Source organism: Oncorhynchus gorbuscha, linkage group LG10 (genome assembly GCF_021184085.1).
Source record: "Oncorhynchus gorbuscha isolate QuinsamMale2020 ecotype Even-year linkage group LG10, OgorEven_v1.0, whole genome shotgun sequence".
Classification (NCBI taxonomy): domain Eukaryota; kingdom Metazoa; phylum Chordata; class Actinopteri; order Salmoniformes; family Salmonidae; genus Oncorhynchus; species Oncorhynchus gorbuscha.
The window spans coordinates 41259567-41381462 of record NC_060182.1 but is presented as its reverse complement, the minus strand read 5'-3'; the positions used below and the strand labels follow the sequence as shown (position 1 = coordinate 41381462).

The 121896-nt window shown below is 45.0% G+C and overlaps 1 protein-coding gene across 1 annotated transcript; it reads left to right on the top strand.

Annotated features, from left to right (window-relative positions):
* The first annotated feature begins 663 nt into the window (after positions 1 to 663).
* huwe1 (HECT, UBA and WWE domain containing E3 ubiquitin protein ligase 1) lies at positions 664 to 87261 on the top strand. Its single transcript, XM_046366126.1, is given in 90 exon segments — positions 664 to 744; positions 1624 to 1695; positions 5431 to 5480; positions 5714 to 5783; positions 6008 to 6106; positions 9780 to 9986; positions 10473 to 10625; positions 10919 to 10981; positions 11137 to 11214; positions 11349 to 11396; positions 11657 to 11825; positions 12126 to 12226; positions 14170 to 14320; positions 14560 to 14687; positions 15391 to 15531; positions 16579 to 16699; positions 20364 to 20471; positions 20648 to 20749; positions 28275 to 28355; positions 30055 to 30161; positions 36526 to 36703; positions 36910 to 37001; positions 37505 to 37707; positions 37890 to 37947; positions 38278 to 38454; positions 39456 to 39701; positions 40389 to 40522; positions 40707 to 40816; positions 41103 to 41291; positions 41538 to 41754; positions 42297 to 42419; positions 42719 to 42956; positions 43843 to 44065; positions 46710 to 46894; positions 47268 to 47324; positions 48293 to 48415; positions 48514 to 48609; positions 49006 to 49275; positions 49453 to 49605; positions 49760 to 49887; positions 50154 to 50235; positions 50442 to 50618; positions 50869 to 51019; positions 52162 to 52321; positions 52323 to 52424; positions 52723 to 52903; positions 53166 to 53361; positions 53653 to 53820; positions 54099 to 54247; positions 56188 to 56254; positions 56508 to 56731; positions 57169 to 57380; positions 59043 to 59225; positions 60040 to 60206; positions 60423 to 60644; positions 61180 to 61281; positions 61523 to 61650; positions 61891 to 62050; positions 62487 to 62715; positions 63055 to 63233; positions 63450 to 63539; positions 63718 to 63924; positions 65012 to 65368; positions 67348 to 67558; positions 67833 to 67957; positions 68225 to 68340; positions 68342 to 68449; positions 69697 to 69906; positions 70089 to 70273; positions 70383 to 70660; positions 70703 to 70880; positions 70963 to 71047; positions 71287 to 71382; positions 71497 to 71998; positions 72240 to 72331; positions 72608 to 72764; positions 74017 to 74152; positions 75294 to 75496; positions 75773 to 75990; positions 76864 to 76966; positions 80827 to 80976; positions 81269 to 81514; positions 81775 to 81892; positions 82151 to 82291; positions 82466 to 82753; positions 83014 to 83119; positions 83703 to 83820; positions 84367 to 84548; positions 85312 to 85502; positions 86374 to 87261. Coding segments are annotated over 87 exon segments (13641 nt in total). The 5' UTR covers positions 664 to 744; positions 1624 to 1695; positions 5431 to 5480; positions 5714 to 5738; the 3' UTR covers positions 86477 to 87261.
* Positions 87262 to 121896: the final 34635 nt, after the last annotated feature.

Genomic DNA, 121896 nt, shown 5'->3' with positions numbered 1-121896 from the left:
CAGGTGTTTATTCTTTGCCTTGAATGAATTGTCATGTTAAGCTGAATTAAATAATAAGCTCAGTCTTGTATGTTTCAATATGATTGTCTGACCCATGTCATAATTATTGAGAAACTGTTTCTAAAGACAGGTCTCAAGCTAGCAACCGGAGGGCGGCTGGGCTCATATTCACAAAACTTGTTTATTTAGGTCCCCCTGTCTATATAATCTTATTAATTATCTAAAATGCAAAACTGATCCTATATCAGCACTCCCAAGGTACACTTCCCTGCCATTGTGCCCTTGAGCAAGGCTCTTAATCCCTAAACTGCTCTGCATCCAGAGTCAAGATGGGCAATAAAGTAACCGTTCAAGTATATATTCTATTCCAAAGAGCTATTCAAGATTATTCAATAGTTTGATATACTACATCAGCTATGACCATCAGAGTAATCTCCCACATACAGTATTATGTGGAATGCACTGAACATGCATAGATCATTTTGTAGTGTTTGTATTGAAAGGAAGAGCCAAGAAAATTAGGGTTTTCTATCATTGCTTGCTTGATCCCGTTCAATGTTTGCATACTGAAATGTCCATTAAAAATAATAATAATAATAATATTTTCCAGCAGCTTCATTGACGGGCACCGGGAGTGACTCGCCAGAAGGCTGACATAGGAAGCGCCGTTATCGCGAGATTCAAATCCACCCAGCTCGCTGGACGCTAGTGCAAGATGGAGAAATGAAATGTACACGCATCTCGGTAAGCAACTCTATGCACATCTGCGTTAACATTGAGCAAAAGCATGATGAATTGTTTAAATGAGGAGTTTAGTGATAGTGTTGATGTATTTGATAGTGCTAAGCAGGGGTCTGAATTGCGCGTCGTTTTAGGATAAAGTACGGACATTCTGCTGTGTGAACCGCCATTTTTAATTTAACCACGGACTGAAAGAGCATTGTGGTGCGCTGTGCACGCGCGAAACGCATACCGGCACACATATACACACACCCTGCAGTTTGCGTTCTGTGAAAAGCTAGCTACATGTTTCCTGAATTTTCTGCTGTATGGGGTAAAGGCATTTGCAAGAGGCAGATTCCCTTTGCTTTGAAAATGACATTGAGCTCGTCGAGATTGCGGATGAAAGTTTACCAAGAAACCCACACCCATGTGAAAAGAGACCAGCTGCTAGTTCTGGACATGACTTGCCGGTACTTTGATTGGCAGGTCCTTTGACTGTGCGTGAGAGGTCGTTTGTTTCATGAGGCGAACAGCGAGCCCACGCGAATTTATTACGAGGAGTTAATTGATTTAGGCCAAATCTTCTCATTGTAAAGTAAAATTATGTATTGTTGACATTGTGTGACTAATCAGTATCATTTTGAATTGTCCATGTTTTATTAATATGCCCAGTTTTTTTCTCACGAGATTTTAGATTTATATTAATCCAATTTCACAATCTGCCCAATATTCCATTTGCAACCTATGACTGTAATCTCATTCCATTCATCATCATTGAATCAATAGGCCTACCATTCAATCTTAGGTATTTTTTGTTCATCTATAGGTTTGGAATGTCCCCCCCCAGGACCCCAGCTGTCCAATCCTCCATTTTAGATGTGCTTGTTTTTATGCTTTCAGATTGTTTTAGGAGACCACACAAAACTATGCTGAGGAGGAGGAAATGGAGCTAGTGAACCGAAGCAGTTTCTGGTATTTACAAACTAGTAGTAGTATTGTGAACTACTACCATTTACAATTATTATTAAACTCTTCTGACGATTGTTATAATTGTATTATTATCATATTTATTTAACACTAAGAATTAGTGTCCCTTGAGAGCATTCATATTCTTACATGTTTCATTTGACTATGGATTGTAACTAAAAGCCTTTTGGTTTGGGTGTCAGAAAGACATTGAAAAGCAATGTTGTCTGATTGATGTCTATGTGGAACACTGTTCTAGAGACCAACGTTTGTCTTCTGAAATCCTCCCGTCAAATAATGTGGTTCCTTTTTGCTGCAGGGTTTCTGAGATTGGTTCTAATGATGTAATCGCAGAGGGAAATAGAAGAGAGAAAAAATAGTTAATTGTATTATTCTAATAAATGTTACTAAATTGTAGATGTATACATACAGATGGTATTTCCTGTCAAAATGCCAAAAGTAAGTTTGCTCACCTGCTGATGTTTTGTTGCTTCAGCTTATTCAGAAGCTAACATTACCCTAGTACTAGTAGTTATAGGGTGGATGTATGATAGGATGAACGAATGGTGACTTGTTGGGGGAGGATAAAGATAATAATTTGACATTTTGGTTGTTGAGATCTTCCATTTGCTGATAGGAGCTAGATAAAAGGTGCATGACAGTAACTTCCTCTGGAAAATCTAAATGGATCTATTAAAAATAAATCTCCACCCCATGACATATTTATACTGAGTTACACACAGGTTTCGAATCCTGACTGTTTCTGTAGTGACGATACAATTTAATCAAAATACAGCCGACTTTTACACAGAAATATGAACATATTTCAGCGGGAGGGAGAAATGAACGCCCCTCTTCTATCACAGGTAGCTACGTAAATTTGCCCAACGAAAACTCTGAAATACACCACGAACTCGCTCTGTCACGTTGGGCCCGTATGGGGGAATGATTCAGCGAGATATACGTTTCGGCTAGCTAACCAAGAGGCTAGCCAGCGCGTGTGCGGTAAAGTGCGAGCATCTTTTTATACGCCTCACGCATATTGGAGGAGGTAAGGTAGACTATAATGCTCGCATTAATCTTTGAATAAAACAGATTACTTCGCGGCTGGTCGGGTCTGACTGTTGCCAGCTAGCGTATTGTGTTTACGGAATGTGTACATTTGCGAATTGGTAAGGATGCAGGGGAGGAGAGTAAGGACTTCTGGTGAGGCCTGCAGCTGGGCACTAGATTTGACAACAGCGTGTTCAACCATTTGAGGAATGGTGAAAATACTCGCGGTAGTGGTGGTTGAATCTCTTGGCTATCCAACGTATAGCTTGTTAGTTTGCAAGTTTACCACGCACTTCGTAAGATACGTCTATTGTTTTATATTGCCTCTAATCATTGACTGTTTTGTTTTGACATCATAAAAAGCTATATTGGTTGAACTAGCTAGCTAACGTTAGCAAGTTATCCCTGTCGGACAGCTAGCTGGCTAAAATTAGGTGCTTGGGCCAAGTGGCTAACTAGTTGCTAGCGAACCTCCCAACCGGACATTTGGGTTTACCGATAATTTACTTGTTTTCTTTCGATGAGGTATGAAATACATATGTAGGACTAAAGTTTAGCTAAGTACATAACTTGTCAGCGAAATTGTGTTCTTCTTCTCATTAGCCGCGTTAGCTAGGGAACTCCCGGTTTTTTAGCTAGTCAACAAACGTCAGCTAACTCAATTGCTAACGCTAGTATACACTAGGTAGTTAACGTTATGTTATATCCTTACCGCAGTAACGGTAGCTAGCTAACAGTTGCCTCACTAGCATTCGGTTGATTCCACTGTTTTACTTTATGTTTATTTGCTAACGTCAATTCTGTTTGGAATAGCAATCATGTTTGTCTGATGTTCGGCTAGATTCGAGATTGCTTGCTAATTTTGTTACGTTGAGTCTGACCCTTAGCATGGTGGACATTCATTAGCTACCATTTCAATGCAAACATTTTCATGTTTTTGAAACACTTTCCCTGACAGGTTCAGTATATTAAACTGGAACATATTTTTGACTCGTTCTGTGTTGGAATCTTTCAGCTATGTAGTTATATTGTAATGTATATTAATATATCTAATACACTCTTGTTCATCAAAAGAATGTATCAGCATTATCAGTAAAGTTTTCAAATGTTTTGAACCAGCTGAATAAGGCCCCTGAAATCCAGTCAATTGCACAGTAGCAGACAGCCATAGTCTTTCTGATTGTCTGGGGTTTGTTGTGCTCTGATAACACCCTAAACGGTTTGGTTTGCTTCACTAGCGTTTTCACACAGTCCTCTTTTAAAATAACCAATCTCAGTCCTCAAGGTGAACTCTTGAGGTTAAAAAAAGAACTAAATTATTTGTATTCACACAGCCCTTGTATTTGAATGGGTCTCAACTCTTTTGCCAGTACACTTCACCTATTTTGTGGTCCAAGTCCTTTGCATTCACATTGCTAAGTTTTGAAAGGAACCAAGATCTTTTTCCGAGATAAACTCAACCCAGAGTGCATTTTTAGAAAGTGCAGGACAAGCCATTCCATCAGAACGTGTTATCGGACAGCTAGATGTACCTACTTACATTTCGGAAACTAATAGATTGCATTTAGTTAAAGAATGAGACGACATTGTAATCAGAAGATAATATTGACATGTAAAATAATCAATGGCAGAATAACTTCAGATTAAATAATGCTGTAATTGAAAATTGTACACCCAATTTAGGCTACAGCCCCTTTTAAGAGCTAGCATTGATTTTGTACCTTATGTTATTATTCACACCAAATATGTTTTCTTCTCACACCATTCAAACCCCACAATGGAATAAATGGCTTATGAAGCTCTTAGCCTATAGCTCACATATTTAAATTAAATCTGAACCAAGAACTCTACACGTTTTAGATTTTTTTTTTGCATGCATGACAATAGCTAATCAATATCCCAAAAGTTTTTTTCTCCTGCAAACCTGCATCTCATCTTCTCTCTTTTGTGACACAAATATGAGGGGATATGGCAAGGGAAATAGTGTTGCAGTAGTCTATTATGTGGTCTGGGAATAATGACAAGCAAACCTGGGGAGCTTTGTCTTCACATTTGCCCTAAAAGGGAACCTAGACTTCAACCGAACTATGACCACCTCTCGAGATGGTCTAGGTTCACTCCTGGTGCTCTTTTGAGGGGCCGGCGTTCCTTTTGGAGTGTTCACACTGCACAAAAAATTTAAGCGAACCTTACTGAGTTAACAGAAATTTGCTAAAAGGAACCAACAAACACCCTTAGAGAGAGTGTGAAAATGACTCCTGTTTGATATGTTGCTCAGTGAAGTATTGGACATATACCATTTTCCTCTATTGTATTGATTGGATCTGCCTGGGGAACTGTCACCTCACCTTTTTGGCCTATACGTTTGAACCCACATTTAGCTTTCTTTGTCAAAGCTGTATTCGGATTGTTATCTAATTGGGTATAGGCTACCTGATTGGAGTCTGCACCACTGAGTAAATTGATTTTGTCTAGCTAGGTCCTCTGTGTCTATTATTTTTTTGAATTGTGTTGGACGAGAGGCCCTTTTTCATCAGAGGAATGATTTCTTATTGTCTAACCATAACTAACACATTTTGACAAGTGTTTGAAACTATTCTCACGATTCCCTCCCAGACAAAGGAGAGGATTGTTTAGAGTCCATGATACCGTGTTTACGTAATGTTAATGACTATATTCTCATTTCAGGGATTGTGAATGAAACATGATGTTAAGTGGGTATTGCCAAATTACTTACTGTAAGTGTGACTTTTACATTTCTCTTGAACACACATTGCATATATTTGATTATAATTCACAAGTTTCATTTCAGTATCAAATCCAGCATGCAAACTATGTCCCTGCTAATTTTGTTACTGTACTTGATGTAGCCTAACTGTGCGACATGTAGTAGCAAGCAGCAGATTCCATACATACACATTCATTGTTTCCTTACAGGCTGCATGCTAATCTATCCTACTGTTCCCAACAGGAGCATCAGATAGAAACTAGTGACAATGAAGGTCGACAGAAGCAAGTTAAAGAAAACCCCAACAGAAGCTGTGAGTATGCGTAATAATGTTGGCTCTGACTGTCTGTAATTCCTCTTTGACCCCCCCACTGTACATGTCCTGAACAGCCTTCTCGCTTTCTTTTTTGCTCTCTCTCCCCCACCACCTTCCAATCTTCCCTCCAATATCCGCCCCCTCCCTATACCACTTTCTAATCCCCCCCCCTCGCGCACTCTCTCTACCACCCTCCAACCTTCTCTCTCCCTTTCTCACAGCCTGCGGACTGCAGGACGCTCATAGAGAAGCTCAAAGGATGCAGCGACGAGCAACTATTGCTGGAGCTGCAGCACATCAAGACCTGGAATATTGGCAAGGTGAGCAGGAGGGAAATATCTGTGGGAGGAAGAGAAACTTAGTCAATTATTTAATGTCCTCTGGGTGACGTTCATTATCTTTGTATTAGATCACATTATCATAGAGGCAAAGATAAATATCTTGTTAATCTACCCATCGTGTCCGATTTAAAAAAATAAATAAAAAATACTTTACAGCGGAAGCACCACATATGATTATGTTAGGTCATAGCCAAGTCGAAAAAACACAGCCATTTTTCCAGCCAAAGATAACCTTTGATTTTCATCAGATGAAACTCATATGACATCATGTTACACAATACATGTTTGTTTTAAGTCGCTCTGGATAAGAGCGTCTGCTAAATGACTTAAATGTAAATGTAAAATGTTTTGTTCCATAATGTGCATATATAAATCCAAAAATCTGTTTACATTGGTGCCTTACGTGCAGTAATGTTTTGATTCCAAAACATTCCGTGATTTTGCAGAAATACTCATAATAAAAATTGATAAAAGATATAACTGTTATTGACAGAATTCTCCTTAATGCAACCACTGTCAGATTTTTTTAAACGGAAAAAGCATAATCTGAGAATGGCACTCAGAACCCAAAACAACCAGTGGAATATCCGCCATTTTGGAGTCAACAAAGTTAGAAACAACACCATAAATATTCACTTATCTTTGATGATCTTCATCAGAAGGCACTCCCAGGAATCCCAGGTCGACAATAAATGACTGATTTGTTCCATGAAGTCCGTCATTGATGTCCAAAGCGCAAGCACTTCAACCAGACAAACTCGAAAAGTTCCGTTACAGTCCTTTAGAAACATGTCAAACGATGTATGGAATCAATCTTTAGGATGTTTTTAACATAAAACATCAATACTATTCCAACCAGAGAATTCCTTTGTCTTCAGAAAAGCACTGGAACGAGAGGTAACTCTGTCGGGAGCGCGCTCCATGAGGCACTCTGCCAGATCAAAGCAAATCAAATTTATTTATATAGCCCTTCGTACATCAGCTGATATCTCAAAGTGCTGTACAGAAACCCAGCCTAAAACCCCAAACAGCAAGCAATGCAGGTGTAGAAGCACGGTGGCTAGGAAAAACTTCCTAGAAAGGCCAAAACCTAGGAAGAAACCTAGAGAGGAACCAGGCTATGTGGGGTGGCCAGTCCTCTTCTGGCTGTGCCGGGTGGAGATTATAACAGAACATGGCCAAGATGTTCAAATGTTCATAAATGACCAGCATGGTCGAATAATAGTAAGGCAGAACAGTTGAAACTGGAGCAGCAGCATGGCCAGGTGGACTGGGGACAGCAAGGAGTCATCATGTCAGGTAGTCCTGGGGCATGGTCCTAGGGCTCAGGTCCTCCGAGAGAGAGAAAGAAAGGAGAGAATTAGAGAACGCACACTTAGATTCACACAGGACACCGAATAGGACAGGAGAAGTACTCCAGATATAACAAACTGACCCTAGCCCCCCCGACACAAACTACTGCAGCATAAATACTGGAGGCTGATACAGGAGGGGACAGGAGACACTGTGGCCCCATCCGAGGACACCCCCGGACAGGGCCAAACAGGAAGGATATAACCCCACCCACTTTGCCAAAGCACAGCCCCCACACCACTAGAGGGATATCTTCAACCACCAACTTACCATCCTGAGACAAGGCTGAGTATAGCCCACAAAGATCTCCGCCACGGCACAGCCCAGGGGGGGGGGGGGGGGTCGCCAACCCAGACAGGATGACCACAACAGTGAATCAACCCACTCAGGTGACGCACCCCCTGCAGAGACGGCATGAGAGAGCCCCAGTAAGCCAGTGACTCAGCCCCTGTAATAGGGTTAGAGGCAGAGAATCCCAGTGGAAAGAGGGGAACCGGCCAGGCAGAGACAGCAAGGGCGGTTCGTTGCTCCAGAGCCTTTCCGTTCACCTTCCCACTCCTGGGCCAGACTACACTCAATCATATGACCCACTGAAGAGATGAGTCTTCACTAAAGACTTAAAGGTTGAGACCGAGTTTGCGTCTCTGACATGGGTAGGCAGACCGTTCCATAAAAATGGAGCTCTATAGGAGAAAGCCCTGCCTCCAGCTGTTTGCTTAGAAATTCTAGGGACAATTAGGAGGCCTGCGTCTTGTGACCGTAGCGTACGTGTAGGTATGTACGGCAGGACCAAATCAGAGAGATGGGTAGGAGCAAGCCCATGTAATGCTTTGTAGGTTAGCAGTAAAACCTTAAAATCAGCCCTTGTTTTGACAGGAAGCCAGTGTAGAGAGGCTAGCACTGGAGTAATATGATCAATTTTTTTGGTTCTAGTCAGGATTCTAGCAGCCGTATTTAGCACTAACTGAAGTGTATTTAGTGCTTTATCCGGGTAGCCGGAAAGTAGAGCATTGCAGTAGTCTAACCTAGAAGTGACAAAAGCATGGATTAATTTTTCTGCATCATTTTTGGACAGAAAGTTTCTGATTTTTGCAATATTACGTAGATGGAAAAAAGCTGTCCTCGAAATGGTCTTGATATGTTCTTCAAAAGAGAGATCAGGGTCCAGAGTAACGCCGAGGTCCTTCACAGTTTTATTTGAGACGACTGTACAGCCATCAAGATTAATTGTCAGATTCAACAGAAGAGCTCTTTGTTTCTTGGGACCTAGAACAAGCATCTCTGTTTTGTCCGAGTTTAATAGTAGAAAGTTTGCAGCCATCCACTTCCTTATGTCTGAAACACATGCTTCTAGCGAGGGCAATTTTGGGGCTTCACCATGTTTCATTGAAATGTACAGCTGTGTGTCATCCGCATAGCAGTGAAAGTTAACATTATGTTTTCGAATAACATCCCCAAGAGGTAAAATGTATAGTGAAAACAATAGTGGTCCTAAAACGGAACCTTGAGGAACACCGAAATTTACAGTTGATTTGTCAGAGGACAAACCATTCACAGAGACAAACTGATATCTTTCCGACAGATAAGATCTAAACCAGGCCAGAACATGTCCGTGTAGACCAATTTGGACCAGACCACTGACTCAAACAGGTCTCATGAGCCCCTCCTTTACAATAGAATCTTCATTCAAGTTTCTAAAGACGGTTGACATCTAGTGGAAGCCGTAGGAAGTGCAACTTTATGCATATCTCAATGTGTATTCGGTAGGCCAAGCTTTGAAAAACTACAAACCTTAGATGTCCCACTTCCTGGTTGGATTTCTCTCAGGTTTTCGCCTGCCATATGAGTTCTGTTATACTCACAGACATCATTCAAGCAGTTTTAGAAACGTCAGTGTTTTTGATCCAATACTAATAATAATATGCATATATTAGCATCTGGGACAGAGTAGGAGGCAGTTCACTCTGGGCAAGCTATTCAACCAAAAGTGAAAATGCTGCCCCCTATCCCAAAAAGGTTAACCGACATTTCCCAGATTTTGTGGTCACCAGGGCTGCGCACAGCAGGGCACAATATTGTGATTTTCCAATGTGAATATATGATGTAGTACAACATTTCCTCTAATGTAAAATAAGGAATCATGTCCACTATATTCATAACAATTCTATCAGCAGTGTTCCACAACATTTGTCTGCGGAACGTGGCCTTCGTGTTTAACGCTCAATCAGCAGAATGTGGCCTCTATCTAAAGTGACCCCCAGAGTCCTTACCGGCCTCTCTTGTCTTCCCAACCCTTCAGTGTGAGCTTTACCATTGGGTTGACCTGCTGGACCGTTTTGATGGGATCCTGTGTGATGCGGGCCAGACGGTGGAGAACATGTCGTGGTTGCTGGTCTGTGACCGGCCGGACAACGGGCAGCTCAAAGCCTTACTACTGGCCGTGCTCAACTTCACAGCCCTGCTCATTGAGTACAGCTTCTCCAGGCACCTCTACAGCTCCATAGAGGTAGGACCACTCTCCAGTTAACACGACCAGGGTCATGTTCAGTAGGGCATGCTGAAATCTAAACTGTAGACAACTTCTTATTTGACAAGTTCAGATAGTTTAGGGCTACCTCCCTTGACTACGCACTGTTTCCCCTCCCACTGTATGGGTAAAGTAGGCCTCCCTGCCTAGCTCTGTTGGGATCCCCCTGCCTAGGAGTTTGATTTTTTTTTTTTTTTTTTTTGCTTGAGGGTCTACTCTAGATGTTGCTTTTAGTGCCTTTGGAAAATTATCTAGAAGACTCATTGCAATAACTTATCCTCAGTAAATAAAGGTTAAGTGAATAAATTATCTTCTCTGGGTGATGCACCTGTCACAAACCACGATGGACTGAGCCAATCAGCCTCTCACCTTATTAACTCTCTGTTTCCCCCCCCCCCTCGCTCGCTCGCCCCCCTTGCTCTTTTTTGCTCTTTCTTTCGCTCTTGATCTCGCTCTCCCTCTCAGCACTTGACCACCCTGTTAGCATCATGTGACATGCAGGTTGTTCTGTCTGTGCTGAACCTCCTCTACGTGTTCAGTAAACGCTCCAACTACATCACCAGACTGGGCTCTGACAAGAGGACCCCTCTGCTGGCACGCCTACAACATCTGGCTGAGGTACGTGTGTCAGAATTAAACACACATGTTTATTAGGATCTCTTTTAGCCTGACGGGCTGATGGTACTCTATGGGTGTTGTGGGTAGGCCATTGTCAATGTGTGTTTTAAGGCTTTTAAATTGGATTGAAGGAGTGCCTTAGCCTTTTCTAGTTCGCGTTCAGTTTTACTGTTGCCAGCCATAGCCTATGTTCTATTTAAAAACCAACCACCAATGTATGTGCCCTGCCTTGATATGTAGACTATAAAGTTGTATGAGTTGCTGTTCTGATGTCTGTGATGTTCCCTGTGTAGAGCTGGGGAGGAAAAGAGAATGGCTTTGGTCTGGCAGAGTGCTGCAGGGACCTGGCTATGACGGTGAGCGTCACACTTTGTCATTGTCACAATCTATAAAAGCTTGCTGTCTCCACACAATTAGCTAATTTCCTTTGTAGTGATGACATTTTTCTTTGACTTGTAATCCCTACCCCCAACCACACCCCTCTCCTCTGTCTTGGTGTCACTCTGAGCAGAAGTACCCTCCCAGTGCCACCACACTGCACTTTGAGTTCTATGCTGAACCTGGCCCCGAGGTCAAAGTGGAGAGGAAGGTAAAGACGGACACCTTTCCTAACCAGAAAAAAAATATTAGTGTGCAACTAATGTGTGTACCTGGTCTTGTTAGGCTATGTCTTGTTATGAGTGGATTGATTGACCATTTGTGAACTTTCTCTCCCGGCAACAGACCAGTAGTAACACACTACACTACATTCACATCGAACAGCTCGACAAGGTAAGGGACAAATGTTGTCTATTTTCTCAGAGCATTTAATGAATTTAACCAAAGATTGCGGGGACTAGTCTATTGTACCATTTTAATTGTTTTGGGACTAAGTCCACCAGGAATGTGTTTATTCCTGATTATGAATTCCTGCTTTTCTGAGATTTATTGTACTTTCGTATCATTGAAACTGACCTATTACCCCGGCCAAAATGTGGATTTCTGATTTTCTATCTTGTCCTGCTCACCCAACCTCCCCGTGGTGGTTCCAGATCTCTGAGAGTCCCAGTGAGATCATGGAGTCTCTGACGGTGATGTACAACATCCCTAAAGACAAGCAGACCCTGCTGTTCACGCACATCAGACTGGCCCACGGCTTCTCCAACCACAAGAAGAGACTACAAGCTGTACAGGCCAGGCTCCACGCCATCTCTATCCTGGGTAAGTGTGTTTATTTCACCCAGATCACGTACAATGTACCAGATTGGAGCTACATGGCCAATTCTCATCTGCAGTCCCGATATTGAGTTACCGGCTCAATATAATTCAACAGTTTCCACCACCTTGTTCAGTGCCAAATAGGCCCGTCAGTACTCGTGTCTGAGTGTTCCTGATGTTTGCTGGTGTCTGTTGTAGCTGCGGATCAATGAAGCCAATACTTTTCATCATGCATTTCATGTCAATGACTCCTTTGAAATATCTTCGCTAACTTAATTGTTATGGTGGTCTCGTTTTCCTCAGTGTACTCTAATGCACTCCAGGAGTCTGCCAACAGTATTCTCTACAACGGCTTGATAGAGGAGCTGGTGGACGTGCTACAGATTACAGACAAACAGCTTGTGGTAAGATGCACCTTTTTGTCTCTCTCCCCTTGTGTCCACTGTACTACTGTCACAATACCGTAGTAGGTGTGAAATTGGAGCCCGATATTGTGACTGCAATCATGTCGCGTGTGTACGATGTTACCATGAATGGTCGATGTTGTTGGTTCAGTATTTATGTAATTTATACAAGATTGTGATGTTGACAATTAACAATATGTTTATAGTTGTACTATAATGTGTAGGACATTTTTGGCCAATGATTTTGAATGAAATTATAATACCATCACTATTGTCTCGGCATTGTATACGTCCCTGAAGAGTTTCCCCAGTCATAAAACAGAGTAAATGTGATTTGAGTGGGAACCCTGAATGGTATACAGTGGGGCAAAAAAGTATTTAGTCAGCCACAAATTGTGCAAGTTCTCCCACTTAAAAAGATGAGAGGCCTGTAATTTTCATCATAGGTACACTTCAACTATGACAGACCGAATGAGGGGGAAAAATCCCCAAAATCACATTGTAGTATTTCTTTATGAATTTATTTGCAAATTATGGTGGAAGATAAGTATTTGGTCACCTACAAACAAGCAAGATTTCTGGCTTCTTTGTTCTCCACTCCTTACCTGTATTAATGGCAACTGTTTGAACTTGTTATCAGTATAAAAGACACCTGTCCACAACCTCAGTCACACTCCAAACTCCACTATGGCCAAGACAAAAGAGCTGTCAAAGGACACCAGAAACAAAATTGTAGATCTGCACCAGGCTGGGAAGACTGAATCTTCAATAGGTAAGCAGCTTGGTTTGAAGAAATCAACTGTGGGAGCAATTATTAGGAAATGGAAGACATACAAGACCACTGATAATCTCCCTCTATCTGGGGCTCCACGTAAGACCCCACCCCGTGGGGTCAAAATGATCACAAGAACTGTGAGAAAAAATCCCAGAACCACACGGGGGACCTAGTGAATGACCTGCAGAGAGCTGGGACCAAAGTAACAAAGCCTACCATCCGTAACACACTACGCCGCCAGGGACTCAAATCCTGCAGTGCCAGACGTGTCCCCCTGCTTAAGCCAGTCCATGTCCAGGCCCGTCTGAAGCTTGCTAGAGAGCATTTGGATGATCCAGAAGAAGATTGGGAGAACGTCATATGGTCAGATGAAATCAAAATATAACTTTTTGGTAAAAACTCAACTTGTTGTGTTTGGAGGACAAAGAATGCTGAGTTGCATCCAAAGAACACCATACCTACTGTGAAGCATGGGGGTGGAAACATCATGCTTTGGGGCTGTTTTTCTGCAAAGGGACCAGGACGACTGATCCGTGTAAAGGAAAGAATGAATGGGGCCATGTATCGTGAGATTTTGAGTGAAAACCTCCTTCCATCAGCAAGGGCTTTGAAGATGAATCGTGGCTGGGTCTTTCAGCATGACAATGATCCCAAACACACCACCCGGGCAATGGAGTGGCTTCGTAAGAAGCATTTCAAGGTCCTGGAGTGGCCTAGCCAGTCAACCCCATAGAAAATCTTGGGAGGGAGTTGAAAGACTGTGTTGCCTAGCAAAAGCCCCAAAACATCACTGCTCTAGAGGAGCTCTGCATGGAGGAATGGGCCAAAATACCAGCAACAGTGTGTGAAAACCTTGTGAAGATATATAAAACGTTTGACCTCTGTCATTGGCAACAAAGGGTATATAACAAAGTATTGAGAAACATTTGTTATTGACCAAATACTTATTTTCCACCATAATTTGCAAATTCATTAAAAATCCTAAAATGTGATTTTCTGGATTTTTTTCTCCTCATTTTGTGTTTCATAGTTGAAGTGTACCTATGATGAAAATTACAGGCCTCATCTTTTTAAGTGGGAGGACTTGCACAATTGGTGGCTGACTAAATACTTTTTTTCCCCACTGTATGTAATAGTCTTTTTCATGAGTCCTCCTGTCTCTCAACAGGACATAAAGGCAGCGTCTTTACGCACCTTAACGTCCATTGTGCACCTTGAGAGGACACCCAAGCTGTCCAACATCATTGACTGCACCGGCACAGCCTCTTACCACGGCTTCCTGCCTGTCCTGGTGCGCAACTGCATACAGGCCATGATCGGTGAGTCACAGACATACTGTGGAATGCCTATTTTAGTTTTTTCTAGACCGTTCTGAAAGGAGATGCCAATACAGTTCTAGAGGAGATGTAGAATTAAGGTCATAGGTAGGGTGGGATTCTATCCTTAGCTAATTTAGGTGACGTGTGTTTGGGAGTTTCACCCTGCTCCTATTCTTGGCTTCACTGTTCAGGTGGAAGCAAGTCCCCTCTGTAACCTGTTGTTGTGGTTGTCTCCTCAGACCCTCTGATGGAGCCGTACCCGCACCAGTTTGCCACGGCGCTATTCTCCTTCCTCTACCACCTAGCTAGTTATGACGCTGGGGGGGAGGCCCTGGTCTCTTGTGGGATGATGGAAGCCCTGCTCAAGGTAAAAATATACATTTGTCATATACAACATATGTGCCCAATACAACAGGTGTAGACCTTACATTGAAATGCTTACTTACAAGCCCTTAACCAACAACGCAGTTAAGAAAAATGCCCCCCCCCCAAAAAAAAAAGTAACAAATAATTAAACGGCAGGAGTAAAATAACAATAGCGAGGCTATATACAGGGGGTACAGAGTCAATGTGCGGGGGCACCAGTTAGTCGAGGTAATATGCATATGTAGGTAGAGTTATTAAAGTGATATGTTTTAGATAATGCATAGATAATAACAGTAGCAGCAGCGTGAACGAGGGAGGGCAATGCAAATAGTCTGGTGTTTACTTACCAAGCAAACTTTACATATCATTCTGCTGAGCTGGCCTGGTTTCACCAAGTATGTTTGACGGGCACACATTCTGTGCAGGTGTGTGACATTTTGAAGATCTGCTGATTGGCACAGAATATATGTCCGATCCAGCATTCTGAATGGCTCACTCTGCAAAAAGGCTGAGCAGCCCTACATTTTTCCGTCCTTATGTGCCATAGGTACCCCAATTAAGATCACATTTAGCACGCCTTTTAGTGCAGAAGTAGAGGAGCTGAATTGTTTTTTAAGACCAGAATAGGCTTATTCTGGGTCTGGGAATCTGCCCCGTACTGTTTGTATGCACACAGTCTTATCTACTGCCTACTTCTTCCTTAGGTGATCAAGTTCCTGGGGGACGAGCAGGACCAGATCACGTTTGTGACGCGTGCGGTCCGAGTGGTGGACCTCATCACCAATCTGGACATGGCAGCCTTCCAGTCCCACACTGGCCTTACCATCTTCATCAGCAGGCTGGAGGTAGGGTAACACACACACACACACACACACACTAGGGATGGGCATTTGAAATAATTTCACTATTGAAATAATATCCTGAAATATTTAGGGATTTACAGATAGTTGAAATAATGTATAAAACAAAAAAAAATATATATATATATATATATATATATAAATATATATATATATATATTTTAAAACTTGGACTGGATTGGTGCGTGACTTGAGAGAGGTGCCGCTCTGCTTGCTTGCAGCAATGCGGGGATGGGCAGGGACCGGTGTGTTTGACACAGGAGGGGGAGAGTGAGGGTAGCCATACAGACTCGCGCTAGCTAACCTACGGCATCTACACGTTTGTCTATCTATCATCTCATCTGCTTGAGCCGGTCTTGACTGCATCAAATCGATGTAAAGAAGCTAGCTGAGATAGCCAACTATTTTGCTGTGCTTCTTGCCCTTGTCTACAGCAACGCCGTTCTGATTAAACAGCCTACCTGATGGTTGCTTGTTGTACCCTACTCCTCTTTTAGCTGACTTAATTCTGTAATTTTACATTTCATTTTGCCTTGGTTAGAGCTCTTCCATGTTGCTTGCTACACATAGAGCAACTGTCTGCTGACAATAACAAAGGCATGAACCTGTGTAGGGATACGGTATGTCATTTTATGGGGTGCATTGCGTCGACTATACCCATCCCAAACACACACCGGCCTTAACATCTTTATCAGCAGGGGGTGTAGGGACATGTATACCAGGCAGGGCATGCTCCTATGCCTATCTGTTGCCCCCAGCAAAAAACACTTATTATTTTCAATTGACATGTTGCCAGAGGGCTTGGAAGGTGCATCTGGGGAATAATAAATATGTTATATAAATAACCTGGGAAAGACTGAGTGGGTGATGCACCTCACTTCCCGGGTCCCTGATGCAGCACTGGGGTCTGGCTACTCAGCTCAAAGTCACTGCTGAAAACAAACATGTGCCAAACTCCGGTACTCATTTACTCCCTTGCTCTCTCTTTCCCTCTCACCCCCCTTTTCCCCCAATCATTCTCTCTCTCTGCAGCATGAGGTAGACCTGTCTAGGAAAGAGTGTCCTTTTGTCATTAAGCCAAAGATCCAGAGACCCAACTCCACCGTAGAATCTGAGGACATGGACACGGACATGGATGGCCAGTCAGAAAGCAGTAAGCTCTTTTTTATTGTTAATAAACTGTTCCATATTTTTGGGTGTAGGCCTACATTTGTTCAGATCATAATAAGGGATCAACATGGCTATGAAACCCTGTGAAAGTAACTGCCCCTTCCGCTGTATATCAAGGTCCTGTCCCCTTATCTTTTGAATGGGCTTGACGATTATATAATAACATTTGTGAAAACGCGGCCATATAAGATGTTTTAACTCTCGTAAGAATGTTTCACATTGACTACACTGAACAAAAATGTAAACGCACAATGTAAAGTGTTGGTCCCATGTTTCGTGAGCTGGAATAAAAGATCCCAGAAATGTTCCATACTTACAAAAAAGCTTATTTCTCTCAAATTGTGCACAAATTTGTTTACATCCCCAGTTAGGGAACATTTCTCTTTTGCCAAGATAATCCATACACCTGAGAGGTATGGCAAATCAAGAAGCTGATTAAACATCATGATCATTACACTGGTGCACCTTAGCCTTATTCTAAAATTGATTAAATCGTTTCCCCCCCCTCATCAATCTACACACAATACCCCATAATGACAATGCAAAAACAGGTTTTTAGAAATGTTTGCACAAAAATTAAACTGAAATCACATTTACAAAAGTATTCAGACCGTTTACTCAGTACTTTATGGTTGCACCTTTGGCAGTGATTACAGCCTCAATTCTTCTTGGGTATGATGCTACAAGGTTGGCACACCTCTATTTGGGGAGTTTCTCCCATTCTCTCAAGCTCTGTTAAGTTGGATGGGGAGCGTTGCTGCACAGCTATTGAAGTCTCTCCAGAGATGTTCGATTGGTTTCAAGTCCGGGCTCTGGCTGGGCCACTCAAGGACATTGAGACTTGTCCCGAAGCCACTCCTGTGTTGTCTTGACAGTGTGCTTAGGGTCGTTGTCTTGTTGGGATGTGAAACTTTGGCCCGGTCTGAAGTCCTGAGTGCTCTGGAGCAGATTTTCATCAAGGATCTCTTTACAGTCGTGGCCAAATGTTTTGGGAATGACATAAATATGCATTTTTGCTGCCTCAGTTTGTATGATGGCAATTTGCATATACTCCAGAATGTTATGAAGAGTGATCAGATTAATTGCAAAGTCTGTCTTTGCCATGCAAATGAGCTGAATCCCCAAAAAACATTTCCACTGCATTTCAGCCCTGCCACAAAAGGACCAGCTGACATCATGTCAGTGATACTCTCGTTAACACAGGTGTGAATGTTGATGAGGACAAGGCTGGAGATCACTCTGTCATGCTGATTGAGTTCAAATAACAGACTGGAAGCTTCAAAAGGAGGTTGGAGCTCGGAATCATTGTTCTTCCTCTGTCATCCATGGTTACCTGCAAGGAAACACATGTCGTCATCATTGCTTTGCACAAAAAGGGCTTCACAGGCAAGGATATTGCTGCCAGTAAGATTGCACCTAAATCAACCATTTATCGGATCATCAAGAACTTCAAGGAGAGAGGTTCAATTGTTGTGAAGAAGGCATCAGGGTGCCCAAGACAGTCTAACATGCGCCAGGACCACCTCCTAAAGTTGATTCAGCTGCAGGATTGGGGCACCACCAGTACAGAGCTTGCTCAGGAATGGCAGCAGGCAGGTGTGAGTGGATCTGCACGCACAGTGAGGCGAAGACTTTTGGAGGATGGCCTTGTCAAGAAGGGCAGCAAAGAAGCCACTTCTTTCCAGGAAAAACATCAGGGACAGACTGATATTCTGCAAAAGGTACAGGGATTGGACTGCTGAGGACTGGGTAAAGTATTTTTCTTTGAATCCCCTTTCCGATTGTTTGGGGCATCTGGAAAAAAGCTTGTTCGCGGAAGACGAGGTGGGCGCTACCATCAGTCCTGTGTCATGCCAAAAGTCAAGCATCCTGAGACCATTCATGTGGGGTTGCTTCTCAGCCAAGGGAGTGGGCTCACTCACATCAATATTTTGGGTCCATGGCCAGGTAACTCCCCAGACCTTAATCCCATTGAGAACTTGTGGTCAATCCTCAAGAGGCGGGTGGACAAGCAAAAACCCACAAATTCTGACAAACTCCAAGCATTGATTATGCAAGAATGGGCAGCCATCAGTCAGGATGTTGCCCAGAAGTTAATTGACAGCATGCCAGGGTGGATTGCAGAGGTCTTGAAAAAGAAGGGTCAACACTGCAAATATTGACTCTGCATCAACTTCATTTAATTGTCAATAAAAGCCTTTGACACTTATGAAATGCTTGTAATTATACTTCTGTATTCCATAGTAACATCTGACAAAAATATCTATAGACACTGAAGCTGCTAACTTTGTGGAAACTAATATTTTTGTCATTCTCAACTTTTGGCCACGACTGTACTTTGCTCAGTTAATCTTTCCCTCGATCCCGACTAGTCAACTAGTACCTGCTGCTAAAAAACATCCCTACAGCATGATGCTGCTGCCACCATTCTTCACCATCTGTTTCCTCCAGGCGTGATGCTTGTTTCTCATGGTCAGACTCCTTTCTGTGCCTTTTGGCAAACTCCAAGTGGGCTGTCATGTGCCTTTTAATAGTGGCTTCCGTCTGCCCACTCTACCATAAAGGCCTGATCTGGTGGAGTGCTGCAGATATGGTTGTCCTTCTGGAAGGTTATCCCATCTCCACAGAGGAACTTTGGAGCTTTGTCAGTGACCATTGGGTTCTTAGCCACCTCCCTTACCAACTCTTGGAATAGTCTTTGTGGTTCCAAACATCTTCCATTTATGAATGATGGAGGCAGCCGTGTTCTTGGGGCCATTTGATGCTGCAGACATTTTTTGGTACCCTGGGCCTCGACACAAACCTGTCTCGGAGCTCTACAGACAATTCCTTCGACCTCATGGCTTGATTTTTCCTCTGACAGGCACTGTCAACTGTGGGACCTTATATAAACAGGTGTGTGCCTTTCCAAATAATGTCCAATCAATTGAATTTACCACAGGTGGACTCCAATCAAGTTGTAGAAACATCTCAAGGATGATCAATGGAAACCGGATGCACCTGAGCTCCATTTTGAGTCTCTTAGCAAAGGGTCTGAATACATATGTAAATAAACTATTTCTATATTTATAAAAAAATAAAAAGATTTGTGCACACATTGCTTTGTCATTATTGGGTATTGTGTGTAGATTGATAAATGTTTTATTTAAGCCATTTTAGAATAAGGCTGTTACATAACACAATGTGGAAAAGGGGAAGGGGTCTGAATACTGAGTTTTATTTAACCTTTATTTAATGCAGTGTGTGTATGCAGGGCACATTTTGTAAAAGAGACCTAGGTCTCAATGTCTTCCCTGTTAAAAGTAAAGGTTAAATAAAAAATGTTAGGATGAATACTTCTGCCAGATGCCTTTTATGAAGTGTTTGGCTTATAGACCATTGCGCTACATTTTTTCCCCATTTGAAGATCATTCATAAAGCCTACAAAAATGTCAAGACTACAATGCTACTTCCTGGTAACTAGCTACGCGTTGTAGTGTTATGGTTGCCACAAATTTAATGAGCTCCCTAAATTAAAAGTTAAATGGCCTCAATTTACCCACTTCTTCCATGTCTGCATTATGGTTGCTAATATAGGTCCAGAGTTGTCGATGTGTCATGGCTGTTAGCTTTGTGTTGTGGCTGCTAACACTGTGTATTCCTAACAGTGTCAGAAGAGAGGATGGAGAGCAGCCCTGGTCCCTCAACTTCCTCTGGCCCCAGACCTGAGACCGATCCCAGAGGACCCAGCAACACTTCCAGCACACCCCGTACAGGTACACAGACACACGCCGAGGAACACGCATGCAACACTCGCACAAACACACTCCCTCAGCTTAGGCTATCGCACGCACACTCAAGCACGTACTGGGCAAGGCAAGGCAAGGCATGCACACACTCCATGTTGACCGTCTCCCACTTTGACCATCTCCCATGGCTTTTCTCCTTACAGGCGTCCAGTGTATTCCCCAGAGGGCCGCTCTGTTGAAGTCAATGTTAAACTTTTTAAAGAAGGCAATCCAGGACCCTGCCTTCTCTGATGGCATCCGCCACGGTGAGTGATCTATGATAACCACACTCTATAAAATGCATGATCAATGGAGATTTTCTAGACTTAGGCATCCTGCAGCTATTATTAAACTTTTGAAAAGCGATATCCCAAGTATAAATACAGTGAAGTACACACTAAAGGGTAAAAAAAAAAAATTGGTTTAAGCAAAATGTTCTTTTGACAACAGCAAACTTCAAGGAGTTGGTCTGATGGACATCACTGATTTCCATCATCGGCCTCCCCCTTGCTTGAGACTCAATAGAGAACAAAAGAGCAAAGGTCCATATGCTACTTATCATTTTATCTATAAATGGTCTGCCACAACAAGTGAAAAACGTTACACATTTTAGGTTTCCTCTGTAAAAGTCATTTGCCCGACAAAGAGCTCATGGACAACGAGTCTCATTTCATACAAGCGCATTTGTTTTCTGTATTTCTGCCTCATCTCCTCGATTACCTTTGACCTTTTTCAAAAGTAGGCATAGAGAGGACAGAGGAGTGGGCTAAATCTGAGAATCTCCCATGGGCTCAGGAGTGCACACTACAGAGAATCTAGCTAGCAAGCTAATCAATCCACAGCTTGTGTTAGCAAAGCGGACAAAGCCTATACAACTACCTCACCAGTCACTTCTATTTCAAGTCCTGTGGTTTGTATCGATATCGAGGAAACCTAGCTAGCTTTTGTTGAGTGATAGTCGAGGTAACTAACAAAAAAATATCAGGAATAGTGACAAACCACTCACGTTTGTGAAATAATCAGTCCGCATTAATTGCTGTTTATAGTAAAGTACTCTAGTAGTTCTGTAATGCTTTTCCAAATCCTTAATCCATCCACACTATTTAACTTGGTTAAGCTGCCACGTGTAAAACCCAGATAGCCTACTAGCCCCAAGTGGAGTTAGTAGCTAATTTGAATATCCAAGTGTGAGCAGATTCCATTGGCTGAGCTGGCAAATCAGTTGTTGACTGGTATACGCCCACACCATTCTGTTTCCTGACAGGCCTAGCAGGGGAACAGAATCCCCTGAACATCCATAATTATCTTTTTTTTTGTAATGTATTTCATTCATATTGTAGTCAATTATAGGTCATATTTCTGGAACTCTGGCCAGCTACTTTAAGCTATCTGGGGTAACTAGCCCTATATGATCATTGTAAGTCTTTTACCATATACCGTAATTTCCGGACTATAAGCCGCTACTTTATTCCCACACTTTGAACCTCGCGTTTTATACAATGACGCGGCTTATTTATGGGAGCTTGGCCTTAATGAGTCGATTATAAGACTTTGTGAACAGCAGCGTGAGGAACTGACTCAGTGCAAAAAGACAACACACCTTTCAGAGGGAAGAAAAGCAGATGGCCCAAAGTATTTGCAGCCACTCGACATCAGTGTAAATCGTGCATTTAAGGTGGCTCTCCGTGTTCTGTGGGAGGCTTGGATGACAAGTGGGGAGAAATCCTTCACTAAAACGGGCCGCATGCGAAGAGCAACTTATGGTCAAGTCTGCCAGTGGGTCCTGACAGCGTGGAGCATTGTCAAAAAATCCACTATCATCAATGGGTTTCGAAAGGCTGGACTGCTGCGTGTTGAAGGGGCAGCATGAGCTCAGCGGGGTATTTGCCCCCGGATGAAAGTGACGAGGGCGACAATGAAAACGATCCAACATCGGATGAAGCAATACTGAGGCTATTCAACTCCGACACCGAAGAGATGACTTCAGTGGTTTCAGTGCACAGGAGGAGGAAGATAGTGACCAATGACTTCCTTGGTAGGCTACAGTTTTAATTTTTGTTACAAGCCGTGTTTCGTTTAACCACTTGCTCCTACCTGGCACGCAGGCGTCCCATCTAGAGCTCTGGAAATGCAAATGCGCTACGCTAAATGCTAATAGTATTAGTTAAAACTCAAACATGCATTAAAATACACATGCAGGGTATTGAATTAAAGCTACACTCATTGTGAATCCAGGCAACAAGTCAGATTTTTAAAATGCTTTTCGGCGAAAGCATGAGAAGCTATTATCTGATAGCATGTAACACCACAAAAGACCCGCAGGGGACGTAAACTAAATAATTAGCATATTCGGCGCTACACAAACCGCACAATAAAATATAAAACATTCATTACCTTTGACCATCTTCTTTGTTGGCACTCCTAGATGTCCCATAATCACTATTGGGTCTTTTTTCCGATTAAATCGGTCCATATATAGCCTAGATATCGTTCTATGTAGACTGTTTCATAACGTAACGTCATTTTTTTAATTCAAAAAGTCGACGATAAACTTTCACAAAACACTTCGAAATACTTTTGTAATGCAACTTTAGGTATTAGTACACGTTAATAAGCGATAAAATTCATCAGGAGGCGATGTAACTTCTATAGGTGTCGTTTGGAAAAAAACATGGCCGAGAGAGCTCGACCAAAACATCCGGTCGGAGAACGGAGGGAAGGAGTTCCCTTGAACCGGTTAGACCAAGAATCAATTGCGAATCAAATGACAAGACTCTAGACAACGTGTGGTAGCTGTAGGCGCTGAAACCTCGGTCTCATGTAATTCGGTTCACTTTGAACAATTCCTGGAAGTAAGCGCAAGGATATTTATTTCCATTTTCAGTGATCAGGTTTTCCTGCGCTATTCGATGAAACTCACGCTCTGTTAAAGTCACAGCCGTGATTTAACCAGTTTTAGAAATGTCAGAGTGTTTGCTATCCACACATACTAATAATATGCATATACTATATTCCTGGCATGAGTAGCAGGGCGCTGAAATGTTGCGCGATTTTTAACAGAATGTTCGAAAAGGTAGAGGGTCGACTTAACAGGTTAAAGGCTGTGTAAAGTTCATTTGTTTCAATGTACCGGTAGGCACCTGCGGCTTATAGACATGTGCGGCTTATTTATGTACAAAATACATATTTCTTTAACCTCTTGCGCCGAGCCATCCCGGATCCGGTATCGTGACTACAGCCTCAAGCTCATTACCATAACGCAACGTTTACGATTTCTAAAAATCGCAAATGAAATGAAATAAATATGCCTGCTCTCAAGCTTAGCCTTTTCTTAACAACACTGTCATCTCAGATTTTCAAAATATGCTTTTGAACCATAGAAAATCAATCATTTGTGTAAGAGTGTTGATGGCTAGCTTAGCATTTAGCGTAGCATTTAGCACGCAACATATTCACAAAAACCAGCAAAGGAATCAAATAAAATAATTTACCTTTGAAAAACTTCAGATGTTTCAATGAAGAGACTCTCAGTTACATAGCAGATGTCCAGTTTTTCCTGAAAGAGTCTTTGTGTAGGACAGATCGCTCCGTTTTGTTACTACGCATTTGGCTACCGAAACTAACCGAAAATTCAGTCACCTAAACGTCAAACTTTTTTTTCCGAATTAACTCCGTAATATCGACCGAAACATGGCAAACGTTGTTTGAATCAATCCTCAAGGTGTTTTGTCAAATATCTCTTCATTGATATGCCGTTCGTGGAAGCATGGTTTTTCTCAGAATCCCATGGAAAAATACCAGCAGCTGAGTTTTGCGCACCAATTTCCACGCAGGACACCGTGCGGACACTTGGCAAATGTAGTCTATTATGGTCAATCTTCCAATGATATGCCTGCAAATACGTCACAATGCTCCAGACCCCTTGGGGAAAAGATAGAAAGGATAGGCTCATTCCTGTCGCATTCACAGCCATATAAGGAGATAATGAAAAACGTAGCCTCAGAAATCCTGGTCATTTCCTGGTTGCAGAAACATCTTGGTTTTGCCTGAAGCTTTTGTTCTAGGGCACTCACAGTGAAAATCTTTGGAGTTCTGGAAACGTCAGTGTTTTCTTTCCAAAGCTATCAATTCCATGCATAGTCGAGCATCTTTTCGTGACAAAATATTGCGCTTAAAACGGGCACCTCTTTTTATCCTAAAATGAAATACTGCCCCTAGAGTCTTAAGAGGTTAATAATTGAGTGGGTGCGGTTTATATTCAGGTGCGCTTAATAGTCCAGCAATTACGGTACTCTTATCCAGAGCAACTGACATGAGCTATTAGGGTTCAGTGCCATGGTCAAGGGCACATTGACAGATTTTTCAGCTCGGGATTTGAACCAGTGACCGGTTACTGGCTCAACGCTCTTAAACGCTAGGCTACCTGTCACCCTTAAGGGTTAAGGGGTTCTAATGCTGATAGTAGGAAATGGTGCTTCAACAAATTGAAGTGGAAGACTATTCATAACCATGAAGGCCATATCTGAATACAGTGCTTTCAGAAAGTGGGATTAAAATTGATTTGATTTTAGAGATAATTAGTTTTATTTTTTATAACTTTTTTTTATAAACTTATCTTGATTAGATAAATATTCGCACCCCTGAGTCAAAAAACATTTTTGAAAAACCATTGGCAATGATTACAGCTATGAATCTTTTGGGTTAAGTCTCTAAGAGCTCAGCCAACTCTTTATAAACTTTTGAAAAAAATGTACTTTTTCACAGTAAACAAATTAACTGACTTTCAGTATGCTTATAGGGAAGGGCACAAAACATGTGCGTCACTTACACAAATGACTGATAATTGGCTGAAATAAATTGATATTAAGAAGATTGGGAGCGGTTTTGTTATATTTCAGTTAAATTTGTGAGATTATTGATCTGCTGCTGAAAAAAAATTGTTATGACTTCTGCTATATCGTGGATCGAGAATGGCCTGTCTAGCAGAACAGTGGGTGTTCTTTAATGGAAGTATCTCCAACATAATACAGGTAGTCGGGCATTCCCCACGGCAGCTGTCTAGGCCTCTTACTTTTTCAAACTTTACTAATGACCTGGCACTGAGTAAAGCCTTTCATGTTTGCTAATGATTCAGCATTATACACGTCAGCTACAACGAAGTGAAATCACTGTGACGCTTAAAAAAGGAGCTGCAGTCAGTGTTAGAATGGGTTGCAAGTAATAAGCTAGTCTGAAATATTTCAAAAACGAAAAGCATTTTATTTGGGACTTAATTCACAAAACCGTAAATCTTGTAATGAATACTGTGGAAGTGGAGGTCCCTAAACTGCTTGCTGTAACCCTGAATTGTAAAACATATTGATGCCAAGGTAGCTAAGATAAGGATAGGTCTGTCTGTAATAAAGCTCTGCTCTGCTTTCTTGACATCGCTATCAGCAAAAATGGTCCTTCTGGCCCTTGTTTTCTCGCATCTGGATGACTGCCCAGTCCTATGGTCAAGTGCCACAGAGAGGGACATGGGTAAATTACAGTGGGCCCAGAGCAGAACGGCTGGCCATTAACTGTACACTGAGTGCTTACATCAATAACATGCATGTCAGTCTCTCCTGGCTCAAAGTAGAGGAGAGATTGACTGCATCACTACTGTGTTGACATGTTGAAGCACTGAGCTGTCTGTTCAAACAATTTGCACACAGCTCAGACAACCATACATGCACCACAAGGCATGCCACCACGGGTCTCTTCATCGTTCCCAGAACAGTCCAGAACAGAGGTTGGGGAAACGCACAGGACTGCCTATAAGAACATCCAATAGTCAAAGGTCTATTCCACATCAAGTAACTCATGCAAGCAGTATAAACACCTTATGGAACACCGTGGACTGAAGAGAGACACACAAACACATTATAATTTTGTGGTATTACAAATGTTTTATTGTAGATTAGTGGTGTGAAAATGTGTTATACAATGTACTGTTTTTTTTGTGATGTACACTGAATGAATATAAACGCAACATGTAAAGTGTTGGTCCCATGTTTCATGAGCTGAAATAAAAAATCCCAGAAATGTTCTATTCAAAGCTGATTTTGCACAAATGTGCACAAATTTGTTTATATCCGTTAGTGAGCATTACTCCTTAGCCAATATAATCCATCCACCTGACAGGTGTGGCACATCAACAAGCTGATTTAAACAGCAGTGTAAGTATACAGGTGCACCTTGTGCTCGGGACAATAAAAGGCCACCCTAAAATGTGCACTTTTGTCATACAACACAATGCCACAGATGTCTCAAGTTTTGAAGGGGTGTATAGTTGGCATGCTGACTGTAGGAATGTCCACCAGAGCAATGAGTATTTCTATCTGTAATAAAGCCATTTTGTGGGGAGAAACTCATTCTGATTGGCTGGACCAAGCTCCCCAGTGGGTGGGTCTGGCCCACCCATGGCTGCACCCCTGCCAAGTCATCTGAAAAGGCCTTAATCTATGGTTATTTCAATTGACTGATTTCCTTGTATGAACTGTAACTCAGTAAAATCTTTGAAATTGTTGCGTTTTTATATTTTGTTCAGTATAATTGCCTTAATCTTGTTTGCACCCCAGAAAGAGTAGCTGCTACCTTGGCAGCAGGTACAAATACACCTGTATGGTAGAATATATATAAAAACAATATTTCTTCAAACCCTGTCAAGTTCTTTGTTGATCAATGATAGACAGCCATTTTCATGTCTTGCCATATTTACAAGCCCATTTCAGTCAAAACTGTAACGAGGCCTCTCGGGAACATTCAATTATGTATTTTTTTTAAAGCAACTCCAGTGTAGATTTGGCCTTGTGTTTTAGGTTATTGTCCTGCTGAAAGTGGAGTTTGTCTCCCAGTGTCTGTTGGAAGCAGACTAAACAAGGTTTTTGTCTAGGATTTTTCTTGTGCTTAGCTGTATTGTTTCTGGGGGTTTTTCAACAACAAAAAAGTTTCCTTGCCATTGACAAGCATAACATGATTCAGCCACCATGCTTGAAAATATAAAGTGGTACTCAGTGATGTGCTGTTTGATTTGCCCCAAACATAATGCTATGTATTCAGGACAAAAAGTTTATTTCTTTGCCACATTTTTTGCAGTGCCTTGTTGCGAACAGGATGTGTGTTTTGGAATATTTTTTTTCTGTACCGGTTTCCTCCCTTTTACTCTCTTAGGTTAGTATTTTCGAGTAACTACAGGGTTGTTGATCCTTCCTTAGGAGAACTATCACAGCCATTAACTGTTTTCTAAATCACCATTGGCGTCATGGTAAAATCTCTGAGCGGTTTCCTTCCTCTCTGGCAACCGAGTTGGGTAGGATGCCTGTATCTTTGTCGAGACTTGTGTATTGATATAACATCCGAAGCCTAATTTAATAACTTCACCACACTCAAAGGGATATTCAGTGTCTGCTTCTTTTTTTTTTTGCACATCTATCAATCGGTGCCCTTTTTTACGCTTAAGCTTAAATAAGCTTAATTAGGCTTGCCATAACAAAGGGATTGACTCAAGACATTTCTGCTTTCATTTTTAAATCATTTCTAAAAATCAAAATTCCACATTGACATTGGGTATTTTGTGTAGGTCAATGACACAATCTCATTTTAATCCATTTTAAATTCAGGCTGTAACACAGCAAAATGTGGAAAAAGTCAACTGGTGTGAACACTTTCTGAAGGCACTGTATATATTTCATGATGTATGATTGTATGAATACCCCCTGGACATAGCCTGACTAACCGTCCTGTCTCTGTATGGCCTCTATTCTCCAGTCATGGATGGGTCCTTGCCTACCTCACTCAAGCACATCATCAGTAATGCTGAGTACTATGGACCTTCTCTCTTCCTACTGGGTGAGTACTCAGTTCACACGTTCTTCAGTGATATTCGGTTTCGAGAACTACCGATTCATCTGCATGGCCCATTAATTACGGCCGATTTCAAATTTTCCTAACAATCGGTAATCGTCATTTTTGGATGCTGATTATGGTCGATTACATTGCACTCCATGAGGAGACTGCATGGCAGGCTTGACCACCTGTTTCACGAGTGCAGCAAGGAGCCAAGGTAAGTTGTTAGCAAGCATTAAACTTATCTTAAAAAAACAATCAATCTTAACATAATCACTAGTTAACTGCACATGGTTTATATTACTAGTTTAACTAGCTTGTCCTGCATCGCATATAACCAATGTGGTGCATGTTCATTTATCATCGAATCACAGCCTACTTTGCCAAACGGGGGATGATTTAACAAAAGTGCATTTGTGAAAAAAGTGCAATCGTTGCACAAATGTACCTAACCATAAACTTCAATGCCTTTTCTTAAAATCAATACAAGTTTTGAAGGAGCATACACAAGTATATATATATATTTAAACCTGCATATTTAGTTAAGAGATTCATGTTAGCAGGCAATATTAACCAGGGAAATTGTGTCACTTCTCTTCAGTTCTGTGCAAGCAGAGTCAGGGTATATGCAGCAGTTTGGGCCGCCTGGCTCGTTGTGAATTGTGTGAAGATAATTTCTTCCTAACAAAGACCGTAATTAATTTGCCAGAATTTTACATAATTATGACATAACATTGAAAGTTGTGCAATGTAACAGCAATATTTAGACTTAGGGTTGCCACCCGTTCAATAAAATACGGAACGGTTACGTATTTCACTGAAAGAATAAACATTTCGTTTCCGGATTTGACCATATTAATGACCAAAGGCTCGTATTTCTGTGTTTATTATATTTAAGTCTGATTTTGATATTTGATAGAGCAGTCTGACTGAGCGGTGGTAGGCAGCAGCATGCTCGTAAGCATTCATTCAAACAGCACTTTACTGTGTTTGCGAGCAGCTCTTAGCCATGCTTGAAGCACAGCGCTGTTTATGACTTCAAGCCTATCAACTCCCGAGATTAGGCTTGCATTACTAAAGTGCCTATAAGAACATCCAATAGTCAAAGGTATATGAAATACAAATGGTATAATAGAGAAATTGTCATATTATTCCTTTAACTACAAGCTAAAACTTCTAACTTGGGAATATTGAAGACTCATGTTAAAAGGAACCACCAGATTTCATATGTTCTGAGCAAGGAACTTAAACGTTAGCTTCTTTTTTTTTACATGGCACATATTGCACTTTTACTTCTCCAACACGGTTTTTGCATTAGTTAAACCAAATTGAACATGTTTCATGATGCATTTGAGACTAAGTTGATTTTATTTATGTATTATATTAAGTTAAAATAAAAATGTTCATTCAGTATGGTTGTAATTATCATTATTACATATATAAATAAAATCGGCCGATTAATCGGTATCTGCTTTTTTGGTCATCCAGTGATCATTAACGGCGTTGAAAAATAATAATTGGTCTACCTCTACTTTGTTTTAGATGTATTAGTTTCCATAGTATGCTTACTAATTTCACTTGAGACAACTCTCCAAAGTCCATCAAATCATATGCCATTTTGTGAAAAGGAATGGTGTAAATTGTCTGTCAGTTTTTGGTCTGATTTAAAACGTTCTCCCTCCGTCTCCTCTCTCCTCCACAGCAACGGAGGTGGTGACAGTGTTTGTGTTCCAGGAGCCGTCTCTGCTCTCCTCCCTGCAGGATAACGGTCTGACTGATGTCATGCTGCATGCCCTGCTCATCAAAGACGTGAGTCGCACAGCACTCCCTCACCTCTCGGCTCACCCCGCTTTTAGACACTAGTGGCAAAAACCCTTTCTGCAAGTGAAGGTGTTAATATAATGTTTCTCCCCCTCCTGTATTTGGAAGAATTTAAACCAAGCTAAACAGATCAATGTCCAACATTTTTCTGGTTGGCTGGATGAAAGCGGAACATGTCAACAGGAGTGTAGAATATAGAGCAGTGCAGAAAAGGAACTCAAAACGGAATAGGAACGTCCACTCTCCATGGTCTTCAATGTAGGTTCTCGTTGATAATTGCGGGGAGCGTTTTTTGCCGCTAGTGTCTGAATGCGGGGTCACTCTCTCTCCCTCATTTTGATTGCTCACCGGATCTCCCCCCCTCATTTCCTGTCATTGCTCCCTCCTGTCCACCCCTCTCTTCTTCTACACATGTTTAAATGTCACATTTTCTTTTAGAGCAGGGTCATGCATTAACAGCAGTCCAGCCAGTGCGCCTATATGAGCTAGTCTTCAGGTTTTTTGTAAGTACATGGAGTAGCCAGCCAGGGAATTCCGGTCCGGGGGTTTGATGAACTAGCTCTATTCTGGTGGCCTCTGGTACATTCTAATGTATTGATTCCATCCAAAATACACAGCTAAATTATTGAATACTCTTCACGACTTTAACTCCCAGATTGGTAAAATTAGTTGTGGTATTGAGTAGGAAGACGTGACTTTGCAATTAAAATGACTGAAAATGTATGAATTCAGTGTATTATTGGCCTATATGATTAGGTCTATTTTCTAAGTACAATAATATTTTTTAACATTAAACCGGTCTTATGAGATTCAAATCATATTTACAGTTTTACTGCAAGATATGAATTGCCACAATTTGTTTGTTCTTCAAATTCTGTATTTTATTGGCTCTGCTGCTGTGGACACTTAGGGTAAGGGGCGTCAGGTAGCCTAGTGGTTAGAGCGTTGAGCCAGTAACCGAAAGGTTGCTTGATGGATTCCCCGAGCTGACAAGGTAAAAATCTGTCGTTCTGCCCCCGAACAAGGCAGTTAACCCATTGTTCCTAGGCCGTCATTGTAAATAAGTATTTGTTCTTAACTGACTTAACCTTATTAAATAAGGAAATCAATGTACTTTTGTAATTTGGGTCGTTGTGGGTGTGATTGTCAGGGGATGGTGACGGATATAATGAGGCAGGTGTTACAGAAGGAAGCAGTTGACTACTCCATTGTCTACATTTTAATCAAATCAGTATGTTTTATCAATATATTTAATACCGTATAAGTATCTTTTATAACTTTCAATCTGTTTTAATTTATATTATGGAATGAGGCTCTGTCTCCAGTACCTAGTGTTCCTGCAGTGATGATCTTCATTGAATGTTTTCCTACATTTCTGCAGATAATCGCCAATAAGCAGTAGTAGCCCACCAGCATGCAAATTTAGGGAGCCAAATGAACGGCTCTCACCAATGCGATTCGGTAATTTCAAAAAGAGCTGTTCGCTCGCAAACAACCCAACCCATCATCAGTAGGCTACACTGACGAGTCACTTGAGCGGTCCCTGTCAAGTTTCGACATGTGCTTCAAATTAGAGGTTGGCCGATTGTGATTTTTCAACACCGATACCGATTATTGGAGGACAAAAAAAAGCTGATGCAGATTTAAAAAAAATATTTTATTTATTTATTTGTAATGACAATTACAACAATACTGAATGAACACTTATTTTAACTTAATATAATACATCAATAAATAATGAAACATGTTCAATTTGGTTTAAATAATGCAAAAACACAGTGTTGGAGAAGAAAGTAAAAGTGCAATATGTGCTATGTAAGAAAGCTAATGTTTCAGTTCCTTGCTCAGAACATGAGAACATATGAAAGCTGGTGGTTCCTTTTCACATGAGTCTTCAATATTCCCAGGTAAGAAGTTTTAGATTATAATTATTATAGGACTATTTCTCTCTATACCATTTGTATTTCATTAACCTTTGACTATTGGATGTTCTTATAGGCACTTTTTATTATTGCCAGTATAACAGTATAGCTTCTGTCCCTCTCCTCGCTCCTCCCTGGGCTCGAACCAGGAACACAACGACAACAGCCACCTTCGAAGCAGCGTTACCCATGCAGAGCAAGGGGAAAAACCACTCCAAGTCTCAGAGCGAGTGACGTTTAAACGCGATTAGCTCGCACCCGGCTAACTAGCTAGCCATTTCACATCGGTTACACGAGCCTAATCTCGGGAGTTGATAGGCTTGAAGTCATAAACAGCGCAATGCTTGACGCACAATGAAGAGCTGCTGGCAAAACGCACAAATGCTGTTTGAATGAATGCTTACGAGCCTGCTGCTGCCTACCACCGCTCAGTCAGACTGCTCTATCAAATCATAGACTTAGTTATAACATAACACACACAAATACGAGCCTTAGGTTATTAATATGGTCGAACCTGGAAAATATCCACTCGAAAACGAGACGTTTATTCTTTCAGTGAAATACGGAACCGTTTCGTATTTTATCCATTCCATTATCATCCATTAGTCTAAAGATTCCTGTAACATTGCACAACGTTCAATGTTATGTCATAATTACGTAAAATTCTGGCAAATTAGGCGGCCCAAACTGTTGCATATACACTGACTCTGAACGCAAGAGAAGTGACACAATTTCACCTGGTTAATATTGCCTGCTAACCTGGATTTCTTTTAGCTAAATATGCAGGTTTAAAAATACATACTTCTGTTTATTGATTTTAAGAAAGGCATTGATGTTCATGGTTAGGTACACATTGGAGCAACGATACGCACCGCATCGATTATATGTAACGCAGGACACGCTAGATAAACTAGTAATATCATCAACCATGTGTAGTTAACTAGTGATTATGATTGTTTTTAATATGTTTAATGCTAGCTAGCAACTTACCGTGGCTTTCAGCATTCTCGTAACAGGCATTCTCCTCATGGAGTGCAATGAGAGGCAGGTGGTTAGCGCGTTTGACTCGTTAACTGTAAGGTTGCAAGATTGAATCCCCCGAGCTGACACGGTGAAAATCTGTCGTTCTGCCCCTGAACGAGGCAGTTAACCCACTGTTCCTAGGCCATTGAAAATAACAATGTGTTCTTCACTGACTTGCCTAGTTACCGTAATTTCCGGACTATAAGCCGCTACTTTATTCCCACACTTTGAACCTCACGGATTATACAATGACGTGGCTAATTTATGGATTTTTCCAGTTTTCGCAAGATTCATGCAGCCACTAAAAAACTGAGCACCGTCACATGTGACGTAATCGAGCGCGCTCAAACTTCCCATCATTCTGATTACGGTAGTAATTTTATCACCCTCATCATGGCAAAGACACAGAGAAATGCATATGATGCAGCTTTCAAGTTGAAGGCGATCGATCTGGCTGTTGGAAAAGGAAATGAGAGCTTGGTCTTAATGAGTCGATTATAAGACTTTGTAAACAGCAGCGTGAGGAACTGACTCAGTGCAAAAAGACAACACACCTTTCAGAGGGAAGAAAAGCAGATGGCCCAAAGTATTTGCAGCCACTCGACATCAGTGTAAATCGTGCATTTAAGGTGGCTCTCCGTGTTCTGTGGGAGGCTTGGATGACAAGTGGGGAGAAATCCTTCACTAAAACGGGCCGCATGCGAAGAGCAACTTATGGTCAAGTCTGCCAGTGGGTCCTGACAGCGTGGAGCATTGTCAAAAAATCCACTATCATCAATGGGTTTCGAAAGGCTGGACTGCTGCGTGTTGAAGGGGCAGCATGAGCTCAGCGGGGTATTTGCCCCCGGATGAAAGTGACGAGGGCGACAATGAAAACGATCCAACATCGGATGAAGCAATACTGAGGCTATTCAACTCCGACACCGAAGGAGATGACATCAGTGGTTTCAGTGCATAGGAGGAGGAAGATAGTGACCAATGACTTTCTTGGTAGGCCACTGTTTAATTTTTGTTACAAGCCGTGTTTCGTTTAAAGGCTGTGTAAAGTTAATTTGTTTCAATGTACCGGTAGGCACCTGCGGCTTATAGACGTGCGGCTTATTTATGTACAAAATACATATTTTTTAATAATTCAGTGGGTGCCGTTTATATTCAGGTGCGCTTAATAGTCCAGCAATTACGGTAAATAAGGATTAAATGAAGGTGTAAAAAAAAAAAAAAATGTACCTGCCAAATCTGTGTCCAAAAATACCGATTTCCAGTTTTTATGAAAACTTAAAATCGGCCATTCCGATTAATCGGTCGACCTCTACTTCAAATCCTAGGAAAATACAAATGAGATCTTGAATTTACTTGTCCCGATTCAATGCCGTGGAAGCATAACTACATTGTATTTATGAATAGCAAAGGGATACAGGAGATGGACTTTATTCTGTCAGTTCGACATCTTTTAAAAAACTTGTCAACGTGCTGTTCGGTCATCAATCAAAGCACAGTAAATAGCCTATGAACCCGTATTCCATGGCTGGCTATTTAGGCCTATGAAACATGCGAAAGAAAATAAAAGAATGCGCAACAAAACAATAATTGGGCCTAAGTGGATTTCACCTCATTGTTAACACTTAGTGCCTTTTAAGAAAGTATTCACACCCCTTGACTGAATTTAAAATGGATTACATTTAGATTTTGTGATACTGGCTTGTGCACAATACCCCATAATGTCAAAATGGAGTTGTTAAAAACAAATACATATTAATAAAAAATGAAAGGCTGATTAATTTCTTGTCAAGTATTCAACCCATTTGTTTAGCCTAAATCAGTTCTGTAGTAAAAGTGTGCCTAAGTCATGTAATGACTTGCATGGACTCTGTGTGCAATAATAGTGTTGAACATGATTTCTGAATGACTACCTCTGTACCTCACACGTACAATGATCCTTAAGGTCCCTCAGTTGAGCAATACATTTCAACCACAAAGACCAGGAAGGTTTTCCAATGCCTTACAAAGGAGGACACCGATTGGCAGACCTATTTTTGTTTTTTTAAAGCAGACATTGAATATCCCCTTGAGCATGGTGCAGTTATTAATTACACTGTCACTCCAAAGATACAGACATCCTTCCAGTTGCTCAAGTGGAAGGAAATGAGCCCAATGTTGACTTTAAAACATTTAGTTTAATGGCTGTTATGGGTGAATTGAGGATGGATCAACATTGTAGTTACTCCACAATACTAACCTAAATGACAGAATGAAAAGTAGAAGGATTGTACAGAATACATTTTTTTCCAAAACATGCATCCTGTTTGAATCAAAGTTAAAAATAATCCAAATTAAAAATAAAATAAATGTGGCAGGGAAATGTGCTTTATCCTGAATACAAAGTGTTATGTTTGGGGCACAAACAACTGGTCATTGAGTACCACTATATATGTTTTCAATCATGGCGGTGGCTGCATCATGTTATGGGTATGCTTGTCTTCGGCAAGGACTAGGGTTTTTTTTTTATAAAAAGAAACGGAATAGAGCTGAGCACAGGCAAAAACCTAGAGGAAAACCTGGTCATCTGCTTTCCAACAGTCACTGGAAGACAAATTCACCTTTCAGCAGGACAATAACTTAATTAATCAATAAGGCACAAGGGGTTGTGGTATATGGCCAATATACCACGGCTAAGGACTGTTCTTCGGCGCGACGCAAAAATGTCTTACCCTGTTTTTGGGGTGTGTAAATGGGTGAGAGGATTTAAAAACAAAATCCATTTGGAATTAAATCTGTAAAACCACAATGCGCAATAAGTCAAGGGCTATGAATAGTTTCTGAAGGCACTGTACATTACATGGGGTGTGTAAATTAACTCAGGAGACTCAACATGCTCTCCCTCCTCCGTGAAACGAAATTCAACCGCAGCCAACCACAGTGCAGAAAAATAACACTTGTATAGAGAGGCGGAACAGACAGCAGACTGACAAACCAGCAGTGTTTCCCTGTCGACGCTCGCTTTGTGACTGACGGGCACCTGTCCTATCAATAGATCACTAGAAGATGAATATCGTTCATTCTAGCGGGAAAAGGCGATAGACTTTTTTTCACATAGCCCTCCCTCCCTCTCCAACTTAACTCATTCCTCTCTTCCTCATCTCCTCCTCCTTTCTGCCACACAGCATTACATGAAACGGTCATTCTCCCTCATTGGTTTCACCTCACCTCCCTCACTCTTTCCTCCTGTTCTCCCCCCCCACTCCTGATTGCCTTTACGTTTTGATTCCCTGCGCCTTCCCCTACCCTCCTTCCCAGTCCCTCTCCTCCTAGTTGTTCCCTACCCCTCGCCACTCTGTCTCTCACTCTCTCCCTCCCCTTTTTCTCTCTCTTTCTCCCTTTTCTCTCTCTCACAGTCTCTCTCTCTGCAGGTCCCGGCCACCCGGGAGGTGCTTGGTTCTCTCCCTAACGTGTTCAGTGCCCTGTGCCTGAACGCGCGAGGCCTGCACTCCTTCGTCCAATGCCAGCCTTTTGAGCGCCTCTTCAAGGTGCTTCTGTCACCTGACTACCTGCCTGCCATGAGACGACGCCGCAGCTCTGACCCTCTGGGTGAGTGTAGGGGATGTGGGTGTGTTTTAGGAATCTATTATGGTGAGACTTTTTGAGAGGACTCTGTGAACTTAAAGGAACACTATTCACTGTTGAAAAAACAGGTGTGTGTGTTCAAGTTATGTTCTATGGTGACACATTACACTGTTGATTCAGATGAGATTGTCTGTCTGTATGTAACCGTTCTAATGTGTGTGTTTCTACAGGAGACACGGCATCCAACCTGGGCAGTGCTGTGGATGAACTGATGAGACACCAACCCACTCTGAAGACTGACGCCACTACTGCCATCATCAAGGTGGGTTCACAATCTGAAATGATCAGCAGCATTGATCAGGGATGGGCGCGAGTACTCAATTTGAGCTTAAGTACCGACAGACTTTCAAACTCTCTGATGTTTATTGTATGTCAAGTGCAATGAAAATGGGTTCATGACCAGAACAACTGTTGGCATACCGCTCACTTTTTTGCCTTCAGCCCCACGGTACTCGAGTTCTCAATGATTTTCGTGGATACTCCGACACAACTCTTAAATGTCCTACTCTACCATTGATCATGTCCAGACTTGTTTTACCTCACAATATGAGGAAAAACTGAACTCTTGTTGCAGCTTTTAACTAGGGCCCAGAGTTTAACAGTTTCAGGTCATGAATGAACCTAGGACCCCGATCATTCAGATTGACCATGTTAACTGCATAGTAAACTAACCTGGATCAGTGTGATCTGAACAGGAACAATTCATTATTAGGCCCTAGAGTTTTTCACGGTATCGTAAATGAACACCTGCTTGTCTTCTCCCAGTTACTGGAGGAGATCTGTAACCTGGGCCGAGCCCCGGAGTACATCTGTCAGAAGCCCTCTATCCAGAAGACTGATGGCACCGTGACCGCGCCCCCGGCACGCTCTTCCCACGCCGCCGAGGAGGCCTCTAGCGAAGACGAGGAGGAGGAGGAGGCGCTCCATACCTTCACCCAGCAGCAGGGGGAGCCAGAGAGCAACAGACAGTCAGTGCCAGTTGAACTGTATGACATACTAAATCAGAGATGTGATTTCTCCTGATCAATTCAGGATTTATTGCTCCTCTGATATTTAATTTTTTCCTCTATTCAATAATGTTTTACATTTCAGATTTTGTTACATGTGTTTGCGTTGGGGAGTTGGAATGCTGATGGTGTTTTTCCTATAGGGTTGTTGGCACCGAAGAGAGGATACCCATTCCTCTGATGGATTACATTCTCAATGTGGTATGTGGTGTCGACGTTCTTTCCCATTCTTTCACCTACAATTAAAAAGCACACTTAAATCAAGTCCCTTTTCCACTAAACAAAACTTGTCAATGAAGCATTTCTAGTCTCTCAAATCATATTATGAGTTTTTTTTCCCTTGTGAGTGTTCAAAATAAATCTGCACATTGGTACTAGGTTTGAAACAAAATAATCACTTTTGGGAGCATATTTATTATTATTATTTTTTATACTAGTATGTAGACTCTTGTTTTCTACTATTGTCTAATCGAGCACGTTTTGTTCATATACTGTACCATACCATGAGTCTTCCCTGGTTTCCCCTCTCAGATGAAGTTTGTGGAGTCCATCCTGAGTAACAACACAACCGACGACCACTGTCAGGAGTTTGTCAACCAGAAGGGTCTCCTGCCCCTGGTCTCCATCCTGGGTCTACCCAATCTGCCCATTGACTTCCCAACATCAGCTGCCTGCCAGGCTGTAGCCGGGGTCTGCAAGTCCATACTGGTGAGACCTGACACGGGTTATGGGGATATGACTGTTGTCTTCTACATTTTTTTTTTTTTGACCGGTATTACCAGCTATGTTTGCTGAAGGTAGAAAATCCTAGGAAATGTTATTTAATTAACACAAGCTCCAATTGTGTGTCAATTAATTGACTCCAATCAAAAACAAGAGGTTGAAAAGTGGTAGAATTGCCCTTTTAAAGTGTTGGCCAAGAGGTTCGGACCTCTTGCGTAATGGTGAAGTTGTTGGCTAAACAGTTGCTGGACCCGGGTTTGAGTCCCGGTCAGGGCTACACCCCGAGTTTGCTACCACATATGTCAATGAATAAACTGCCCGTAATGTACTTCTGAGTCCGTTGGAGAGGATCAGCTTCAGCAAAGTGAGGTGTCGAATCACTGATCTACAGATAGTATTCCCTGCCAAATAGGCTTTGTACAATTAACAACCAGACATTGATTGATAGATTGCAGACAGCTTGTGTCAATTTAAGTAACATTCCTAAGGATTTTTTTTTCACCTCCAGCAAACGTAGTGGATAATGCTGGAAATAGCAGTATTTAAAAAATAAAACTCTACCAAAATAATTGGCACTAGATATGGGGGTATGAGCTCTACCAGGGTCTTGAGTCCACACTGGTGAGACCGGGAGCATGGGGAGATTTAATTGAATTTGTTAATGACTGAGCTCAAGCAGAGCTCAACAACTATAGACACTTAAGAAAAGAGAAAATTAACTTCGATGTTACATTGATCTTTCATTGTGATTAAGGTCCTATGTTCCTTAGGTTCCCTTTGACACTGCTATATTGTGACCACAGTCCAGGCTCCTTGGGGCATGCCAGACCTGTGCTGGTCTTCAATCTCTGACCCCTGTGTGTGGTGCTGCTGTGTTGTGACTAAACTCCAGGGTGACCTATTAAATGTAACCAACTTCAGTCTCTAATCTCTGTGACTGTGCTGTATTGATACTGAAGCGCCGTGTGTTGTCCCGTGGTCCCCAGACCCTGTCCCATGAGCCCAAGGTGCTCCAGGAAGGGCTGTGTCAGCTGGACAGCATCTTGTCGGCCCTCGAGCCGCTCCACCGCCCCATTGAGGTCCCCGGGGGCTCTGTCCTCCTCCGAGAGCTCGCCACCGCCGGTCATGTGACCGACGCCACGCTGTCGGCCCGCGCCACGCCCCTGCTACACGCGCTCACCGCTGCGCACGCCTATATCCTGATGTTCGTGCACACCTGCAGGGTAGGACAGGTAAGAAGCCTGGGAACCAATCAGCAATGCTCTCTCTCACACATACACACACATGCATACATACATACATACATACATACATACATACATACATACATACATACATACATACATACATACATACATACATACATACATACATACAATACATACATACATACATACATACATACATACATACATACATACATACATACATACATACATACATACATACATACATACATACATACATACATACATACATACATACATACATACATACATACATACATACATACATACATACATACATACAGTTGATGTCGGACGTTTACATACACCTTAGCCAAATACAGTTTTTCACAATTCCTGACATTTAATCCTAGTAAAAATTCCCTGTCTTATGTCAGTTAGGATCACTACTTTATTTTAAGAATGTGAAATGTCAGAATAATAGTAGTGATTTTATTTCAGCTTTTATTTCTTTCATCACATTCCCAGTGGGTCAGAATTTTACATACACTTAATTAGTATTTGAAGATGTCAGCCATATATAACCAACCAACTGTCGACATATTGCAGCTTTGTCTGTGGATTACAAAATAACCATGTCTGTGGTTTTTGTCATTTTTGGGATGCTTTTTGTTGCTTAATAGTGGTGGGTGCATTAACCGTCCCGTCTCTTTTCCTGTTTGTGTTGTACAGAGTGAGATCAGGGCCATCAGTGTGAACCAATGGGGCTCACAGCTAGGTCTGAGTGTTCTCAATAAGCTGAGCCAGCTCTACTGCTCTCTGGTCTGGGAGAGCACTGTGCTGCTATCACTCTGCACACCCAACAGGTACACTAAGCTGACTCTTTCTCTCCTACTGGCTCTTTATCCCCCTCTTGCTTTATCCATCTATTTTGACCTTGGATTTCTCTCTCTGGTTCTCCCCTTTTCTCTCTTTCTCCCTCTCTGGCTTTCTCTTCCTCATCAGTCAGCCAGCAGCACACAGTAACCTACTCTTTCTCTCCTCTTCCAGTCTCCCCCCAGGCTGTGAGTTTGGCCAGGCTGACATGCAGAAGCTTGTTCCCAAGGAGGACAAGCCATCTGGCAGCACCACAGCCACCGCCTCAGGATCCAGGAGAGCTGGTAATGAAGACGACCTCCTACTGGAAAAAAAAACAAAAGAAAATGTTATTATCAAATATTTATGAACGTTAATTCATTAAGTATGCAATAGGACATTTTGTTGGGCAATGTTTGGCAGTGTGCTTTACATTCTGAAAAAAACTGCCAACTTCGGAATGTTAGTCTGGTGTTTGAGCAACGTGCAAAGGAAGAACTGAAGGATCTTTTAGCCAAACTTTCTCTTCCATCCCAGCCACCACTAGCTCTAACCACTTAGGCCTCTCGCTCTCTCCCCCTCTCTCCCTAGCTGATTCTGACACTGTTGCTTTGGACCCCCCTGCCACGGGTCTCCTGGAGGGGATGGGGTTGGATGGGGACACACTAGCCCCCATGGAGACTGACGAGCCGACCGCCGGCACCGCTGACCCCAAGACCAAGTCTAAACTGACTCCCGCCATGGCCACACGCATCAAACAGATCAAACCACTGCTCTCCGGTGAGGAAATCCTAGATTTTTCTCTTTATTTTATTTATTTGTAGTCGGGTAGTTGGCATAATTGAAGTGTTAAATGGCATCCCCACCAAATGGAGAGATGTATGGTCAGAATCTCTGCGTTAGTGAGAAGTGTGTCTAACTCTCTGATGAAGGTCAGTACACCTCCGCTATGTCTACCGATTCTTTATTTGGGAGCGCTAGCTGTCTTTAACCTACAGGTGTGTAACTCTCCCCTCTCACCTCCAGCATCGTCTCGCCTGGGCCGGGCTCTGGCTGAACTCTTTGGTCTACTGGTGAAGCTGTGTGTGGGCTCTCCAGTCCGCCAGCGCCGCTCTCACCACGCCACCAGCACGGGCACTGCCCCCACCCCTGCCGCCAGGGCCACCGCCTCCTCCCTCACCAAGCTGCTTACCAAGGGCCTCAGCTGGCAGCCCCCGCCCTACACCCCCACCCCTCGCTTCAGGTACGCTAGTCAGTCAGGATCTACCCTGTCACACCCAATCTTAAAGAAAATCATCCCATCAGCCCATACAAGCTAACCTCTTCTATAGTTCTCAGAGGGTGGATAAGATTTGGTAATACATTTGTCTTGTTTCTGATAAAGCCCAGAGGGCTGTTTGCTTGTGTACATAGATCATCACTCGGGCTCCCGAGTGGCGCAGCAGTCTAAGGCACTGCATCTCAGTGCTAGAGGTATCACTACAGACTCCTAGTTCGATTCCGGGCTGTATCACAACCGATCGTGATTGGGAGTCCCATAGCGCAGTGCACAATTGTCCCAGCGTTGTTGGGGTTTGGCCGGCTTAGGCCGTCATTGTAAATAAGAATGTGTTCTAAACTGACTTGCCCAGTTAAAGGTTTTTAAAAAATGTAACATGTAGGAGGGGCAAGAGGTTAGTTTAGTTACAAGGCTTTACGCTTGTCAGAACGATTCCAACTGCATCTATCGATTGGCTGATTTAATGCTCCCAGTGTCAATTTTAACACTATCACTTGTCTCTCCAGGCTGACGTTCTTCATCTGCTCGGTCGGCTTCACGTCCCCCATGCTGTTCGATGAGAGGAAGTACCCCTACCACCTCATGCTGCAGAAGTTCTTCTGTTCCGGAGGACATGATGCGCTCTTCGAGTGAGTGGAGCACCCTTGCTTAGCTCTGTTAATATCTGACAGACTTGCGTTGTTGGTTCTTCTTTACATGGAATTTGTCGACGCCCTGTAGCTACAACTAACCCTACTACTGTTGCTGACTACCTGACTACATACGTATTGACTTTTGGCACTACTTTTGTCAGCATTGTCAATACAATCATTATGAGTATGGCCTTGTTTTACCTGATCATGTGAGTTGACCAGGACAACTATGGGCAATAATGTGTTTCTCTGCCCAGCAGCACTGACACATTTCTCCTTCCCCTCTCTCTCCCCAGGACATTTAACTGGGCTCTTACTATGGGTGGTAAGGTGCCTGTCTCTGAGGGCTTGGAGCACACTGAGCTTCCTGACGGGACAGGGGAGTTTCTGGATGCCTGGCTGATGCTGGTGGAGAAGATGGTGAATCCCAGTACCGTGCTGGACTCACCCCACAGCCTGCCCGTCAAGGTCCCTGGGGTTACCCCCACCACCCCCCAATTCAGCGCCCTGCGGTTCCTCATCGTCACTCAGAAGGTAAAGGGTGTGTGTGTGTTACGTGGTTTCTTGGTTGCTTGATTGGCATCTGCGATGTTTGAGTTTGCACTCAAGGTCATTTTGTATGGGCCGTCATTGTATATTAAAATGTGTTCTTAAGTGACTTGCATAGTTAAATAAAGGTTAAAGCAAATAAATACATACACATAAAGGCCAGCATCCCTGAGTCGCCTCTTCACTGTTGGCGTTGAGACTGTTGTTTTGCGGGTACTATTTAATGAAGCTGCCAGTTGAGGACTTGTGAGGCGTCTGTTTCTCAAACTAAACACTAATGTACTTGTCCTCTTGCTCAGTTGCGCACCGTGGCCTCCCACTCTTTCTATTCTGGTTAGGGCCAGTTTGCGCTGTTCTGTGAAGGGAGTAGTACACACCGTTGTATGAGATCTTCAGTTTCTTGGCAATTTCTCGCATGGAATAGCCTTCATTTCTCAGAACAAGAATAGACTGAATAGTTTCAGAAGAAAGTTCTTTGTTTCTGGCCATTTTGCACCTGTAATCAAACCCACAAATGCTGATGCTCCAGATACTCAACTAGACTAAAGAAGGCCTGTTGTCTTGCTTCTTTAACCAACACAACAGTTTTTAAACTTGGATTAACTAACACCGTGTGCCATTGGAACACGGGAGTGATGGTTGCTGATAATGGGCCTCTGTACGTCTATGTAGATATTCCATATATATAGATATCTCACACACACACACACACACACCTACTCATTCAAGGGTTTGTCTTTATTTTTTATAATTTTCTACATTGTGAAGACATCAAAACTATGACATAACACACATGGAATCATGTTGTAACCAAAGAAGTGTGTATTTTGACGTAGTCTATGTAATACTAACCCACTCTCACTGTTTTCAGGCGGCGTTTAACTGCATCCGAAGCCTGTGGAACAGGAAACCCCTCAAAGTGTACGGGGGCCGCATGGCTGAGTCCATGTTGGCCATACTCTGTCACATCCTTCGTGGTGAACCAGTCATCCAGGAGCGGCTAGCCAAGGAGAGGGAGGGCACGGCCCGGCCAGAGGAGGAGGGGGGCCCAGGGGCCACCACGGTGCCTGTAGGCCCCAGCTCTGGAGCTGGAGGTGAGCTTGCATTTTACTAAGGCAACATTATTAGGGATTGGTTGATGCTCAAATGTTTCATCGACAGAAGATTTGAATTGCAAATCAACTTGACTGGAGGTACTCAACACACTTTAATCTCAAAGGCGTTCGATGGGGTTGAGGTCAGGCCTCTGTGCAGGCCAGGCATGTTCTTCTACACCGATCTCAACAAACCCTTTCTGTATGGACTTCGCCTTGTGCACTGGGGCCATTGTCATGCTGAAACTGAAAAGGGCCTTCCTCAAACTGTTGCCTCAAAGTTGGAAGCACTGCATCGTCTAGAATTTCATTGTATGATGTAGCATTAAGATTTCCCTTCACCGGAAATAAGGGCCCTAGCCCGAACAGCCCCAGACCATTATGCCTCACCCACCAAACTTTACATTTGGCGCTATACATTGGGGCAGGTAGCGTTTTCCTGGCATCCGCCACACCAGATACGTCCGTTGGACTGCCAGATGGTGAAGCGTGATTCATCACTCCAGACAACGCATTTCCGGAGTCCAATGACTGCGAGCTTTACACCACTCCACACTACGCTTGGCATTGCGCATGGTGTTATTATGCACTTCCATGGCTGCTCAGGGTATTATGCTGACGTTGCTTTCAGAGTCAGTTTGGAACTCTGTAATTGCAACCGAGGACAGACTATTTTTATGCTCTTTAGCACGAGGCGGTGCAGTTCTGTGAGCTTGTGTGCCCTCCATTTCGTGGCTGAGCCGTTGTTGCGCCTAGGTGTTTCCACTTCACAATAACAGCACTTACAGTTGACCGGGGCAGTTCTAGCCAAGCAATAATCTTACTGAGTGAAGGGAGTAGATTAATTGGTTGACTATTGGCAGGAGTAATGGGTGGGTTCTTTGCGGTCTTTCGGGATTGGGCACATTTTAGCATGCTTCCAAACATTTGCAAATGTCCGTTTTTCCAGTGACCAATTAAATATGTCTTACAGTGGTGCTGTGATCTGGGGAGCAGCATAGCGAAGTAAAAAATATTCCATAAAATCACATTACCTGTAGATTTACCATCAGGTAATGACTTTAATAGGTTCAACACCTCCTCTACTGACACCATTTGTGGAATAAAAGAAGGTTCTTTTGCTCATAATATGATCATCAATCCATTGGACAATAGCTTGTTTGGAAGATTGGGTGTTTACATTATCGCTCAGTAAATAGATTTTCTTAGTAAAAAAAATCTGAAATGATTGGCAATATCATCTGGTTTTGTTATTGTTTTCCCGTCAACCTCCACACTAGATGGGCATGATGAAATAATGTACCAAGTAAGCTCTTAACTGTATTCCATACCTTTTTACAATCATTTTTATAATTAATAAAAGCATTTTTGTAAAACAAAATATTGCGATTTAATTTACCTGCCTAATTACATTATTTTCATCAATTTCTAGTTTAGATTGGTCTGCTAGGGCTTTTGCCATATTTCTTTGAGAAAATCACCCAGTTCATCAATCTATGGAGATGGATGAGCCCCAACTGTACTCTTAAGTTACTGGGGCATGATGGTCCATTACCTCAGTGAGCAAATCAGTAAAACATTCTCTAGCGTGGTTTAAATCATCCTCTAGATAAATCAGCTCCCTGGGTAGCGCAGCCAAATCATTTTGGAAATGACTCATGATTAAATGTTTTAAAATGCATCTCGACTACAGTCCTAAATTCACGCCCTAAAGTTTAGGCTTACATACTAATGCCTAAAGGTGTCAGCATGCTTCAGTTCGGCTGGCGGCTAGGCAAACCAAACAAGTGAGCTAGCATACTCCCATAAAAGATCACCCGCTTGAAAAATAAATAAACTTTGTCCATTTTGAGACACCGGAGCCAATATACACTTCCTCAAAAGAGTCAGAATTGATCTAAGATGACTCAAGAAATCTGTCATTAATTTTTTTTTCTTTTTTCGCTGAGATCTTAGTCGCTCACTTTTTATCTAAGATACTTGGTGCTGTATTTCTCATTGGAAAAATGTTCATGAAAATGAGTTCTCGTTGAATGACTACAAAGACTTTATTGAAGAATCCCTATAGTTGACCAATCACGGACAAAGGGTCTTCAACTTCAGCTCCAAAACTTCGACTGGTCTCAAGAAAAAAGTGCCCTAACTGCCGAAAAAACCCTTCCGTAGTACAAAACCCTTCCGTAGTACAAAACAAACAAAAATGTCAGAATGTCGTCATAATATATGCACAAACGCTGATGCCTTAAAAATAATGAAAAACAACCCTCAATGTTTCCTAGAAATATAAATTGCGTAAGAATGGTACATTTGATTTATTAAAATAAAAAAATGTTATTTGTTATTTATTCAACCTGCCTGCCACCCACTCACCCTTCATCCACACATTGTTTCATGAGCATGAATGTGTGCTGGAAAACCTTGGTAGAGTATGGGTGAATTAGTTGTGGTACTCATTAGAATTTCGTTTCTTTTTGGTTTCAGACCAATGCCTACTTATTACTTACATTTAGTGTTTTAATGATATTAATAGCAGCGAAAGCTGAATTATTTGACACAATTTACAATGTTTATGCACATTAAGGATTAAATTAACATACGAGAACTGTCCAAAGACACTCATTTCAAATGCATGAATTTAACATAGGTGGAGTTGGGGCTATAGGAACCCCTGGAGCAGCAGTGACTGCAGCAGAGGTGCCAGCAGGTTCCGGGTCAGGACCGGCTACCGGAGGCAGTTCAGCACCACCTGCACCAGGTGAAGCAGCAGAGGACTCTAGTAACTCTACTCCCAGGAGAGAACCACAGGTTAACCAGGTTCCACTACAGCAGGTAAGGGGAAAGGAGAGAAGTTTGGGTGCCAAGGGGAGTTGGGGAGTGTGTGGGTGTTGATCAGTTTGCGTTTTTGGATTTCATTAACTTTGGGACTGTTTCTTCATAGAAATGTAATTTTGGTGGATTGCTTTTCTCATAGACAGATTGGCATTAGACATTTGACAGCCTTGTTTGTTTTATGACTGCTTGCATTGCAAGATACGATTTGAAAGCTTCAATTTGATGGCCTCTGTTGCACATTCACTGTCTTGTTAACTAATAAGGTGGTCATGTTGTAATAAGATGAAATTGGACTGTTTTGTTGTCAACCTATTGTCCCCTTGAACCCTCACCCTGGTGTGGCCTGCTCCACTTTGTCTTGTTATGACAGGGGCAGGGAGGAGGCAGGGAGAGGCAGCCAAACGTCAACCAGCAGCAGCTACAGCAGGTATACAGCTAGCTGGCTCCACAGCCAGTGTGAATCTGAAAGTCCATTTATACTTGACCTGAGCTGTGCATGCTTTCTCCTACACTGTGCTGAACTTACACATTATCGAATTTATACTGCGCTCTCGTGCTTGTAATTAGGGTCACGGTTAAGAAGGGATTTAACGTTTATTTTACTTAACTAGGCAAGTCTTGAGAACAATAACAAGTCTTGAGAACAAATTCTTATTTACAATGACATCTGAACCTGGACGACGCTGTGCGCCGCCCTATGGGACTCCCAATCATGGCCGGATGTAGTACAGCCTGGAATCAAACCAGGGACTAGTGACTCCTTATGCACCGAGATGCAGTGTCTTAGACCGCTGCGCCACTTGGGAGGGAGAGAGAGTGTGAGGACAAAGGCATGTTTTGGAGGATATATGTGAGAAGAGCCCTGCTTTAAATCAAATGGGTTGAATTTCAAAACATTGAGGCATGAGAACTGCGTAGAGGGTAGGAAATCATGCTATGTAGAGGTTAGGGAGGATGGATAGGTCATTCTGGAAGGATGAGCAATGAAATAAAGTATGTGAGGATTTCTGATCACACTGCCACTGTCTGCTCCTTTTCTCTCTCTCTCTGTCCCAATCTATTTTATGTGCTCTCTGGCTCGCTCTCTGTTCTGTGCTCTCTTTTTCATTCTCCCCGGTCACTCTGATCTCTCTGTGGCTCTGTCCTCCCTCCCTTCCACCCTCCATCTATCAATCAAATGTATTTTATAACATTTTTACACCAGCAGTTGCCACAGTGCTCTACAGAAACCCTACCTAAAACCCCAAGAACAAGCAATGCAGAGGCAGAAGCAGTGGCTAGGAGAAACGTCCTATAAGGAACTCTGCTCTAACCCTGTCCTGTGACTCCGGCCTCTCCCCTCTTTCTCTCTCTCTCCTCTAACCTTATGTAACCCTTGTTCTCTCCTCTATCTAGCTGATGGACATGGGTTTCTCCAGAGAGCATGCCATGGAGGCCCTGGTGAACACCAGCACCATGGAGCAGGCCACAGAGTACCTGCTCACACACCCTCCTCCTCTACTCAGCGGAGCCGTCAGGGTGCGACCGCGCACACACACACAGAGAGAGATTACAGATTACAGTCCCCCCTTACCATAGTGTATATTAAGTGTACTTGTATGTCCCTCTGTCTGTAGGACATGACCATGTCAGAAGAAGACCAGATGATGAGAGCCATCGCCATGTCTCTGGGACAAGAGGTCAGCATGGAGCAGCGCTCTGATTCGCCCGAGGTTTGCCGCCACACACGCACACTTAGACATGCCCCCCGCACACCGGCATACGGAGGGAACACATTGGTGAATTAATTCAAACGTGAATAGACGAAGGCTCATAAATGAATAACCAGGGCCCAGCCCAGAAACAAGCTGTAGAGTCTACACCCTAGGTATGTGTACATCTGGAAGTATTGGATAGATGTAAGCAATACTGTTGTAGCCACAGATCTAGAGTTCTATTTCTGTGTTTGCACCGTCGTCTTTTCAGTTGGTGGGCTCATTAGAATAATAGCCACATTGCTTTTGTCTATACAGTGCTCTCAGATTTGTTCTGTGCCAAGGGGTTGTTTCTGGACCGCCACTTCACCACCACACGCTCATGTTCCCCAACTCCATCTTTCCCTCTCTCAGGAGGCAGCGCGTCGTCGTGAGGAGGATGACAGGAGAGCCAGGGAGCGTACGGAGGAGGAGGAGGCTCGCTGCTTGGAGAGGTTCCTGGAGGCCGAGCCACTGGACATTACGGAGCTCCACGCCTTCACTGACTCCATGCTCCCCGGCTGCTTCCACCTGCTGGACGAGCTGCCAGACACAGTCTACCGCCTCTGTGACTTGCTCATGACCGCCATCAAGAGGAGCGGCCCCGAGTACAGGGACCTCATCCTACGACAGGTCGTCAACCAGGTGAGTAACATGGTGTGTGTGTAGTTAGGTGTGATATGCCAGAGTTAAAAAAAATATTTATCAATTATTTCACATACACCGGATAGGTGCAGTCAAATGGGTTTAGAGACTTCTTTGTTATTATGCATTTATAGTATCAGTATACCAGCCTCTCTATGTCATGTTTCTGATGTGTAGGTGTGGGAGGCAGCAGACGTGCTGATCAAGGCAGCAGTACCCCTGACCACCAGCGACACCAAAACGGTGTCCGAGTGGACCAGACAGATGGCCACCCTGCCCCAAGCCTCCAACCTGGCAACACGCATCCTGCTGCTCACATTGCTCTTTGAGGTACGGAAAAACAGACAGACACACAGAAAAACATCCTACTGCTCAAAATATTGGTTTGATGTCATGGCAGAGAAAGAGAAGCACAGCAATTAATTTCTCTCACACTCACTCACTGGCCCTGTATGCTGATCCACGCTGTCCCGCTTTCCTTAAGGAGTTGAAGCTGTCGTGTGCCAGGGTGGTGGAGAACAGTGGGATCCTCAATGTGCTCATCAAGCTGCTGGAGGTGGTGCAGCCCTGTCTGCAGGCTGCCAAGGAGCAGAAGGACATCCAGACACCCAAGTCAGTACCACCCCCTCCTCTGGGTCTGTCACAGAAAACTGACGAGAGGACCGCTCGAGATTAGCTAGCTGGCACACCTGCAGGATTGCCCTTCAGTAATAGTGTCATAGTGTCCTGCTAGAAATAACAGCATAAATGATATCTTTCCTTTTTCCAATGCCTTACTAGAGAGAATTACTTCAGGTGAAGTAAATGTATAAGCCCGGCTCCTCCCAGACAAATTGCGATGTTCAATACGGCTGAACGTTGTCTGTGACTCTCTGTAGGTGGATCACTCCAGTGTTGCTGATCATTGACTTCTACGAGAAAATGGCCGTCTCATCCAAACGCAGAGCGCAGATGAACAAGGTAAGAATAATGTCCTCCGGGTGTTGCATAAAGATGAATCGACTCTATAGAATATGCATATGATTACCATCGCGTTGCCATAGCTGGTCTTTTCCTGACCCTTTTCTCACTGAAAATACACATTTTCTTGTTTCCCATGGACAATAAAATAATTTTCCCTCTCCTTCCTTTCTTCCCCCTCTCTTCCTCCCCTCCCCTCTCTCCAGTACCTGCAGCCCAATGGTAATAACTGGCGTTGGTTTGATGACCGGTCCGGCCGCTGGTGCAGCTACTCTGCCTCTAACAACAGCACTATAGACTCAGCCTGGAGGGCTGGAGAAAGCAGCGTCCGATTCACTGCGGGACGCAGGCGATACACCGTACAGTTCAACACCATGGTCCAGGTAGGAACTCTTCCTCATAGCCTCTCTTATACATGCCACTCCAACTCAAACAAAAGAACTGAGTCGACAAACAGTGAAACATATTTATTTTATTCATCAGACTCTGTGAATACTTTTTTAAATCCTGGTCTTTAAAAGCATGCTCAAAGGAGAGTATTCATTGAAAGTGCTTTTCAGTTCAGTAATGGGTTTAATTTGGGTCTGGTAAACCATTTCCTTTCTCAGATTTCTTCTAATGTTTCTATTCCAGGTGAATGAGGAGACGGGTAACCGTCGTCCGGTGATGCTCACGGTCCAGAGAGTGCCTCGCGTTCCTAAGCCGGCCAAGACGGGCAGCATGACGGACTCTGAGAGAGAGGAGGGAGACAGGGGCAAGGCAGAGGAGACTCAGACAGACCCAGGTGATGACTGGACCGACTGCTACTAGATGGGAGGAGCTATCGTTCCAGTATAGCCTCAAACTGGTTTATGAGAGGGAGGAGGGAGACTGGGGCAAGGCAGAGGAGACAAACAGACACTCATGTAATGACCTACTAGATGGGAGACACTGTTTTAGTGATATGCACAACCCCAGTGTTTTATAAGCAGATACGGTAGATTGAAGCACATTTTCAGCTAAAGGTGAAGTGTGCAGGTGTTCTTTACCTTTTGTTAGCCATTGCTGGAGCCACAAACTGCACTCTCACTGTTTATTGGCCAGTCTGAGATATGACTTTTTTTTACAACTCTGCCTAGAAGGCCAGCATCCCGGAGTCGCCTCTTCACTGTTGACGTTGAGACTGGTGTTTCGCGGGTACTATTTAATGAAGCTGCCAGTTGAGGACTTGTGAGGCGTCTGTTTCTCAAACTAGACACTCTGTACCTGTCCTCTTGCTCAGTTTGTGCACCTGGGCCTCACACTTTCTATTCTGGTTAGCCAGTTTGTGCTGTTCTTTGAAGGGAGTAGTACATATTGTTGTAATTGATCTTCAGTTTCTTAGCAATTTCACGCATGGAATAGCCTTCATTTCTCAGGACAAGAATAGACTGACGAGTTTCAGAAGAAAGTACTTTGTTTTTTGCCATATTTGAGCCTGTAATCGAACCCACAAATGCTGATGCTCCAGATACTCAACTAGTCTAAAGAAGGACAGTTGTAATTGCTTTAATCAGAACAACAGTTTTCAACTGTGCTAACATAATTGCAAAAGGGTTTTCTAATGATCAATTATCCTTTTAAAATGATCAACTTGGATTAGCTAACACAACGTGCCATTGGAACACAGGAGTGATGGTTGCTGATAATGGGCCTATGTAGATATCCATAAATCAGCTGTTTCCTACAATACAATAGTCATTTACCACAATAACACTGTCTACACTGTGTTTCTGATCAATTTGATATTTTTTAATGGACAAAAAAAATTTGCCTTTCTAAAACAATAATTTCTAAGTGGCCCCAAACTTCTGATACGGTAGCGTGTGTGTATGTATGTCATTAGACCAGTTATACCATTTCTATAGTTTTGTACCATAGTAACATCCCCCTCTCTGATTCTTTCAGACTCTGCCCCAGTAGCCGTGGAGATGAGTGCTCCAAAAGAGGACAATGCTACCCCCCAACTAAAAGAGTCCTCCTCCGGTCCCTCTGCTCCCCCCGCCCCCCCTCCCGCAACCCCCCCTGGACCCCACATCGGAACGCACCGGGACAGGAGGAGCCATCGTGGTACAGGGCTTGACAGAGGATATGACCACAGTGCTCATCAGAGCCTGTGTCTCCATGATCAGTGTCCCTGTGGACCCAGACACCCTCCACGCCACACTAAGGTTCCTGTTTTACTTCTATATGGTTCTTGGTTTCTTCTTGAATCTTTTTTTTGTTATTAAAAGTGTCCTGAGTGTTATGAAAAGCTCTAGACCATTTAGCTGACAGTGGCTATCTTGTAGGAAGGTTTACTTGCTATGACTCTTGTTTGTTTTTGCCTGCCTAACATCAGTTGGATATACTGACTGAGTCGCTCTGTCTGGAAAAGGGCGTCTGCTACATGACTAAAATGTACTTCTGGAATATTTTGTTAGTGTGACGAAAAGCCCTCTACAACTAAAGTGTGTTCTTCTCTTTCAGGCTATGCCTGCGCCTGACGAGGACCCACCATTACGCCATGATGTTTGCTGAGCTGAAGAGTACCAGGATGATCCTGGGGCTGACGCAGGGGTCAGGGTTCAATGGCTTCACGCCCCTCGTCACCCTGCTGTTCAGACACATCATAGAGGACCCCGCCACGCTACGACACACCATGGAGAAGGTACTGGATATTAAACCCCTCCCTCGCTAATACCTACCCAGCATGCATCTCAACAGTCCTCTCCTAGAAATGGACAGGCGAAAGCTCCAACACATTGCTATTTTGACTATTTCCTGTATTTTCTGATCAGTGGAGCTAAAGGAAAATGGATAGGAACCCATTTTAGACTGTTGAGACACTCCCAGTCAGTGTTAAAATGTAGTGCAATATAGCCATTAGGGTTTTGCACTGAGTGACAGTGCCCCCTGTCTACCCTCTCTAGGTGGTACGGTCAGCAGTGACCAGCGGGGCGGGCAGCACCACGTCAGGTGTGGTATCAGGCTCCCTAGGCTCCAGAGAGATCAACTACATTCTGCGTGTTCTGGGCCCTGCCGCCTGCCGGAACCCGGACTGCTTCGCTGACACAGCCAACAGCTGCGTCCGCATCGCCCTGCCCGCACCTCGCGGAGCTGGTACGGGTACGTTAAAATACTCTCATGGGAAAAATCCATATTTTATACAAGTGGATAGTTAAATGGCCACAGGCCTATCTAGCTGGAAGAACCATGCAAAGCAGCGTGGTGTGGTGACCAAATCTTTATTAAACCACTTTTGTATACATCTCGGACAGACCTGTGGCCATTCAACTATCCTCTTGCACCTATAGCTCTCGGCTAGTTCCCTATTTTACAGTGTAACGTAACAATGTGACTGTGTGATTAAACATGTACATGGTTGCTCGAAGTGTTTCTCTCCCTTCCTCTGCTCAGCCTCAGATGATGAGTTTGAGAATCTGCGTATCAAGGGGCCTAACGCGGTGCAGTTAGTGAAGACCACCCCCCTCAAAATGTCTCCGCTGCCCCCCATCCCTGACACCATCAAAGAGGTCATCTATGACATGCTAAATGCCCTGGCCGCCTACCACGCCCCTGAAGAGGGTAAGACCCTCACACAAACACTCTATCCCGATTAGTCTTTCCCGGGAGTCCTCTCATCCTGTCTTCTCTTGAGTCATGGAGCCACATGATCTTAACGTCAATGTTGCCTTGAAGCTACACCTGTGTGAAGTCTAGCTTACTGTGTGAAGTCTAGCTTACTGTGTGAAGTCTAGCTTACTGTGTGAAGTCTAGCTTACTGTGTGAAGTCTAGCTTACTGCTAGCTTACTTTGTGAAGTCTAGCTTACTGCTAGCTTACTGTGTGAAGTCTCCCCTGTAGCGGAGCGTCCAGAGGAGCGTGCGGTGGCGGTGCCCGGGGGGCAGGACCTGTGTCAGATCCTCCAGGATGTGGGCGACGACGTTTACCAGCAGTACAGACTCACCAGACAGGGCAGTGACTTCGACTCGCAGTCCGCTTTCCATATCAACGTAAGTGTCATGTGTGGTTGGCTGTTTGTAAGAGTCATTCTGGTCATGGTCCTGTTTCAGTAGGGCACACGGTAGCGAAAACGTTTTGCATCGGGAAAACAAAAGATATGGGTACGTTTTCGGCCGTTTTATTGAAACTTAAATTATTCCCTGACTCAAATAGTCTATAGGTTGCTAAAATATCTGTATTTGTTTTATTTAACCTTTTATTTAACTAAGCATGTCAGTTTAGAACACATTCTTATTTACGCTGGGCCAACTGTGCGCTGCCCTATGGGCTCCCAATCACGACCGGTTGTGATACAGCCTGGAATCGAACCAGGGGCTGTCGTGACTCCTCTAGCACTGAGATGCAGTGCCTTAGACTGCTGCGCCACCCAGGAGCTGCCTTTTATTTAGTAGGCAACTCTAACTTTGACTAACTGGACTAATCACAACTTGGAGTCCATATCACTGAGTCAAAATGCAAGCTGAGATCTCCTGCTCAGATGTATTTATTTTTTAACATAATTTCAAAAACATAGGCCTATGCAACATTAACTAAATAAAAAAAGTTCTGTAGCAAAGAGGTTTGTACGTTATCACAGCATAGCATTGGCTATGCTTGAGTTTCCCTGCCAACGTTGTTCTTCTCAGACCGTTTTGATATATATTTTTAAATATATGATCACACTGTTAATAGTTAGGCACAGCTAAGTGAGAATTTTTTTTTTTTTTTTACTGGACTGATGGCCTGCATCTGATGGTCAGCCTGAGGGGAAGGAGAGAGCAGTGGTGAGGCTGCATGTCCCCAGACTCACCATCCCCCTCTCTCCACTGAGAAAAGGGGACACAGTCTTCCAGTTAATAACGAAACTTAAGTCGTGCAGCATTATTTCAGCCTCATGCACAAATTCATGTTGTTCCTCCTATGACCAGAGTAAGTGAAATATTCCTCGATATTTAAAAAGACACAAGCCGCTAATAATAACAAAGTTTATTGACAGTCTTTGCTGTACTCGTTGATTGCAGCTGCAGTGCTGGTTGTCGTGTGACTGGAAGGAGCGACGGTGCATTTTATGGCTTTATAAAACTGTTGAACAAAGTGTTGACAGTGCTGAATAACAACATAAATATAAACTTACTCAAAAACAACAGCTCTTTTCTGTATTTGTTGAGTCTAGTCATGGTTTTAGAAGTTTCGACATCTCTCAATACAAACTCTGCTGCATGTTCAAGGCTTGGTTTTACTCTATGGTTCTGGGAAACTGTGCAGACACGGTGATCTGAGCTTTCTGATTGGCTAGCGGTAGGCCTATAGGTGCACTTGATTTGCTCTCTGGGCCTGCTGGGTAGGCGGAGTTCTGCCTTCAGACACATGAAATGGTTAAAAATGCAACCGCTTTGCCTTCCCAGCGCTAGGGCTGCTGAATCAAGTGCCATTCCCGCCCCCCAAAAAAGGAACGCAAGCCATTTTGGCGCTATGGACTCAGGGAAAATTACCTTGGCAACGTATCGTTATGTGGCGGAAGATAACAACGTACGCTCTGCACTCTGACATATTAGGAGTGTTTCAGCACCACACAAATGGGCCTACTAATGGACAATTCCCTGCTCCACTCTCTTTGCAACACATTTCAAGTTGCTGGTTTTGAAGAAATATATTATTTTTGAAACGTTTCTGACCCGCAATATAATTGTTTTGAACCGCGAGAAATGTTTTCATTCCACCCACAAGCTGATTTTTTTTTTTTGGGGGGGGGGGGTCCGGTCCGATGCAGGACTCTGTGCTCTTGTTGGACAAGTTCAGGTGAAACTTCTCCGTTTCAAAATGTTTCTTCTTGAACCGGACCCAGGAGTGCGAGTGTCTTGAATCAAAACATTGATATGTATGTTTTGAAAGCTGCTGTATTGGTCTAGATATATTGTAGGTCATATTTTCTCCCCCTCCTGTCTCTCAGCCCCAGGTGTTTTCTGCAGATGGAGCGGTAGCTGATTCCTCTCAGTCTGGAACACCCCAGGGAGAAGGTGAGACCCTCCCTCCCTCCTCCTCACCTCCAGCCTCCACTGGTACTTTTACAATACACTTCTTTCCTTAGTTTGGTCAATTTGTATGATGCTAATATACAATATAGTGTATTTAAACAAATTGAGATTTGTCACAATTGCCCCATCAATGTTGTAACATTCCTAGACACCTCTCTCCCCCTGCTCGATCCTAACTCTCTTCTCTCTCTTTTCCATTCCCTCCATCTCCCACCCTCTCTCCCCACCACCTCAGCCTCTACTCCAGAGGAGATGCGTGAGGAGAAGAAGGAGGTGGAGGGGGAGAAGGGAGCCAGCTCAGAGGAAGGTAAGGGGGCCAAGGCTAAGGCCTCCAAGCCCCTGATGCCCACCTCCACCATCCTGCGTCTCCTGGCAGAGCTGGTCAGGTCCTACGTGGGCATCGCCACCCTCATAGCATCCTACTGCTACACGGCCGGACAGTCTGAGCTCATCAAGGAGGTAGGGGTGTTCTACCTGGACTGGGCAAAACGTCCATCTTTCACAATCTATGTAGAGTTTTACTACTGTAATACATTTGGCACAAATTGCCTCAAGGGCTCGAAGGATTTGAGGAGTTTAAACACGATGTTGACAAACTCCTGTTTTTCTCTTCCCCTCCCTGTATTGCCATAGCCACTACTCCAACCTCATTAGAGAAAATGTGGAATATATCCTGTGTTTCTATTTGACCTGACTCTAGTCTTCTCTCTGTGTGCTGTATATGTATTTAATTTCTGTAGAGGTATGTATAATACATTACGCCAGTCCTCTCCTCACCCAGGGGTCCATCTCTTCCTCTGCTACATGACTGTACTGCTCTATATTTGTAATATGTTGAGTATAAGACTTGTTGTCCTGACTCCCTTCTTGCTCTCTCTGTCTCTCTCCCCCTGCAGGACTGCAGTGTATTAGCCTTCGTGCTGGACCACCTGTTGCCCCACACCCAGAGCTCTGAGGACAAGGACACCCCAGCCCTGGCACGCCTCTTCCTGGCCAGCCTGGCAGCCGCTGGCACAGGCACCGATGCACAGGTGGCCCTGGTCAATGAGGTGAAGGCCGCACTCAGCCGGGCGCTGGCCATGGCAGAGGGCACGGAGAAACACGCCAGGTGAGGGAGTGGGCTGGGCAGGGCAGAGAGATCATAATTGTCTCAAAACAATTAAGCCAATGTTTTTTTCCATGGGGCTCATAAACTCATCAAAAGGTCCTCTCCCTGTCAACTGCGTTTATTTTCAGCATGTATAAATATTTGTATGAACATAACAAGATTCAACAACTGAGACAAACTGAACAAGTTCCACAGACATGTGGCTAACAGAAATGGAATAAGGTGTCCCTGAACAAAGCGGGGGAGGGGTTAAAATCACAAATAACAGTCAGTGTCTGGTGTGGCCACCAGCTGTATTAAATCTCCTCCTAATGGACTGCACCAGATTTGCCAGTTCTTGCTGTGAGATGTTACCCCACTCTTCCACCAAGGCACGTGCAATTTCCTGGACATTTCTGGGGGAATGGCCCTAGCCCTCACCCTCCGATCCAACAGGTCCCAGACGTGCTCAATGGGATTGAGATCCGGACTCTTCGCTGGCCATGGCAGAACACTGACATTCCTGTCTTGCAGGAAATCACGCACAGAACAAGCAGTATGGCTAGTGGCATTGTCATGCTGAAGGGTCATGTCAGGATGAGCCTGCAGGAAGGGTACCAAATGATGGAGGAGAATGTCTTCCCTGTAACACATAGTGTTTAGATTGCCTGCAATGACAACAAGCTCAGTCCGGTGGTGCTGTGACACACCGCCCCAGGCCATGACGGGCCCTCCACCTCATACTAGATCCCGCTCCAGACCTCAGTGTAACGCTCATTCCTTCGACTATAAACGCGAATCCGACCATCACCCCTGGTGAGACAAAACAGCGACTCGTCAGTGAAAAGCACTTTTTGCCAGTCTTGTCTGGTCCAGCGACAGTGGGTTTGTGCCCATAGGCGACGTTGTTGCCGGTGATGTCTGGCGAGGACCTGCCTTACAACAGGCTTACAAGCCCTCAGTTCAGCCTCTCTCAGCCTATTGCGGACAGTCTGGGCACTGATGTAGGGGTTGTGCGTTCCTGGTGTAACTCAGTCAGTTGTTGCTGCCATTCTGTACCTGTCCAGCAGGTGTGATGTTCGGATGTACCGCTCCTGTGCAGGTGTTGTTACACGTGGTCTGCCACTGTCCGCCCTGTAGTGCTGTCTTAGGCGTCTCACAGTACTGACATTGCAAGTTATTGCCCTGGCCACATCTGCAGTCCTCATCCCTCCACGGAGATGAGCAGGGACCCTGGGCATCTTTCCTTTGGTGTTTTTCATAGTCAGTAGAAAGGCCTATAGTGTACTAAGTTTTCATAACTGTGACCTTAATTGCCTACCGTCTGTAAGCTGTTAGTGTCTTAACGACCATTTCACAGGTGCATGTTCATTAATTGTTTATGGTTCATTGAACAAGCATAGGAAACAGTGTTTAAACCCTTTTATAATGAAGGTCTGTGAAGTTATTTGGATTTTTACGAATGATCCTTAAAAGACAGGGCCCTGAAAAGGGGACGTTTCTTTTTTTGCTGAGTTTATTATTTACCATCCGTTATTTGTCATTTTGATGTGTGTCAAAAGTTGCAATTGACCATGTATTTGACTAATGGACAGATTAATAGTGCATTTGTTATGCATTTTATCTGTCCCTGTGTGCCTAGGCTTCACTGAAAACTCCCCATTTTTCTCTCTCTCCCCCCAGGCTCCAGGCGGTGATGTGCATCATCAGCACCATCATGGAGTCGTGTCCGTCCACCTCTAGCTTCTACAGCACGTCAGCAGCCAAGACGCAGCACAACGGCATGAACAACATCATACGCCTCTTCCTCAAGAAAGGACTGGTCAACGACCTGGCTAGAGTACCGCACAGCCTCGATCTGTCCAGGTACACACACACACACACACACCACTGATCCTCTCAAACCCCTTACTCACCCTCTTAGAGGATTCACATTGCTCACTCCTTTATAGTAAGGCATCAGGAAAATCTTCCCCTGTGGGTGTTTCTTCCAAACAGCATGCAAAACAGCACGTTGACTGGTAGATTGTCTTGCACGGTGCCAAAGCTGGCTTAAGAGCCCCCACCCCCAAATTGGTTGTGTCGTCGCTATTGCTTAAATTTGCATAAATTTCATATTTTCTCAACTATCTTGTGGTCAAATTGCTGAATGTCTCCATCTCTTCCTTCCATTGAGAATGTTTTTCTCGGTTTCCCGGGTGGCGCGGTGGTCTAAGGCCAGCTGTGCCACCAGAGATTCTGGGTTTGAGCCCAGGCTCAGTCGCAGCCGGCCGCATCCTGGAGGCCCATGGGGCAGCGCACAATTGGCCCAGCGTCGTCCGGGTTAGGGAGGATTTGGCCGGTAGGAATATCCTTGTCTCATCGCGCACTAGAGACTCCTGCGGCGGGCTGGGCGCAGTGCACGCGGACCAGGTCGCCAGGTGTACGGTGTTTCCACCGACACATTGGTGCGGCTGGCTTCCGGGTTGGATGGGCATTGTGCCAAGAAGCAGTGCGTCTTGGTTGGGTTGTGTTTCAGAGAACGCATGGCTCTCAACCTTCACCTCTCCCGAGTCTGTGTGGGAGTTGCAGCGATGAGACAAGACTGTAACTACTACCAATTGGATACCACAAAATTGGGGAGAAAAAATAAAATAAATAAAAAGGAAATGTTTTTCTTACCATTGACTTGTTATCTCAGTCCCAACATGGCAAACACAGTGAATGCAGCGCTGAAGCCCTTAGAGACTCTGTCCCGCATCGTCAACCAGCCCAGCAGCCTGTTTGGAGGGAAGGGGGGATCCAGCAAGAACAAGGCTGAGCACGACACTGTGGGAGCCGCCAGAGACTCCAATAGCAACACACAAGGTACCACAGGTGATGCGTGCACACACACACACACACACACACACACGTTTGCACTCAAACACATACACACAGTAGACATAGACACATGTAGTAACAAATATGTACACACTACACACAGACACCCACATGCTCCCCAGAACCACAGGGATATAGGAAACTCACATTTAGACTGTTCTTGGCTTACTGTTCATCTCACTGAATCCATTTTCTTTGCAGGTGACTCTGGTGAGGCTGAGGGGACTCTGGTGGAGGGCAGTCACAGGGTCCAGGGGACAGACAGTGACCTGATGGATGGAGAGACGGAGGGAGACACGGCAGTCATCGCTGGTCAGCCGGAGGTGCTCAGCACAACGGCCATGCAGGTGGAGAACGAGCTGGTGGATCTGATAGACGAGCTGTTGGAGAGAGACGCTGGCGCCGTCAATAGCTCCATTATCGGTAAGCAGGGCGTCTGGAATCCAGGCGTCTGTTGAAAAGGGTGAAACGTTACAAACTGTTCAATTTAGAAAAGCATTTTCTAGAACAGAATTGGGGTCTCATTTCACCTCTATTAAATCTCTATCTGCAACATTCTAAAAGGAAATGTCTTTCCAGATTTCTATTAAATGTGACCGATTTTAATTCATTTTTTAAAATGAATTATTGTAGACCACTGACCGGCCAGCACATTAACCTCAGGAGGATGATCTCATCCTCTAGGGGGAAATGGCAATCATTTGAGAGAAGTTTGAGTTGGGTTTTGTCAGTGTTTTTTTCTCGGATTTACGCTTTGGCCACATGAGTATAGGAGTCAATAACATTTTTTGGATACGAGTTAACAGAATATAAACTTTGAAAACAAATGTTACCTTAATGATTCACCTGTCTGAATACACCACTGGACTCATCAGAGTGAAATGGGATGGTGTAGAAGAAAGAGGCGGGCACATGCAGTACATCTTGTTTCTGATTGGTTGTTTGCTCTGTAACTCAGTGGGACGTGGCAGTGGTGAGGATGAATCACAAGAGGATGTGTTGATGGATGAGGCACCCTCCAATATCAGTCAGGCTTCTACTCTACAGGCCAACCGAGAAGGTAAGTGCTGGTTCTGATATTTTATTTTCACATTGTCCTCCAACATGGTCTGACAATTATTGTGTATGCGTAACCTAGCCAGCACAGTACAGCTTGGCGTGGCTCTGTCGTACAAAATACATGAAATATCTATTTAATTAGTTTTATTTAGTTAAATAGGGTTATTAGGGTGAAAAGAGTTCAAGTGTGTTGGGTGGTTTGGTCTTGCTCACTGTCCCCCCTCTGTCTTCTCCTACCGTAGACTCTATGAACATCCTGGAGCCTGAGGATGAGGAGCACACGCAGGAGGAGGACTCCAGTGGCAGCAACGATGAAGAAGACAGCCAGGACGAAGAGGAGGAGGAAGAAGAGGAAGAGGAGGAGGATCAGGTGAAGAGTTTGAAGACTCTGGAAGGAGTTTTTTTGTGTTCAGTTACCTTGTCTGAGTCGTGAGGATTTGCATTGGCTCCGGCTTAGCGGGCTATTATACAGGACACCTGGGTTCGAACCGGCTTGGTCACATTCGAATGGTATCCATTTACTAACTTTAAAATTAGTTTTGTAATGGAAAAAATAACAAAGTGTAAAGAAAGAAAAAATTGTCTAAATATGCCATGTTCTGTTTCTCAGGACGATGAAGAAGGAGATGAGGATGATGACGATGAAGGTTCCGAGATGGAGCTGGATGAAGATTTCCCAGACATCAACGCGGCGCCACACATTCGCTTCGAGAGGTTTGACCGCGACGATGACCTCATCATAGAGTTTGACAACATGTTCTCCACCACCGGTGAGTCATATTGGTGTTTTTATTCCTCTTTGTTTTTCATAGTCTTTGTTTTGAATGTATGGATAGATTTAGAAGGCAGCTTCTATGTTATTGAACTGGGCCTATATATATATATATAAGCGTCTCAAGGGTAGGAGTGCTGATTTAGGATCAGCTCCCCCTGTCCATATATTCATAATCTAAAAGACAGAACTGATCCCGGATTGGCTACTCTAAGAGGCTTTATGATTACGGGCCCTGATTTATCAAAGTAGGTTGTCTCTCTCTTTTTTTAAAAATCCTAATGAACAACTAACACTAAAGACATAGATTTACGAATAGCTACGTAGCCTATATTATAATGGCCATATAGCAGTATGTAGAATGACGGGGTTGTGTCACTACGTTTCCCCCTAATGTCTGCAACTGTTCTCTCTGTTTATCGTGTTCCCATCAGCTGACATCCCTCCCTCCCCAGGCAACATTCCCAGCTCTCACCCCCTGATGGTGCGTCACGCCGACCACGGCTCCCTAACGCTGGGCGGAGCTGGCACCAACAACCGCCTGGCGCAGGGCATGGGTCGTAGCCAGAGAACACTACGCCAGCTCACCGCCAACACGGGCCACACGATACACGTCCACTACCCCGGGAACAGACAGCCCAACCCTCCACTCATCCTGCAGAGGTGAGATGGAGATGCTAAAATGAATGAATGGGACTTTTCCTAGGTCATGGGTCAGATTCTGTCAAACATTTTAAGCAGCTTTTGATTTTGTACGTACAAAGGAACCAATGGAATAGTCCCCCAAATGCTAAATCAATTGCACCTCAAAAACAAAGTATTGATTATAGTTGCTGTACTCGTGTATACATTTCTACGGTCATAGGTTCTGAAAGTGTTTGTTCATGTCTGTGCGTTAGAAGAAAATATGATTAAGTGTGTGAGTGTTTATGTATCAGTGTTGTAAGACGATCAACTGCTGTATATTAAATGTGTATGTCCCTTCTCTCTCCTCCCCTCCAGACTGCTAGGTCCCAGTGCTGCAGCTGACATCCTGCAGCTGTCCAGCTCTCTGCCCCTGCAGTCCCGCGGCCGCGCACGTCTCCTGGTGGGCAACGAGGACGTGCACATCATCGCCCGCTCCGACGACGAGCTGCTCGACGACTTCTTCCACGAGCAGAGCAGCACCGGAGGACAAGCCGGTATGACACTCGCTGTCCACCAGTCCAGTCTACTATATGGGCCTCTTTACCAGACACAAGTTGGCTCTAGTTCTGGACTAAGAAATACTGTCATTGGAGTAGAGTCCAGAACAAGGCTGAATCTATTGGAAACTGTCCCTAGGTGCTTAGTCTGTGGTGCGAGCCCAAGCTTTGATTGAATTATGTTGAATTCATCTCAAATATGTATCTTTCCAGGCACTCTGTCCAGTATCCCCACTGCCTTAACCCGATGGACTGATGAGTGTAAAGTACTGGACGCTGAGAGCATGCACGACTGTGTAGCAGGTACGACAGTCTTCTACAAGTCTGCTGTTGGACTACTGAGAAAATGATTTTCCGTGATTCTAACATTGTTGCTGATTCATACAGTTACTCATGAAGACTTATAGATGCACACACACACACACACACACACACTGTACACCCCAGCCCATCTCTCTAACCCTTTCTCTCTCATTCCCAGTGGTGAAGGTTCCTATCCTGCAACACTTGGAGACCCTGAGAGACGAGGAGCTGGAGGAGAGGAGGGAGAAGAAAAGACGCCAGCTGGCGGAGGAGGAGGAGGCTAAGCAGAACGACAGAAGGACAGGGGGAGAGGAGGCCAGGGAGCAGAGTCTACAGGGCTCGGGACTGGGGACTGTCAATGGTGCGGCTGGAGAGACCACTGCTGGTACTGGCACCTTGTTTTTAAATGCGAACACTATACTAAGTATAATTTCTTTGTAAGAGTGCAAGTGCTTTTACCGGATTGAGGTGAACTTTTAACCCTTTTGCAAAAGTGAATCCTTTCTTTCCAGATAACTTCCTGTTCACTTTTTCTGTCTTTTTTCTGTGCGTGTTTGAATGGACTCTGGCCCACTAAGTGTCCTCTGTCTGGACCCTCTTGAAGCCTGCAGACAGACAGACGGACACAGCGTAGCGTGCTGTGGGTTGAGGTAGTAGTTTGTATAGTTTTAGGATCACACCAGATCTGGGAGATAACTATACAGTCTACTGTCTTTCCCACGGCAACGCCAAGACGACCATATTACCATGGAAACCACAGGACTGACATCTTTGCTTCATCTTGGACACTTACTCTGCAACTAATACTTGGGGGGATTTTTTTTTACTGAGAATGTAGTTACATTTACATTTTAGTAATTTAGCAGACGCTCTTATCCAGAGCTACTTACAGTAGTGAGTGCATACATTTTCATACTTGTCCCCTGTAGGATTCGAACCCACAACACTGGCGTTGCAAGTGCCTTACTCTACCAAGTGAGCTACACCATGATGTTGCTATGCAACCTAATGTGCTTCTGTGCGTGTGTTATACGGATGTGGAACCCATACCCTTCTGTGGCTGTGCTGTGGTGAGGTAGTAAGTTGTGTTGTTGTTGGGGATCAGGATAGTGCGCCCCGTACGGGAGATAACTATACAACTTACTGCCTTCCTCAGTGCTGCCCAACTCTCAGCAATCTCACCCAGGAAAAAATAAGCTTTGGATTGATAGCATTGTACCCCTCGAACTTGGTGCTCCCCAAACCTCTCCTTGGTTCCCCCAGCCAGTTTCCCTTATTTAATCTATTCCAATACTAGCACACCTGTAGGACCTGTTTCTGTACTTTATATGTAACTACTGTAGTGGTGAACCTATAGCTCACTATTGAGTTAGTTTGACTCATCACTCCTGTGTGTTGGTCCATCAGAGGGAGGTCAAGTGAACCTAGGACTCCTGAACTCTGTCTAACTTCTCTGTTCTTTCTCCCCCCTGACTCAGAAGGTGAGGCCCAGGGCAGTGGTGTGTCGTGTCTGGACCCCCCTCGGGTCTCGGATGGTTTCCTCACCGCTCCCCCCTCAGGAGAGGTCACCCCCACAACCCCCGCCCCCCACGAACAGGCCCTGGTTTCCCTGGAGACTGCCATCAGCCAGCAGGTCCACCAGCCAATCGCAGACCTGCTCCTGGCCGAGTCGCATGCCAATTCACTGGCCGCCCTGGCAGGGGCCGGTCTTCCTGCCCTTGCGGCGGCATCCGATAGGCCGACCTGCGAAGTGGAGGCGTCACAGATGGAAATGTCCCCGGTGCCCACTATTGGTGAGAGAGGAGGAGCGATGGATGGAGGCAGGGAAGGTAGACTAACTTTGAAACTGTAAGAAGTGTGTTCGTTTTAGCTTTCCCAGCGCACCGGTTGGTGGAGTTTGCACATTTGAGACCATTCCGTTGGTCTCATCCATCCAGGGCACCAGGGTAGCTAAACGAATGCACCCTCTTTCACAGAGTGACTGATGAGCAGTAAGGGCACACATGTAGCTGCAGTGATGCTGTTGACTAAGCGGTCTCCTTTTAAATATAGCCATAATGGCTAGCGTTGTTACAGTGACCGTATTACCGCCACATCGGCGGTCACGAGTTATGACGGCGGTCAAATTCCAAGTGACCAGTTAGTCACAGTAATTAGGCTTCTCCGAGCTCTGATGCTGCTGATGGTCATTATTAGCCTACCAAACTTGATAACTGCCTGGTACTCAGCACTCTATTGTCCCTCTCATCACTCTGACATGAATGCAAATGAAATGGAAAATCTAATCAAACTTCATGAGAGCCCACAAGCTCATGTTGTGCAACATTTCTATAGGCTATGCAATTATGTGAAAAAACAGAGTGATGGCCTCTTTTAAAAAAAGGATCCCATCAGCTTTCTATAGGCTAGCCATACTATATTTATTTCCCAACTTTCCTAATATTAAGCACATTGCTTCTCTTTACAACAGGAGTATAGCCTACCTGGCTGGCATGAAAATAAACCACGGGAAAAGAGTCTTCCATCCCTTTAAGTGCATATGTATTTTTTTCCCTCTGCCAGTTTCAAGACGGGTGCATAATAATGGTCCATTCAAATTTCACACTTATATTATTTATAATATGTAAAGACAAGGTTAATCAAGAATAGTCTGATGGGTGACAATATTAGTGTATAACTTTTTGGAATGTTTATTTCTCACAGAACAGAATAGGTAAACTTTTGTACGATGGGGGATAGTAGATTGACATAGGCTAGTGCTTTTGCTGTTAAGTGTATTCATCTTGTTGGCTGACAAAGTAAATGTGGACAGTTCTTTCAATATCTTCAATATGCACCACGGAATTGGATAAGGACACGCGCAGTTGCGTCCACGATGTCTGTCTTCACTTGTAGCCTGTGAGAAAGACCGGATCATGTGACGGACATTGGCTAATGATAATTGAGCCATGTGAGTGAGCAGTGCTTCAGGGCACGCAGCCGGGAGAGGGGAATTATAATTATTATCTTCATTCAGCCCAATGGCCACTGGCAGCAAAAGGCACTGATTTTTTTAGAGTGCATTACGGCCACACAAAGGGGATGCCGCCGGGAAATTTGAGGCATTATCTCAAGTGCTTGTCAAATTGTGAATGAGACTGGTGAAGTGTGTGCAGCCTAAGCAAAAAACTAAGCAGAGCTCATACCTTTCATTTCATTTCTGGCGCAGTGGTTAAGGGCGCTGTACTGCAGCGCCAGCTGTGCCACCAGACACTCTGGGTTCGCGCCTGGGCTCTGTCGTAACCGGCCGCGACCGGGAGGTCCGTGGGGAGACGCACAATTGGCCTAGCGTCGTCCGGGTTAGGGAGGGTTTGGCCGGTAGGGAAATCCTTGTCTCATCGCGCACCAGCGACTCCTGTGGCGGGCCGGGCACAGTTTGCGCTAACCAAGGTTGCCAGGTGCACTGTGTTTCCTCCGACACATTGGTGCGGCTGGCTTCCGGTTGGATGGCACTGTGTTAAGAAGCAGTGCTGCTTGGTTGGGTTGTGTATCGGAGGACGCATGACTTTCAACCTTAGTCTCTCCCGGCTGACAAAATGTCATGACTGCCAAAGCTCTAATCATGGCTAACGACACGTTGCTTCAAAGTGTCGTGCTAGTGTAGATTTTGCAACGGAGCATATGTGTTCATGCAACCACTTTGTTGCCGTCAGACTATGCATAGTTGTTTAGTGTATTAACTGACCATTTTTCTTCTTCTTCTTCTCCCACATTTTCCTCCCTGCTTCTTTCACTCATTATTCTCCTCTCCCCGATCTTCTCCGCCCAGCCTCCCTGAGTCCAGACATCGTGGAGACCGCTGAGCCTGCAGCGGTGGGCTTGTCACTACTGGAAGGGTCTCCCATGGATACCAGTAGCCCCATTTCTGCCACGCAGGAAGAGCCCATCCCCAACCCCACCCAGGCTGTCCATCTGCCACAGGAGCTGTCAGGGAGTGGAGACGGCGGACAGACGGCCAGGCAGACAGACGGGGAGTCAGGGTGAGGGTCTTGGCGCGCAATACTAACGATACGTTCCAAATTCAAACCCTAGCTCCTACCCCATAGGCACTTCTCTAGATGTAAAATATTTGGATAGGTGTATATCAAACATGAACAAAATTATACCTAACCTATCAGAGGGCGAGATGGAGCTACTACTGTAACATATGACTTATACCAATGTGATCTGTTTAGATCTAATGTGATCTAGGCAGGAACTCTGAGGGGAAGATGAGCTCTCTGTCTCCCTCGCTCATGCTTTGCCCCTCTGTAGCTCCACCTCTGTCTCCTCCCCTGGAGAGACAATGCCCCGGAGTGACAGCGCAGACAGCCAATCCCAGGCCATCCAGGAAGAGCCCTTCCCATCCACCAGCAATGAGGATGAGGACCCACTGGCAGGTAAGAAGAGTCTCATTGGCTGGTTTCTCTGGCCCCTCTACCTCAGTGGTGGGCACTCCTCCTGGAGAAAGCACATTTTTTCCAACCCGATGCTAACACATGGTTCTTCTAATCACCTGTTGCTCATCAGGATCTTAATTGGACCTCGATTGTTAGAGCAAAAGCATGCATACACCGTAGATCTCCAGAGGGAGAGTTGGCCACCCTTGTGTTACGTCATGCACAGTAGAGCCCTACACTCACCCCCCCCCCCCCCTCCTCCTCTAGGCATCAGTCTACCAGAGGGTGTAGACCCATCCTTCCTGGCAGCTCTTCCAGAGGATATCCGTCGTGAGGTGCTTCAGAACCAGCTGGGTATCCGACCCCCAGCACGCCCCCCTGCCGCCGCCACCCTCCCCCTCCACCACTGCCCCCGTACTGGGAGGAGGACCCGGCGTCACAGAAGTCAGCCCTGAGTTCCTGGCTGCCCTGCCACCCGCCATACAGGAGGAGGTGAGGAACGAAAATACATCACCCTTATAATCATCCTTTTATGTATTATGACTTGTCTTGTAAATTATCTATGTGGGGCTTAAAATTTAGCTTAAATACACTCAGTGGTCAAAAGTATGTGGACACCTTTCAAATTTGTGGATTCGTCTATTTCAGCCACATCCATTGCTGACAGGTGTATAAAATCGAGCACACAGCCATGGAATCTCCATAGACAAACTTTGGCAGTAGAATGGACCGTACTGAAGAGCTCAGTGACTTTCAACGTGGCACCGTCATATCCAAAAGTCAGTTAGTCAAATGTCTTCCCTGCTAGAGCTGCCCCGGTCAACTGTAAGTGCTGTTATTGTGAAGTGGAAATGTCTAGGAGCAAGCCTAGGATCATCATGCGCAATGCCAAGCTAGAGCTGGAGTGGTGTAAAGCTAACCGCTATTGAACATTCTCTGGAGTGATAAATCACGCTTCACCATCTGGCAGTCCGACGGACTAATCTGGGTTTGGGTATGCCAGGAGACCCACTACCTGCCCCAATGCATAGTGCCAACTGTAAAGTTTGGTGGATACTGTTTTTCATGGTTCGGGCTAGGCCCCTTACTTCCAGTGATGGGAAATCTTAATGCTATAGCATATGACATTCTAAACGATTATGTGCTTCTAACTTTGGCAACCGTTTGGGGGAAGGCCCTTTCCTGTTTCAGCATGACAATGCCCCCATGCACAAAGCAATGTCCATACAGAAATGGTTTGTCAAGATCGGTGTGGAAGAACTTGCCTGGCCTGCACAGAGCCCTGACCTCAACCACATCATACACCTTTGGGATGGATTGGAACGCCGACCGCAAGCCAGGCCTCATCTCCCAACATCAGTGCCCGACCTCAATAATGCTCTTGTGGCTGAATGGAAGCAAGTCCCCGCAGCAATGTTCCAACATCTAGTGGAAAGCCTTCCCAGAAGAGTGGAGGCTGTTGAAGCAGCAAAGGGGGGACCAACTCCGTAATAATGCCCATGGTTTTGGAATGAGATGTCCACATACTTTGAGCCATGTAGTGTACATGCTTATGAGTAGTGTAGAGAGGGGAAGATTTAGTGATCTTGGTCTAACACCTAACATTTCCATTATACTCAAGCTGTTGAAGCCTCTGTGTGGCCTTAGGAAGACTTAATGAATGCTTTAAAGCCTGAATATGTTTTTTCCAAATTGGGATCATTAGTTAAAAAACCCTCATCGGTCTCTCCTCTCCCCAGGTCCTGGCCCAACAACGTGCTGAACAGCAGCGTAGAGAGCTGTCCCAGCAGCCCACGCAGGGCGACACTCCCCTGGACCCCGTCACCTTCATCCAGACCCTCCCCTCGGAGCTGCGGCGCTCCGTCCTAGAAGACATGGAGGACAGCGTGCTGGCTGTCATGCCCCCGGACATCGCCGCCGAGGCAGCTGCACTGCGCCGGGAGCAGGAGGTGAGTGTAAGATTCAAACGTTTTACTTCACACTAGCACAAAGTAACAAAAGTGAACATTCATAGAATAACTTCAAAAAATACAATTAGAAAAATTATCAAGTTCTGTTCCGGCTACATAATATACTGGGATATTATGGAGTCGTTTTATGATTGCATGTTTTGTCAATTTGACATCACCAGGCTCGTCAGAGACAGCTGATGCACGAGAGGCTGTTCGGCCATAGTTCCAGCTCGGCCCTGTCGGCCATTTTGAGGTCGCCTGCGTTTACCAGCCGCCTGGGGGGCAACCGAGGGGTACAGTACACCCGCCTTGCCGTGCAGAGAGGCGGGACCTTCCAAATGGGAGGAGGGGCCAACCAGAGCAGGTGAGAGGGCGAGGACTGGTGTGGGGATAAAGTCTGTGAGAGATGAGTCTGTTTAAAGTGTGTGTGTATGACAAGCTCCCATCTAACCTGTCCTCTGTCCTCTCCCCAGACCGTCCAGTTCCAGTGTAGACTCTCTGCTGCGTCTGCGGGGTCGTCTGCTCCTGGACCACGAGGCATTGTCCTGTCTCCTAGTCCTCCTCTTCGTAGACGAACCCAAACTGAACACCAGCCGTCTGCACCGCGTGCTCCGCAACCTGTGCTACCACTCCCAGACGCGTGGCTGGGTCATCCGCAGTCTCCTCTCCATCCTGCAGCGCAGCAGCGAGAGTGAGGTTTGTGTCGAGACCACCCGCCTGGAAGACGCCAGAGGCAAGCGGACTGCCGGCGGTCAGGGAGGTTACGGAGGGAGTAAAGGGTCTACGACCGCAGCAACCGCTTCCGCCGCCCTCTCTTCCTCCTCTATGGAGCTTCTCAACCGGGTGGAGTCTCGTAGCTCCTCCCAGCTCTCTTGGCTGTCCGTTTCCATGGACGCGGCGCTAGGATGCCGTACAAACATTTTCCAGATCCAGCGGGCGTCGGGACGGAAGCATGCCGACCGGCACTCTGCGGGGGGGGACATCAGGAGGGACCGGGGGGACCCTGGGAGGAGGGGTACAGGGGGGTGCGGCGGGGATGACGTGTGCAGGGGGAGGAGGGTCGACCGTACACATCCACCCCCAGGCTGCCCCTGTGGTCTGTCGGCACGTACTGGATACTCTTATCCAACTGGCCAAGGTAGGAGACTGTTTCATACTCTGGATGGGTGGTGAACACGTCACTGCTCACGTCTGTCAGTCATTCATCTTGGGGGGTCCAAAAACTCTGCTGATCTATGAATGGTGTGTTTGATGGATAACTGCCAGTTGACCAGAGCTTTTGTTTGAAAATGTCAGGGAAATTGTGAATTGTCAATGTAATGTGTCTCTTGGTTAGTCCAGGTCATTAACCTGTGTTGCTCTCCTATCTATTTCCAGGTGTTCCCCAGTCACTTCACCCAGCAGCGCTGTAAGGACCTGCTCTCCTCCTCCACATCTGAACTAGACTCCCGTCTGTGTGCTGCTGCCTCTATCGTCACCGGAACAGCAGGAGGAGGCTCTAGATCCACCCAGACCTCCTCCAACACCCCCTCCTCAGCCCAGAACTCCCTGGGTGGGGGCGCCTGTGGCGCGGCCATCACCCCCCAGTCCCTTGGCATCTCTACTGACTTCTGGGACCTGCTGGTGAAGCTGGACAACATGAATGTGTCGAGGAAAGGCAAGGCCTCCATGAAGACTCTTCCCCTGGGGGCGGGAGGGGAGGCAGATGGGGCTCAGTTCAGCCTAGAGGCTTCTCCTCTGGGCCAGCTGATGAATATGCTGTCCCACCCAGTGATACGACGCTCCTCCCTGCTAACCGAGAAGCTACTGCGTCTCCTTTCCCTCATCTCCATCGCCCTGCCCGATAATAAGGCTACGGAAGTCCCCGCCGGACACCCAACACCACAGACCACCACCGTCAGTGCAGCCGTCGCCACTCCAGGCTCTGTCTCTGCCTCTGTTCAGGGGAACACTGTAGGGGTGGTCTCAGGCGTCGGGGTGGTGTCGGGGGCCTCTGTAGTGGCTGCAGCGCAGGGCTCGTCCTCAGGGACAGGCCAGACCTCTACAGCTATAGTCTCTATACCCACCACTACTGGAGCCAGCGCCACAGGTGAGAACAACTAGCATCTTCACAAGCAATACACTGACATCACTTTCTATTTGAGTGGGATGTAAAAACATCAACTGTATTGTCCCAGATGGGAATTTAGTCTTACAAGCGCTGCTGGTCCAGAGCAAATAATACCCATCGAGCAATACTAAGGGGTGTGTTAATGTTTATCTACGTGCGCCCTACAAGGTAACGCACCATAGCGGAAGAGAGTATTGATGCGTGTGTTTTGTCCCGACAGGGAAGCATAGAGCGACCGTGCTCTGTGTTGAAAGTGACACCAAGCTGGCCTCCACTGGACTCACTGAGAAACAACTACAGCTCTCTGTCGAGGTACTGAATGACCACTAAAACAAACACTGGTTCCCTAACTGCTGAAGCTAATCGCTCTCTACGTGGCTAGATGCATGTGTTGGTGTAACAGTTAGGGGAAACACCAAGTCACTTTTAGGTGCCCAGGCACAAAGGTCAATTCATTGCTGCGTCTGAAATGGCACCGTGTTCCCCCTACAGTGTACTCCTTTTGACTAGAGCCTAGGAAGTTCCTCCCGGTTTCAGCCAGTTTTCTTCCGTTTGGAACCTAATGAATAACACCCTTCCCCTTCCCAGGTGCTGACCAGTCACTCGTGTTCAGAGGAGGGTCTGGAGGATGCAGCCAACATCCTGCTCCAGCTGTCCAGAGGAGATGGAACCACCAGAGACACTGTGCTCCGTCTGCTGCTGAGTGGTGCTAGACACCTGGGATACACACTCTGCAAACAGATTGGTACAAACACACACACACACCGTGCTGTCTACTAGCCTCATGGGCTAGACACCTGGGATACACACTCTGCAAACAAATTGGTACAAACACACACACACACCGTGCTGTCTACTAGCCTCATGGGCTAGACACCTGGGATACACACTCTGCAAACAGATTGGTACAAACACACAAACACCGTGCTGTCTACTAGCCTCATGGGCTAGACACCTGGGATACACACTGCAAACAGATTGGTACAAACACACACACACACCGTGCTGTCTACTAGCCTCATGGGCTAGACACCTGGGATCACACTGCAAACAGATTGGTACAAACACACAAACACCGTGCTGTCTACTAGCCTCATGGGCTAGACACCTGGGATACACACTGCAAACAGATTGGTACAAACACACAAACACCGTGCTGTCTACTAGCCTCATGGGCTAGACACCTGGGATACACACTGCAAACAGATTGGTACAAACACCGTGCTGTCTACTAGCCTCATGGGCTAGACACCTGGGATACACACTGCAAACAGATTGGTACAAACACACACACACACCGTGCTGTCTACTAGCCTCATGGGCTAGACACCTGGGATACACACTGCAAACAGATTGGTACAAACACACACACACACCGTGCTGTCTACTAGCCTCATGGGCTAGACACCTGGGATACACACTGCAAACAGATGCGTCAGTAGACTACTCAGTAGAATACACGTTCAATGTGTTTTTATTCAAAGCCTGAGATAGCTGACACTACCAATGGGTGCGTTTGTTTCATTGTCACTTTAAGATTTGACTTAAATGCCCAGTAGAGTCAAAAATCTGTTTTAAGTTTATGCCTATGCAGCATTAACCAATTAAAAACAGTTCTGTAGCAATGAGGTTTGTGCAGTGGTCTACAGGCCCAATACAATATCACTGCATATTGGCTATGCTTGAGTTTCCCTGCCAACGTTGTTATTCTCAGACCATTTTGAAATTATATTTTATATATTGTAGGTATATGAGCCCACTGGTAATAGATAACTTGTTGTATTACTTGTGAGGCACAGCTGAGTGAGCATAATAATAAGCTTTTTTGGGAGGAGGGGGGTCGAGGAAATGGTTCAAAATTGGAATACTTTGCCTTCCCGGCGCTGCTGAATTAGTTGCACTTACAGCCAACAGCACAAAACAAAAAAAATTGGTATGCAAAGGCTTTGTTGTCGACCGGTTGATGACCACTGGTGGTCTTCCCCTCTCTCCTCTAGGCACATTATTGGCTGAGCTGCGTGAGTACAACCTGGAGCAGCAGAGGAGAGCCCGGGCCGACGCCCAGTCACCTGACGCCCCGGCCGAGGACACTTCCCTCTCTGCCAGGCTGAAGGCCGGCAAGCTCTCTAGCAGGTGAAGAGAGAAGTTCTGAGATGGCTAGGGGTTAGGGGTAAACTCTAGTAGGTGAAGAGAGAAGTTCTGAGATAATCAGGGGTTAGGGGCAAGCTCTAGCAGGTGAAGAGAGAAGTTCTGAGATAGTCAGGGGTTAGGTGTAAACTAGCAGGTGAAGAGAGAAGTTCTGAGATAGTCAGGGGTTAGGGTAAGCTCTCTAGCAGGTGAAGAGAGAAGTTCTGAGATAGTTAGGGGTAAACTCTAGCAGGTGAAGAGAGAGGGGGTCTGGGGAGGAAAATAGTACCAGCTGCATTTCTGGACCCAGATTAAGCCCAGTAATACCAGTATTGTGATACTCGTTATTCTTGTGTAAAGGGAACAAAACGTCTTAAGGAAAACCGCCTCGAAAGTTAAAGCACACAATATTTTAGATACAGAAGGTTTTTAAATGATCTAAGAGTTTGGTCTGCTTCGTGTTTTGATTTTTGCCCTGGAAAAAATATTGCTATACTGGTATTGTCCTAATTACTAGACTAAACATCACTTTACATTTCAGAGGTAGGGTTTTCAGTTAGGCCAGTTTGCTAGACACAGATTAAGCTAAGTGTCTATTAACTCAAGTAGCTACATAGTAGGACAAGGAAGACTGTGAAGTGATTACTTGTAGAAGGATTTCAGTATCTTGAGGCTAAATGCACAGTATTAATGACAGTATCCTGTTGGAGCAGCCTTTTAGAGGCGGCTTTGATTAAGTTGACATTTAGCTCTCATAAAGACACGGCTCTCTGGAGATTACAGTGTCATGTTAATGGATAGTCATCACTGGTTCTCTCTTAGTGTCAACTTGACCTATTCAGGTTTGGTTAAATACGACACACACTTTCAGGTGGGAGAATAGAGACCCACACGGTGTTAAGAAATAGGAAAACCACAAAGCAAGGCTTGAAATAGAAATAATATCTTTATTTTAGTTTTACATGGTCATGATGCTCAAAAAGTTAAGAAATGCAAGGCGGCAATTGTAACGTTTCGTTTACTCGACAATCCGTCTGTCTGATCATTTAAGCCACAACTTTTGCCTACTACTCTACCACTGGTCTGTTTCTGTATAATGACTGTACTTCGCCTTGTCGCCCGTCCTCGCGTGCTGGCGGGGGCGCAGGTTCGACGGCTCGGAGAGCGTGGTGATCGTGGCAGCCCAGAAGCGGACGCTGGGCGGGCGGGAGCTGCAGCTGCCCTGCATGTCCTCCCTGACCTCGAAGACGTCCACCCAGAAGTTCTTCCTGCGGGTTCTGCAGGTCATCATCCAACTCCGAGAGGACACGCGCCGCGCCAACAAGAAGGCCAAGCAGACCGGACGACTAGGTAGGACAACCGTACACTACTACACACGCTCCCACATACACACGGCAAAATCATTCATAGGAATGGCTAGAGTCATCAGTCTGTTCATTTTAGAAATTATATGAAAAATGTTTGTTTTTAAATTAGCAACAAGTTTTTTTTAAAGACATGACTGGTTGACAGCTTTCTTTGGCAAGGTTGTTATTTTCCTGATTTTAATCAGGAATGTCAGCTTCTCTAGTCTAGATTTTCTCTGCTCTGGGTCAGTGTTATGTAACTTGTCTCCTGTGTGTCCAGGCTCCACCAGTCTGGGCTCTGCCAGCAGTATCCAAGCAGCGGTACGTCAGCTTGAAGCCGAGGCTGACGCCATCATCCAGATGGTGAGAGAGGGGCAGCGGGCACGCCGCCTCCAGCAGGCACCCCCGCCTTCCGCCTCTGTCGCCGGATCCTCCGTGGCTGCCTCCCATGCCCCCGCCGCTGCCCCCCCTGCCCCCGCCACGGCGAGCGCTGCAACGGTTAGCATGATGGGCCGCAACGCACGCACTGACCGACTACTGCTGCTTCTGAGCAAACATGACTACATGCCTATTGATCCACACAAGCACACATTTGTGTGCTGTTGACTAAATGATGCATACTGACTACATGCTTATTCATTAGACCTGGGTTCAAATAGTACCAGATGTTTTTTTTTTTGCACTTTTAGCATTGGTTCTATTCTATCAGGCACGCTCATATCAAGTGTAGCTGAAGTATTTAAAAAGCAAATACTGTTTTAACCAAGGTCTGATTTACATTCATACTCACCATATGCTCACACTATCGATTACATTTCCATGCATATTGATCTTACTCCAAACACGGATACCAACACACTGCTACTGACACCATCGGTGCATTTGAAATCAGCCTATCGTACAGCCCGCAATCTCACACCGACAACCTCCATACCGCTGACATGATGAAAGCTGAAAACAGATGGAGATGGGAGATATGCCAAATATCCACTGCATTCAGTATTGGAATGACCAGACAGGCTAGAACAGATGCTGAAATTATTTGGAAGATTTCAAATAGTGTTTGAAGCCAGCTCTGGAATGGAGGTGCTGCCTGCTTTCTCTACTGTATGATGTGATGAGGTCTGTATTGGCTAGCTGTCATGGCTTCATGCTTCTAGCCCCCCTCCCAGTCACCCCCTCTCTGTCTGCAGGTTTATGAGGATGTCAATGTCATCATGCATCAGCATGGTACACTAATTTTTCCAGTGAACTGTCTGCCATTTTATATTGATCACATTTCTCTCTTTCGCTCTTCCCATCTGCCCAAATATTCCCTCTCTCTGCACCTACTTTTGTCATCCTACCCTCCCCCTACCATTTCTTCTCCAGTCGGAGGTAGGGTCAGTGTCGGAGCCCCAGGCAGCCCAGAGGGATGAGTCTCCCATGGATGTAGACCAGCCATCCCCTCTGGAGCAGGACCTTGCACCCCTGGGTAAGACTGCCGTTAAACTACGGCAACACCGTAGTTTAACGATCTTCTGATCAGCAGGTTTGCATGGGCGGTACTTTCGTCTTTCTATGGTGATGTCACCATGCGATAAATTGGTTAATTGGCCAATAACAAAAAGTTCTAGACCTTTCTGCCAATAACAGCTGGGTTTCCCCTCCCGCTCAGACCATTCCCAGACAGTCTTAGTGAAATTATTGTTTGAGGAAGTTCTTATGCTAAAAAACTATTTTTGCCCATTTGAATGGAAATGTATTACAGTAAGGTACTTAATGTCGATATAAAATGGCTGCATTGGACCATTAACCACAACACACAGTGGGTGCGTTCCAGGACATTTACATTACATTACATTACATTTAAGTCATTTAGCAGACGCTCTTATCCAGAGCGACTTACAAATTGGTGCATTCACCTTATGACATCCAGTGGGACAGTCACTTAACAATAGTGCATCTAAAACTTAGGGGGGGTGGGGTGAGAGGGATTACTTAACCTATCCTAGGTATTCCTTAAAGAGGTGGGGTTTCAGGTGTCTCCGGAAGGTGGTGATTGACTCCGCTGTCCTGGCGTCGTGAGGGAGTTTGTTCCACCATTGGGGGGCCAGGGCAGCGAACAGTTTTGACTGGGCTGAGCGGGAGCTGTACTTCCTCAGTGGTAGGGAGGCGAGCAGGCCAGAGGTGGATGAACGCAGTGCCCTTGTTTGGGTGTAGGGCCTGATCAGAGCCTGGAGGTACTGAGGTGCCGTTCCCCTCACAGCTCCGTAGGCAAGCACCATGGTCTTGTAGCGGATGCGAGCTTCAACTGGAAGCCAGTGGAGAGAACGGAGGAGCGGGGTGACGTGAGAGAACTTGGGAAGGTTGAACACCAGACGGGCTGCGGCGTTCTGGATGAGTTGAAGGGGTTTAATGGCACAGGCAGGGAGCCCAGCCAACAGCGAGTTGCAGTAATCCAGACGGGAGATGACAAGTGCCTGGATTAGGACCTGCGCCGCTTCCTGTGTGAGGCAGGGTCGTACTCTGCGGATGTTGTAGAGCATGAACCTACAGGAACGGGCCACCGCCTTGATGTTAGTTGAGAACGACAGGGTGTTGTCCAGGATCACGCCAAGGTGCTTGGCGCTCTGGGAGGAGGACACAATGGGGTTGTCAACCGTGATGGCGAGATCATGGAACGGGCAGTCCTTCCCCGGGAGGAAGAGCAGCTCCGTCTTGCCGAGGTTCAGCTTGAGGTGGTGATCCGTCATCCACACTGATATGTCTGCCAGACATGCAGAGATGCGATTCGCCACCTGGTCATCAGAAGGGGGAAAGGAGAAGATTAATTGTGTGTCGTCTGCATAGCAATGATAAGAGAGACCATGTGAGGTTATGACAGAGCCAAGTGACTTGGTGTATAGCGAGAATAGGAGAGGGCCAAGAACAGAGCCCTGGGGGACACCAGTGGTGAGAGCGCGTGGTGAGGAGACATATTCTCGCCACGCCACCTGGTAGGAGCGACCTGTCAGGTAGGACGCAATCCAAGCGTGGGCCGCGCCGGAGATGCCCAACTCGGAGAGGGTGGAGAGGAGGATCTGATGGTTCACAGTATCGAAGGCAGCCGATAGATCTAGAAGGATGAGAGCAGAGGAGAGAGAGTTAGCTTTAGCAGTGCGGAGCGCCTCCGTGATACAGAGGGAGCAGTCTCAGTTGAATGACTAGTCTTGAAACCTGACTGATTTGGATCAAGAAGGTCATTCAGAGAGAGATAGCGGGAGAGCTGGCCAAGGACGGCACGTTCAAGAGTTTTGGAGAGAAAAGAAAGAAGGGATACTGGTCTGTAATTGTTGACATCGGAGGGATCGAGTGTAGGTTTTTTCAGAAGGGGTGCAGCTCTCGCTCTCTTGAAGACGGAAGGGACGTAGCCAACGGTCAGGGATGAGTTGATGAGCGAGGTGAGGTAAGGGAGAAGGTCTCCGGAAATGGTCTGGAGAAGAGAGGAGGGGATAGGGTCAAGCGGGCAGGTTGTTGGGCGGCCGGCCGTCACAAGACGCGAGATTTCATCTGGAGAGAGAGGGGAGAAAGAGGTCAGAGCACAGGGTAGGGCAGTGTGAGCAGAACCAGCGGTGTCGTTTGACTTAGCAAACGAGGATCGGATGTCGTCGACCTTCTTTTCAAAATGGTTGACGAAGTCATCTGCAGAGAGGGAGGAGGGGGAGGGGGCGGAGGATTCAGGAGGGAGGAGAAGGTGGCAAAGAGCTTCCTAGGGTTAGAGGCAGATGCTTGGAATTTAGCGTGGTAGAAAGTGGCTTTAGCAGCAGAGACAGAGGAGGAAAATGTAGAGAGGAGGGAGTGAAAGGATGCCAGGTCCGCAGGGAGGCGAGTTTTCCTCCATTTCCGCTCGGCTGCCCGGAGCCCTGTTCTGTGAGCTCGCAATGAGTCATCGAGCCACGGAGCGGGAGGGGAGGACCGAGCCGGCCTGGAGGATAGGGGACATAGAGAGTCAAGGGATGCAGAGAGGGAGGAGAGGAGGGTTGAGGAGGCAGAATCAGGAGATAGGTGGGAGAAGGTTTGAGCGGAGGGAAGAGATGATAGGATGGAAGAGGAGAGAGTAGCGGGGGAGAGAGAGCGAAGGTTGGGACGGCGCGATACCATCCGAGTAGGGGCAGTGTGGGAGGTGTTGGATGAGAGCGAGAGGGAAAAGGATACAAGGCAGTGGTCGGAGACTTGGAGGGGAGTTGCAATGAGGTTAGTGGAAGAACAGCATCTAGTAAAGATGAGGTCGAGCGTATTGCCTGCCTTGTGAGTAGGGGGGGAAGGTGAGAGGGTGAGGTCAAAAGAGGAGAGGAGTGGAAAGGAGGCAGAGAGGAAAGAGTCAAAGGTAGACGTGGGGAGGTTAAAGTCGCCCAGAACTGTGAGAGGTGAGCCGTCCTCAGGAAAGGAGCTTATCAAGGCATCAAGCTCATTGATGAACTCTCCGAGGGAACCTGGAGGGCGATAAATGATAAGGATGTTAAGCTTGAAAGGGCTAGTAACTGTGACAGCATGGAATTCAAAGGAGGCGATAGACAGATGGGTAAGGGGAGAAAGAGAGAATGACCACTTGGGAGAGATGAGGATCCCGGTGCCACCACCCCGCTGACCAGACGCTCTCGGGGTGTGCGAGAACACGTGGGCGGACGAAGAGAGAGCAGTAGGAGTAGCAGTGTTGTCTGTGGTGATCCATGTTTCCGTCAGTGCCAAGAAGTCGAGGGACTGGAGGGAGGCATAGGCTGAGATGAACTCTGCCTTGTTGACCGCAGATTGGCAGTTCCAGAGGCTACCGGAGACCTGGAACTCCACGTGGGTCGTGCGCGCTGGGACCACCAGAGTAGGGTGGCCGCGGCCACGCGGTGAGGAGCGTTTGTATGGTCTGTGCAGAGAGGAGAGAACAGGGATAAACAGACACATAGTTGACAGGCTACAGAAGAGGCTACGCTAATGCAAAGGAGATTGGAATGACAAGTGGACTACACGTCTCGAATGTTCAGAAAGTTAAGCTACGTAGCAAGAATCTTATTGACTAAAATGATTAAAATGATACAGTACTGCTGAAGTAGGCCAGCTGGCAGTGGGTGCGTTGTTGACACTACACTAATCAAGTCGTTCCGTTGAGTGTAATAGTTTCTGCAGGACGTCTTCAATTGCAGTCACACTGCACAGATTATTACATCTCATAACACCTGAAGATGTTAACGTCTCAGGACCCATGTTCATATGATAAACGATGCATCGTCAGAGATGTGCGGCACAACTGCTAAAAAATAGGACCTGGAATGCAGCCAGAGCTAGTCTAACGTGTGCTTTGTATTTCCTTCTCTTATGCAGATGAAGAAGGCAACGGCCAATCCGAGACAGAGGAGCGTCTCCCAGACCTCCCCCTGCTAAGCGAGCAGCTTCTGTTAGACGAGCTGTGGGACATGCTCGGGGAGTGCCTGAAGGAACTGGAGGAGTCACATGATCAGCACGCCGTTCTGGGTATGTGTTAACCGTAGTAAACCTCAAACTGTTTTACTACACCTTCCTGGGTGCTATATGTTCCTCTCCCTGAACCAATGTGCTTAAAGTATAAGAAGTAGTGGTATTGATTGTACTCTCAGGCAATGAAACATTGGAACTGGGTTTTGTTAATAGCCACAAAATGGTAAGAATAAGATGTGTAAAATGAGTGTTATTGGACGAGTTTGGGTACTTGAATTCAGCAGTCTACTCACCCTCCTCTACTCACCCTCCTCTTTCTTTCACCCTCCTCTTTCTCTCTCTCCCTCAGTTCTTCAGCCGGCAGTGGAGGCCTTCTTCCTGGTCCATGCCACAGAGAGGGAGAGCAAGCCCCCCGTCAGGGACACCAGGGAGAGCCAATTGTCCCACATCAAAGATGAGCCTCCCCCCCTGTCCCCTGCGCCCCTCACCCCCGCCACCCCCTCTTCTCTGGACCCCTTCTTCTCCAGGGAACCCTCCTCCATGCACATTTCCTCCAACCTGCCTCCCGACACACAGAAGTTCCTCCGCTTTGCCGGTGAGTTTTGGAGACTGGAGAGCAGTGATGGGAGGGTATAGCAGGGGGTGACTCATGTATTTCCCTTGCATCCGCTCTCCTTCCCGGACTCTCAAAACGTCAAAGGAAAGCAGATATTTTCCTTCAGTGATTTCCTTGGTGACGAGGAGAGGAGACGTGAGGAGTCAAGGAAAAATCTTGAGATTCAGCCTGAATCAAGACCTAAAATGCGACTGACATGTTTCCTTTCTTTCTCTCTCCCTCCTTCATTCCCTCTACAGAGACTCACCGCACCGTGCTTAACCAGATTCTGCGTCAGTCCACCACCCACCTGGCTGACGGACCCTTCGCTGTGCTGGTCGACTACATCCGTATCCTCGACTTTGACGTCAAGCGGAAGTAAGGAAGGCTTCTTTAGTGTTAATTAGGCACCTAATGGAAGACAATAGAATGAAACCGGGAGGAACATCCTGGACTTGTCCAATAAACAAGCTCTAATTTTGTATTCTGTTGCAAAACACTTCCAATACAGTTGCTTGCCCTAATGAACACAACCCTGATCGCTCCAGATCGAACACTGGTCCTTTAGGTGGAACGTGTCTCTCTCATGATAACATTGTAGGTTCTTTCTTTACTAATTTCACTCCCTCACTCCAGATACTTCCGTCAGGAGCTGGAGCGTCTGGACGAGGGTCTGAGGAAGGAGGACATGGCTGTCCACGTCAGGAGGGACCACGTCTTTGAAGACTCTTACAGAGAGCTGCACCGCAAGAGCCCCGAGGACATGAAGAACAGACTGTAAGGAACGGGGGACTCTTATTTCCTCTGTCTCTTATGGTTTCTGTCTTTCTCTCCATCTGTCTATTTTTTTCATGTCCCTCTCTTTCTCTCTCTCTCTGTTCTCTGCCTGTTTCTCCACATGACAGAATGACAGTCAAGTGTACTGACCTACATTCCCCCCCCACCTCCCAGGTACATAGTGTTTGAAGGGGAGGAGGGTCAGGATGCCGGAGGTCTGCTGAGAGAGTGGTACATGATCATCTCCAGGGAGATGTTTAACGCCATGTACGCCCTGTTCCGCACCTCGCCTGGCGACAGGGTCACCTACACCATTAACCCCTCGTCCCACTGCAACCCAAACCACCTCAGCTACTTCAAGTTCGTAGGTCGCGTGGTGGCCAAGGCCGTCTACGACAACCGACTACTGGAGTGCTACTTCACACGCAGCTTCTACAAGCACATCCTGGGCAAGAGTGTCAGGTAGGGGGGCTGTGGACACACACACTACTTCACACGCGGTTCCTGCTCTTTACCTCTCGGCTACAGATACAATGACATGTACTCAGTATAACCCTTCATCTGTGAACTGTTGTTCAGTTCAATACCACTTTTTATTTTGTCCCACTAAGGGAAACTGTGTTCAGATCATTGAGATGTACTTGTACGTAGCAAGAGATGTTTTGTTAATTTGTGGAGTGTTTCAGTAGTTGATTTAGCTGCCGGTGTTATGTTGTTCTCAGGTACACAGACATGGAGAGTGAGGACTACCCATTCTTCCAGGGCCTTGTCTACCTGCTGGAGAATGATGTCTCCACTCTGGGCTATGAGCTGACGTTTAGCACTGAGGTACGTTCGTGTGTGTCGGTGTGTGTGTGTGTGTGTGCGCTCGTCTCTTTTATACTAAAGGAACATTTCCAAAAGGTTCAACTTCACATTCATCATGTCCGGCACTAACCCGACCCAACGCATGTGAAAATTGGGCTCTGTGTTAGGTTTTCCCAATGGCATCATCTGGTGTGCATCATGTGATTTCAACCAATTACGAGTAGGCATTGCCAACTTAATTGGTTGAAATCACAAGATGACATTGGAAAAAAGTTATTTTTTAAATACAAAACATAGAAACGCGCCATTTTCACATGCGTTGGGTCGGGGTAGTGCCGGACATGATGAATGTGAAGTTGAACTTCTGGAAATGTCCCTTTAACAAAACTCAGAAAACTGTTAATTATGCGACTGAGTGCCTCAAGATAGGCAAGTCTCAGATTTTTAATAACTTAACAGATGCCAGCCATGACTAAAAATGACCTTTTTTTATCTTTTCGCTTTCGTCGGTGAACCCCTCATGGATTTGATTTAATTCTGTGGCGGCTCTGCTGAACTCTCTCCATGCTCTCTCCTTCCCTCCCCCTTTCTTCCCCCCCTCCAGGTCCAGGAGTTTGGTGTGTGTGAGGTGCGGGACCTGAAGCCTAACGGAGGCAACATCATTGTCACCGAGGAGAACAAAAAGGAGTACGTTCACCTAGTCTGTCAGATGAAGATGACTGGTGAGAACCCGAGACAACACCAACACGTAGAAACCTGACACATTTATCAATCAACCACCTTCCGGAGACACCTGAAACCCCACCTCTTTAAGGAATACCTAGGATAGGATAAGTAATCCCTCTCACCCCACCCCCCCTAAGTTTTAGATCCACTATTGTTAAGTGACTGTCCCACTGGATGTCATAAGGTGAATGCACCAATTTGTAAGTCGCTCTGGATAAGAGCGTCTGCTAAATGACTTAAATGTAAATGTAAAATCTAATGTACTTTCAAAGGCCCTTTTTACATCAGCAGTCGTCACAAAGTGCTTTACAGAAACCCAGCATTTAAAAGTACATTTGTGAACATCCAGTCAAGCACCCAAATTAGTAATATACATATTGTATACATGGTATACATTTATTAGAGTTAACCTTGTAAAATAGGCGCATACGTTGTCAAATGTTGCACGGCTGAAAGTCTTGTAGTGAAGTACTACTTGTGTAAAATGGTAGCTTTGTAAGTGTGTTAGTCTACACGGTCACTCCCTCTTCCTCCTCCTGCAGGTGCGATCCGTAAGCAGCTGTCAGCCTATCTGGAGGGTTTCTACGAGATCATCCCCAAGAGGCTGATCTCCATCTTCACAGAGCAGGAGCTGGAGCTGCTCATATCTGGCCTGCCCACTATAGATATAGATGACCTCAAGGCCAACACAGAGTACCACAAGTACCAGTCCAGCTCCATACAGGTAGACACACACCGAGTACCACAAGTACCAGTCCAGCTCCATACAGGTAGAGACACACATAGAGTACCAGTCCAGCTCCATACAGGTAGACACACACCAAGTACCAGTCTAGCTCCATACAGGTAGACGCACACACCAAGTACCAGTCCAGCTCCATACAGGTAGACACACACACCAAGTACCAGTCCAGCTCCATACAGGTAGACGCACACACCGAGTACCAGTCTAGCTCCATACAGGTAGACGCACACACCGAGTACCAGTCTAGCTCCATACAGGTAGACGCACACACCGAGTACCAGTCTAGCTCCATACAGGTAGACACACACACCGAGTACCAGTCCAGCTCCATACAGGTAGACGCACACACCGAGTACCAGTCCAGCTCCATACAGGTAGACACACACACCGAGTACCAGTCCAGCTCCATACAGGTAGACGCACACACCGAGTACCACAAGTAACAGTCCAGCTCCATACAAGTGCATACAGAGACATATAGACACAAGGGTCGTATTCGTAAGAGCAAAATGTAGTATAATTTAGCAACAGAAAACACAATCTTATTGGACAAGTTCCAGGTAATCCCTCCCTTTTGCAGTCTGTTTTCTGTAGTTTAGTGCATGGTGAATACAACCCAGTCCCAATGATGTCACACATACCAGATGGGTCTATTGGTTGTATTATATATTATGCATTAATATTGGTTGTATGCTACTGGTCTGTGTAGTGTAGGTGTGACCCTGACCGTTTCTCACCTCAGATCCAGTGGTTCTGGCGGGCCCTGCGTTCCTTCGACCAGGCGGACAGAGCCAAGTTCCTGCAGTTCGTGACGGGCACGTCCAAGGTTCCTCTGCAGGGCTTCGCCGCGCTGGAGGGCATGAACGGAATACAGAAGTTCCAGATCCACCGCGATGACCGCTCCACCGACCGCCTACCGTCAGCTCACACCTGGTAAAGAAATGTACACCCACACAGCTCACACCTGGTAAAGAAATGTACACCCACACAGCTCACACCTGGTAAAGAAATGTACACCCACACAGCTCACACCTGGTAAAGTAATGTACACCCACACAGCTCACACCTGGTAAAGTAATGTACACCCACACAGCTCACACCTGGTAAAGAAATGTACACCCACACAGCTCACACCTGGTAAAGAAATGTACACCCACACAGCTCACACCTGGTAAAGAAATGTACACCCACACAGCTCACACCTGGTAAAGTAATGTACACCCACACAGCTCACACCTGGTAAAGTAATGTACACCCACACAGCTCACACCTGGTAAAGTAATGTACACCCACACAGCTCACACCTGGTAAAGAAATGTACACCCACACAGCTCACACCTGGTAAAGTAATGTACACTCACACAGCTCACACCTGGTAAAGAAATGTACACCCACACAGCTCACACCTGGTAAAGAAATGTACACCCACACAGCTCACACCTGGTAAAGAAATGTACACCCACACAGCTCACACCTGGTAAAGAAATGTACACTCACACAGCTCACACCTGGTAAAGAAATGTACACCCACACAGCTCACACCTGGTAAAGTAATGTACACTCACACAGCTCACACCTGGTAAATAACACAAGTGTACACACAACATCAAAAAGTCCTTAGTCTAGGCTTCATGTCCTCCTCAAAATGGTAAGTAAGGAAGTGCTCTTATGTTATCTTCCCCTGATGTTTTGAGGGGAAGAGACACTGGAATTCACCCCATGCATTCATGTATTGAGTGAAAATATCCAATCTATTGTTGGTGGTCGTTGATTCCTGCCTAACCTCTCCTTCTCTCCTATATAGCTTTAACCAGCTGGACCTCCCAGCCTACGAGAGCTACGAGAAACTGAGACACATGCTGCTGCTGGCCATTCAGGAATGCTCAGAGGGATTCGGACTGGCTTAGACCTACCCACACTGAGACTCTTAACATATACACACAATTTATCTTGCCTACTCTGAAAGATTGAAACTGATGACACACAGACGCACCATCATTGACATTACTGGGTGACTTGTTGGGAAAATGGCCTCTAGACATACAACTGGTTCCTAATCCATATAAAGAACAGACCGACCAGCAGCGTGGTATGATGGACTGACTGACTGATATTACTTACTACACACAGAGCTTCATGTCAATAGACACACAGACCTGAACCTGGTATGTGTGAATCTCCCTCCCCTCCCACATTTAAATGGCAGAAACCTGAGAGGGAGTGAATTCAGAGGATAAAAACATGGACTAATATAAAATACATTTTCTCTGTTTAGTTTGATTTCTCTGTACAAAAGGTTTGGGAGTTTATGTTTAATCTTTTTTGTTCTTCTCTGGCTGTGTAAAAAGGAGAAGGTTGTTTGTGTGTCTGAACAGGATGGTTATAAAACCTTTGGGGGAAAATGTTGGTTGTTTCTTGTTTGCGAATTTGTGACCTCATAAGCCTTGAAGATGGGGGAAATGTTTTTATGGGGAAAGAAGGAGAAAAAAAGAAGTTTTGAAGAAATGCACTTTTCAAAGTTGTGGCATTTTTATGGAAGGATAGTCCAAAAAAATGAAGAGAACAAGTGAAGAAAGCAGATGATAAAGAAATTAACCACAAAATCTAGAGTATTTTTGGCTATTAAATCGCTGACCCAGCCTTGAGCCTTTGAATCAGTGAAATAACTACATGAATAAATGCATAAAATTGAGTCCCATTTGTCTCTTTTACATGGTTTTTACCAATTCTTATATGTAACCTGTCTTAGCCGTCATCTGAAACAAACTATAGCCAATCATACTATACCATCATCATAAAGGTAGTTACTCTTCTATTAGTGTGTCACTGCACTGATGCAAATTGGAGACGATTGTTTCATTATGTGGATTATCTCTTTCTGAAGATTGGCCATCCTTTGAATTGTGTTTTGAGATTTCCCTGGGAGATCAAATTGAACCAGTGATGGTGAACCTTTCCAAAGATCATGAATGTGTCGAGGTGTGGGACCAGTTGGAATCCATCCTCACAAGGCCACGGAAGTCAACACTCCACAAGCAGATAAAATTGCAGTTTTACACATTTTGTAACTGGTTCATTGGCATAAGAGGAAAGACTGTTATTTTGGGTTGTATATTTATCATGCTCCTCAGTCCTGTCTGGCCTTTGCTGTGTGTTAGTGGAGGAGGAAGGTTGGCTGTGGAAAGAGTGGAGCAGCACAGACCAGGCAGTGGGAGAACAGCAGTGGGCTGACTTCGCCCGGAGCTGTCACCATCTCACATCAGCCCTGTCCTGGCTTGGTTCCAGATCTGTTTGTGCCGTCTTCCCAACTCCTTTGGGCATTGTCACGCCGTGATGATGCCCAGAAAGCACAAACAGGTCTGGAACCAGGCTAGCTCTGTCCTGTTCAGACAGGCTGGTGCAACTGGATATGACAGAGTCCTCCAGCCACAGCTGTGTTGTCTTTACCCTTGATCATGTCACACAGACAGTGACTATATGCCTGCAGTACTACTGATCTGCAGTCTGGGCCTCATCTCAGCGCCACACTCACTGCTGAGAGAACTGACAGGACCAAGAGTCTGATATAAACGAGTGACTTCAGAAGTATGGGGATGGGTGTTTGATTTATGCTAGAATTCTATAATCCAAGACCATACACTTGGACAGACCGAGTGACGACAGTGAGTGGAATTTTGATCAGGGCATTTTGTAATATCGTTCTAATTCATTCACCCATGAAGGTATTGATGGGCAGCATCACTCTAGGATTCATCATGCGGTCCTCTGGAGTTGACAGTGACAACCACAAATGCAATCTCCAGTGTGGTGTCACATTTTGAGCTGGTTCCTAATGATTTTCCCATCGACTCGGTGATGCGATTGTGACGTTTTCCTCGTCAGCCCGTGGTCAGAAGGACAAGTGAAGAGGAGAGAGATTGTTCATGTGGTCTGAGGTCTGGTGGTCCGACTGAATGTAACCTGGTCCACAGGCAAATAGCACACAAGAAGTGTCTGGCGTGTGGGACTAGACCGCTAGCCGTCTGGACCTGGACCTAGCTACAGTTGGCAAGGCTGTCAGGAATAACAACATCAACCCAGGACAGGGACGGATGGTCAGCCTGAAAATTGAAGCAGTTATCTCTTGAGTAGCCTATTACACCATCCACCCCCATCTTTCTGAAGTGTGCACTTGTTCACTCAAGCACTCCCCTTCAAGGGATTAAAAGTGTTGGCCTGGTGTGAGACATATTGCAGATACTCAGTCTTTACCAATCCAATGAATGCACTCGCCCCTAAATCCTTGAGTGTGTGAGTGCACACTTTGGGGAGAAGGGGGAACATTGGAATTGAGCTCATTCCTGGCATTCCTCTCACCCCACCTCCCTCTCCCATCCTTTTCTTACACCAAGGCACTGTCGTGTTGTCACATTTCTCTTCTTCCTCTCTCCCGTTACCTGGCCTAGCGTGGAAAATTTCCCATAGTACTTTGTACGCTTCTAGGGAACCCCCCCCCCCATACAGCCCATCCTCTGCTGGCTTGTTGGAGTCGGAGCTGTGTGTTTGTGTGTCCCCACATGTCTGCCTGTGTGCTCTAAGCTTGCTCTGTCATGCATGGTGAATGAAATTAGACACTCAATCATGCAGGGATTTGATCCCCACACTAAGCCTGGGTTTTAGATGAGTTACCGTCACCCACCAACCATGTTCTGGTGTCCTCCTGGGCCAGTCACAATTTAGTACTGGAGTGCTGGCCACACACAAACACACACACACAGGGAATTGGACCACATATGATTTAGACTAAGTGAAGGCATCAGCTACGGTGTGGTGGCGGCTTGGGGATGTAGTTTTACTAATTAAAGTAGAAAATAATGAGTCTCTTCATACTGGGATTGAGCTGGCAGATGAGGAAACATACCTTTTCCATTGCACTGTGCTGCCAGTTTTAGAATGTATTTTGTGTCATGTTGATAACAATTGTGGTTATAGAGGTAACTGCCAAACTAAAGGAAGCACTTGAGCACTTGCTAGCCCCCGAATAGCAACACTGCAGAAACTATTACACTCAACGGAACGACTTGATTAGTGTAGTGTCAACAACGCACCCACTGCCAGCTGGCCTACTTCAGCAGTACTGTATCATTTTAATCATTTTAGTCAATAAGATTCTTGCTACGTAGCTTAACTTTCTGAACATTCGAGACGTGTAGTCCACTTGTCATTCCAATCTCCTTTGCATTAGCGTAGCCTCTTCTGTAGCCTGTCAACTATGTGTCTGTTTATCCCTGTTCTCTCCTCTCTGCACAGACCATACAAACGCTCCTCACCGCGTGGCCGCGGCCACCCTACTCTGGTGGTCCCAGCGTGCACGACCCACGTGGAGTTCCAGGTCTCCGGTAGCCTCTGGAACTGCCAATCTGCGGTCAACAAGGCAGAGTTCATCTCAGCCTATGCCTCCCTCCAGTCCCTCGACTTCTTGGCACTGACGGAAACATGGATCACCACAGACAACACTGCTACTCCTACTGCTCTCTCTTCGTCCGCCCACGTGTTCTCGCACACCCCGAGAGCGTCTGGTCAGCGGGGTGGTGGCACCGGGATCCTCATCTCTCCCAAGTGGTCATTCTCTCTTTCTCCCCTTACCCATCTGTCTATCGCCTCCTTTGAATTCCATGCTGTCACAGTTACTAGCCCTTTCAAGCTTAACATCCTTATCATTTATCGCCCTCCAGGTTCCCTCGGAGAGTTCATCAATGAGCTTGATGCCTTGATAAGCTCCTTTCCTGAGGACGGCTCACCTCTCACAGTTCTGGGCGACTTTAACCTCCCCACGTCTACCTTTGACTCTTTCCTCTCTGCCTCCTTCTTTCCACTCCTCTCCTCTTTTGACCTCACCCTCTCACCTTCCCCCCTACTCACAAGGCAGGCAATACGCTCGACCTCATCTTTACTAGATGCTGTTCTTCCACTAACCTCATTGCAACTCCCCTCCAAGTCTCCGACCACTGCCTTGTATCCTTTTCCCTCTCGCTCTCATCCAACACCTCCCACACTGCCCCTACTCGGATGGTATCGCGCCGTCCCAACCTTCGCTCTCTCTCCCCGCTACTCTCTCCTCTTCCATCCTATCATCTCTTCCCTCCGCTCAAACCTTCTCCCACCTATCTCCTGATTCTGCCTCCTCAACCCTCCTCTCCTCCCTCTCTGCATCCCTTGACTCTCTATGTCCCCTATCCTCCAGGCCGGCTCGGTCCTCCCCTCCCGCTCCGTGGCTCGATGACTCATTGCGAGCTCACAGAACAGGGCTCCGGGTAGCCGAGCGGAAATGGAGGAAAACTCGCCTCCCTGCGGACCTGGCATCCTTTCACTCCCTCCTCTCTACATTTTCCTCCTCTGTCTCTGCTGCTAAAGCCACTTTCTACCACGCTAAATTCCAAGCATCTGCCTCTAACCCTAGGAAGCTCTTTGCCACCTTCTCCTCCCTCCTGAATCCTCCGCCCCCTCCCCCCCCTCCTCCCTCTCTGCAGATGACTTCGTCAACCATTTTGAAAAGAAGGTCGACGACATCCGATCCTCGTTTGCTAAGTCAAACGACACCGCTGGTTCTGCTCACACTGCCCTACCCTGTGCTCTGACCTCTTTCTCCCCTCTCTCTCAGATGAAATCTCGCGTCTTGTGACGGCCGGCCGCCCAACAACCTGCCCGCTTGACCCTATCCCCTCCTCTCTTCTCCAGACCATTTCCGGAGACCTTCTCCCTTACCTCACCTCGCTCATCAACTCATCCCTGACCGTTGGCTACGTCCCTTCCGTCTTCAAGAGAGCGAGAGTTGCACCCCTTCTGAAAAAACCTACACTCGATCCCTCCGATGTCAACAATTACAGACCAGTATCCCTTCTTTCTTTTCTCTCCAAAACTCTTGAACGTGCCGTCCTTGGCCAGCTCTCCCGCTATCTCTCTCTGAATGACCTTCTTGATCCAAATCAGTCAGGTTTCAAGACTAGTCATTCAACTGAGACTGCTCTCCTCTGTATCACGGAGGCGCTCCGCACTGCTAAAGCTAACTCTCTCTCCTCTGCTCTCATCCTTCTAGATCTATCGGCTGCCTTCGATACTGTGAACCATCAGATCCTCCTCTCCACCCTCTCCGAGTTGGGCATCTCCGGCGCGGCCCACGCTTGGATTGCGTCCTACCTGACAGGTCGCTCCTACCAGGTGGCGTGGCGAGAATATGTCTCCTCACCACGCGCTCTCACCACTGGTGTCCCCCAGGGCTCTGTTCTTGGCCCTCTCCTATTCTCGCTATACACCAAGTCACTTGGCTCTGTCATAACCTCACATGGTCTCTCTTATCATTGCTATGCAGACGACACACAATTAATCTTCTCCTTTCCCCCTTCTGATGACCAGGTGGCGAATCGCATCTCTGCATGTCTGGCAGACATATCAGTGTGGATGACGGATCACCACCTCAAGCTGAACCTCGGCAAGACGGAGCTGCTCTTCCTCCCGGGGAAGGACTGCCCGTTCCATGATCTCGCCATCACGGTTGACAACTCCATTGTGTCCTCCTCCCAGAGCGCCAAGAACCTTGGCGTGATCCTGGACAACACCCTGTCGTTCTCAACTAACATCAAGGCGGTGGCCCGTTCCTGTAGGTTCATGCTCTACAACATCCGCAGAGTACGACCCTGCCTCACACAGGAAGCGGCGCAGGTCCTAATCCAGGCACTTGTCATCTCCCGTCTGGATTACTGCAACTCGCTGTTGGCTGGGCTCCCTGCCTGTGCCATTAAACCCCTTCAACTCATCCAGAACGCCGCAGCCCGTCTGGTGTTCAACCTTCCCAAGTTCTCTCACGTCACCCCGCTCCTCCGTTCTCTCCACTGGCTTCCAGTTGAAGCTCGCATCCGCTACAAGACCATGGTGCTTGCCTACGGAGCTGTGAGGGGAACGGCACCTCAGTACCTCCAGGCTCTGATCAGGCCCTACACCCAAACAAGGGCACTGCGTTCATCCACCTCTGGCCTGCTCGCCTCCCTACCACTGAGGAAGTACAGCTCCCGCTCAGCCCAGTCAAAACTGTTCGCTGCCCTGGCACCCCAATGGTGGAACAAACTCCCTCACGACGCCAGGACAGCGGAGTCAATCACCACCTTCCGGAGACACCTGAAACCCCACCTCTTTAAGGAATACCTAGGATAGGTTAAGTAATCCCTCTCACCCCACCCCCCCTAAGTTTTAGATGCACTATTGTTAAGTGACTGTCCCACTGGATGTCATAAGGTGAATGCACCAATTTGTAAGTCGCTCTGGATAAGAGCGTCTGCTAAATGACTTAAATGTAAATGTAATGTAATGAGTAAAAGGGATACAAAGTATATTGAAAGCAGGTACTTCCACACAGGTGTGCTTCCTGAGTTAATTAAACAATTAACATCCCAGCATGCTGAAAAATGTCCAGTTGCCTATTACTTTGGCTAACATGGCTAGAAGCAGAGAGTGCTGTGACATTTAAAGCGGGATCTCAAAGGAGCATAGTGGATTTAAAGGGGTTTGTGTCTCGGTCACCAGATCTCAACCCAATTTATGGGAGATTCTGGAGTGGAGCCTGAGACAGCATTTTCAAGACACTTGTAGAATATATGCCAAGGACTGTTCTGGCGGCTTGTGGTGGTGTCAGCAGGCCATGCATCAGATTATTTTTATTTATTTTTTTACGTTGTTTCCAGTAAACATGACATACAAATAAAGGCATTTAAATAATTATATGAAGAGTGCCTTGGTCCTCCTTTTTGATTACGAATTTACCCCTTTTACCAAAGAGCAACTTCTGTCTACCAAAACCTACTAGTGTACCTTATCAGCGCTTCCCTTCCTCCTCTTTTTTTTGCCCTATTAAGACAGTTTATGTTGGTGTTTCCTTTATTCTGGCAGTTACCTGTACATTTCTTATGCCTAAATGGTATTGCTGCTATGGCAGATGAGTGAATGTGCCTTCTTTTTTTGTCACACAGTACTGACAGTCTACTAATGTGTTGTGGTAGTTGATTTCTTGTTTCTTCACATTCTTATTTACAATACAGATACAGTATGTCTGGAAGAGTATTAGGGCAAAGTTAATAGAATAAATAGGGGTGGTATTTGAATGATTTGTTTCATGTATAGTACTTATAAAAGTAGCAACATTTAGAGAATAAACAACAAAAATTGAGTCTTTAGAATAAAGTCAATTATATACACGGGGGAGCTGAACTTATTTACGCTTGTCATAAAGAGTTTGAATACTTATTGACTCAAGATATTAAAGATTTTAATTTTCATGTTTGTCAATATGTATTGTGTGTAAAAAATATATATATATATTTAATCCATTTTGAATTCTGGCTGTAACAGAACAAAATGTGAAATAGGTTAAGGGGTATGAATACTTTCTGAAGGCAACGTAAATATAGGCCTATTAGATCAATGATGATTGTTTCTTTATAGCCTATATAACCAATCACTGATCTGACAGGTTGGTAGCCTTGCATAGAATCTCGTTATACTATCAGTCTACCAGTGATGTCTTCAAGGATGGGAGTATTCACATCCCTGAGTGAATACATGTTAAAGGTCCTTCTGTAGCTCAGTTGGTAGAGCATGGCGCTTGTAACGCCAGGGTAGTGGGTTCGATCCCCGGGACCACCCATACGTAGAATGTATGCACACATGTCTGTAAGTCGTCTGCTAAATAGCATATATTATTTGGACATTGTTGTTTTAGCACTGTACTACAGTACTTTGGATTTGAAGTGATGCAATGACGATGAGGTTAAAACATGCTGACCACACCGCTCGCACCCACAGTGCTTGCACCCATCAACGAGCTTGACCTGCTGCAAGTCCCGCCTCTCTTATCTCCTCATTGTTTTTTAGGAGCATATACCCACGTGGGTGATTGAAAGATGAACTGAGGTCCACACTCCAGTCCAGGTGGTAATGCACTTTAAAATCGGTTGCCAAGCACAATATAAAGTCCAAAAATCAAGAAGAAACCTGAAGGAAGAGAGATTACTTGAAACAAACTCGGTTTACCCTATTATCTGTGGATGAAATGTCAGAGTAGAGGACCTTGTGCATTTCAGGTAAAATAACCCAATGTTTATATCCCAGGACAAATTAGCTAGCAACAGCAAGCTAGCTAAATTGCTATAAATGTTTAATGTTGTTTGACCTGTCCTAAATGAATACAGTTGGTTCAGAGTTTTTGATATTTCAACCTGCATGTCCTGATTGCATCTGGCGTGTGTGGACAAAAACAACATGCGTGCAGTCTGGTCAGGGGTCAGAATGTAACCTCCATGCGCATGAAAGAAAACTCAGGCAGGGATGATGTCGGAATTCTCTCACTGTTCCAAAATGTGATTGTTAAGCAACGGGACATTTACCCACGCAGCCCTCAAACGAAGGCATGTTGCCTGCTAATTATCTATAGGCTATGTTTCAACTTAGAAAATAAAATAATTTGACAACAAGTTGTATTTTCTAACGACCGTTTGAATTGATGCCTGTTCCTCCTCATTAATTCACATAAGAAGTAGCCCATTTCACTGTTGCGGACTATTTATGTATGAGGCTTTACTGGTTTGCAGACCATTTTATTTATGAGGCTTTACTGATCCGGACAAACTTCTCTCTTTAACGAGAGTCCAAGCACTTTCCTTAGTGTTTCCCAAGTATGAGGACATTGCACATCTCTAGTCAAAACAGGCCTTGCACAAACATTTTCAAGACACACCCGCATTGCCATCATGGTTGTTTTCCTTACAAATTGGACCTTGACAATGTGTGCTTTCCTATCAAAATATGTGGATATTTTCTGTATATCGTGCTGTCCTTTCTGCTGTAGCACACCGTATGTATGTATGTATGTATGTATGTATGTATGTATGTATGTATGTATGTATGTATGTATGTAGGTATGTAGGTATGTATGTAGGTATGTAGGTATGTATGTATGTATGTATGGTTTAATGTATTTACTGTTTTATTCACGTTTTCAAGTTGGTGACAAATCATGCATTCAGATTCTTGCATAGATTGTAATGGACACAATGGACACGTGTGTAAAATGTTTTTATATTTTTTATGTTGAACTGATGATGAGCTAATGCTAAGCTATTTCTGTGGCGCCATGTATGTTGACATCATACAATGCATTGTGGTTGTCATTAAAACGTCTGTCAGACCATGTAAGCGTCTGTCAGACAAAATACTGTAACAACCCTGGGTTTATAAGTGCGGATATTGACTCTGCCACTCGAACATGCTTTTGGGGCACAGTCCAGCGCACTACAAGGTTGAGGGTTCGAGACCTGCTCCCTGCTTGTTTCATTACATTGGTGTCAGAAGTGATCGGACCTTCCATCCACGAACGTGCGTGTGCTTGGCCAGTGAACTGAGTCGCAAGCGAATGCGAGGAAGCGCTCTTTGGGAGTAGTGGAACGACCCTGGGTTTATTAATGCAGATATAATTTTGCTACCTCAGGGTGTTAATCGTACTCTCCTTGCGTTGTTTTGTTCAAATAAATCACCCCAGCCTGTGGTCCCAGTTGAGCATTATTTACTATCTGTTGTTAAATAAGAAACTGCACGTTAGTTGTGCAGGGCTTAATGATGTTGATGGCTGTCGAAGGTAACATCTGTAGCATGACAACAACTGTGTTAGCAGTGGGTTTAAGTGACCATTACATCGGTGCATACTAGCTAACACACGTATATACAGCAATCCTATTCCAAAGCACATCCCAGAAAGCCCTCAATCCCCAACAGGTACCATATACCCACACATGTATAAATCAGCAATGTACAGCAAACTTGTACATATTTTAAAATAGAAAACAATATTCAGAATGTGACCTTAACCTTTGCACATTTTCATACTGGGGAGACCTAAAGTTCGATCTCCCCCTCTTTCCAAGCGGGACCAATAACAACATCCCTTATTGTCATCTGAATTAAACAAACCAATAAGAATATTTGAACATTAAATACACCTTTCTTTAGAGGCAAGTGGAAACATAACCAACCATGTTACACCAGCTCAGACCCTTTCAGAACATCTACTGCTTTCTCAGCCAGGCAACTTTAGATAAGCAACCCAGAACTGTGTTTGCCTCAAAAAAAGCATCTTGCATCAATCAGTGTATTCCAGTTCAGAATAAAAATGATTACTTGTATTTTAACATCAACAGCCCCCCCCCATCTTCATCTGTACTTTTAGTAACGAGATAGCTTGCTTTGGATAACGTTAGCTAGCTATTAGCTGTGTATAATGGGATCGTTTGAAAGATAAACTCACATCGACTACTAAGAGAGAGTACTCCCTTGTTTCTGCTGTTTATAAAATGCCTTGCTAGCTGACTTACTTTTCCACTCTCGAGGCACTGTTTCTCGAAGCATTCTGCCCGGTTCTGAAACATCTCCCTGGGTTTACCATCATGCCGTGGATGTCAGGACCTGTCGTTTTAATTTGTTCATTTTTAGAAAGACTCATTACTAAGCACTTCCCTGCACAAAACCGATTGAGTTATTTCTGAACATGTATTAAACCAATGGAGAGAAACGCATCCCTGTATTTGCGTTTCGTGACAGTTGAGCTCAGTCAGAACTTGAGTCCATTCGATGGCAAGTAGGGATGACAAATCCAGTGTCTGAACGACAGCACTGCAGCGTGTGGGTCACGGAGAGAAAGAACTGCCGGAAAAAGTTCCGGTAAACCGTGAAGCACACCGGCATGCAACTCCAGTAATTAGTGAAATAATTATAATTATACTCTGACACGTCGCGACCCATACTTTAAGAAAGGCTGGCACCAGGATACTCAATATAGTGGGCCGCTATAGGTTTATAATGCCCTACGAAATAGCTGTGTTATAGCACATTTTAGAGTGCAGCTTTACATGGGACACATACACAGACGTAGCCGCCGGTCTCCAGGATCCCAATATGATTCGTTTCATTGGAAGGATAGTTGCTATAAGGGGCACATACTACTTACTGTTCGTAAAGCACCATGAATAAGGTCGCGAATAGTTGCAATTATGCGGCAGAACGTTGTCGTGAATACGGAGGGCAGACCGGCAGGGACTCAACCCCAGAGCTCTTCGCAGTCCGTGGCTGAGGCTGGTGACATTGCCAAGAGAGTGGTTTGTTTGTGCTCATAACTCACCATGGCCGTTAATAGTATATGTCTCCGTATAGTCTGAAGTTCCCAGGTAGAAATGTAGCGTGTGCCTGTGCAGTGACGCCTGTTGAGTTATTAGACCATTCGATTGATCGCCATTTGTTTATTTTGTCCTACTTTTATTCTCGAAATAACATTTGGAGGTTATTCAAGAAATATTGCCACTTTATTCTCTAAGTATTACTATTCGCCCCCCCCCCCAAGTACCACCACTCATCACTCTTTAGTTGTTTTTTCTCTTGACTTGGCCCTAATACTCTTCCGTAGATATGGGGTAAATAGGAAGCTGCCTATTGACATGAGCTGTACTGTATTAATGTTTCCAGTAGGTGGTGATCATTGGATTGGGGCTGACCTGAGTGAAAATGTTTTGGAACCCCTGATCTACTGTAGATCATGGTGTTGAACTGAGGGAAGGATTGGATTTCACAATTTCAGTGTGGTTGTTTTCAGTTAAATTCCTCGAAGGCTTTTCAAATTGGAATTTAGTTTACCTTCTGAATTGAAATAGAGTTGACCCAACCCTGCTTTTCGAACCAAGTCACTCAATCTTCCTATGTATTCTGAACAATTGTGTGTTCTGTGTTCCATGTTTCAACAAGGGTTGAGGAATTGGAATATATTATTGTCTTATAAGTATTGACAGCCCAGTATCCAGTAATCACTGAAGATAGACAAATCTGAAAGCATTTTAAGATCTCATTCGATAATAGGCTACTACAGAGTGTAAAGCCACCTACAACTGTCTTCTCTCTCTTGGTGGTTTTAGAACAATACAGATGGATGGGGGTGGAAATGACTGTTATAGAGCAGCTCATTAATAAAGAGAGAGAACTGTGTGTTTGAGCCAAAATGCTCTCAGACTAATACAGTTCTGCTGCTGTCCTCCCACATAAATCACAATATTACTGCCCTCTCACAGAGAAATGATAAAAGCAGGGGAAGCAGGGAAGCTGAGAATTAAATGAAAGGGGGCCACAGAGTGTGTTCATTACTGTAATTTGTATAATGTTCCTAATTGACAAATTGGGCTATATTTTTCTTAATGGCAGATTGGGCTATGGTATATTTTTCTGCTGGGGAATTCATGACAGGGATTAACCATTTCCTTTGGCACCGAGTGGTACAAATTGACCTGGGACTTATATTCATTCACGTTGACTGAACTCCACATGCATTCTGGTGGTGCCAACGTCTCTTAGGCGTACTGATGTCAATATTTTATATTTTGTAGGGGGGTGGGGGTGGGGGGGTCCCTTTGATATATCTAACGGGGGGCCCTGATTGGTTTTGGGGTTACCCAGGCCCCCTATCATTAGAACCATGTGTAGGGAACAGGGTCTACTCAAGGGAGGGGAACACTAGAGACACTATTTAGTAAGTATATGGGTATTAGAGGAGAAAAACCATAGACTATTCAGTCATTATCTAAAACATTTGATCTGTGTACATCAGAGACCAGTTAACATGGACGTTATTTACTACCCTTGAGTCTAGTCATGACAGTTGTATACTTTTTCTCCTTAATTAATCATATTTTTGCCTAATTAATTGTCTTGATCTTGGATTTCATGGTTACGTTCCAGACTTATTTGTTAATGGCATCATCCCTGTGGAGCTCTGAGTAGAGAAACTATTCTGACAGTTTTTTTTAGATTAGTAGACAATACAGCTCATAAAATTATTAATACAACATTGAGGTGCCCAGACACAGATTTTTCCATTGATTGCAGTTTTTAGACCAGGCTTAATCTAGGTCTGGGAAAACAAGCCCTTATCTAAGGGTTTATATATATATATATATATAATATGCTGATTGGCTGACAGCCGTGGTATATCAGACCGTATACCATGGGTATGACAAAACATTGATTTTACTGCTCTAATTACTTTGGTAACCAGTTTATAATAGCAATAAGGCACCTCAGGATTTGTTATATATGACCAATATACCAGTGATGCTTTCGTGCCTAAGAACATCCCTTAGCCGTGGTATATTGGCCATATACCACACCTACTTGTGCCTTATTACTTCAATATATACTGTACACGTCAAAAGTTTGGACACACCTACTCATTCCAGGGTTTTTGTTTTTACTATTTTCTACATTGTAGAATAATAGTGAAGACATCAAAACTATGAAATAACACATATGGAATCATGTAGTAACCAAAAAAGTGGTTACTACAGAGTGGCAGGCAAGCTCGAGGTCAGGGCAGGCAGAATGGTCAGGCAGGCAGGTTCAGAGTCCAGACAGGCAAGGGTCACAACTGGGAGGACTAGCAAAACAGAGATGGAAAAAAACATGCTGGTTGACTTGACAAACAAGACGAACTGACAACAGACAAGCAGGGAGGAAACACAGGAGTAAGTACCCAGGGACTAATGAGGAAAACAGGTGACACCTGGAGGTGCATGGAGACAATCACAAAGACAGGTGAAACCCATCATGGTGTGACAAGGGCGTGCCTTCCCCGGGAGGAAGAGCAGCTCCGGCTTGTTGAGCTTGAGGTGGTGGGCTGACATTCAAGTTGCGATATCTGCCAGGCACGCAGACATGCGTGTCGCCACCTGGGTGTCAGAAGAGGAAAGGCGAAAAGTAGTTGAGTGTCTTCCACAAAGCAATGATAGAAGAGACCATGTGAGGATATGACAGAGCCGAGTGACTTGGTGTATAGAGAGAAGAGGAGAGGGCCTAGGACCGAGCCCTGGGTAACACCAGTAGTGAGAGTTTGTGGTGTGGACACAGATCCTCTCCACGTTACCTGGAAGGAGCGGCCTGCCAGATAGAATGCAATTCATATACAGTATGTCCAATAAGAAATGTTTGTTTTTTGGAGAAGAAAAAAAATCCTGTGCCCTACTGGAGCCATTCTCTCTCCACATTCAGTTCTTGAAATATTCCTTCCCCAGTGATTCAATATGAACTGGGATGCTGTTGGGTTTTTCTTCTCAGGAGGTAGAGATGTAGATGTCTTGATCACTGGACTCACTGGGCTCAGCTGATGTTCATGAGATGACCTTTGGTTACAGTACACACACCAAATACAGGCTGACACAGTTGGACCATACTTTTCTGACAAAGAAGGGTAGTGACACTCTGTCTACTATAAAGGTCAGGATGTGTCTGAAGCTGAATAGTCTTTCACCTTTCAGGTTTGAGTGCATCCCAAATGACACCCTATTCTCTATGGGTCCTGGTCAAAAGTAGTACACTATATAGGGAATTTGGTGCCATTTGGGATGCACCCTGAGTCTCCATGCCTTCTCACTGTGACATCATCCCTGCTGTCCACCTCTCTACTGTACCCATAGTCCCCTAGACCACCTAACCCTCCCTCATTCACCTAGCCCTCTCAACCCAGCCTCTTTCTGTCTTTCTCTCCCCTTCTTTCCATCTGGCACCTAACCCCCCTGACCCAGCACTCTGTGGCATTTCAGAGAAGGCAGGTGGCTACTGACTCTGTTTGGTCACCTGGCCAGATTGTACCCACCTCTGGAGCCTGTCCTCATCCTCTAAAGGCATCCCCTAACTTACCATGCCCAAGAGGAAGGAAGGCCTAGAGCCAGATGGTCTGACCAGCTGGAAGACAACCTACACAACCTGGGACTCAACACCACATCAGCCTGGGACCTGGCCCGGGAACTGGGTGGCACAGAAAGCCAAATATCCAGTCTCTACTCTCCAAGGAGCTAGTGAAGGTGAGCGAGGTGGCAACCATTACATTTCAACCCTCATACCTATTGGACCGTCATTATTCCACATGCCCTGCAGTGAATTTGGAACATTTATACCCTAGAGTTATTCTCTCTGTGCTCTTCAGAAAGCTATGAAAGGTTGTTGAATGGCTATGGTAAACCTTTGAAAGATATGTTTTCCAACCTGTTATTTTCCCAGAGGGAATTCAACATAAAAGTAGAGATAGATTAAGAGAAAGATGAGATATTGAAAGATGTGCCCGAATAAAGTCAGTTTCATGTTTTAGATACTTTGTTTTACGTCTCAAAAGAACAGGTGCAAGATGTTCAAAGGTGCAACAGAAAACCCTTAGTAAGTGAGACCCTTGAAGTCAATGTGTTCTGACAGGAAATTGCCTAAATCACTGGTTATATCATTTCTTAGTCGTCAGATCATTTGTAAAAAGTTAATTCCTGTGTTTTCAAAGGCCTTCCCACTGGGCATAGACGTCAGTTTAATGTCTAGTTTGGTTGAGTTGTCAACGTGAATTCAATGTGAAATCAACAATAAAAAATATCACCCTGTCATTGGATTTAGGTTAGAAGTTAGGTTTAAAAAAAAGGAAATTAACTTACGTTGATTACTTATGGCAAATCCAATGAGTTTTCCACATTGATTCAACGTCATCGCATTCAATTCTGTTGTTGAAATGACGTGGAAACAACATTGATTCAACCAGTTTTTGCCCAGTGGGTTGTGAACCTGCTCATTTGTGAAGCCAAGTTTGCCCTATTGGCCCCAAGTTCAATGACAAATTCTATGCAAAACCTCCCTGCTTTGCATATCAATGATATGCAAAGATCCTACAATATCTCAAACACTGACATAGTATGAGTCCCATTCAATTAATAGGCCTAATGTAGGTCTCCTATTCTCTCCCCCATAACTGGAGTCACGGTTGCAATAATAATCTGTCTTTATTGGTCTCAATTAAATGTCAGACAGCATCAATAAAATGATGTTGCTACTTGCATGTGGTATCAAATCAATCTGTTTGAGAGTGCAGTGTTGGGCTTCTTCCTAAATTGTACCCCTTTTCCTATATAGTGCACTACCAGGGCCAGATTAATGCGGGGGCTGAAGCCCCTGGGCCCAGGCCTGTGGGGGGCTCAAGAGGAAGCAGGGAGGTGACCAAGAACCTGATGGTCACTCTGACAGAACTCCAGAGCTCCTCTGTGGAGATGGGCGAAACTTCCAGATGGACAACCATCTCTACAGTACTCCACCAATCAGGCCTTCATGGTAGAGTGGCCAGATGGAAGTTACTCCTCACTAAAAGGCACATGACAGCCCACATGGAGTTTGCCAAAAGGCATCTAAAGGACCCAGACCATGAGAAACAAGATTATTTTGTCTGATGAAACCAACACTGAAATCTTCGGCCTGAATGCCAAGCGTTGCTGGAGGAAACCTGGCACCATCCCTACGGTAAAGCATGGTGGGGGCGGCATCATGCGTTGGGGATATTTTCCGGCGGCAGGGACTGGAAGACTAGTCAGGATCGAGGCAAAGATGAACGGAGCAAAGTACAAAGAAATCCTTGATGAAAACCTGCTCCAGAGTGCTCAGGACCTCAGACTGGGGCTAAGGTTCACCTTCCAACAGGACAACGAACCTAAGCACACAGCCTAAACAATGCAGGAGTGGCTTCGGGACAAGTCTCTGAATGTCATTGAGTGGCCCGGCCAGAGCCCAAACTTCGAACATCTCTTGAGACCTGAAAATAGCTGTGCAGCGATGCTCCCCATCCTCCAACCTGACAAAGATTGAGAGGATCTGCAGAGAAGAATGGGAGAAACTCCCCAAATACAGGTGTGCCAAGCCCCGTGATGCTGGCCTTCTAAGCAGAGTTGCAAAGGAAAAGCCATATCTCTGACTGGCCAATAAATAAAAAAAGATTAAGATGGGCAAAATAACACAGACACTGGACAGGGGAACTCTGCCTAGAAGGCCAGCATCCCGGAGTCGCCTCTACAGTGTTGACGTTGAGACTATTGTTTTTTGGGTACTATTTAATGAAGGTGCCAGTTGAGGACTTGTGAGGAGTCTGTTTCTCAAACTACACCCTAATGTACTTGTCCTCTTGCTCAGTTGTGCACTGTGGCCTCCCACTCCTCTTTCTGTTCTGGTTAGAGCCAGTTTACGCTGTTCGGTGAAGGGAGTAGTACACAGCGTTGTCCCAGATCTTCAGTTTCTTGGCAATTTCTCGCGTAGATTAGCCTTCATTCCTCAGAACAGGAATAGACTGAAGAGTTTCAGAAGAAAGTTATTTGTTTCTGGCCATTTTGAGCCTGTAATCGAACCCACAAATGCTGATGCTCCAGATACTCAACTAGTCTAAAGGCCAGTTTTATTGCTTCTTTAAGCAGAACAACAGTTTTCAGCTGTGCTAACATAATTGCAAAAGGGTTTTCTAATGATCAATTAGCCTTTTTAAAATGATAAACTTGGATTAACTAACACAACGAGCCATTGGAACACAGGAATGATGGTTGCTGATAATGTGCCTCTGTATGCCTATGTAGATATTCCATTCAAAATCAGCCATTTCCAGCTACAATAGTCACTTGCAACTAAATGTCTACACTATATTTCAGATCAATTTAATGTTATTTTAATGGACAAAATTGTGCTTTTCTTTCAAAAACAAGGACATTTCCAAGTGACCCCAAACCTTTTGAGCGGTAGTGTATACTAAATATAGTTCTTCCTAATATTGTACAATCTGTGGCGCTTCATTGGCCTGGACTATTGTTTGTCTGAAGTCAGGACCAGATTGATCTCCGTTTGTCAGAGTAGCAACTCATTTTGGTCATTGTGGAATTAAAAGAAGATTCAGCTAATGTCATGTGAAAGGGGAATTTCACCCTGGGGGAATCTGGGCTTGTTTTCATAATGTCTGAGGCATTTCTAGGACAGTGGGGTGTGTTTCACACATAATTACCCAGGAGATCAAAAAAAGTCCTGCTTTGTGGCATTTCAAAGGCTCAATGTTCTACTGATCACACTGATCACACACATGCGTTTTTGTGGTGTAAATATGGTTGTCCTTATTCAATAGAGCCATTGGACATCTTTCAGCAATGTTCCTATAGGTGGATTCATTAGCAAATATACAAGCAGACACATTTTTTTCCAGTCTGAAAGACTAGAACTTGTTGGGCTGAGTTTATTAACCTTACAGCAGTGTTGGGTGATTTGGAAAACCAAAGTCAGTCAATAAATAATATAATATTCTTAGGAAAGGTTTTCATCTTTAGCTCACAATCTGTGGATACTATTATGATTAGAAAAGGTTCAAAATCTATGTCAAGCATCACAGCACAACTGAAAAATATATGTCACATGGAAACCAAACGAGGGTGGTCTATGGTGATAGGTGGGATGGGCTGAGAGAGGCTGAGGGGTGGGATTAAAGAGTTTGTTTAATGTTTTATTGTTATGTGTTTGCTGTATGTAAAAGTACCATGCATTTAAAATGTATATGTAGCCGAGAAGCTGTAAATTGAAAAAAAAAAGGTTTCCTCTGAACAGGAGAGGTGGTGGATAAGTTAATAAAAATGTTTAATAAACAAGAGCTGAGTAAAGGGTCTGAATACTTATGTAAATGTGATATTCCTGTTTGTTTTTATGAATTTGCAAACATTTCTATAAATCAGTTTTTGCTTTATTATTGTGTGTAAATTGATTAGGGATTTTTTTTTAAACTCCATTTTAGAATAAGGTTGTAGCTTAACAAAGTGGGAAAAAGTCAAGGGGTCTGAATACTTCCCGAATGCACTAAGTTTACTCCCGAACAGTGAGGAGAAACAATAATACAACAATTTGTTGTAAATCTCTAAAAATAGATTTCTGCCTACCTACCTAGGCTCATTTGTACGGTCTGGTCGCTGTGCAAAGGTTGAGGGTTATGCCATATTTCTTTCCATTTGGCTAGATATTGTTGTAAATGTAATCTCTATACCTGTGCACATGTATACATGTACAACTAGTCTACCCTAATGTTGATGTTATGCTGGCACGGTTCAACTGTTGGTCAAACTGTACAATAGAGTATATATGTTTTTTTGTTGTCTTGCAGACAATAACGTTTAATGCCTGGGCTTCTTCCTGGAGTGGATTCTCGATTCAGAAACAATTCTGTTGTCTGCATGTGTCATTGTAGCAGAACTGTATCCCGTGAACTGTACCCCCCTCGAGGGATTAGACATTATGATGGATTTCAAGCAGATGAGGAGCTGAATGACAGTTTGATCATGACAACACTCCTCCCACAGCTTTACAATTATTCCCTGAATTTTTCTTTTGGAATTGCAATTTTATCATGACCACCTCTCCCATCTGCTGATCACCAGTTCTTTTATATACACATTGTTACACCGGATGTGATTTAACTAAAGGTTTTTGGTATCCATTACTGGGTCACAGGATATGTATTTTCAACCAACCTTAGCGATGTCCTCGAATCAGAGGAAACAGGAGTCATAAAATGTCAAATGCTCCCGTTATTAAAATAAATGCTTTTTTTTGCTCCAAAAAGATGGTGTGCCACCATCCGTGTCTTTCAAGTCTTCTCACTCATTGATAGAGACAGGTCTCTGTCATCATGACACTCAGCACCATGGAGTGGACACCCACCTGTCTCAATCAATGGGAGAAGACTTGAAATAGCCAAGATGTCTGCTAAAATATTGAGGAACTCACATAATCTGATGTAACTACAGTTCTCAGCACTTGTGTGTCCCTACACCTGAGACACACTGAACTGTATTATGCTGTTCATACTAATATATATATATATATATGAATGTTACTTTTACCATATAATGTTGTTGAATACCCAGTTCTCTTGAGTTAGTGTACATTCTCCTGTATTTTAATGTTGACAAATAAACATGATTTGATATCTGAATGTCTAGCATTTTTTTATGCTACAGAGCCATGTACAGCTTCGATAAATACATATTGTGAATCCAAGAGGGCAGAAACATTTAGAAGATTGACAGAAATTATCCACATTTATTTTATGCTGGTTCTACATAAGGGCTCTCTAACCCTGTTCCTGGAGAGCTACCGTCCTGTAGCTTTTCCCTCCAACCATAATGTAGCACATCCCGATTCTAATAATTAGCTGTGTTTTACACAGACAACCCATTTCTGATCTTGTTTTCCACTAATTGGTCTTAATCACATCAGCTCTTTTTCAGAACAGATCTGATTGGTCAAAAGACCAATCAGGTCTGAATTGGGCTGCCTGCGTAAACGCAGCCGTAGTCCTTTATCCGACTTCGTTACACTGGCAATGATGGGCTGGGGAAGCTGAGACTCGTTGTGCTTATGGCGATGGGCTTGTCCTGTCTGCGGTGAACGGCCAGCTGGATAAGGCTGTCAAAAGTGATGTAGGGCTTCTTAACCACCAACTGCTTGGTCCTCTTGCAGAAGATTTGCTGATACTGCACGTCTCCTGGAAAGACATGGTTGTGGTTTTATACTTTTTCTGGAAGGGATGTAAGGGCAACATGCCTTTGTTGGTAAAGGTATCAGCCGAATGGGACCGGCTAGCGTTTTGTTTAGGGACAATGAAGGGGACATTGGGAGCTGTTTTGAGAAGAAAGATCTGTCAACAAAGTGAATGGGTGAGGGGGCTAAAGAAGGTGTGACAAGTCTCAGGAAGGCAGTTCTTACACAGTATGAATGGTTGTTTAAGGGAGATTGAGGAGAAAAGGCACCTCAAATCGCTCTCATACACAATACATTTACTGTCTAAGCACAACCGAAAACCCCTTCCTCATCTCAAAGTACTGTCTGTAAAACCTCCCCCAGCCCATTTGACTTTGAGCGGTCATTCTTGTCAATAGTAGCCTTTTGCAGGGGAATTGATTTGACATGTTTTTGTACTGTGTTTCGGGAATAATGAGGTGGTTGTGTCATTACTGTTGTCGTGTTGATTTTATACCGTTCAGTATCCCTGGATGGTTTCTGTCCCACAATCTTGTTGTGCTCCATAAACGCAAGGTGTGTCCGCTCCCTCGTGCTTGTGTACCCAAAATGCCCCCGCTTCAGGGTATTTCTCAGCAGGGCACTGTCGAACGACTCCAGATAACCTGAGTTTTACAAAAGATGGAAAGAGAAGAGGGGTAGATGCAATTGATTATATGGTCTGGAAGGTAATCTGTGGTCCAAGGATACCTCTAACCACTTGTAACCCCATAACACAAACCATACAAACACTATCCAATTCATGTTTATGCCATGCTTACTGTAAATTCAGCTAGCTTAGCCTTCAGCTTGTAAATATTTTGGCCAATTTACGTTCACCTTGTGCAGAGCTAGGGGTTGGAAGCACGTATTGGTAGAATCAGGTTCTGTACCAGCTACAACAAAATACACAACAATATACAATTGAACCACCCCACTAATTTAATTGATCTCTTTTAGACTGGCTAGCTACACATACCTAACATGGACATTTCAATATTATCTGTTTGCTGTTAGCTAGCTAGCATCACTAAAAAGGCAGCAAGATTGCAAGCCAGCTATACCAACCATAGATGATTTATATGATTTATACTGTACACATTCATCATTGCACACAGAGTGATTTACCTACTGTATATCGACAATTTTATTTTTAGTTACGGAGTGTTTACCAGACAAGGGCGAGAATAGAAGGCTACCAAATTGAGACACTCTTTATTTGGTAACGTTAGCTAACGTCAGTCAAAGATAGAACGAGCAAACAAACATGTTTACTCTGCCGAAGGCAGCTAGCAGTGGCTACCATGGCATTGGCGAAATTGATTGACAGTGTGTATACCAAAAGATACCTATATGATTTAGCTGATGGAATTCAGAGTTCAATATTTCTTTTAAACAAAGCCCCGGGGGCCTATCATTTCTTTATCCGGCCCTGTGCGCTACCCTAGAGTAGCGCACTATGTAGGGGTTAGGGTGCCATTTTGGAATGTAGCCATTCATATCTGACAAACAGACAGGGTAGTACTCTGGGCTGTGAGAGAGAACTAAATCAGAGTCCTTTCCCTTCGATTAGTGAGTGATTAACGCCGGGTAGAGACAGCTGGGCGACCTTACAGCCACATAATGACCTTAACCCGATCAATGGAGAGAGCACTGAGCCACAGCAGCAGGAACACAACAGCAAAAACAGTTCAGCTAAGTTCAGACCCCCTCTCTTGGAACTGTCTGACCCTCGAAAGAGTGTTACATCTGTAGCACTTTCAGTTTCTCTGTTGAATATTATTTTTCTCTACTTTCTTTCTTTTCTCTAATCCCTTTCATACTAAGAAGTTTATCCGCCAACTTTATCATACTGCCAACTTTTTTTCTGCCTTTTCTTTATATCTAGAAGGTATTGGCGGTTGTCACGTTCTGACCTTTATTTCCTTAGTTTTGTCTTTATTTTAGTATGGTCAGGGCGTGAGTTGGGGTGGGCAGTCTGTGTGTTTTTCTATGTTGGGGTTTTGAGATCAGCCTAATATGGTTCTCAATCAGAGGCAGGTGTCGTTAGTTGTCTCTGATTGAGAATAATTTTTATTGATTTATTTTATTTCACCTTTATTTAACCAGGTAGGCTAGTTGAGAACAAGTTCTCATTTGCAACTGCGACCTGGCCAAGATAAAGTGTAGCAATTCGACACATACAACAACACAGAGTTACACATGGAATAAACAAAACATAGTCAATAATACAGTAGAACAAAACAAAACAAAAAAGTCTATATACAGTGAGTGCAAATGAGGTAAGTTAAGGAAATAAATAGGCCATGGTGGCGATGTAATTACAATATAGCAATTAAAAACACTGGAATGGTAGATCGGCAGAAGATGAATGTGCAGGTAGAGATACTGGGGTGCAAAGGAGCAAAATAAATAAATACCAGTATGGGCATGAGGTAGGTAGATAGATGGGCAGTTTACAGATAGGCTAAGTACAGGTGCAATGTTCTGTAAACTGCTCTGACAGCTGGTGCTTAAAGCTGGTGAGGGAGATGTGAGTATCCAGCTTCAGAGATTTTTGCAATTCGTTCCAGTCATGGGCAGCAGAAAACTGGAAGGAAAGACGACCAAAGGAGGAATTGGCTTTGGGGGTGACCAGTGAGATATACCTGCTGGAGCGCGAGCTACGAGTGGGTGCTGCTATGGTGACCAGTGAGCTGAGATAAGGCAGGGCTTTACCTAGCAGAGACTAGTAGATAACCTGTAGCCAGTGGGTTTGGCAACGAGTATGAAGCGAGGGCCAACCAACGAGAGCGTACAGGTCGCAATGATGGGTAGTGTATGGGGCTTTGGTGACAAAACGGATGGCACCGTGATAGACTGCATCCAGTTTGTTGAGTAGAGTGTTGGAGGCTATTTTATAGATGACATCACCGAAGTCGAGGATCGGTAGGATGGTCAGTTTTACGAGGGTGTTTGGCAGCATGAGTGAAGGATGCTTTGTTGCGATATAGGAAGCCGATTCTAGATTTAATTTTGGATTGGAGATGCTTAATGTGAGTCTGGAAGGAGAGTTTACAGTCTAACCATAAACCCAGGTATTTGTAGTTGTCCACATATTCTAAGTCAGAGCCGTCCAGAGTAGTGATGCTGGACGGGCGAGCAGGTACAGGCAGCAATCGATTGAAAAGCATGCATTTAGTTTTACTTGCGTTTAAGAGCAGTTAGCGACCACGGAAGGAGAGTTGTATGGCATTGAAGCTCGTCTGGAGGTTAGTTAACACAGTGTCCAAGGAGGGTCCAGAAGTATACAGAATGGTGTCGTCTGCATAGAGGTGGATCAGAAAATCACCAGCAGCAAGAGCAACATCATTGATGTATACAGAAAAGAGAATCGGCCCGAGAATTGAACCCTGTGGCACACCCATAGAGACTGTCAGAGATCCAGACAACAGGCCCTCCGATTTGACACACTGAACTCTATCAGAGAAGTAGTTGGTAAACCAGGCGAGGCAATCATTTGAGAAACCAAGGCTGTCGAGTGCCAATAAGAATGTTGTGAGTCGAAAGCCTTGGCCAGGTCGATGAATACGGCTGCACGGTAATGTCTCTTATCGATGGTGGTTATGATGTTGTTTAGAACCTTGAGCGTGGTTGAGGTGCACCCATGACCAGCTCTGAAACCAGATTGCATAGCGGAGAAGGTATGGTGGGATTCGAAATGGTCAGTAATCTGTTTGTTAACTTGGCTTTCGAAGACCTTAGAAAGACAGGGTAGGCTAGATATAGGTCTGTAGCTGTTTGGGTCTAGAGTGTCACCCTCTTTGAAGAGGGGGATGACCGTGGCAGCTTTCCAATCTTTGGGAATCTCAGACGATATGAAACAGAGCTTACTTAGGTAGCCTGGGTTTCACTTTTGAGGTGTGTGTTTGTTCCCACATGGTACTGTTTCGGTTTTGTTCGTTTCACGTTTATTGTTTTGTAGTGTTCAGTTTATGTCTGTAAATGAACGTTATGGACACTTACCACGCTGCGCATTGGTCCTCCGATTCTTCTCGCTACTCCTCAGAAGAGGAGGAGGAAAGCCGTTACAGCGGTATCAAAGCATAAACTTTTATTTCTGCCAAAATACCTTTTCTTCCTCATGGCAATCATTTCAGTAAAGTGATGCCAATGGCTTTAAAAGGCTCTGCATGGTGAATCCGATGTCTGCAGTGGCTGTACAGAATTTACTGTGATGCGGCCTCGGCAGAAGTCAGAGCATTCGTACTTCTGGTGCTTCAGGGAGCTGTCATACGCATCCAATACATTTGTCTGCACCGGGCAACCGATCATGTCTATGCAGAGCCCTCTGCATTGTTAAAGCCAATTTATGCTTGATCTGGTAATGCGCCCTGGAGGCTCCATACAGAGGGTGTGAATCAATTGCGGAGCCTCCGGAGGCTTGCGAAGGCCAAATCAAGCTCCGTACCACATCGCCGTGCGCCTCCCAAATTTTGTAACAATGTGGAGGGCTCAGTATAGCTCCACATTGACATAATTGGTTGACTGTATGTTGGGGCGGTACATCCTGTATAGACACAAACTCACTTCCTTGATAACAAACATGGGGCATTTTGATGAAAGTCTATCAGAGAAAGTTAACAAATAAAAAAAACATCTTTATGATACCTTCTGTAGGGATTTCAATACTGTCCGGAGGCTCCATATGGAGAGTGTGACGCAATTACGGAGCCTCCGAATGTCACGGTTCATGAATCCACTGCCTCCCTCTCTCTTTCTTTCTCTCTCTCTTCTCTCTCTCTCTCTCTCTCTCTCTCTCTCTCTCTCTCTCTCTCTCTCTCTCTCTCTCTCTCCCGTGTTTGTGTGGGCGTGGTTCCCAATCTCGGCCTGATTGTCTGCGCCAGCTAGAACCACTTATCTTCCCTTTATATGTTCTGTAACCAGTGTTTCTTGTTGTCAGATCGTTGTTAATTCCCTGAGGTTGTGTCGTGTGTCCGTGCTTGTTACTTCCCTGAGGTTGTGTCGTGTGTCCGTACTCATCTCTCGCCTCCCTTGTGTGGATTATCTGCTGTGCTCCTTCCTACCCATCCGGACACACTCCCCTCACCTCGCTCATCAACTCATCCCTGACCGCTGGCTACGTCCCTTCCGTCTTCAAGAGAGCGAGAGTTGCACCCCTTCTGAAAAAACCTACACTCGATCCCTCCTATGTCAACAATTACAGACCAGTATCCCTTCTTTCTTTTCTCTCCAAAACTCTTGAACGTGCCGTCCTTGGCCAGCTCTCCCGCTATCTCTCTCTGAATGACCTTCTTGATCCAAATCAGTCAGGTTTCAAGACTAGTCATTCAACTGAGACTGCTCTCCTCTGTATCACGGAGGCGATCCGCACTGCTGAAGCTAACTCTCTCTCCTCTGCTCTCATCCTTCTAGATCTATCGGCTGCCTTCGATACTGTGAACCATCAGATCCTCCTCTCCACCCTCTCCGAGTTGGGCATCTCCGGCGCGGCCCACGCTTGGATTGCGTCCTACCTGACAGGTCGCTCCTACCAGGTGGCGTGGCGAGAATCTGTCTCCTCACCACGCGCTCTCACCACTGGTGTCCCCCAGGGCTCTGTTCTAGGCCCTCTCCTATTCTCGCTATACACCAAGTCACTTGGCTCTGTCATAACCTCACATGGTCTCTCCTATCATTGCTATGCAGACGACACACAATTAATCTTCTCCTTTCCCCCTTCTGACGACCAGGTGGCGAATCGCATCTCTGCATGTCTGGCAGACATATCAGTGTGGATGACGGATCACCACCTCAAGCTGAACCTCGGCAAGACGGAGCTGCTCTTCCTCCCGGGGAAGGACTGCCCGTTCCATGATCTCGCCATCACGGTTGACAACTCCATTGTGTCCTCCTCCCAGAGCGCTAAGAACCTTGGCGTGATCCTGGACAACACCCTGTCGTTCTCAACCAACATCAAGGCGGTGGCCCGTTCCTGTAGGTTCATGCTCTACAACATCCGCAGAGTACGACCCTGCCTCACACAGGAAGCGGCGCAGGTCCTAATCCAGGCACTTGTCATCTCCCATCTGGATTACTGCAACTCGCTGTTGGCTGGGCTCCCTGCCTGTGCCATTAAACCCCTTCAACTCATCCAGAACGCCGCAGCCCGTCTGGTGTTCAACCTTCCCAAGTTCTCTCACGTCACCCCGCTCCTCCGTTCTCTCCACTGGCTTCCAGTTGAAGCTCGCATCCGCTACAAGACCATGGTGCTTGCCTACGGAGCTGTGAGGGGAACGGCACCTCAGTACCTCCAGGCTCTGATCAGGCCCTACACCCAAACAAGGGCACTGCGTTCATCCACCTCTGGCCTGCTCGCCTCCCTACCACTGAGGAAGTACAGCTCCCGCTCAGCCCAGTCAAAACTGTTCGCTGCTCTGGCCCCCCAATGGTGGAACAAACTCCCTCACGACGCCAGGACAGCGGAGTCAATCACCACCTTCCGGAGACACCTGAAACCCCACCTCTTTAAGGAATACCTAGGATAGGATAAGTAATCCCTCTCACCCCCCCCCTTTAAGATTTAGATGCACTATTGTAAAGTGTCTGTTCCACTGGGTGTCATAAGGTGAATGCACCAATTTGTAAGTCGCTCTGGATAAGAGCGTCTGCTAAATGACTTAAATGTAATGTAATGTAAATGTAAATGTTAAATGATTTCTCAGCACGCTATCATCGGAAGATGCGCCCTAGTCCCTGGGTCGGATTCCGTCTGAGTACAGTCTGTCTGTCCTGTTGCTGCTGTAAACTGTATTCATTAAACCATCGTTGCTTGCATCTTGCATCCACCTCTGTATTGTCACACCGAAGGTGTGCAGAGGCTAAATGGAGCTCCATACCCAACCATACCAGACAGCCGTGTGCCTCCCAATGCTCTGCATTGACATGATTGGTTGACGATAGGTGGGGACGGGAGGTCCTGTATAAACACACTTCCTTCACAACAGCTCTGCTCTGCTCCACGAAGTGCAAGAAGAATTCATATCCTGAGTTCTACCGAGGCCGGATCACAGTAAATGCCGTAGGGCCACTGCAGATGTCAGATTGAGTCTTTTTTAAGCTGGTAGCATAGCTAGCATATAGAAATTGATGCTGGAAGGGAAAGTACATTTTTAACTGTAATGCAGCTGATTGGTAATTATGGCATGTATTGGGGTTGACATCCATACAGCATTATACTCCAATTTTTACCTCAACATAGAGTGTAATACACATATAAACAATAGCCTAAATGTAGGCAAATTTTTCTGGGGGCAATGAGGAGATTCGGGTTGGAAAACGGTGCAGTCTTTTTACTTCATGCTATCTTGGCTGAGCCTATATGTCAAGCACCGGGAAATGGACTCTAACATCTCAGAGGTAAAAGCTTTTGTCTTTCCGTTGAGCCAGTCGCTTGTAATTAGCTGGATGGGGATAGAGATTATCCCTGAATCACTAGGGGTGGTGCGGTGCAGACCAGTTTATTGGACGCATACAATGCACTCGGAAACTATTCAGACCCCTTGACCTTTAACACATTTTGTTACGTTACAGCCTTATTCTAAAATTGATTAAAATCAATTTTTCCCCTAATCAATTTACAAACAATACCCCATAATGACAAAGCAAAAGTAGGTTTTTAGAAATGTTTTCAAATGTATAAAAAAAACTATCATATTTACATACAGTGGGGAGAACAAGTATTTGATACACTGCCGATTTTGCAGGTTTTCCTACTTACAAAGCATGTAGAGGTCTGTCATTTTTATCAAAGGTCCAATTAAACTGTGAAAGACGGAATCTAAAACAAAAATCCAGAAAATCACATTGTATGATTTTTAAGTAATTCATTTGCATTTTATTGCATGGCATAAGTATTTGATCACCTACCAACCAGTAAGAATTCCAGCTATCACAGACCTGTTAGTTTTTATTTAAGAAGCCCTCCTGTTTTCCACTCTGTATTAACTGCACCTGTTTGAACTCGTTACCTGTATAAAAGACACCTGTCCACACACTCAATCAAACAGACTCCAACCTCTCCACAATGGCCAAGACCAGAGAGCTGTGTAAGGACATCAGGGATAAAATTGTAGACCTGCACAAGGCTGGGATGGGCTACAGGACAATAGGCAAGCAGCTTGGTGAGAAGGCAACAACTGTTGGCGCAATTATTAGACAATGGAAGAAGTTCAAGATGACAGTCAATCACCCTCGGTCTGGGGCTCCATGCAAGATCCCACCTCGTGGGGCATCAATGATCATGAGGAAGGTGAGGGATCAGCCCAGAACTACACGGCAGCACCTGGTCAATGACCTGAAGAGAGCTGGGACCACAGTCTCAAAGAAAACCATTAGTAACACACTACGCCATCATGGATTAAAATCCTGCAGCGCATGCAAGGTCCCCCTGCTCAAGCCAGCGCATGTCAAGGCCTGTCTGAAGTTTGCCAATGACCATCTGGATGATCCAGAAGAGGAATGGGAGAATGTCATGTGGTCTGATGAGACAAAAATAGAGCTTTTTGGTCTAAACTCCACTCGCCGTGTTTGGAGGAAGAAGAAGGATGAGTACAACCCCAAGAACACCATCCCAACCGTGAAGCATGGAGGTGGAAACATCATTCTTTGGGGATGCTTTTCTGCAAAGGGGACAGGATGACTGCACCGTATTGAGCGGAAGATGGATGGGGCCATGTATTGTGAGATCTTGGTCAACAACTTCCTTCCCTCAATAAGAGCATTGAAGATGGGTCGTGGCTGGGTCTTCCAGCATGACAATGACCCGAAACACACAGCCAGGGCAACTGAGAAGTGGCTCCGTAAGAAGCATCTCAAAGTCCTGGAGTGGCCTAGCCAGTCTCCAGACCTGAGCCCAATAGAAGATCTTTGGAGGGGGCTGAAAGTCTGGACCTTTGGCATTAGTTACAGACTTGAGTCGTCTTGGGTATGTCGCTACAAGTTTAGCACACATGTATTTGGGGATTTTCTCCCATTCTTCTCTGCGGATCCTCTAAAACTCTGTCAGGTTGGATAGCTGCACAGATATTTTCAGGTCTCTCGAGATGTTAGATCGGGTTGAAGTCCGGGCTCTGGCTGGGCCACTCAAGGACATTCAGAGACTTGTCCCGAAGCCACTCCTGGGTTGTCTTGGCTGTGTGCTTAGAGTCGTTGTCCTGTTAGAAGGTGAAACTTCGCCCCAGTCTGAGGTCCTGAGCGCTCTGGAGCAGGTTTTCATCAAGGATCTCTCTGTACTTTGCTCAGTTCATCTTTCCCTCGATCCTGACTAGTCTCACAGTCCCTGCCACTGAAAAACATCCCCACAGCACGTTGCTGCCTCCACCATGCTTCACCATAGGGATGGTGCCAGGTTTTCTCCAGACATGACGCTTGGTATTCAGGCCAAAGAGTTCAATCTTGGTTTCATCAGACCAGAGAATCTTGTTTCTCCTGGTCTGAGAGTCTTTAGGTGACTTTTGGTAAACGCCAAGTGCGCTGTCATGTGCCTTTTACTAAGGAGTGGCTTCCGTCTGGCCACTCTACCATGAAGGCCTGATTGGTGGAGTGCTGCAGAGATGGTTGTCCTTCTGGAAGGTTCACCCATCTCCACAGAGGAACTCTGGAGCTCTGTCAGAGTGACCATTGGGTTCTTGGTCACCTCCCTGACAAGTATGGGGTCTTGATAAATCAATATATATCAGATGTTTGTTTTCACCGAATCTCCATTCGGATACCATATTGGTTAGGCTACAAATAGGCTGGGAAATTGAGGTGAGTGCTGCCGATAATCATCTTACCTAGTTTGATGAACTGCTTTTCATACAAATCTCTGATTGATCTCAGTGCATGATCGACGGAAGGCACGAGTTAAGCATCAACACCTGAAGTTAGAATTGAGTTAAGTACAAACATCTAAAGTTGCGATTTAGGCTAGTCTTGCTGTCTCTCTAAAACCACACACACACACTCCCTCCCTCCCTCCCTCCCTCCCTCCCTCCCTCCCTCCCTCCCTCCCCCTCCCTCCCTCCCTCCCTCCCTCCCTCCCTCCCTCCCTCCCTCCCTCCCTCCCTCCCTCCCCTCCCTCCATCACACTTTCCATAATACTCTCTCCCTCTACTCCTTTTCTCCATCACTTTGTCGATCAAACTTCCTGTCTGTCTCTTACTGTCTCTTCCTGTCTCTCAATGCCCACGTATCCTTTCTGTTTTAGTCAATACCTTTGTTGGTCTCATTTGCTCTTTAAGCTGATGGAATTCGCTCTCTTTCTCTCTCTCTCATTCTGCTGACAGCGTCCCTTTTTCGTGCAACCCTCGACTGAAAGTTGTTCATTCATCCTGCTTCCCATCTCCCTCTCTCCCTCTCCCTCTCTCCCTCTCTCCCTCTCTCCCTACGTTCCTCCCTTCTCATCTTTCCTTCATCAACATTTCCCTTCTTCTGCTAGCTGACTCATCCTTACTCTCCAGGAGGAAGAGAGACGGAGGGTAAGAAAGTGAGTAGGAAAGAAGAGGTGTAAATGAGGTCAGGTGAAGATAATCACATAAATGGATTAAAACAGAAGACAAGTAGCTCACCATAATAGTATGAGAGACATTGTGTGACAGCCAGGTGGAATAACAGGCGCTATGTACACTGAACACAAATATTAACACCACATGCAACAATTTCAAAGGTTTTACTGGGTTACAATTCATATAAGGAAATCAGTCAATTGAAATAAATTCATTAGGCCCTAATCTAAGGATTTCACATGACTGGGAATACAAATGTGCTTCTGTTGGTCACAGATACCTTAAAAAAAGGCAGGGGCGTGGATCAGAAAACCAGTCAGTATCTGGTGTGACCATTTGCCTCATGTAGCTCGACACATCTCCTTCGCATAAAGTTGATCAGGCTGTTGATTGTGGCCTGTGGAATGTTGTCCTACTCATCTTCAAATGGCTGTGCGAAGTTGCTGGATATCAGCGGAAACTGGAACGTGCTTTCGTACATGTCGATCCAGAGCTTCCCAAACATGCTCAATCGGAGACATGAGTATGTAGGTCACGGAAGAACTGGGACATTTTCAGCTTCCAGGAATTGCCTACGGATCCTTGCAACATGGGACCGTGCATTATCATGCTGAAATATGAGGTGATTGCTGTGGATGAATGGCACGACAATGGGCCTCAGGATCTCGTCACAGTATTGCTGTGCATTCAAATTGCCATTGATAAAATGCAATTGTAATCATTGTCCGTAGCTTGTCTGCCCATGCCATTTTTATTTTATTTGTATTTTTAACCTTTATTTTACTAGGCAAGTCAGTTAAGAACAATACCATAACGCCACCACCACCATGGGGCACTCTGTTCACAATGTTAACATCAGCAAACCGCTTGAACCACAACGCTATACACGCTGTCTGCCATCTACCGGTACAGTTGAAGCTGGGATTCACCCCTGAAGAGCAGACTTCTCCAGTCTGTGGCCATTGAAGGTGAGTATTTGCCTACTGAAGTCGGTTACGACTCTGAACTGCAGTCAGGTCAAGAACCTGGTGTGGATAATGAGCACGTAGATGAGACGGTTCCTGACAGTTTGAGCAGGAATCCTTCGGTTGTTCAAACCCACAGTTGCAGTGGCTGGTCTCAGACAGTCCTGCAGGTGAAGAAACCGGATTTGAAGGTCCTGGGCTGGTATTGTTACGCGTGGTAGTCACGCCCTGACGGTAGATTGCTTTGACGGTTTCTATTTTTAGTTTGCTCAGGGTGTGATGTGGGTGGGTATTCAGGGTGTGTTGTAGGTCTAGGTTCTTTTTCTATGTTTGGTCTGGTATTGAGGCAGCTGTCAGCTGTCTATCGTTGGTCCTCCTCTCCTTCCACCAACGAAAATCGTTACAGTGGTCTTTCTGTTGTGAGGCAAATACTCTAAAACGACATTGCAGGTGGCTTATGGTAGAGAACTGAGCATTAAATTATCTGGCAACAGCTCTGGTGGACATTCCAGCAGTCAGTACGCCAATTGCACGTTCCCTCAAAACTTGAGACATCTGTGGCATTTTGTTGTGTGACAAAACTGCACATTTTAGTGGTGTTTTATTTTCCCCCAGCACAAGGTGCACATGTGTAATGATCATGCCGTTTAATCAGCCACTTGATATGCCACACCTGTCAGGATGATGGATTATCTTGGCAAAGGAGAAATGCTCACTAACAGGGATGTAAACAAATTTGTGCACAACATTTGAGAGATACGTTTTTGTGCGTATAGAACATTTCTGGGATCATTTATTTCTGCTCATGAAACATGGGATCAACACTTTACAATATTTTTGTTCAGTGTAGATAAGAACTTGTGAAAGTAGGCTACAGCTTGATAAAAGGCAAAGTAAAAATCTGATAACGAAAAGGTATTACTCTTGGTGTTTTCTCGATTAGCTTTCTCCCTCTATCAGTCGAGTTGTGCTGGAAATGGACCTCAAAGGGTCTTTCCTGATTAAATCTAGAGCCATACGTCCAGTAGGAAGAAGAGAAGTATTCTGTTTATCAGTGAAATGAGCAGAGAGACATTATCCATATTGATCTGTGTGAGCTAGACTTCCTACACGCTGTGGAATGATTCTCCTGACCCACTCTGAATGAACCGCTGAACTGCCTCTCTAAACATTACCAACGTTCCATTATTACATATTTGTGTATTTTCACAACAGGGTCTTAACAGAGAATGTTCAAATTAAACGTCTGTGTAAATGAACTGTACAAAAAAAAACTCTTATCTCAACTCTCGCTGCTGACTGAAGTTTCACATTTGTGCCAACAAATAGTGCTAGGTCATTTCCCTCAATATCCTTAGTGCCTCTAATCTATCACAAACTTCATTCCACCCCTGCTCTGCAGCCAGCTATCTGCCGGGGATTTAGAAATAAAAAACAGAAACCATTTCGACAGATAATGCATTTTGTATACTGTAATTCTACAAAGGTTTCAGCCTTAGCCCTTGTCCCATCCTCATGTCTTGCCTCAGGCCTACTGTGTCTCCAGGCTTTCATAAGCCCAGCCTCCCCCCTCAGATCTCTAAATATGGCTGTGTAACCTCTGGGGTTCTGTCGTACATGACCTGTGTTCTCACTGTAATCAATCACCTCTGCCATGCTCCTCCGCTGTGTGTCCGTTGTCTTCTTCCTCCTTTGTCTGCCACTTCCTATGGGACTGGGTATATTGGCAGATGGGAAGCCTGGCACTCAGACTGGACTGGCATCAGTGCCCCAGTGGAATAACATGGAGCTCAATGGGACTGGACAATATCGTCATCCTCAAATCTCTGTGTGGTTACGTGAATATTGCACGCTGATGGCATTATCTCTTTCCGTCTCGGTCTCTGTCACTCAGTCTCTCTCTCTCTTGCTCTCGGTCTCCAACCGCTCTCTTCACAGTTCTCAGGACCAATATGAAGGAGAGGAGTAGACAGTGCTTCAGAGAAAGTTCAGGTTGCAGACACAATTCACAAGACCATCAGAAAAGATAAGTGTGAGGATCAGTGAAAGCCAGTTTGTTCTACCCAGTCCTGATCAGCCTAGACTCCAGATCACAGCAAGTATCAAGAGTCAGACTCTTTAAGTCCCCCGGTGTTGTATCACTGGCATCTCCTGACGGCTGCAGAAAGAAACTACAGAAATGCGTCTTTGCCCACTTAGATAAACTTAGATTTTGGTCACAAAGACCCTTATCAGAGAATACAGCCAACTCGCTCTCTCCCTTCACAGTTTTTAGGATCAGTTGTACAGTCGTACCAGACCACCGTAAGACATTGAGTACCATATTCCCCCGGGGTTGTATTACTGTTATCACCCCTCTGCCTGTCTGTTATCATGTCACGACACAGATAGGCTTCCTGAGACACTTCCTCATTATCCCACAATCAGCAGTTCTCAGAGTTATTATCCCCAATCAACATTCTGTTCTTAGGCCGTCATTGAAAATAAGAATTTGTTCTTGACTGACTTGCCTAGTTGAATAAAGGTAATAAATAAATAAATGATAATAAATCAAAATAAATTAAACATGGCATTTCCCAGCTCCGCCCCTCAGCCACACCTCCTAGTCACAGATCACAGACAACACATTTTTCTCCACATAGAATTACGTTTCAAAACACAACAACGTTGTCCGACACTGACGCCGTTTCCTTTTGATTGCTCGATTGCTTTTGATCGCTTTATCAATTGAAAACCCAATAGACAGTGTGCAGTAGGTGTCTTAGCAGCAGTAGGTGTCTCAGAATCCGTTAATTCTAAGGGAAACATGGGCTTGGTTGACTATGGTAGACGTTACCTGCATAGGGCTATTAGACAGAGACAGAGAGAGGTCTTTCCTGATTACATCTAGAGCCATAAGTCCAGTAGGAAGAAGAGAGTACTCTGTTTATCAGTGAAATGAGCAGAGATAAGAGAGACATTATCCATATTGATCTGTCTGAGCTAGACTTCCTACACGCTGTAGAATGATTCTCCTGAACCAGGAGTTTGCAATAGATGCCTTTTTAGTAGCGACAGAAGCCAGAATACATTAGACGTTATTAATATCAAGGGTCATTTGGCTGTTCCTTTAAAGCACATGTATAGGGCTATTAGACAGAGCATGGTGAGGAAACGAGACAGAGAGAGAGAGAGATGCAGGTTGCGTCCAAAATGGCACACTATTCCCTATGTAGTGCACTACTTTTGACCAGGGCCATATGGGTGTGTCCGTCTGCAATTAGGGAGCCTACAGGCACAGTATGCGTCTCAAATGGTACCCTATTCCGTATGGGCTATGGCCAAAAGTAGGGCACTATGTAGGAAATAGTGTACCATTTTGGACATGAGCAGGGAATGAGATGTAGAGCAGAGTGGGTAGGGCCATAG